The sequence below is a fragment of the Panthera uncia genome (assembly GCF_023721935.1).
Source record: "Panthera uncia isolate 11264 chromosome B2 unlocalized genomic scaffold, Puncia_PCG_1.0 HiC_scaffold_24, whole genome shotgun sequence".
Lineage (NCBI taxonomy): Eukaryota > Metazoa > Chordata > Mammalia > Carnivora > Felidae > Panthera > Panthera uncia.
Window position 1 is genome coordinate 15301295 of NW_026057580.1, and position 120633 is coordinate 15421927.

The following is a 120633-nucleotide window of genomic DNA, read 5'->3' on the forward strand; positions in this document are numbered from 1 at the left end:
AAAAAAAAAAAAAAAAAAAAAAATTAACAATGTGAAAGCCAAACAAAAAAGGAATTCAACTTCGGTCGATTCCAGATGAGATGCTCTAGAAGGGCAGCAATCCAGTCCACCTAATTTGTCATTTAGGACCATGCATGGCTCACCCAGTTCTACGATGGTCTTCCTGGCTCCACCATTTACTAGCTGTGTGACTTGGGGAAGTCATTATCTGTGCACCAGCTTCCTCATCAGCAGAAGAGAAATTCTAACAGCTCCTGCATCATAAGATGCAGGTTAGGATTAGAGTGAATAATACCAAGTGCTTTGGATACTTTATAGGAGGAGGAATTGTTTCATGAAGGGACATATACATCTGGACTCCCAATATGTGATGTATGCAAAGCAGTCACATGACTGGGCCTCGCGTCTTATCATGATGGTTAGCCAATATTTAAACAATATGAACTCCTTGCTTGCATAATAATGTCTACAATACCTACATTTTCCTTTTGGAAAACTTTCTCTTTACAAACTATCTCTCTCCCCAGAAATTTGGAATGTATGGAACTGTAACTGTCTGCCCTTTCTTTTAGTGCAATGTTCTTTAAAATTAGAAGGAAAACTTCCACTAAAGGATTTTGTGACATTTTTTCCTTGATTCATATTTCATTTCTAACTCTCCTAATATCCTCTTTGTATTTCTATCATTTCATTTAGATACATTTGATTATAATTTGATTTGATTATACTGTCCATGTCTGTTTCCTTTCTGAGATGTGACCTTGAGGTCAGGGCCTGCATGCTTTTATTTACTAAACATAGAGTAACTGAGCGCCTACCATGTTCCAGGCATTGTTCTAGATGCCGAGGATACAGCGATGAACAGACAAATGCCCTGGTGTCGACGGTCGTTACTGGCTTGTATAGAATTCTTTGTATTCTTGGCTCTTGGCTTAGTGCTTCACCCATAGTAGGTGTTCACATGTTTCATGGATGGATGGATGGAGTGACAAAATGAATATTTCTGTTGATGGGTACCCTGTGTTTAAACAAAAGGGGTCAAAACCTGGCATGAAATTGTTCTAACTTCTAAAGAGAATGAGACACAATTGTCATAGGACTTTTGGAAACGAGCTACCTATGTCCCTCTTCTGCCTCCTTCATGGGATTTCTAGTTTGGCATCTTCCTATGGACAAAGCACTAGGTGAGTGAAAACAAGACAATGCCAGAGCAGAACAGAAGCGTCTCCTTTGGAGAGACGAACAACTATCATCTCAAGAAATCTTTGACCTTTTTCCTCCTGAAGATCTTAATTACAAGTGATTCCTGTATTGAGAAATATAAAAAGATGGGCCTTCTGGCCCATGTATAGCTGCTATGTTCCACCTGTCTGAATTTCTCGGTTTGAAGTCCCCCCATCTAAATTTTGCATTAAGTTTGTTGGGAGCCAAGTCCGGGAAAAGAATCTAAAATCACAGATGTTGGGGTTGGCGGTGGGCAGAACGAGACCCTGTCTCCCTTTTGCAGATTTTACAAAAACGCCCCTCACAGAACTATTACTAACATTTTAAGCCTGGTTCATGGGACTCTTACCTTGCTCTTCACGGGTGTACATTCCCTGGATGCCTTAGAAATATTCTAAAAATAGTTTTTATTTATAATTTTTCAAATTCCACACACAATACACACACATGGTGCAAAACTCAAAAGTCTCCAAAGAACAAACCGTGGAAAGAACGTGTCCTTCCTTTCATCTTCCTGTCCCCTGGATAGCTCGTTCCTTTCCCCAGACGTATCCATTGCCATATTTTTTATATCCTTGTGAGGTACTTTATGAAAAGCTGTTATTTTGGAAATAGTGAGGCTCTGGCATCCAACATGCTTCACATATTCGGCTACTTGAAGTCAAATAGCATAAAAACTGTTTTAGATTTCTAATGCAAGTAACTCTTGGTCAAATCGCTAACTTCATTTTCCACCTGCTTTCAAGAAAAGAGGCCAAAGAAGTATCTCGGAATAGTGGACGAGTACTGGCAGGGACTAAGGTAACTGGGGTCTGCCATGAAGTAGCAGAAATGAGCCTAGCTTCCCACCTGAAAACCGCAAGATTTCTAGACAATGTCCAAGTTTCCTTACAAAGGTAAGGGCCACAAGTCTGCTAAACAAGAGACTGATCACATCTCCTTTTCTCAAATCGAAGTGTAAGATAGGTACCGGATACATCTACAGGACCGTACATCGAAACTGACACTCCCATAGCCCAGGTGCTACCCACAGTCTGAGATTCTATGACATAGTCAGTGCAGTTATGACTCATCAGATCTTACTTTATTTTTTGAAAATTGGCAAACCTTCAATCAAATAGATATAGAAACATAAATCAGAAAAACATCACATCCCAAATATTCTTGATTAATCATACCTTATACATTATGCTCAAAGTCATGAAGAACTGGTCAGTTGCATCAATTAATTGTTCAGCAGTGCAATTAAGCCTTAAGATGTTGCCCATCCTTGCTACGTAGCGTATCAGTTCTTGACAGTTACATGTAGTTTTACAGTACGGTTATGGGTTCTAAAGCAAGCCTGCAGAGTTGAGTGGGATGATTTATAGCAAACTCACAATTGCAGATTTCCGAGTTCGCTCCCTGTAAGATTTATCCATCAGATCTGGGGTGAGGATTGCGAAGCACTCTCTCTTCACAAACTCTTAAATCAGTGGCTGCCCAAGCTGACTACACATTGGCATCTCTTGGGGAGCTTTAAAAATGCTGATTCCTGGGTTCCAGGCCCTTAGATTCTGACATCACCAGTATGGAGGTTGGCCTTGGCACTGGATTTCCCAGAGCCGCCCTGCTGATTTCGATGTGCCGCCGGGATCAAGAACCACTGCTGTAGATCTTGACCAGGACTGCCTGATTCTGGAAATCTCTTTGGATCATCGGAAATCGTTTACTTCTCTCATTTGGAAATGGTGTCATCTTCTCCCACATCAGCACTACTCTTTGCATGAAAACGAGGCCCAGTTGCAGGCTACTCAATGTCGATCTAGAGACCAGCAGCATCCACATCACCTAGGTACCTATCCCCTCACCAACTGAAACAGAATCTGCATTTCAACAAGATCCCCAAGTGTTTCATGTGCTCATTAAAGTTTAAGGAGCACAACAAAGAGGCTTCCAAGGATGCATTCTAACAACCTCCTGGGTGTGGTGACAGCCCACAGTGGCAAGGATCTCAAGCACTGAGCCCAAGATTTTTCAGAAAAAAAAAATATGGGAGACACTTGTTCTGTACTTCACGGGAAACCTTCTGAATTGCACTCTCTGGGAACCTGCCTTTAGAACAGACTGCTCATTCCCAGGTGATTATTTACATGAAAGGTTGATAACCCAGTGAAGCACATCCAACTTTTTCCCAGAGTAGGAGATATTTTCTCCTTGGAAAAGCAGCCAGATCTAATTGTTTAAGAGCTCTTCTGCATTTCACCTAAATTGGCTTAGAGGAAACAGTATTACTCTCTAAAGAAAAATAAATTGTCTCTTCCTTAGCCCTGCAAATAGCTGAAGATAGTCTTTCCCCTACCCAGATGATCTTCGTAGTCAAGTTTAGATTTCTCAACAAATGCTCCTGTCTCTGTTTCCTACTCTTCTGGTTATCCCTCCAACCCTGCATTGGAAACCTAGTTTAGCACAGCCCTCAAAGTAAGCTAGTTCACACCAGAGAAAACCTCCAAAGTGAGCCACATAATATATAAATCGGATTGTCATCAACTCTGACCAGAACATTATATATTTTTTTTAATAATGCAGCTTGGGTTTCCTTTGGGGGTAGGTGGAAAGCTATGTATTATATTAACTCAATATTAAGCTTCTGTTTAACCCTAACTTCCATGTCCCTTCCCCTTGTATCATCAAAAGATGCTACCCCCTTCTTACACTTCCACAATTATTCATTGAACTTAAGTATAAGGCTTTCTTTATAAGCCACATACATTTCATCACTGTGATCTCTGTATCCACGGCTTCAGCTTGACAAAATATTTCTGTTTATCAGTCCTGAATAAACACTTTTGGATTCAGATTCAAGTCTGATCTCTATCACTCTGTTGTAGAGCCTTAAGCAAGTTCCTTAGCCTTTATAAGCCTATTCTTCATCTATAAAATGGGTACAATAATAGTACCTATCTTAAAAGGTGGTTATGAGGTTTCAATGAGATATTGTAAAAGTCACTTTGTAAAGTACAAAGCTGTAAAGGTTAAGAAAATAATGATCTCCAAGCTAGAAGTAACTTACAAACTTAATAACTATGACACTGATTTGTTTTCAAGCCCCACAAAAAATAAGTCGCAGTCTCCAAATCCTCTGAAAAACCTATCTGTCTCCTTCCCTCCCATCACCGACCTATCCTAGTTTGTTTCCCTTTTGAAGAGTTTCTGTCTTCTGTTCACAAAAGAGGAAGGGAAACCTGGCCTGAGAACCATAAAACCACATACCAGAATTGTTCTCTAGAAACCAGCCACATGGGAGTGGATGAAAGCAGAAGACCCCTTCGATGTCCCTGACATGGGTGTCAAAGTGTCCAGACAGGGCACCCACTTCCAGTTTCTCACCAAAAGAGGAACTCAAAATTGCTGATGTCCTGGCCACTGGAATTCTATAGAGCCAGGGTTCCCAAGCTAAGGAGATATGATAACATATAATAAAAAAATAATATATATAATATGATGTAATACATCCATCATCATGAGACTTTACCTTACCCTATTGCCCAGAAAGCCCCTTGAAGTTACTCAGGGGCAATGAAGTTTCACACAGAAGTCTGTGAACTTGTACAGACCCCCTCCACCACCAACCCCCCCGGCCCCCGCGAGTGGTAAAATTCCTAGATGGAAATGAATAAGAATACACTCCAGGACCTATGTCATCGTTTATACCTTTCCACCTCCAAATCCTCTTTTCTTAAAATAGAGACAAAATAGGAGCCTAAGATTTACCCCCAAAAGACTAGGGAATGCTTGGTCATCTCTAACACTTGGTCATCCTTCTCTCTGAATTTCCAAATACTCTTCCAGACACAAAGCTCTGCGAATCTGCATGATTCACAGGTCAGAAATGCAGAGATTTTTAGAATACACACATTTTTTCCAAGAGGCTAACCAAAGAGTTGTAATTTGAGCACATGTACAAGGCTAGTAGTAAATACACTCAAACTACTCAAGTAACAAACACCTAATATTTATTAATAAATTAGTACACTTGAAGGCATTTTTTCTGCTATCAGTCCCTCCCCATGACCCACAAACCCCGCCCACACAAAGGGAGTCCACGCCACCTTTGCATTAGAGTCTGGCAACTGAGCGTTATTAGAGAGCATGTTTATAAACGGGAGCAGAGTTGCAAATATATCAGACAAGAGCTCTTACAGCTGCAGCCACTTTTAATTAAAGTGATTGAATGACAAAGGACACCCACCAAGACCAAGGCCTCGAGGGCAGACTGGCAGACTGGACCTACCGACTACGTGTGTATAAAAAAACAAGACATCTTTTAAAGCAAAACTGAGCAAATCCCCTATGGAAAAAGGTGCCACGGGCACTCAGTTGTGACTTTCCAAAGTGCAGCAATACGTTCCAGAATAGCTCAATTCCTAAAAGATGAAGTTCAAGTTCTTTGGTGGCCCAGGTGTCAAGCCACTTAAATAGCAAGGTCTGATGGCTTGAGGATTTCATGTCTCCAGCCCAGAGCATCATTAGCATAAGAGGGGCACAAGTAATCAGGCATTCTACACGGTGCCCAAGTGAAAATCATACAATCAGCAACAGTGTGGTCAAGTTTCAGCCATGAATATGAACTATACAACAAGGCATATTAAAACGATAACTCAAAATCTATTGCATTACAGTAACGCAACGGGGTATTACACTTCTTTAACCCTTAAGAAAATTTGTAAATTACAAATAATAATAAAAAAAGTTACAATTAAAAAATAAAAAGCTGATGTGGATGTCGAGACATGAAGACTGCGTATAGAATTCACAAGATGCCATTACACTTTTAAGAAGTTCAGAGCCTCACAATCCAGTGTGCAGGAAAAGCCACACTGCATTTGTGGTACATTAAGTGAATTTAAAGTGCACAGAACAATTTTGAAAACACATAAGAAGTTGAAACAGAAAATATGGAACCTAAAAAACTTTAGTGGTAGGTATTTTTCAACAGTTACACCTTGAGTAAGGCTTATAAACTAACTTCCTAGAAGGGTTAAAAAAAGAAAGAACTCAAAACACTGGCCATATACTCTGTTACACACACACACACACACACACACACGCACGTGCGTGTGCACATGCACACACACGCAACTAGAAAAACAGAAACAAAACAAACAAAAAACCACCCTGCCACTAAATTGAGTAATTTCCAGAGTGCGGTATCCCTCATGGTCTACAATAGATCGGGAAGATGGCTATACACAGAGTCCAAGAGGGTCTGGCTGGCTTCCTGACTCTTGACTCCAATAATCTCAAATAGCCGGTCCAGCTTGTCCTCAGCCTGAGGAATCTCTTCAATCACCCGCAGCTCCTCAGGATTCAGAATGTGGAGCATGTCGTCAAAAATAGGCTGTAAGTCACAGGGGTCCAGGCGTACCTGCCGCAACACCGTGTCCTTCTTTTCTGCAGGGAGGACAGGGAAGGTAAGGGGCGGTCAAGGGACTGGACTGGGGAAACAGAACAGCGCTAGGAGGGGCAGTTCCCCTCTCCCAGGCCGTCCCCACCCCCACCCCAAGGTGTGTGAGTGAACCCCTGGCACATTTTAAACGATACAATAGTTTTTACTTGCATTGCGCTTAAGATAATAAGATCTGCCTAACAGAGAGCAGACAAGGAACCACTTGCATGGGTTGTTGACTGTCCTTAGCGCGACTTTTGTCTAGACCTAAAAGACTTCGGGATTCTTCTATAACTCAGCAGAATGCTGAAATACTTAGAGAAACTTAAGGAAACAAAACAAAAAAACCACTTTTCCATCTGCAATGTGTTTACTAAACAAAGATCAGTCCGCCCTTTTCCCCTCAAAAATTCCAAGTCCATGTAATCTGCTTATCTGACTTTCAAATTACATTGCCACATTTCAAAACTAAACTACAAGGGCAAAAGCACACAAATAAGAAAATACTGCTTCTTGGATCACACCTTACAATGAGACAAGGGACTGTAACATATTTATTACTCCTCTAAAAAGCTTTCTCAAAAATATAATATGTAGCATAAAATACAAACTAAAATATAAATCTTTCCTATAAATATAAAATAGATAAATGTAAATAGGTAAGGTATATAAGAGAGAACATATTTTATAAACATAAACTACAACATAACATGAAATATAACCCTTTCTTTAAAATCTAACTGGAATTACCCAAACGGGGAAATTTCGAACAAAAACCCATTACAGATATAGTGTGCCTGCTAATTCCCTAGCCTGCCATGAAATATCCGAAAGTGGGAAATTATTTACCAAAAGTACCAATCCTCAATGTTTAAAACCTTGTTCTCTGCAATAATTCTGAAGAGAGTGCATTTTAATTTGAGTCACTGAAACTTACACTTCTGACCCCCAAGATAGGTTAGACTCTAAATCCTTGGATTCTGCAAACCCGGTCTGGTAAATAATTTTCAAAAAAACCTGCCAGACAACATTTTATCAGACCTTCCCCGAAACACCTTCGATAGCATCATGAGGATAAAGGGCGACCAATGCAGGCTCTCGGCCAGATCAAAAGAGCTGTAAAGACTTCCTGGGTGGGTCCCCGCTGTCTGATGCCTCGGTTCCTCTGGGGCCAGTCTCACCTTGGGGTCTGTTATAGGTTTTCCTGGGCAGATCACTCCCATGAGGCAACTACCTGGCTGTGAGCCTGGCCAGGGAGAAACCCCGGGGGCTCCTCTGGGGGAGGTTTAAACAATGAATATGCCCCGCTGCCGTTCTGCCAACGTCTGTACCTTTGGTAATAAAGGAGCCCGTCCTGCTCAGAGCCGAGGAGCCGCTGGATGTGGAGTCACAGCGAAGAAGAGGCTCCGACTCATCCACGAAGAAGCCCTTGTTCTTGTCCAGCGGGGAAGGCTCCACCGTCAGCAGGGTGGAATTCTCAAGTTTCGTGTTGGGGCTGGGGATGGGGCTCGGGCTAAGTGGGCTGGGGCTCATCGGGAGGGCCAGTTTGTCAGTTTCCAGCTGTGAGGGGAAACAAACAAATAAAAATGTTTCTTATTATATACTTCAAAAACTGTAGAGGAAAACAATGAAATCAAAACACCCTCTCAGATGCTATTTTTGTTCCATTTACTATTTTATAGATGAATTCTGCCATTCTGACAGTCTGTAACTTACATTATTGCTAGACACACATACACACACGCTTTTTAAACCGTCAAGAATATACGTGGTTCTGGCTAAGCGTTAAGCATTAAAAATTAGGAAGCATGTGCATGAAGCCGTTACCTCACAGGAACGGAATTGGACAAGGGAGTGAACAGGAAGATCTCCAACTTAGAAAAAAATGGATTGAGCTGGTGTAGGTCTTAGATAACATCTAGTATGCCCCCTCTGTATGAGTTGAATTATGTCCCCCCAAATTCATGCTGAAGTTGTAACTTCCTGTACCTCAGAATATGACTGTATTTGAAGATGGGGCCAACTAAGTAAGTTTAAAAAGAGGTGATTAAGGTATAATTGGGTTCTAATCCAATAGGACTGGTATCCTTAGAAGCAGCCTTTAGAAGAGGCACACAGCAGAAAGACCATGTAAGACACAGGGTGATGGTTACCGTCTTCTACAAGTCGAGAAGCCTGAGGACACCTCAAACTTCTAGCCTCCAGAACTGTGACAAGATAAGCGTCTGCTGTTTAAGCTTCCAGTCTGCGATACTTTATTACGGTAGCCCTAGCAAACGAACACATCCTCTTTTTACAAGTAAGGAAACTGAGGTCTAGAGAAATGACATGACTTTCTTAATTATGGGCTCCCAAAGAGTAAGGGGCAGAGCTAAGACTCATTCCCATTTCAAAGCAGCTCAGGAGAACACCAGAGGCCAAAGCAGCTGGAAGAGAGTGAGGACCACCCCACTGGGGCCAGTATAGAGCTCCTAAGGACTTAATGGAGACAGTGAAGCTTGCATTCTGGAGGGGAGGGTCAGAAAGACAAAAACAAGGAAGCAAACAAACAAGATGGTTTCACATGGAGATGGTGAGCTTCATGCCCATTGGCTGGTATGCAGAGAATGGATTTTGGGGGGCAGGGGAGGGCGGGCAAGAAACAAAAGAGAGAGCCCAGTTAGGATGCTGCTACAGTGGCCGGGTCAGGTAAAAGCATGGTTTGTACCTAGGTGTGCAGTGGGGAAATGATAGGCGATATCACCCCGTTTTACAGATGAAATGACCAAGGTCCAGAGAGGGCACACAGCCCTTGGGAAAAGGCCGGTGCTCAACTCAGGTCTGCTTAATACCTCTACTTAGCTTGTCATCTGACACTCTGCGTTAGAACTCTGGCAGGCATTTGTGGCATCTCTTAGTCCATTGACTTGAATCTTTTTATTGGCTCTTCTGGCATGGATGAAAATCTGGGGGCCAGGGGGCCAGATCGCACAGGGCAGGGTTCAGGGAGTGCTAATCACCACTTCTTAGAACCCTCATGACTTCACTCAGACACGACAAGCAAAACATTGTCAAGTTCCTCAATCAGGAAGACACTGACCCTCATTTCAAAGTATTGTGCTGAAGGGCTGTAAAACGCACAAGGCAAACACAGCTGCTTCTTTTACAACCTGTAAGGCCTGAGGAATTCTTGCAACTGACTGGAGATTCCAAAGACCACGGATTACTGCACCTGCCCACTGTTCCAACAGCAGTTTTCCTCTGCACAACCACCCACACCCTGCTTCTGCATCCCCAGTACAAGCTGAAGACTTGCATAACGCATTCCCAGCTGCCCCCTTTCTGATCCACAGACAAAATTTTATGTTTCTGCTTTTACACTTTTAATTCAATAGGCCTTGGCATGTGCCCCTCCTCTCTGAAATGCACATGGCCATTCATGCCAATACACATTTTTTATTCACTCAATTAGACAAAGAGCACTTGTCTACACTCTGGTTCTCAGGGACCACATTACATTGGACGACATGGTCAGTCAATATAGTGCACTGTTCTTGCTTAAAAAAAGAAATTCCTGCCCACAAATCACATGCCAACAGACTAAGGAGTCCACCCACCTATTTCCTGAACTTAGCTCAAAACTTTAAATATTTTATTTTTCCCCCACTTTGGCCAAAGGATCCTATCAGTGGAAATTAAGTACGTGATTTCCAACACAATTCAGTGAGACAGAATGCTGCAGTGATGCTCTCTTATAATCAACGATGAGTCCAGCGAATAAGAAAATGTCCCTAAGAGTGGTTTTACCGTCATCACCGTAGGGCTAACAATCACAGCCAAAGCCAGAGCTCATGTGACAATCATCTTTCTAGAAAATCTATTCAGCTACTAAATATAGGTATCTCTCCCTTTACGCAGGATACACAGCAGCTGGTTGATTTCCAGATTTCTCTAAAATTATTTGCACTTTTCCTATAAGGAAAAAAAAAAAACCCTGCTCATAGAAAATTAACTTCTTTCCTCCCTTTACCTTACTATTTACAATATCCATCAACACTGGGTTACAACACAGCAACTCAAGCATTGTATTACCTACGATACCTATTAGATAGCTCTAAATGGAAATTAAGTCATTGGGGGTCACCTGGGTGGTTTAGTCAGTTAAGCATCTGACTTCAGCTCAGGTCATAATCTAGCGGTTCATGAGTTTGAGCCCCACATCAGGCTCTGTGCTGACAGCTCGGAGCCTGGAGCCTGCTTCAGATTCTGTGTCTCCCTCTCTCTCTTCCCCTCCCCTGCTCATACTCACTCTCTCTCTCAAAAATAAATAAAACACTTAAAAATTTTTAAAAAAGAAAATTAAGTCATCGGGATATGTGGAATAAATTAATTATTAATTCAGAAAGTTCATGTTCATTGTTGAGTTGATAGCAAATAAAGAATACTTATTAATAAGATTTAGATACTAAAAGACAAACACTCTAAACAAGAAAGCCAGAAAAGGGTCCTCTTGTTAAATCTTTAAGCATACACTTAGCCAAATATTCACAAAATAGATTATGAGGGACTTAATTTTTTCCTTATGCATCTTTGGGCCTTCCAAATTCTCTACAGGGACATATCAACTTCTATAACTATAAAAACAATACAAGTTATTTTTAAAAGAAGTTACCACAATGGGGCGCCTGGGTGGCTCAGTTGGTTAAGCAGCCAATTTTGGCGCAGGTCATGATCTCACGGTGTGTGGGTTCGAGCCCCACATTGCACTCTGTGCTAACAGCTCAGAGACTGGAGTCTGCTTTGGATTCTGCGTCTCCCTCTCTCTCTGCCCCTCCCCCATTCTCTCTCTCTCTCCCTCTCTCTCTCTCTCTCTCTCTCTCTCAAAAATAAATAAAATACTGGGGTGCCTGGGTGGCTCAGTCGGTTGAGCGTCTGACTTAGGCTCAGGTCATGATCTTGCAGTTCATGAGTTCGAGCCCCGCATCAGGTTCTGTGCTGACAGCTCGGAGCCTAGAGCCTGCTTCGGATTCTGTGTCTCCCTCTCTCTCTGCCCCTTCCCTGCTCATGCTCTGTCTCTCTCTGTCTCTCAAAAATGAATAAACGTTAAAATTTTTTTTTCAAATAAATAAAATATTTTTTAAAAATTTTAATAAATAAAATAAAAGCAGTCACCACTGATAAGTGTATTTTCTATTTGCTAACTTGGAAATATTATGGCTACAGTAGCTCTTATTTATTTATATTGGTAGCCGAGGAACAGGACCACCTTGGAAGATCACCTACTTGGCAGAGCACCTCGCTATACTTCCGTTAAGTGTCCACAGGCACAAAAGGGTAACATTACCCTCCAATTCACTGCAGCGAGGTAGACACTCGACTTAAAAGAAAGGCCTCTGGAGAAATCTGGCCAATGAAGGCAATATATCCACCGGATATTTGAAGTCCTTTTGCAGAAACTTTAAAAATACAATTCTTTTTGCCTTACAGCCAGGAGACAAATCATGCTAACTTAGAAGACTCACTTGAGAAATGAGGTAGAGACGGTAAGACACACGGAAGGGGGAGGCAGCAGGGATAATGAGGGGAGAGCTCCCCAAGCAGCCAAAACCAGAACGGTTCTATTGTGCGGACTTCAAGAGCGTGCAATTTACTTTCGCCAAATGAGCCCCAAATGTCCTCCTGATGAGTTTCTATGCAAGTACACTTAGTCCTGCCAGATACTGTATTTATTAGTCCCAAGTGATAGGGGAAGGGAGATAGATAAATGATTCACCTACTCAACAGCTGAGTCACACCTAAAGGTCCACTGCTGACCTGACTGCTTTCCTTTCTGATTAGCAGAACCACCGAGTACAAGATACCATCCAAATGGATGAGGGAACCAAGGTATTGATTGAAATTGGTGGGCTTGACCATCCCGGGGCTGTAGAGGTTTGTAGCAGTCCTTGTAAGAACAGTGATTTAACTTGTATTTGGGCTAGACCGGGATGAGCCATTCATTTCCAGCTGTGTCTTTGTGACCCTCCACTCCTACGGCATCCAAATGAGCACCCACTCTGGGTGCTCAGCTCAACTACAACCTGAAACTGAAGCTCAGAAGTAATTCCTCTGTTTTAGCATCAAACCCCAAATCGCTTTCCTTGTTGACTAGACTTGGGGATGGCGTAGCCAGGGATGGTAAAGGAAAATCCTTCCAAGCCTCAGTCATGGCAAAAGTGGTTTATAAATGAAATGAAATAAGGTTCCAAGACTACTCCCAAATATAGTCTGCAAACAGGAATCGGCCAGAGAATGCCAGCCTCAGAGGCTGTCTTTCCAGCATGCATTTCATGTGCCCCACAGTCAACTCCTCAACATCAAAATCATTAACATCCTGGAAATTCCACTGCAAGAGAGGAAAGGAAATCGACTTCCAACTAGCTGTGTGGTCTTGGAGAAATCACTTCCCTCCTTAGACCTATTTCCTCATTTCTGAACAAAAAAGATTAGACTAGGTCATCTCTGTTGAAATTATGTCTTATTTATTGTTTGCCATACTATGGCTATTTCTTTCTCTCCCCTCAACCCACCCACCCCCAACTCCCTTTCTCCTTCCAAGTTACCCCTAACTGGTTCACTCAACGAAAGTTTACCACTGAGTTATTTTCAATTACTACCCAATTATAATCTCCCTGTGGTTGCACAATCTGTTTTCATAAAACGAATTCACAACTTTGATGCATCAATGACCCCCTGAAATGAAGCATTAATTACCCAGCCTAGATGCTCCTTGCCAATCTGCTAAAATGGTTCAACTTAACCCCTTGGCTCCTGGCACTAGCCAGTTGGGATTCCACAAGATTTCATATCCCACCGATATGCCCGACAGCCTCAAGAAGAGAACTCCTCACAATCAAAAGCTACCCTTTCAGCTGAACTTTCCCTCCAGGCCTCCTCCAACACTTAGAAAGATGGGAGAATCCTATGTCACATTTGCGACATTTTCCATCACTTTAATAATGGTGTTTAAAAGCCCATTTGCTAAATTCAATGAAAACTAATTGCTATTCCATCTGAGTTGACCAGCTTGTCACTCAGATCCAGCAAACAACAGGGACTTTAAGAAATAAACCATTACCAGTACTGTGCTTAAATGATTCAGTGTGAAATACACATATTCCATTTGCTGTGAAGGTAGCTCTTAGGGGCTTCATTTTACAAATGAAAAAACTGAGGCTCTAAGAGGTTTGACTACCCTGCCCAAGGTCATGGAGCCAGGATTCAAGATCAGGTCTTTCCAGTTTCAAAGCGACCCTCTTTGCTGAGCCATGTCACTTCTCTGTCTGGACCCACTACGTTTACAGAAAAATGACAAACCCCGTAACCTCAGTATGAGCAACCACATGACCACAAGGAGGTGCCCTGGCTGCTGAGCCAGAAGGAAGAAGCAAAAGGCAGGGTCTGCAAGGATCTGTAACTCAGTGGCAGAGCTTAGACTCCGGCTGGATGATGGCCCTGAGATAAAGATGAGAGAGAGATTCTGTAAATATCAGACACCTCAACAGTGGACCAATGACTTGCATTTGTATTTGAAAATATTTCCGATCCGACAGACCAGGGGCTGTTTAAAAAAAACAAAACAAAACAAACAAACAAAAAAAACACGTAATTTCCACTGAAGTTTTATCTCAAAGGAATTACAGTCACAAATAAATACATAACTAAAATTATTTGAGGATTATGATATTATCTCAAGCTTGTTTCCCCTGCTCTCCCAGCTGCTCATGTAATCAAAATCAAATTAGATTTCATGACGTCCTATAGGTCTGGTAGATATGTAAGCCGGGGCTCTGATAAAAGCAAGTGCTATCTTCCCCGCCCATATAAGCATCTAGATATCTGAATCTTATGCAGTCCCTTTGTTTAGAGAACAGGAATCCAGATGATAAGGAAACCTTTGTCATCTAAATCTATGTGGTTCCAGGATTTCATATATAAGTAAGGTTCAGATAATGATGGTTACCAGCTGTCTCTCAAAAAACTTATCTGAATCTATTCAATTCCTAAGTTCAGATACTGAAGAAAACCTGAGAAATACAACGATTTCTCTCTTTAATAAATGAAATACGGTGGTGATCCCAACAACGAAAAAGAGAAAAAATGGGTGGGACACAATGGCTTTATTCTTCTGAGTGTGAGTTCTTATTAAATTCACTCAGAGTAAAGGTGTTGGCAGGAATAATCCAAATTTACACCTAGTAAAATTATAAAATTTTCTTTTCACAAACAAAAAGAAAAAAAAGGAAATGGGAAGATGCTGATTCCTCAGCCTTTAAAAGAAGTGTTATCAGTTGTTAAGAAATTTGGAGGGAAGTCTTAGAAATGGGAATATGACCCGGAAATATACATTCACGTATATAGATAAAGCAAAGATGTTAAAATGTGAGTTAATTGTTAAATCTAGGTGGTTAAGCTTATGGGTATTTGTTGTACTGTGTTTTCAACTTCTCTTTGTTTCATAAGCCTTATTTTCTTAATTGGGAAAATAAATTTTAAACAAGGGCTAAGAGCCAAGTAACTATAAGACAAAAATTCCCCAAACTTTTCCTAGGCTTCTGATTTTTTTTTTTTAATTTTATTTATTTTTGAGACAGAGAGAGACAGAGCATGAACGGGGGAGGGGCAGAGAGAGAGGGAGACACAGAACTGGAAGCAGGCTCCAGGCTCTGAGCCATCAGCCCAGAGCCCGACGCGGGGCTCGAACTCACGGACCGTGAGATCGTGACCTGAGCTGAAGTCGGACGCTCAACCGACTGAGCCACCCAGGGGCCCCTAGGCTTCTGATTCTTTAGTCTGTTGTCATTCCGTCTTTCTTCTCTTGCCCAGCCCCTGTCCCAGGAAAGGGAAACAAGAGGGGGCTTCCGTTGCATAAGCAGGGAACAGGGCTAACACTTAAATCTAAATCATCAGTTGGCAAGTGGGCATTGCTGGCCTCATGCTGTCTAGATCCCCCTAGGGCCACCGGAGGTCATGGGATGGAAGAAGGAACAGGAGTGCGATGCCAAAAAGCCCTGCTCGTCTTCCCTGGAAAGCCCGATGCCAGCCCACAGCAGTAGCAGAGCTCAGTGGACGCAGAGGTGTGCACTGTCCCCAAGAGCTGGGGACCAACAGCAGGATCTACAGTACTCATCCTCGGGAGGCTCATAGGATTAACTTGGCCCAAGAATGGCAAAGCCACCGGGAAATTATTTTAAAAGACACCTCACACCCACCCTAGATCTGTCCAAGCATAGCATCATGAAAGTATTTTGTATCGACTGCAACCTCAGTTAAGCCTATATTGAAACTGCATCCCAGGTTAGCTGGCCATAGTGTGTTTCTCCCTTAACTACGCCAAGCCCAAGTCAAGGCAGTTGCTACAGTCTTGTGTGTATATGTCATTTCTAAGAGTTAATTTCTAAAGGGAATCCCAAAGGCTACAAATCCACCCACATTTATGTGAAGGTGACTAATCCTTGCCCTAAGCAAGAGAACTGTTCCTCTCCTGAATGCAGAGGGGAAAAGCCACAGGAAGCCACAAGTAGTGCTGTATGAAGCTGCCAGAGCTGGTAAGAACCAGCTGGCTCTGGAAGGAGAAGGGAGGGAGGGTGAGCCCCGCCCAGCTGCTGGCGCTGTGTCTGCAAGCTGTCCAGCCTGCTGACATCAACGGTAACATTGCAGCCCTGAGCTGACTCACTGACTAGCTTTCTCGAAAAAGGAAGCGATGACAGAGAGAGTAAGTGGGTTCTCTTGGTTCCAGGCTGGAGCCCACTCACATCCAAACATACTGCTGAGCCTTACAAGAGCTCGGCCCCGTGGACACATGAGGAGGTCACGCTGCCGGGAATGACGTGGGTTTCCCTACATTTCACTCACTGAGAACCCATGAGGAAGCCTTTCCCACAAAAAAGTCTTTGACCAATTCTAACCATGAAAAGGAGGTGCATGAATCTGACAAAGCTTGCCTTAAGGCATTGTGGAAGACAGAAAGTAATTTCACAGGAAACTCATGATCTTGAGGTAAGAAGGCTCAAGCTCATCTCAGTGACTCAACTGTTTTGAACTTGCTAAGTTTGATCAAATTAGTATTATTTAATAAAATCATTAGTTGGATGCATGCCATTAGAATTGGAATATACCTGGTACATAATTCCAAAAGGAGCTACTGTGAAAAATACTTCTCCCTTATTAATCTCTGACTCACAGTTCTCATCTACTCGGTTCCCCTGCGGGTGGTGATTCTTACCAATTCCTCACGTGTTCTTCCTCCCAGTCGATACTTACACCAATAAAGAGGTATTATATAGTCTCTACCCTTCCCCACCTCTTCTTTAGTTGTTACTATTTTTCTTATTTTACTTTTTTTTTTTTTAACACAATACTCGCTCCTCTCGACAAATGCATGCTGTTCCACTGTCCGGGCGTTCCACAACTTCTACAACCAGTTCTCTGTTGAAGGTCATTTATGCTGCCTCCACTCCTTTATTACAGATGACGTTACAAGGAATACTTTACTTGGGACATTCTACACACATGGCAGAGGCACGTGGGACTATTCGTAGGACATAGTCCTGGAAGTACCAGGTCAATCATCAACTGCCATATACTTTGGTAGATAATACCAGATGGCTCTCCATAAGGGTTGGGCTCACGTACACACACATCGGCAACAGACAGTATCCCTTTTTCTCTGTACTCTCACAACACAAAAAATGGTGTCATACCTTCTCCTCCTTACCAATCTAAGAAGTTAAAATTGTATCTCTGTGCAGGTTTCCATTTTAATTTTTCTTGTTCCGAGCAAGGCTAAAAAACCTGTATACCTTTAGGAACCCTCACGATTTCCTTTTTTGTGAACTGTCTTGTTCACAGACTGCCCAATTTTCTTTTGGGTCCTTGGTCTCTTCATTAATTTGTAAAAGCTCTTGATTTTTTTAAGGTTGTTAACCCTATGTTGCAAACAACTTCTCCCAGTTATTATTCTTTTGATTTACCTATGATGTTTTCTGGCTTATCCATTTATTGTTAAGTAGTCGAATCTTACTGGTGTGACTTCAGTGTTTTCTATCCTTCTCAAAAGAGACTGACCTACTGTTGGGATAATAAGAACAAAGAAAAATTCCCCCATGTTTTTTTCTAGTACTTTTTTGGTGATAAGTCATGTTCATGGTTGTTCACTGCAGACTGTCCCCTGACAAAGTCCAACTGTGGGTAAATCAAAAGTTTCTCTGAAAAAAAAAAAAAATTTAATGGGAAAGTCAGGAGTGAAAGCTACCTCTCCCAAAGAATATGAAGAATTAAGCATTGAAAGTGTTGAACTGAAATTAACTGGTATACAATAAAACCTACTGCTGGCCATGATGCAATTCCTCACCAGCACGTGTACCTGCGATTGGTACATGTGTGATAACAGAACAAAAGATAGTCTCATAAACATAAAATGGAGAAACTGGGCCCGAATTGGAAGCTACTAAGCTTTATCAAGATATGAGTTTTGGCTTTAAAAATAAATTAAAAATATGATATCCAGCACTGGTAACTGATGGAGAAAATAAGCTTCTTTTCACCATATTGATTCTGATTTCATTTCAGTGGATTCTTTGAGAAAGCCAGTGAAGGTGTGGATTAAGCAATGGAAAATGTCATCAACTAATAGACTGCCTTTTCTGAACATGGAGATACCGTGCCTCAGGAAAAAAATAAAAGCCCACTTCAAGTCTACAGAATATTCTTTAACATGGGGCTCAAATACCTACCCCTCCTGTAAAACTGTCAGCAACTTGAGGGAGGATTCCCAGGTTTTGTGTTTTATGTGTGTCTTATACGTAAATGTTTCCATCTAGTATCTCCAGTGTTGGACACAGGGCTCAAAACATAATGGGCATTCCATTAATGTTTACTAAATAAGTCGGTTATGTTAATCCATCTATCCTCAAAAGCAGTTTTAAAAAGGAAAAGAAAAAGCATGTGCAAACACGTGTTGGGAGAGAAAATGTGTCAATCTCAAGATCCCCAAGAAGCTCCTTATAAACTATACACCTCAAGCTCAACTACCATACTGGATTAATCCTACGATATATATTTTTTCACATTTTAACATCTCTCAAATAGGGATAAATCTTACAACTATAATTGGCAGTGTTTTAATTGCTACCTTGGTAGTATATGCAATAATGGTGCATCTTACAATGGACATGGCCTTGAACTAAATACAAAATGATGTTTTAATTCTCATACCTACCTATACCCTGCAGAACGATGAAGCTTGCTAGATAATCACAGATGTAAAGCACCCAGACAGCATTTGGGACACAACAGATACTCAGCAAATGTTGGCTCCCTTTCTCCTTAATGTGCATTTATTGAAAGTAGAGTGGTATCATTTGCTCTTGAGTTAAAAACGGAAGAATATAGACTTTAATTTCAACACAGAAGATAGTAGCAAAACTGTATTGAGCCCCCACTGAATGGCAAGTGCAGGACTGGGTATTTACACTCCTGATCTCTAGTATACACACTCTGGTTCCAATCTTCCCCAGATCCTTAGAAGACAGCCATGAATTCACGAAGCTGAAAGTCAATTTGTTGGATCCGCCAATTAGTTCTATTAGTTCTTAAAGATTCAAAGTTCGAACTTCAGCACTTCCGTGAAGTGGGGCATTGGAAACTTATTTATGTACCTTTAACATTGTGCAACAGTGAAAGCTTTCTGAACAGCTTGCGACGGAGCAAAACAAAACAAGGTTCTCAGTAAAACAAGTGTTCTTTGCAGAGTCAAAAGCTTGAGAAGCCCTAAGTGTGATTAGGTAGGGCTTCCTCAGCAGAAACCAGACAGAAAATCTCGGGGAAGAGGACCAAAATCCAGTCTTGAGAGAAACTACAGTCTGTTTTTTTAAGAGTGCCTTTTTTGGGGGGCACCTGGGTGGCTCAGTCAGTTAAGCGTCCGACTCTTGATTTCAGCTCAGGTCATGATCTTGCAGTTGGTGGGTTCGAGCCCCATGTCAAGCTCTGTGCTGACTTCGCAGAGCCTGTTTGGGATTCTGTCTCCCTCTCTCTCTGCCCCTTCCCTGCTCATTCTGTCTCTCAAAATAAATAAACATTAAAAAAAAAAAAAGAGTACCCTTTTTTCCTTATTTATTTTGAGAGAGAAAGAGACAGTGTGAGTGGGGGAGGGGCAGAAAGAGAGAGAAAGAGAATCCCAAGCAGGTTTCACACTGTCAGTGCAGGGCCCAACATGGGGCTCAAACCCACGAACGATGAGATCATGACCTGAGCCAAAATCAAGAGTCAGATGCTTAACTGACGAAGCCACCCAGGCGCCCCTAAAAATGACTTTTTCAAATGGACAAATATACGTCTGCTATTGTTTTCTGTATTTTTGGGTAGGTCAGTACCCCTGCCTTCTGCTACAACCTTATAATTTCCTGTGTACCCTTCTGTTATAACATTTGCTTGTCACACTGAATTGCACATTATTTGCACAAGAGTCTCCCTCTCGGTGACCGAGCTGCTGAAAGGCCTAGAGACCACCTTTCTTCTTTACAGAGTACCAGACACACAGCTGGTGCTCCACAAAAGGTTGTTGACCAACTGAATGAAACCCTGGAATGTGATAATAAGTAGAATGGCCTGAAATGACATTAAAAACCTAAAAGCTTATTCACAGAGCTTGCTTCTTTATACACGATGGCCACCCTAAACACAAGCACCACGAAATGTACCTAAACCTATCGTGTGGCAACAATCCCTTTATAAAGTCCCCTTGTCACCACACAGGGGAGTTCCCCAGAGCCCACAGTCACACCCTGCAAATTAAGTGACTTGACCTTAAATGACCCTCTATGCTGTGGTAACACGGCCGGCCGAGGGCAGGCGCGAGATACAGGCTGAGTTCAGCTAGCGTCTTAGGGCCTTGGGATAATAATCCCTATCTTCTCAGAGATGACCAACTGGTAAATTAAAGACGAAGACAAATCTGAATGGCCAAAAAGCCAACAGTTGAACATACAGCTGGTATTCGCCTTGATTCGCCCTCACTATGTTAAGTGTCTGAAAAGAGCTGGTCTCAGTCAGACCTTAGGTAAGGACAGCTGCATCCTGCAGCTGGTTAACAAAAAAACCCCCAGCAACTGTAGTTCCCTCCGCCACAGAAACAGTGGCAAAATCAGAATGCCCAGTGCTGTCCCCAATGCAGAGACTGTCCCAGTTGATTATACAAAGCAAAGCCATCCAGTGTCCAAACAGCGTCGACTATAGTTGGGGGCCGGAGGGGGGGAAGACTCTGCCTCTGGGACGCAAGTCTCCTGCATGGTTTCTGGAAGGGATCGAGAATGTCTAACAAAGAGTCATTCTATTACCCAGCAGTCCACAACAACAGCACTGGCTTCAAGTCCACTAGTTACGTTACAGCATAGTTTTGATCGGTCTTATCTAATGGAAGGCGGGGAGGAGGGGTAAGGTACCCAACTCCCCTGCTGGATTAGCACCAGTTCTTTACATTTGAGGATCGCTGGTCAAAGCAGACAGCTGAAGTAACACTTTACATTATTTTCAATTGTTGCAGGTCTTCTTAATATTATCATTCTGTAAAAGGTGCATAAAATCCCTTTTTCTATCCTTTATCAAACTGAGACAATAAAGGAATACTGAAATTCCAATCACAATTACTGTCGAACCTAGCCAGTAAGCATTGCTTTACTATGTCACTTTCTTACATCCCGCAGTTTAAGTAAACAGTACCTCATTCAATTTTGATAACCACTCGATCTTCCATTTTAAATAGAAAAATCTGGGGCCTTCAGAAAAATCTGAACCCCGTGTCGGGCTCTGTGCTGACAGCTCAGAGCCTGGAGCCTGCTTCGGATTCTGTGTGTGTGTGTGTGTGTGTGTGTGTGTGTGCACGCGCGCGCGCGTGCGCACGCTCAAGCGCACGCTCAAGTGCACGCACCCCTCCCCCACTCATGCTCTGTCTCTTAAAAGCAAATAAAAGTTAAAAAACAAAAAAAAGAAAAATCTGAGAGGGGAGGACAGAGAGAGAAGTTGAAGGGAGGGGAGGGGTGAGGAGGGGTGAGAGTAAATCTAGAGATTCAGTTGCTCAATTTTGTTTCCCTTTTTCTGACAGCCACTGAGAAAGCAGACCGTTATCTTCACACATACCATCACCTTTGTTTCTTCGCTAGAGAAAACATCCCCAGCCTAGGAACATTCGCTCAGGCAGCAAGGAATAAATATTTACCATTAGTGGAATTTCCAGTTCTTGGGCACTGAACCCAGATGGCAACCTGATGCTCAACCGCCCACTTTAACCAGTGTTGGAATGGGAAGTACCTCCCCACCCGACACTAAGTGGATGGATTTAAAGGATCCATTATGTGTATGAGTTGGAGCTACTTAGGAACACTTTTTCCATCTCTCTTGCCTCTAGAGCCCGGGGAATAATGGCAGCCATGAACAGTAAACATTCACGAAGTGCTTACTGTGGGGGCACACTCACCTAGCTCTCACAACACCTCATAGGACAGGCACTAATGGCGCTCCCATTTCCTCAGGAACAAACTGAGGCAGAGAGGCCAGGGTTCCCCGCGACGTGCTGCCAGGGCAGGAACTTCACCTGGCACACATCTCCACACTGAGGCTCCGATCTGGAGCCTTACCGGCTGATTAGCTGTATATCCAGCAACCCCTCTTCCCACCCTTGTGGATTTATTCCCTCACACTCCCTAAGTATATAGAAGTTTCTCCCATTGAACCGTAAGCTTCCTTGACCGCACTGACTCTGTCTAAGACTGGTCTTTGCATTTGCCCCAAAAGTCCGGTATAATACTGCACATCTAGTCTGTTAGGTAATAGAGATTTGAACATAAAATCACATCATCTCCTTTGCTCTTTAGCAGAGGAAACTTACATACAGGCATGAGAGCACTGGAAAGAAACAACGGTACCACTAAATTCTCTTTTCCAGCTATCCTTCAAAACCAAAGGGCAAATAATGCAATTTATTTATTGAGTTGGCATTTTCCAGACACAGAAAAACAGAATTTATTGCCGGAAACCTACCCTAAGTATTCTTGGGGCCAAAGAAAAATGATCTCAGGTAGAAGCAGACGCTGCAGAAAGGAACAAGGAACAACAGAAAAGATCAAGATGCAGGTGTTATCCATGGGAATCCTGACGTGAAAAATCGTAATAATTGTGCCTTTTGGGGGCTAAGAAATGTGTGGTGTTAAAATTCAAGACAATAAAAAACATAATGCAAGAGAAGGATAAACAGAATTAAGGTCTCCTAAGGCCGTTGTGCTGTTTAGAAATAGTAAGAAGTACGCACTTATGAAACATCTCTCATAATTTAAGTTGTGATCTCTACGGTAACCATTAAAAGTACAGTAAAACATGTGTAACTAGCAAGCTAAAAAAGGAAGAGAAGTAGAATCATAAAAAATACTTGATTAATCCCAAAGAAGGCAAGAAAGAGGGGGAGAAAAAGAGATAAGACAAATACAAAACAAATAATCAGATGGTTAGATTTAAACCCAAATACATGAGTAATTACATTAGAAATGTAACCACACTAGAATTCTCTAATTAAATGACAAAAAGCTGTCGGACTAAATTTTTTGAAACCTTAAATATATGCTACTTACATAAGACTTTCTTTAAATAATGCCACAGGGGAGGAAAATCAAAGCAAAAGGTTGGGAAAAAAGAGATAACATACAATTTGGAATGCTGTATTGGGGTTTTTAAATAGCCTTGGCAAAGTCCCAATAACTTCCAACTACGGCCCCACTGCTGCTTCTACCAAACGCTGATGCCCTGGAAGGGAAAAATAGATCCGATTCTAGAAGGCTTTAGATGTTGAACTCCAAGAAGAGAGTACTGAAGAACAACTCACACCTTAGATAAAGAAAGAGTCAGGTAGCTGAATGGATTAATAAACTGGTGCTACTAAACACTGGAGTATTATTCCGGGCTAAAAACAAATGAGCTATCGAGTCATGGAAAGACACGATGGAATCTTAACTGTATATTACTAAGTCAAAGAAGCCAATCTGAGAAGGCTACATACTGCATGATTCCAACTATATAACATTCTAGAAAAAGAAAAACCATGGAGACAGTAAAAAAAAAAAAAAAAAAAAAAAAAAAGGGGTTGCCGGGGGGTGGGGGAGGAGAGAGAGATAAACGGGCACAGCATAGAGGATTTTAGGGACAGTCTAAATACTCCACATGATGGTATAATGATGGATATGTACCATTATACACTTGTCCAAACCTGTAGAATAGACACTTAGTGAACCCTAAGGTAAACTATGGACTTTGGCTGATTATTGTATGTCAATGTAGGTTCCTCCTTGGTAAAAAATGTGCCATTCTGGTGAGTGATATTGACAATGGGAGAGGCTATGTATATGTCAGAGGAGAAGGTATATGAGAAATCTCTGTGCCTCCCTCTTGATTTTCTTTTAAACCTACAACTGCTCTTAGAAACTTAAGTCTTAAAAAAAAAAAAAAAGAACACGCCAAAAAGTGAATTTTATTATGTAATTTTTTTAGTACATAAAAACAATTTTTTTTAGGTCAGACTCTGGATGTGTTTAACTAAAACATGGCTAATAGGCCACCATGGTTAATAATGGCCCAGCTGTCCTTGCCAGAGGTAACTAAAAGGTACACCAGGCTAATCCTTTGAGTGGAAGCTAATGTGGGTGCTCTTGGGTTCATGAATAGCAAAAACTATTAACCATTTTTCAACATACGCACGCATAGTCATTTTTACACATTAAGCTTCCATTAACTCCTAGGGCAAAGTCTCAAGTCCCCAGCAGTTACCACAATACACCAAGAATACAAATCCATCATAAAGTGGGAAGAATAAGTCTCAGTTATGCCCCCTGCACTCTGTGTCTTGTTTGACTCAACTAATCTCAGAGATAAGCCGCAGACAATTACATACTGTGTGATTAATAAAGGCTGGCAGCCAGAAATCCATGCTCATTGGCTCTTAAAATGAGAGTCAGAGCTGGGTCCACAGGGTTGCTAGACAATGATGGCCATTATGAAAACACGGAACAAGAAGCTTCATATTGGCTTCTCAGACTCCATCATCACACATAGGCTACCCCAGGACTACAGAGAAAGCTAGGATGTGTGATGCCACTGTTCCTTAAAAAATAAATAACAAAATAGATATTAGAATCTTGTTGGATATAGAGGAGATAGAAGAAAAGCGCTCAAGGGTACAAGAGTCTGGCACTTTGGGACTCAGTATTTTGTTTTGTTTTCAGATTCACTGACTCAGTGATTTTTGTTACGAATCACTCTCCTTGATACACAAACACAGTTGCCTCCACAGAAACTTTGGGGCCTACCTCTCCCAACACCTGTGACAGTGCCTGGAATAAAGTAGGTGCTCAAGAAACATTTATGGACCTCAACGGAATCATCAGAGAAACATCCAAAGGTCATTTTTTATAGTCAACACCCTACCACCATCACCACCACCCCCAAAAGAGAATTACCCTGAAGATTAGGACTGAGTTTTCTAAGTGATTGCTGAGTATGCACAGAGAAATGAAACAGACTTGCAGAAATCAAAAAGCGAAATAAGTCTCGGCGATTTTTTTGGCAAATCTAACCCAACATCACAAACCTCAAGTCAGTCCTTGTAAACATTTACAAGGAAGATTGTCACACAAATATGGTCACACTGTCTACTCTCCCTAAACTGAAACAGGATGGCCCTCCCTCTCTCAATTCAGCAAACAAAGCCCTACCTACCCTTTCGCTTGTGCCCTTTCAGCTCAGTCATTTAAAAAATATTTTCATGGGGAACTTGAGACCAGAGAGGTTTAGTAATTTGTCCCAGATCACACAGTGGGTAAATTGAGGATCCAGAATTTGGACTCTACACAGACTGATTCCAGAACGTACTTTCTTCAAATCTATCCCAGCGACACATCTTTCAATTGTATGATTGGGGGTGAAGAGTGGGTATCACTTGATTTATGAAATCAGTATGTGAGGATAACTTGAATATAAATAAGTCACATTTGGGGTGCCTGGGTGGCTCAGTAGGTTGAGCGTTCAACTTCGGCTCAGGTCATGATCTCACACTTGTGAGTTCAAGCCCCGCGTCAGGTTCTGTACTGACAGCTCGGAGCCTGGAGCCTGCTTCAGACTCTGTGTCTCCCTCTCTCTCTGCCTCTCCCCCTCTTGCACTGTCTCTCTCTCTCTCTCTCTCAAAATAAGTAAATATAATTTTAAAAACTTAAATAAGTCACATTCTATTTGCCATTTAAATAAATAAATAAACTTTAAATCACAAAAGTAATGTGTTTTCATTACAGAAAAAAATAAACAAGAAAATTCACTTCTCACTGTACCACCTGGATTTAATGACATAACATTAATGCTTTCTCATTTCCCTATGTTTATATTTTCCTACGCTTGCATTTTTTTTTTTCTAATAAGACACCTTCTTTTCCCTTAAAAATTCATCATGATCATCTTTCTACTTTACCAAAGATTCCACTCAACCAAATGCTAACATTGCATTGATCACAATTTACGTTTCTTGTAGGGATCATCGAAAAACCTAGAGGCTTATTCTCCAACATCTAAATCCTCAAGTCTCCTGCTTGCCCTGCCAGCTCTTTCCCTGAGTCAATATCCCAAGGAAGCCCGTTCATGTTTGCCTCTCAACTCCCTTATTCGAACGGCAGTCATTTCATCCAACTAGAGATTAAACATCTTCCTTTCCTTTCCCCCAGATCCAGCTAACTCGAAGCCAGCTTTAGTTGTGAGCCATACTTTTGGTCTCATTCTCAGGAAGTCACAAGACACTACTGCGTGCCTTTGAATGTTTACCACTGCATCTGTTCATAATATTTTTTTCTGGGGGCACCTGGCTGGCTCAGTCAGTTAAGCATCTGACTTGATTTCAGCTCAAGTCATGATCTCATGGTTGGTTCATGGCTTCGAGTCCCGTATTGCCTCTGTGTGACAGCACAGAGCCTGCTTCGGATATTCCCTCTCTCTCCCTCTCTCTCTCTCTCTCTCTCTACCCCTCCTCTGCTCACTCACACACTCTCTCTCTCAAAATAAATAAATAAATAACAATAAATAAATAGATACTTTTCCTGAAATTCCACATTTCAAAGAAGCTAAAAATATACGAGGAGTTTAAAGACCACCTTCAGTACCAATTAGCACCTATAAATTTTATCCACTCGCTTCGATAAAAGAGCCACCTCTTGACTGTTTACTTCAATAGTGAAGAAAGACTACACTGTTAGTACAAAAAAATAAAAGCACTTGGACCTCTTGGATATATAAAATTGAGTCCCTTGATACACAAAATTTGGTACAGAACAGTAATGAGTTAGAGCTGATGGGGGGAAAAACTCTCTCCAGCTCTTTAGGTAATGAGTTTGGAGCACTGGAAAATAACATCGACACAACGGCCTTTTAAATTTTAAGTGGGTTTTATCAGGTCTCGGTGGCAACATTTTCTTTACTTTGGGAATACATTCAGAAACTTCAATCGAAGTTTGTGAGAAACAGAAGTCAATACTCAAATTTGTACTTAATTCACGGCCTTTCAGGGAAGCATATTATGGTTAAAGGAAAGGCTAAGTAAAATCAGGTATGTTATGATCATAACTACCATTTGTAGAACATCTTCAACATATCAGGACTTCCATATACTTTATTTCTAATCTCAATTAGCCCTATAAGGCTGGCTTACAAATGAGAAAATAGAAGTAGAGAAAGGTGAAGTAACTTGCCCTTGGTCACCCAGATAATAAGTGTCACAGCCAGGATTCAAATCCAGTGCTGCCTGGCTCCAAAGCCAGAACTCAGTGACCAGTGACTATAAATAAGTCACACTCCTGGGTCCCCTCTGTTCCCGTCTGATGTACAGATTGAACAAGCCCAAGAAGGAGGATTGATCAATCCTGTTACCTACTGCTGTCAGCACCACGTGCAACCTCAGAAGGTAAGATTGAGTCCTCCTAAACTACATCACAAAAAATATCCTGGGGGAGGGTTGGGAAAGGGGAGAATAGGGGGAAAAAAAAAAAGTCCTCCTTCTTGGATTTGTTCAGGTGTGTTGTGCAAAATGAGACCGTACATGGGATAACGAGATCTGGCTGCATAGTCTGAAGGCAGAACGTACCCCCAACACGATGATTCTCAACTCTGCACCTCCAAATTAACACCATTTGGAGAGCTTTTTAAAATACTGATTTCTGGGGTGCCTGGGTAGCTCAGTCGGTTAAGCATCCAACTTCAGCTCAGGTCATGATCTCATGGCTTGTGAGTTTAAGCCCTGCGTCAGCTCGGTGCTGATGGCTCAGAGCCCGGAGCTTGCTTCGGATTCTGTCTCCCTCTCTCTCTGCCCCTCCCCCGCTCACGCACACTCTCTCTCTCTCAAAAAAAAAAAAAAAAAAAAATTAAAAAAAAATTTTTTTTGATACTGATCTGTGGCGCTCCACCTACAGATTCTGATCCGACTGGTCTACAGTGGAATCCAAGTACCAGAAATTTTTTAAAGTTCTCTAGATGATCATAACGTACAACCACCGAGAACCACACGGTCCCAGAAGGGGAGTGTGTGTGACCCAAACACCCAATATCTGTATTTTTCCTTATTATAGACACCTGGTAAAATCTGAACACAGGGACCCAAAGCTTAGTTGGAAAGACCAACAACCCAGGGACATTACCTGGGCCGTATCTTCCATCAGTCCCCGAATCTTCTCCACGACATCGTTGCGCCGGTGCTGGCGCAGGGCACTGATGAGCTGGGCGAGGCTGGCCTCAGGCCCCCGGATGGTCCAGTGCTGCAGAGCTGCGTAGGCCCGCTCGTGGTCGGCCGTGTACCCGTTCGAGAAAGCGGCCACCTCCCGCTCACTGGCATTGCACAGAAACTGATAGATATCCTTCCACTGGCTTCCCACTTGGGCTGCTACGAGCTTCAGGATGTCAATCCCTAAACCAGAGAGAAAATAAAATGAAAAACAGACACAGGCACACGAGGGAAGGTCTTTATATACGGCGACTGTTTTAATGACCTAAAAGAAGCATGCTCTCCCCTTGTAATAACATCCAAGGGAGTGGACTGCCTTCTATAAGCACTTAACATACACAGCCCCTCCTAGGGACTAGCCAGGTACCCTCCTATAAATTTCACTTCCTGAGTATGGAACCAGAAGAAGGCACATTCCTGGAAGTACAATAAATAGCCCCCAAAACGATGTTTTGAAAGCCAAATCCAAACAAAAGAACCAGGGACTCCTTTGTTACTGCTAAAAACAAGTGCATCCACACAGCTCCTGAGTGGCTCAGCTGCTTACGCGTCTGACTCTGGTCATCACGATCTTGCATGGGTTTACGGGTTTGAGCCCCACATCAGGCTCCGTACTGAGAGTGCCAAGCCTGCTTGAGATTCTCTCTCTCCCCCTCCACCGCACACCCTTTCTCTCTCTCTCAAAATAAATAAATAAAACTTAAAAAAAAAAAAAGTGTAACCAGAGGCCCCCGGACTAAAAAAGTGGTGAAATTAAGAAATTAAGAAATTCATGAAATTAAGAAAAAAGTAAGCCATGGATTAAAAGCGCAGTGGACTTTATCCAGCACCATCTGGGTAGAGTGTTCAGATTCTGGAAATAATGTCCTTTATGTCAACTGACGGTATGCCCAGCCATTCCAGCCCAATGGAGGCACTCCTTAAGAACCTCTGGCTCCTTGTGCTCTAATCCTATGCTCAGCAAGCAATTTTTTCATCTATTATTCAGTCTCCGAAGCTGACTTGCACAGTTAAAATGGAGACAACAACCAAAGTGAGACTATAATAACAATAGCTATTATCTCCCCGGTTTTATGTCTCAGGCACTAGCTCTTGGAACATCTTTATAAAGCGTTAACATTCCAATCACACGGATAAGACCACAGCACCTAGAAAAGTTAGACAATCTGCCCAACAGCACAAAGGCAGCTGGGTCGGAACTGAACCTGACTCACTGGGTCACGTATTATATGGTCACTCTGGCGGATCGGTCACTTGTAAACTCCGTCAGTGTGGGTCTACGGGACCCAGATCTGATGAACGCAGGGTGAAATGCTGAGTCAAATCCCGGCAGCTGCAAGCTCGAGGTGAGTGCCTGACATTGACCCTCTGTGAGGTGTGGCTCTCCCTTAGCAACACGCTTTGGTGTCTTCCTGTACACAGCACCTTCTCTCGGCATTTACACGTTGGCTTTGCCCAAATTGATCCACAGCATTACAGAGAACCTCACAGTTGGGGACCTGGCAGGCAGGTTTACCACAACAGGGGGTGAGCCCTCTCAGCCAGTACCATGTCTTTGAATGAGGCCATGCTCCCATGCCCAGATACCGGAGGTATTATAGTTAACTGTTATGTCTTTAAAACACTAACTACTCAAAAAAAAAAAAAAAAAAGAGTCAAGCTCCCACGTGAAGCTTGGGGAAAAAAAAGAAAAGAAGAAAAGAAGAGAAGAGAGGGAAGATTCCTGGGATCGAGAACTGAATTTTTTAATTAACTAGAGGTTAACCAAGGGGAAAAAGTCTTTTTTTTTTTTTTTTTTTTATTCAGTCAGTTCTTGGGGAAAATAATTATAAAACTAGCTCTCAATGTTTGCCTAAGAAAAGAGCAACACTAATTCCAGAAGTTTCTTTGAAAATGGAGAGCTTTGTGTTTCCTCAATGTCAATCCTTACTCTGCCATGCAAACCTATAGAGGCAGATTTATCTGCAAGATTGCATACATATCCTGAACCAACCCCCTGCAACTGGCTTTTAGAAATAAGTTCCTGGTAGAAAGCTGCTTTCTTGTCAATTCTAAGAGTAGAATGCCACAAATCGAGGCATTACTGTACTTTCCACACGATTTTCCCTGGGCAGTGTGAAATACACTTGAACTAGTTGCTTTTCAATTTTCATGGCAATGTTTAGCCAGATACAGAGCTTTTGATTTCAAGCAACAGACACCTAAAAAAAAAAAAAAAAGTCTATGTCCTATTTAAAACCCTGCAGGTAACTTTAAGGAGACAGCCAGCTCTTTGTGATTGATGCGGTAGGTTCTTCCAAATACCAAGAGGCTTGTTCATCCCTGAATCTTAATTTAGGTTAATTTGACTAAGGCCCACAGTGTCTTACACGAAAACATGACTGCATTTTCTTGTACATGGGACTTTTGCCTAAATCTTCATAATGCCCGTGACAGTGTGGCTTTGGGCAAACCACTAACTGTCATGTCCATTTCCTCATTTGTACAATGGAGATACTCACTAGAGTCCCTGGGGATGGGCTGATTAACATTTTCTATAGAGTTGATTTATTTTTGGAAGCACCCCGTCATTATAAATGCTCCATATGCTAAACACTAAAACTTAAGACTAAATGCATTTCTGATGCAAATACACAGCCTTTATAGAGTAATTACAGAGTTTAAAAGGCTCAAACCTAACAACAGTTCCCTCTCCCCAAACCCAGTATTTATACTTTGTTTCAGTCACAAAACAAAGAAAAAGGAGGAAAAAAAGAAAAACACAAAGAATGGATACACTGAAACTTTCCTTCAACTAACTGATGGAAGCTAAATGAGACCCACAGATCAGGTCTCATTTTATTTCTTTATTTATTATTTTTTTAATGTTTGTTTATTTTTGAGAGAGAGAGAGAGAGAGAGAGAGAGAGAGCATGAATAAGGGGAGAGAGAGAGGGAGACACAGAATCAGAAGCAGGCTCCAGGCTCCAAGATGTCAGCACAGAGCCCAACACAGGGCTCAAACTCACAAGCGGCGAGATCATGACCTAAGCCAAGTCGGACGCCTAGCGGACTGAGCCACGCAGGCGCCCCTCACTTTTTTTTTTTTTTACCGTGAGAAAAAAGAGAGTCAATGCACATGAGCTGCTCTGGGTCAGCAATGTTCTTCCCCACCACCACCCCTCCCATTGCACAGGGGATAGATCTAAAACAGCAGCCTTTCCACACCACAGGGGATCACAACCCAGCAGGAGACAGGCCAGTCTGAACTGGCCCAAGAGCCTACGGCCCCTGGTCCCCATCCCCACAAAGGGGAAAGAAAAACCTGTGGAGTATTTCAAGAATATTTGCTGAGCGGCCACTGCGGCTTACTGTGTTTGCTGGACTGATGACCCCTACAGAATTTTAATGCAGAAAGAATGATATCGCCAAGAAAGTGAAGTAATGCCAATGAAATGGAAAGTGTGATGTGCTCTGGAAGTGCTCTTTACTTAGAAAGGAGTTTTAGGCAAAACTAAGCCATACAACTATAGAGAAAAGCAGTAGGATAACTAAACCACATTGAGATAGTTACGTGGGGGCTGGGGGAGCGAGGCGGAGGTTACCGGGTAACGAAACCAGAAGGGACTTCAGAGGTAGTCACAAGGTTCTCTTTGTCAAACTGGATGCCGGGGAAATGGGTCCTCTTTTTATCTTGTTACTTTATTATTGGTTCGAGATCAGCTAGCCAGTTAGTAGTATCTCTACTGTTAATAGAGAACGTGGTGTAGGACAGGAGCTTTATTATATGCTGAAATTATGAATGCACTTGGGGTTGGATACAGTGTGTATGCTTCTTCCCGGCCTGTTATTACTGACCAAGCAGATGCTGGGAAAGTTTTCTGTGGGGCTAGTAAATTTATTTCTTTTCTTTAAAAATTATGGTGCCCTTAGGGGGGAAGAAAAGGGAGGTCAGCACAGGTTTTCCGTAAAGGGCAACAGTAAATATATTAGGTTTTGAGTACCGCCATGATCTCTGGCCGAGGTCTCTTCCTCGACTCTGTTGTAACGTGAAAACAGCCATAGATGATACACGAGTGTGCCTATAAGAACCTTTATTTACAAAAACTGGGGGTGGCCTATGTATGGCCCACACACTGTACTTTGCCACCCCCTGAAGCAGATGCACTTAAAAGGGACCATAGCTTGGGGCGCCTGGGTGGCTCAATCGGTTAAGCGTCCGACTTCAGCTCCAGTCATGATCTCACAGTTCATGACTTTGAGCCCTGCATCGGGCTCTCTGCTGTCATGATTGAGCCTGATTCGGATCCTCTGTAACCCCCCGCCCCTCCCCGACTTTCTCTCTCTCTCTCTCCCTCTCTTTCTCAAAAATAAACATTTAAAAAAAAAAATAAAGGGAACATAGCTAGATTATCAAATGGCATAAAGATTTAGAAAAACATCTTGTTAAAAGAAACACCCTGCCGACACACACACACAAGACAATGAGAGTTCTCGCCCCAATCATTAATGTGAAATGGGGGTAACTGAAAGAGAGACCAACCCTGGTCCTGGTCACCTGTCCTATCCAAGTCCCAAGTTTCTATCTATCCCGGAGACAGAGGAGCTGAATAGATGGGACTCATTTAGCTGAAAGGGATGCCACATCTCATTCCTTAGGTTGAAAAATAACACATCCCTCCACCCACGGAAGTGCTGACAAGGGTGTGAAGCTTAACTTTGCTCTTCCTGTGATGTCAGGTCCCGGAGCTCAGAGAATGAAGCTTCTAAAGAAATCAGCATAGGAGTCAAACAAGCCCTTATCTGCCAGATAGTTGCTAGGGGCTGTGTGTGAGAAGGTGGCCCTGGCCCCAGGACACGGCTTTTGAATTTTGAGGAGCAGGTAGCGGAAAGATCATGAACTTAGTCATCACAAGATACGGTTTCAAATGCCATGACTTGTTAGTTGTGTGACCTTGGGCAAATGACCACCCCTAAGATTCCAGGGTCCACATCAGTAAAATGACAATGCCACCTCTGATCTCATAGGGTAGGTAAGGAGATTTATGGGATCGGGTAGTAAAACCGTCCAGCCGAGAGCTTGAGTGCACATCGGTTTCGCTTCCTCTGTCCCCTCCACCTCTGCACAGACAGGTCGTCGGGACAAAGGACCTGAAAGGTGGCAGGGGTTTTGCAGAGACCTAGGGATTATAGGTCTACTTGACAATGAGGGCGAGCACCAGCATCCTGGCTTCCTGTGCTTTTTGGAACCTCACTGGCACATACCAGAAGGGGCACCGCCACACAGAAGGGCACCATCCACAGAAAGGCAGATGTGAAAGAAAAATGTTTCTGCCCCTGCAACATGCAGGGCATCCTATCAGTACTCACTGCTGACCTTGCCCAGATTGGCCACCAGGGAACTCAAGAACAGAGGCATGAAGGAGGTCATTGACTGAGCTATTGTGGAAGCAATGGCATTTTTCTAGTGCATCCTAAAATCCTGAATCAGATATCATCTGGGTGACAACATTAATTTGAGGCTCATTTTGTTAAGCCCAATGTCAGCTCCAATATGCAAAAAAAAAAAAAAAAAAAAAAAAAAAGAGTTCCACCTCTTTTCATAAAAACCTGAACTGACCTTTATAATCAGAGAAGGTATTAAAGCTCTTTCCTTTTAGAGATAAATAACTGAAATGAGTGCCATCATTAAGAACCCACATTAAAGCCTCCCCGGACAAGGTATGAAGGACAGTGATGATGGAAACAAAGGCCATCTGTAACCCACAACACAGCACCTGGTTTCATGCCGTGCACCCGGCTTCAACACAACGGGTGCGTGGAAAAGATGAGTAGGTTACAAGCTTTGTGATGGTACCAAATTCTCATCATTTAAAAGATTCGAGCATTCCCACTGCATCTCCCATACTTGTGAAATGTAATGTCTGTTCTCATTATTCTTCTTAGAAAGAGAGGTAGAGTGACGAATAATGAGAAAATTCCCATAGAGGCAATTAATACACAACTTCCTCCTCCCTGGACAGATAACTCCATAATTATCTCTATGCTGGTTTCTCTACACACAGCCATCTCCTGCGATGTAGACACACGAAAGAAAGAAGGAAAGAAAGAAAGAAAGAAAGAAAGAAAGAAAGAAAGAAAGAAAGAACGAGCAGGAGAAATGAGCTCAAGATTATCTCCCTTCTACCATCATCCTAATTCCTACCCCACCCCCCCCCCCCCCCCCCCCCCCCCCTACTCCCCCCCCCCCCCCCCACCCCGCGACATTACTCTTTATCAACACATGCTGTGACCTCAAGCTTACAAACTGCAGGTATGGGGGCAAAGATGGATGCAGCATGTTTCAACATATGTACAGAGCAATGTACAGCAAGTTGGAAATCTAAATAAAAGCCTGGCTTTAGCATTCCTAGAATTGATGTTCTTCCCTGTCCAATGGTCATGTCCTCATTGGTGCCTTTTCTGACCTCCTTCTTCTGCCTGAGCCCCACGTTGGCTGTGACTACCATTATCCCCAACACGTGCCAGAGCCTAGCACATAACGGGAATTACAACGAACATCTTGAATGAATGAATGGGAGCCTTTTTTTCTGAAGTTTCCCCTCTTGCCTGAATACCCCCCCCCCACCTTTTATCATCTCATTAATCTCTATAACTGCAGCCATCGAGAACCAGAGGGGCCACATGCTGACACAGCCTCGTCATGTTACCGTGCCAGATCTCATGTGGTCAACAATGGGTGGAACCTGGGCTTCCTGGCACGGGGACCCAGTTCTTGTGCAAGAGCCTCTCCCTCTGGCAGTGCCCTCTTCCCAGTGAGGGTGGTCCGCCACAGCCATGTCAGGCACCAGAGGAAAAAGTCTCCCAGACTGTGTGCCCCTGCAGCCAAATCCTCCTGCGGAGAGAAGCTGTCTAGACCAAGGTCTGTCTGGCCCGATTACACAGTAAGTGCTTCTAAAAGCAACATACCCGGGGCGCCCGGGTCACTCAGTAGGTTAAGCGTCTGACTGCAGTTCAGGTCATGATCTCGTGGTTCGCGACCTCGAGCCCTGAGTCGGGCTCTGTGCTGACAGCTCGGAGCCCGGAGCCTGCTTCGGATTCTGTGTCTCCCTCCATCTCTCTGTCCCTGCCCCACTCGTACTCTGTCTCTCTCTCTCAAAAATAAAACTAAAACAAAAAATAAAATAAAATAAAATATAATAAATAAATAAATAAATAAAATAAAATAAATAAAAGCTACACACCAAAAACGTGCACCTGTGTTTGGTAGTAACTAGTATGGTTACGGCATGGTTTTAAAAATGGGATATCAACAGGAATCACTCTCAACGCATCACACGGGAAACTATCAGCACTTGGGAGCTTAGTACGCCCCAAGTTAAAAATACTCCTTTCCTCTAGTTGAAGTACAAAAGTTGAAAGAACTGCTTAAACTTCATTTTAACTCGAAAAGTAACTTCCGAAGCAGAATTAATCACTATCTTGTTGAAGGCTCAATGGACAATCACTATAAGCTCAGATGAATCTCAAAAGCTACTAAAAAAAAAAAACCACTGTGCAAAGGTCTCATAAAGCTAATGATGGGCCGTCTACCAAAGACAAGTTCTATGAAAACAGTAGACAATTTTCCAGATGGAAGAAATAGATACCACTGATGCTGTGGGGAAAACTAATAACCTTGTATTTCACTCCGTGGAGGAAAACAAAAAGCACAAGGCCCAAGATGCCTCCTTTCTCCTGGTCTTAGTCTGTGTTTGAAGCTGTTCATTTATTCATTCGACAAAAACATATTGAGCCCTTATTCTGCACCTGCCACTGTCATAGGCACTGGGGACACTGTGGTGTAACAGGGCATAACAAAAGCCTTTCCTGCATTCCACTGGGAGATATGGAAAGTAGTAAGATATTTAGCGTGATAGACAGTGAGGCATGATGGGGAGAAAAATGTAACAAAAAGTCACTGGAGACGTTTGAACCAAGGAATGGCACCATCTGACTTCCATTTGAGCAGGGTCATTTTGGCTGCTGTCAAGAATACATGGAAGGGATACAGGTAGAATAGAAGCCACCAGTCAGAGGTCACAGCGATCTCCCCAGGGAAGGGACAGTCATTTGGGCCCGAGGGGCAAAATGATAGGAATATTACTATCTGAATAGAGATATATTCAGTAATATAATATATTACTTCTGAATATATTTTGAAGGGAAGGCTGATGAGATTTGCTACTGGGTTTGCTAAATATGGGGGGAGATAGAAGGAGTCACTCTAACATTTTGGGCTGAGCACCTGGAAGGCTGGAGGGGCCTCTTTCTGCAATGGGTAACTGATGTGGAGGTGTGGTTTGAGATTCAGTTTAAACGTCTTAGGTGTCGAACGTCTAGACATCTGGGTCTATCGGGCAAGGGAGAGGATATTTGTATATTACATTCAGGTTCAAGAACCAAGATGCACTTGGGAATCACCAGCAGATAGACGGTATTTAAAGACCTTAGCCACCAAGGAAGGGAGAGTGAACAGGTAGGAAAGAGGTGCAAGTCCTGAGTTCTGGGGCTGTCCACTGTTTTATAGGTCAAGTTAAAGAGGAGGAACTAGCCAAGGAGATGGAGAAGGAATAACCAGAGAGGTGCGAGAAGAACCAGGAGAGAACAGTGTCCTGGAGGCCAAGGTAAAGAAATGTTTCAAGGAGAAGGGGATCAAGAACGTTAAATGCTGCCAATAGGCCATGCAGATTCAGAGGAAACTGAACTGAACAGACAAAATCATGTGGTCAGACTCTACAGAAAAGACACAAGATTGTAGCTAAAATACTGCCATATTTCACTGATTCTAAGACATCTGAATGCATATTTCAGTCAATGCCTTTTCATATCTTGGTTACAGTGGATTTTCTTCCTTAGTGGTATTATATTTTTAATGTTTATTTAATTTTGAGAGAGAGAGACAGACAGACAGACAGACAGAATCTGAAGCAGGCTCCAGGCTCTGAGCTGTCAGCACAGAGCCTGACGTGGGGCTTGAACTCACAAACCACAAGATCATGACCTGGGCCAAAGTTGGCCGTTTAACCAACTGGGCCACCCAGGCGCCCCCCTTAGTGGTATTTTAAAAAATGTTATGTCACCATCAGTGGTGTCTTAGGTTTGATAAAATATAAAGAGTCATTATCTTTTTAACTTATAAACTTGAACCCGCCTATTTTTTACAATACGACACAGCATCCACACTTAATATGTCAAATTCTGTGCATACCCTGCAATGTTAAAAACCAATTACTCAAGAAGAACAACCAACAGAAATCTAGAAATTCCTCCTCCTCTGCAAAATCTGCTTACATAACACCTGACCAGGTTGATTCAAGGGCACTGATTTTTAAGGATTTTTTTTTTTTTGGTTTGGTTTCTATTTGTATTTTAGCCCTCTGTGGGGGAAAACACTAATTTGTTTTCCAAAGAGCTTAAATGCAAAAGCTGTTAGTTAGATAAATTACAAAATAAAATATACACTTAAAACTAAATACCATCCCCTTAAAGCCCAGAGGAAGCATCATCAGCGGGTGGGCCTGGGGAGGACAGCAGCCTGCGATTCCCAAGGGCAAAAGCCCATCCCTGGCCACTTTGTGCACGAGATAATGCTTTTTAGGCTCCAGTGATAAGAGGCTTTTCTCCTGCAACAGTTCTTTTGGCTGCATAATCCTCAGACATCCTCAGAGGTTAAACAGATAGGTGCTGTCGGCGGGAAATGGCATTAGTGGAGGCAGAGGTGGAAAAGGCAGCGGGGTAAGGGGGGGAGGTGGAAAAAACGTCTCTTCCTGCCACTGTAAAATAACTATGGTGGGGCAGCCCCAGCGATGGAGCAAAGGACACAGCGGCCTCTTAAAATGGAACAATCTGCTCCCTTCAGCCCAGCTTCCCGGTGTTTACATTTCAAGTCTACTTCCCATAGGAAATTTGGGCTGACAGAGAGGTGACCGTCTGGAATTTTTAGTCAAGGAGGCTTGAGGCAAAGAAGGAAGGTTTCTTTGGTTGCAGCTGTCTGCTGTCTGGGGCTGAGAACACCACCAAGTTCAACAGATGTGGCTTCAGATTAGCAGGACTCCATCACCTCTGACTTATCTGTAATGGCCTTTATTTATTTATTTTTTTTACGAGAGCCCTCCAAGCCTAAGCTTAAGAGAAAAGTGAAAAGTAGGAAATCGGTGTAACTTCTACAGAGGAGAACTCATTATTGATGACAATTTTGTAGTTGTTTTATTTCAGACAAGTTGGGTTTTGCTAAGGGAAATAAAATTTTCTTAATAGAACATGATAAAAAAAAAATCAGGCATAGAAATTTAGAAGTTTCTAGCCTCAGGTGATTCATGGGAAATTTCAAAAAATCTCTCAAAAAATAAAAATCAAATACAAAATTCGTAGAACAGGATATGCCACTCAGTAAGCATGAGGTAAGTCTTTGTTGAAGCAAAGTAAACAATGGAAACTTAATGGTAACAGAAGCCTTTCTTATAAGGCTAGAAAAATATATTTACTAGTCACAGTTGTACCCCAGAATTACTCTCACGATCTTGCCTATGTCAGCACTAACAAGCATCCCGTAACATCACTTTAGGGGGAAAAAAAATGAGTCGAGTACTTATTATCAAATTCCTAACACACTTCACTTGTTCATCATTTCTGAATGCTGCATATGGTAGTTTCCATAATTCGATTGCAATGTTTTAAGTGCTCCCTGAAACCTGACTGAAGAAGTCTATTGATATTGTTCAAATATATCCAGGGCACGGCTTCCGGTTACTCAACCTCTGTCCCCTACCAACCACTGCAACCTTGGGGAAAGATTTATGCCAGAAACACAGTCCCAACTGGACTGCATCTGGCTGCTTTCCCTGGAAAGAGGATGAAGGCTATGAGAGCTGGGAATCCAAGAGACAGGTTTCCTTCACAACCCCCGTAAAGACCCATTCTCTCATACCTGACCCATCCTGAAGGAGGAACCACAATTTGGGAAGAAAGGAAACACATTTCCTAAGCCTACTGTTGGTATTCATAAGGACCTAGAACCAAGAATGATGCTCGTAAGTAACACTTAAAGAAGAGATAGGTTTTACTTATTTGCTGGGTAGTGCTTTGCTTGAGCAGCGGGGTAAGGATAGAGAACAGGATGGAAGAAACAAAACACATATTACCAGAAACTCAACCCCTAAAATATAGCTTCGTTCAAGGACAGTGTCTGAACTTTTTAAATAAGCGCACTGGCAAATTATGTCCGGGTTCTCAGGCAGCACTGTTTTCCCAAAGAACAGTCTTTACAGACAGACTGGGATATCAATCTTAGACAAATAAAGTTATGCAATCAAGTTATGCAAATAAGAGGTTTAACGACCAAGCCAGCTGAGCTGTACTTGAACTTGAACTCCATCTTCAGGTTTCAAGCCTGAGACACGGAAGCAGTTTGGTGTTTGGTCGTGGGTCATTCTTAACTTCACTGGTCAGTTTTTGCAGCGCTGAAGGACAGGATTTTGGAACGGAAGATGTTAGAGATACTTGAAGCCAAGCCCTTCATCCTACCAGTGAGCAAAACCGGGCTCCACATGGTCACAAGGTCCTTCCCTCTGCATAGCCTCCCTCCAAGCCAATGCTGTCCTACTGCACATGTCCCCTGAGCATGGTGGGTTCCTCCCCCCTCCCCCTTGCCCCAGGCTGCACTGTTGAGGCGACCACGGGAGCAGGCTGGGTGAGCAAAACTCCTTCCTCTCGGCCTCGAGAATGCTGAGAGTCACAGACTATGTGCCACACTGTCAGTTTCTTTCCAGCTCTTTTTGTTCTGGTCAGTTGGGCTTTGAGGCACGTTATGGCCACCGTTCTTAGTGTAGATTTTTTTTTTCCCTGCAGCCATTTCTCCTGACCCACAGGACTCATTAAATCTCACCCTCGATGGAGTTCTACTTGTCTTAAACATCGGATACAACTGTCCCTCCACCCTGGCCTCAGCTCTCCACGAATGCTTAGTACAGCTCAACTTACTGACCTTCCTGTGAGGAAAGAGAAAGAGAAGCAAGCCGAGCTGGCAGCTTTATCAATATTTACATATGATCTCATAATTTAGTCTTCATCAACAACACCATGAGATAGGAGCTATGTCCACATTACAGATGAGAAAACTGAGGAGAGGTTTGGTAGGTTGGCATAGTTGCACAGTCAGGACGGAGAGTGAAAACCACAGGTGAATCCACCCATCAGCCCACATCTCTCACTGCACCATGATGCCTCCCGGGACCAAGCATAGTGTTACCCACCCTGTCCTTCTTGAGTCTTGGTTGCTTCCCTGAACATAAATCTTTTGAATATGTCTCCCGCCAACCCCGACTCCCCTTCATGGGGTCACAGGAAAGGAGACAAGTGGAAATAAAGGAGAAATCGGTTACAATGATAGATTGACGATAGCCCAGGTTTCAACCTTCTGCCCACTCTTCCTCCTCCAAACAATGGAGAGACGTGGGAGAGGCAGCGGCACATGCTAGTGACCAGCTCAGAATCCAAGGCCAGCTGCGTGCCAGTCCTGGCTCACCACTGGCTTGACGTGTGGACCTTTGTCAAGTCACGTAATCCTTCTGTGCCTCCGTTCTTAATATGCTGTAGAATGGGCACGGTCCTGCCATTATAAGGTTGTTCTGAGAATTAAATGAGAAAGTACATATAAATCCCACAGAACAGTACCTGGCACACAGTAAGCATCCGATAACCCTGGTGTATTCTTTCTCTCCCTTCCTCCAAACCAGTGTGTCAATGCCAAGGCCTTACATAGGCTCCCTGAGAGCAATTTGCTTATAGAATAATCCTAGGCGAGGACATTTCTGAGTAAAACCGAGTTAAAGTCAGAGGATGTCAAGAGCAGCCAGAAAGGTGCTTGAGTGCCTGAGAAGCAGGCCATGAGGGTGTAAGGAAAGGATCAATGAAAGGAGAATGCCTCTGCCTCTTCAAGGTCAAGGTGGGAAAGTTCCGTGTATATTGCAAGAGCTTTAAGAACTTCTTTACTTTCACCTGCAGCCAAGATCTAATTCTTCTCCAGCTCCCAGCTTCTTCACCTCCCGCAGCCGGAAATCATCCAATTAAGAGGCTCAGCAAAGGTAGCGGAACATCGCCACCACCTGCAGCCCCCCAAATGAATGACCACCGAGGGACCATCACCATCCCCATGAAGGCAATCCAGGGAGACGTCCCCTTCTGAAACATGCCTTCGTCTCTCCCCCCCATCCACTTCTGAGTCCCTGTGGCCAAAGGGCTAAGTTCTTTTGCTCCCCCAGCCTCAGCCTTCAGTATCCTCACAGGCAAACAGCCTCTCCATGCTGTCATTTAAGAAACAGGAGTAATTGCTTTCAAACCCCGATAGCCTCTGAACTGAGCAGGACCCTGCAGTCCTTTGACCAGAGAAGCAACACGTGAAATATAAAAAGCACTGTCCCAGGAGCCAAGAGACTCAGCCTTAGTTTCTTCTCTAAGCCTACTGGCCACATGACGTTGGGCAAGTCACTGTTCTCGTCTGGCACTCAGTTTCAGCTTCTGTAAAATGGTAGATTAGACAAATACACACACACACACACACACACACACACACACACACACGATCTCCAACTTGAAGCTCTCCCCAAATAAAACTAAACCAAATACCTTCTATGTTACTAAAGCCTAGTCCTTGGACCGTACCTTAACCTTGGTGTTCACACACACATAATTAAATGAAAAATAACAGAAGTCAAGCAGTTTAATAATGAGTCACGTTTAAAATTTCCTCTTTTTTTTTTTTTTTTTTTTGTTTTGCCTTGGGATTCCTTAAAGGTAACCCTGGTTACAAATAGGAAGAGTTTACTTCAGACACTATAGTCCCCTACTTCAGCCAAAGTACAGCTAATTCAGAATCAGGCAGATTGACCATTGAGTTCCTTTTCAGGAAAACAAGTCAACATCTGGATGACAACTCTGAAACGGGAGATAATACAGCAAAAGACTCAACAAAGAGGGAGAAATATGTAACTAAGATGGAGACTAGCTCCTCTCCAATCTAATGTCTCTCATAGCACTTTCCCCTGAAGAAATAAGAAATGCCTGGCTGTCGAGGTGAAAGGCAAAACCTGTGGACAAGAGCTCTGCCTGGGCCTCTGAAGTACCCAGCAGGGCGCCTCGCCTATTCCCTGCAGGTGAAACCAGACTTGGACATTGCCTTTCTGGAAGCGAGATAAATTCTTTCTATAACCCCAGCCTTCCACTGATCTGTGAGTGACATTTTTTCCCTCATCCTCAAGGATTATTTTTGGATTATCCTGTAACATTTTAAGCATAGTCCCAACAAATTACAAAGCTGCACGGATCTGTGCTAAATGTGTAATTTAAGAACCCCTTGACAGGGAGAGTAATCCTCCCTGAGAACTAATAAGAACTCGTAAAAATATATATGAAAGTTAAAGAGAGTTTCAGCAGAAGTCTGAACTTATTCATTGATACTCAGCTAGACTGCCAGGGGGTATTGCCCCAACATGTGTATCCTGGAAGCTGCCTTGACAGATGGATATGACAGGTGGATATGAGCTGCTGGCCGCCCTCCAGCCAGGACGAGAGTCGACTAACTTTTCCAAGGCAGGAAAGCACTTACCAGGTATGCTCTCTGTGTCACCAGGGTAAAGCTGTTCTCAGGAGTTCTGTTGGGAATGGAGTCCCTCGCCCATATGAGGAGACCAAGGCCTTCCTCAGCATAATAATTCAGAAATGGATGAGAGCCTTGGACACAGCTTCACCTTAGGCAATCAAGGTGACACATCTGAAGGGACTGAAAGACTCAAAAGTAGCTCCCCCCCGGCCAGTCCCAACCACGCTACAAAAATGTCTCACATGCTCTCCAAAAGCATGCACGATTATCGGCACGTTCCCCTGGTCCTCCCCAGCCACGTGTCCTGACTTAGGTGGAAATTTCCGCTGCCCTGACCTTACTCTAGGGTAAGCGCAAGGGAAAGCTTTACTGCGTGGCAGTGAGCACGCGGTCCTTCTTTGGCATCAGTTTGGGGTTAAGCCTGGCCTCTTATCTCGGCCCGGAAGCCCCTGTACTCCACTCTACAGCCCGCTGCAGGATCCATGAGGGCAGATCACACTGGGACAGACAACAGTGTGACGGCAGTGTCCTCGGTTACAGTAAAATGATCATGCAGACCAAAATCTGATGACCCTGCTGTGTTGGGTTCAAGTTTCCTCATTCTTCAAAGTTGAGATTCAAAGAGAGCAAGTCTTCCTCCCAGGATCAAGCAGCCTTTTAGTAGAAGACCCAGATCGGGACCTCAGGTGTCACAGTCCAGTGTCATTTCTGCTGCCGTGGCGCCTTCTGGGCACCGCGATCCAGCCTCTGAAGAACAAGCCCGTGGCTCCACTCAACCAGCTCATGCTTGTTGAAGGGACTGTATTTCAGATATTCTTACTCTGTGCAGCAATCCGGCATGCCTCCCTTCCAGCTCTCCTCAACACCACTATTCGGACACTGAACGAAGAAAATATTCAATGCAGCCGTGCACACTCTCAGCTTCTGAGGAAAGAAGGGGCGCGCTGCAGCGTATAGTTGGTTGTGCGTGTCCACTGCCTCGCTCGGTCCCTCTCTCCACACAAAGCACATCGTCCCCTGAGCGAACGACGAAAGGTAGGCGACCAGACTGCACCCCAAACCACTGCCTCCTCCCTCTATGGCTCTGGTTTGCCTAAGAGGCAAGATATAGCAGGTGCATGGCAGGTACCCCCCATGAGGTGGACCCACGAGGTGAGACTAAGGTCTCTTGGCAAAAACTAGTATCTATCAGGAGGAGGTGGAGAAACCCTGGAGTAATTTTTCAGCAAAATACAGGGTAACTGCCACCTTTTCCTTGCCCCCCCCCCCCCCCATATCCGATGGTCCTGTTTTATAACTCAGCCCTTCAGCAGTCAGACTGGGAAATAGTTGCTGCTAAACATAAGGTGGAACACTGAGGCTAGAATTCAAGCAGCTGTCCAAGAAGAACCAGACTGCTTCTCCAAGCCATACAAGGCACCGGGAGGCAAGATACAAAAAGAAGTGCTAAGAGGGGCGCCTGGGTGGCTCAGTCGGTTGAGCGTCCAACTTCGGCTCAGGTCATGATCTCCCGGTCTGTGAGTTTGAGTCCCGCGTGGGGCTCTGTGCTGACACCTCAGAGCCTGGAGTCTGCTTCAGATTCTGTGTCTCCCTCTCTCTCTGCTCCTCCCCTTCTCACGCTCTCTCTCAAAAATAAATGAACATTTGGGGCTCCTGGGTGGCTCAGTGGGTTAAGCGTCTGACTTCGGCTCAGGTCATGATCTCATGGTTTGTGAGTTCGAGCCCCACGTCGGGCTCTGTGCTGTCAGCTCAGAGCCCAGAGCCTGCTTCGGATTCAGTGTCTCCTTCTCTCTCTGCCCCTCCCCCACTTGTGCTCTGTCTCTCTCTGTCTCTCAAAAATAAATAATAAATAAAAGTAAATAAATAAACAAACATTTAAAAAAATTTATTTTAAAAAAAGCTGCTAAGAGACAACACTATGGTATACATCAGGGGCTGGCCAACTAGAACGTGCAGGACAAGCCCCCTATTTCTACAAATAAGATTTTCCTGGAACACAGCCACGTCCATCATTTACATGTTGCCTATAAGGCTGTTTTCATCCCATAAAAGCAGAGCCGAGTAGGGGCGCCTGGGTGGCTCAGTCGGTTAAGCGTCCGACTTCGGCCCAGGTCATGATCTCACGGTCCGTGAGTTCGAGCCCCGCGTCGGGCTCTGTGCTGACTGCTCAGAGCCTGGAGCTTGTTTCGGATTCTGTGTCTCCTCTCTCTCTGCCCCTCCCCCGTTCATGCTCTGTCTCTCTCTGTCTCAAAAATAAATAAACGTTTAAAAAAAAAAAAAAAAAAAAAAGCAGAGCCGAGTATAGCAACATAGACCTTATAACCTTCGAATGCTGAAATACGTCCTAGCTTGCCGACCCCAGTAGAGCGTAGAGAAAATATTACCATGGAAAGGATAAGTCCATATCTAAATATAAAGCCAATAAGGAGCCTTGTTTGATTGTCTATGAGGCTTTCTGCCATTTCAGAGAGCACTGCCTCCAGCAGCAGATTAAGTAAACCAAGAAGGAACCATACCCTGCATGGAGGGAAAACCACATTTCCAGTAAGCTCTTTTAAGGTAGCAGTTTTGACGCTATGTAAGCACAGCTGCACGCACTATAAAGGAGACTCGTGGCCATTATTTCTGTGACTGAGTCAGGAAACAAACCGAGAGACTACCAGAGATGACAGAAGTGACGATGACGAGTCACTTCTCGACCATCCTCATCACCGCCCTCAACGCTGCCAGCACTTACAGACCACGGGCCACATGGCCGGCAACGTACTGAGCGCTGGGCACACACTCCATTCACTCCCACAACAAACGATCTGTTAGTATGATTCCGATTCTATACACATGGAAAACGAGGCACCGAGTGGCTAAATAACTGGACCTTGATCTTGATCACACAGCCACTAAGTGGAACCAGACTCCAGAGACCTTGCTCTGAAGTGCATATGAGAACAACTTCTTTCTAACCTTCTAAACAGAGGCCCGGAGAAGTGAAAGGTCTTCACTGAAATGGACAGGGAATGGCAATTCTAGAATTTTAGAACCCAGCTTTATTGCTGTCATTTCCAGGGTGTAGTGTAGTGTAGTGTTGCTCTCCTCCCCAAACCCCTGGCCTCCACTGCCTCTGCTGCTCTCACCTCCGACCCAACCAAGGGCCGCCTCCCACTGGCTTCCTTGCTTGAGGGCACCCACAAGACTAAGCCATTTGCATTCTGCTTAAATGCAAGCACCGGGAAGCATTCACGAATTAATTCCCTCTCTTCACGTCACCCAGCTCTCCAGTGTCCAAGAGCCCAAGTGTTCCACATTGAAGAAGCATATCAGATGGAGGAATATCAGCAAATTTTGTAGCTGGTTTTTGCATATTTTAAAGCACTACTGTCACGAAAGCTTCCTTTAGCTCCGAATAATAACTCTTGGTATCTACGGCAATTTCGTGTAAAGAAGCCACCTTAAGATCTTTATGTGAAATCCACACCAAATATGATTATGAGCCAAAGGAAAAAAATCCAATATCTGAATTGAAAACAATGCAACCTGGAAAAGGATTCGGTAGATTAATTAGTTCATGGTTGCTCTAGACCAGTGTTATCCAATAGAACTTTCTATGATGGAAATGTTTCAGAGCTGTCCTGTCCAATCTGGCAATTACTAGCTACATGTGGCTATTGAGCCCCTGAACGGTGGCTGGCACAACTGAGGTACTGATTTTTTTTTTTTTTTTTTTAGTTACTTTTACCTTTACGTGCAATAGCTCGGATGGCTACCACACGGGCCAGCTGGACTCCGGACCACCCGTCTGAGGGCCCTGTGCTATTGCCCAGGCCTGGGGACACACAATAAAACCCAGTGTCTGCTCTCTAAGAACTTAGAAACAATGTGGGGAGACAAACCACATAGACACAAATAGTTAAACAGTGCCAGACAATAAGAGCAAAAGGAGTTAAGAAATAGCATCTTAGAATCTAGTTCTACAGAATGAGTCCTTTACCCTTTTGTTGCGAAAGAGTTGCTTGAGAAAGAGTGCACCAGCCGCGTGTACTATTGTTTTTGCAGTCAATTTCTAGGAGATGCCGCTGTCCTTATATGTCATGTGCTTGAAGTAGCCACACCAGAAGGGCTCACTGTCCCTGGCCAATGCTTACTGTCTCCCCGAGACACAGAACTCAGAAGGTGCTAGTCAGGAGCCACATTCAGTTTAAACGAGATAAATCCACTTCCTTGGTCTCTCACTCTTTTATTCCTCATTTTTCTCCATATCCTGAAGTCTGAGAGAGAAAGGAAATACGATCGAGGAGAAATACTGTCCATTTTTTGTTCCCTTTATCACCTCGCAGAGCCTCCTGTCTGTATTCTCCTCTCTTATCCATAGAAGCATTTTTCGGGGTGACTTCCACTCCCCTCCCTGCCTTTCAAACTTCCCCTTCCAAATCCCTTGGACAATAGGTTGCTCGGGATCGCAACTTCACACTTTTTGCAAATAGCTAAAGAGAAGGGGGAATAAAGGAAGGAAGAAGAGAGAGAAGTGGGAATGGAGAGAGAAGGGGAAGAAAGGAAGGAAAGGTAACTAGAAATGGCCCATGAAGGAACAGCCATGAGAGAGCGGCGACAGATTCCCGTCGTCAGTCATCCCCTCAGCTACAGTTCTCTCTCTTCCATGGTTACCAGGAAGGGAATAGAGAGACTATTTTGAGACCATTTAAGCCTCTCACATTGCAATGTATGGCCAGTTGTGCACAGGCTAAATTTCACTATCTTTGCTTTTGTGCTTTTTGTGACAAAGCAGATCAAACAAAAACTACTGTTTCCCATGTGACCTCCCAATGAATGTGAACCCACACCTCTCTTCATTTTAAATTAAATGGAACATTTTGGTCCCACCATTGACCCATTACGTTGGGGTTATACTACAGAAAGAAGGAACGTTTTTAAAAGTGACAAAACGATGACAAATGGACCATTAACAACAGACATACATCTTGAGGACACTCATGATGCAGTAAAAGAGAGTGACATAGATTTTTATGTATAAAACTTCTGGGGCGTCTGGGTGGTTCAGTCCGTTAAGGAGCCTACTCTTGATTTCAACTTGGGTCATGATCTCATGGCTCGTGAGACTGTGCCCCACATCAGGCTCTGCACTGATGGTGAACAGCTGTTTGGGATTCTCTCTCTCTCCCTCTCTCTCTGCCCCTCTCCCGCTCCCGCTCCCGCTCCCACGTGCGTGTTCTCTTTCTCTCTCAAAATAAATAAATAAATTTTTTAAAATTCTGAAGGGACTTCTAATTCTGTTGCTGCAATAGACGCATTACAGGAAACCACAGTCCAGACCCAATCAACCAGACATAAAATTGCTACGACTTCAAAAAGGAAGTATACAAGTACCACAGCACCTTCGGTCTTCGAACCTCTTGGCCATATAACATCTCATCTGGTGTTTCCAACACTAGGATTATGTGAACGCAGGATTGCAGTTTGCAGGAGTTCAACTTTAAAACCCCTAACCTGGGGCGCCTGGGTGGCTCAATTGGTTAAGCGTCCGACTTCGGCTCGGGTCATGATCTCACAGTTCGTGAGTTCAAGCCCCGAGTCAGGCTCTGTGCTGATGGCACAGAAGAAAATTAAAACCCCTAATCTAAGTCCATAGTAGGTAAAGAGGGGTGAGTGGGGCCAAATAAAGGAGAGGCTCTTGTTGGGAAAATGGATGGGAACCAATGGCCCCGCGTCAGAGTGCTGAAGGTCTATAAGGCACTCAGGATCACAGCCAGGGTTGCTAAGGTAGGGAGAGATAAGTGACGTCCTACATGTACATGATCGCTTATAGAGCACGCCCCAGGGCTAGGTGATTTTATCCCCTCTCATCCTCATGAACAACTCATTGTGAAATGGGTGAGGATCACAAAAAGATCTTATTATACAGGATTATCTGCTGCCCAGAACTCACTGCAATCAGATCAACAAGGTATTGTTTCTAGAGGCCTCTCTGAGCCCCTGGGACGGTTATTAAACAGAACCTCGCTTTGTAATGGGATTTTACCTGGTTGGACCTTTGAGAATAGCAATTTGGAAAGAAGAGACCTTCCTTAGGTCTTCACACTTTTTGCAATATAAACATTGCAATGCAAAAACCTGGGGGAAAAGTTTAAATACGGGAAGAGATCATTGTACCCGAATGAGACTACTGTGATTTAGCTGGAAAAGCATAATCCCGAAGTACTGATTTGAATGCAGGAATTATGGTTTTATTTGACTTGGCACTTCCATTCTTTTTTACGAGACAGGAGATTGTTTCAAGGACACAGGCATGGGACACAAGGGCACGGGACACAAGGTGGTCCTAAGAATGCCTAAAGGTCACTGAATTAAGCTGCTTTCTACCGCCGAACCAGTTTTACTTCTTCAACTCTCAGTGTTCTCAAGAATTCTGACAGCTATGACCGAGATCTAATCTGTAAGTGCAACTACTACAGAAATGGAGTCACTTTTTTAATAAAGTAGGAGGAGGGTTCCGGACACTTATGGAATCCAGCAAGATGTTCTTTGCTCGTGTTCTCCTAATTAAATATATCAGAACAAGTGTCCTGACTGGCCATTTAAAGGGCAATTCAATGAAATAGCTGATCCTAAACCGATCCTGGACCAGAGGAAAAAGGTACACTATCCATCAAGGGCTTTACTGGGTCAACTGACAGCACTGGAATATGGGCAGTGAATTAAAATACTGTATCCAAAAATAAAATAAATAAATAAACCCAGGAGCTCTTGATAACGTTAAAAATAAATAAATAAATAAATAAATAAATAAATAAATACTGTATCCATGTTAAATTTATTAAGTTTGAAAATGACTAAGTTTTTTTAAAGAGAGTATCCTTGGGGCGCCTGGGTGGCTCAGTCAGTTAAGCGTCCAACTTTCAGCTCAGGTCACGATCTCACCCTTTGTGGGTTCGAGCCCCACGTCGGGCTCTGTGCTGACAGCTCGGAGCCTGGAGACCGCCTCCGATTCTGTGTCTCCCTCTCTCTCTGCCCCTCCCCTGCTTGCACTCTGTCTCTCTCTGTCTCTCAAAAATAAACATTTAAAAACTTAATGTATACTAATGTACCTAGGCTTAAAGGGCCATGAAATGACTCAGAAAAATTATTGTAGGCATGCACATATGTATATAGGTCTTCCTTAACTTGTGATAGGGTAACATCCTGATAAACCCATCGCAGGTTGAAAGTATCATTTAATACAGTAAGTGGAAAATGCATGTAATACACCTAACTCATTATTCTCAACTAAGAGAAAAATACACCTCACCTATCAAACATCACGGCTAAGCCTAGCCTACCTTAGACATACTCGGAACACTTACATTAGCGTACAGTTGGGCAAAATCATCTCACACCAAGCCTAGTTTATAATAAAGTGTTGAGTACCTCGTGTAATTTACTGCATACTGTACTGAAAGTGAAAACCAGAATGGTTATTTGGGTACATCAGGGTTATAAGTGTATTGGTTGTGCACCCCCGTGACCGTGTGGCTGAGAGATGCCTGTCACCCAGCATCATGACAGAGTATCATTCTGCACATCACTGGCCCAGAAAGACCAGAATTCACAATCTGAAGTACAATTTGGAGCGAATGTGTATATGTATCACTTTGGCAACGTCCGTAATGTCAAAACACCTGAAGTTGAACCATCATTAAGTCGGGGACAGTCTGCATATATACACTACGTATTATGTAACACTATTTTATATATATTATATAACATTATGCTATATGTAACAAACTCGTCTGTGTTATGTCACAACACAACACAAAGTCTGTATGTAATTTTATATAAAAAGAGCAAATAAGCAAAAGGACAAAAGTTAACCACCGGTCGATCTGGGCACAGGTATATCGGTATTCTTTGTACTATTGCCAATATTTCCATAAGTCTGAAATTATGTCCAAATAAAACTACGTTTTATGAAAAAGGAGGGGAGAATTAATTGAAGACTTCCTTCCCCAGCTGGGTTGCCTGCAAAGAGACATCTTATTCAAATCTATGCAGGCTCTATCCCAAACAGGATGTTCCCCCCAGTCTGATTTTCACTCAGACTAGCAAAAGGAAGCAAAATGAGTTTTGGGTTTGTTTTTTTTTAACTTTCCCTAAATTTCTGATTATAAAAATTGCATGAGCTTATTATAGAAAATTCGGGGAAAAGAACAGAAAACTAATAAAGAAGGGGAAAACAGCACTCAAACATTCCACTATACCCCACCAAACTGGAAGAAACATTATTTTTATTCTGGCGTATTTCTTTTCAGTCTTTTCCCAACATTTTAAGAGAACCAGGATTATATTGTGTAAAGTGCGTAGCCTGGGTTGGCTATGTTGTTTTTCTTTTAAGCTAGTGTAAACATTTCCCTATGTCGCGGGTAAAAAGAACAACACCTCATTAAATCGTCAATGTCAACACTGTATTCCACTACATGGATATGCCATAATTTACTTATTCATTTCCCTAAAACTAGGCCTTTGATTATTTTCAGTTTTTATTTATTACACAACATGCTGAGTTAAAAGTTTAAGGTCTTTGGGCTCAAATCTTTTTTTTAGTATTTCCGCTCTATGCCTTTATGAGAGATTCACAAAAACTGAATTACTGGGGCAAAGGGCATAAACATTTTTAAGACTCAACACAGGGGTTCCCGGGTGGCTCAGTCGGTCGAGTGTCTGACTCTTGATTTCGGCTCAGGTTGTGATCCCACTGGATTGAGCCCCCGAGGATTCAAAGAAAGGGAAGTTACTACCACAAGTTAAAAACTGCACTCGTCACATCAAACTTAGCTGCTGGGACACGTCCTGTTAGCTGTTTTTAGCCTTCGAAAAAAGGAAAAACTGAAATATTCTACCCTGTATCAGCACACACTGACCACTCGGTAGAAGACACAGGGTCCAGCTTCGGATGATAACCAGTAGAGTAAGCTTTGGGTGTCTATAATCTAAAAGACTTTCCTATCCTCCTGATAGAAATGGGATCCTCAAAACACAAGGAGGGGAAAAGCACTTGTGAGAAAGTGACAGGAATCTAAAAGCAAGGTTCAGATTCAAAAAGGCAAACTTAACGAAGACAAGATGGGTTTTTCGCCCTCTATTTTTCCAGCAGCCTCGTATTGTAGAAGCAAGGGACCTAACAGTCAGGCGATATGGAGTCAGTCCCATCTGGGCTGAACAAACAACCAGCCTGGGTCAAGGACACAGCCAAACTTCCCTGAACTCTATCTCCCCGCTTGTTAAATGACACGGTTGAACAAAGTCCCTAAGGGTCATTCTCAGGTCTCTGATTTGTCAACATTCTCCTTTAAATGTGCCGGGGAGAAAAGGGCAGAGTGGTTATTGTCTGTGAATGTATTACGTCAAATGCGGACCACCTCATTTTTCATAGCACAACTAGAGCCAACAGCACATGGTATACAGTAGCTTCCAGAAACTTTGCATTTCCCACTCCTTCAGGCAGCAAGGACTAAGAAAGGACAGGCATGGGGATCTGTGAGCAAGGAGAAAAGAAGGCTCACCATGGCCATTGCAGTAGTAGATCCACTTCTCCCGGTTCTGGGTTGGGGTCATGGATTTCTTCAGCCCTGCCTTTTCCACAATGGCGCTCGGATCCTGCCGGGGCCCCTTTTTCAGAGTCCTTGAGCTTTTCCGGATACTGCATACCACTATCACCACAAGCACCAGCAGCAGGAAAAGCACAATCATCCAGGGCAAATGTTCATTGATGTCAAAATGCTTGTGTAAATTCTGTCTGGGGTGACCCCTCTTGAGGCCTTTGATGGGCGTGCTGGACTTCTCCCCCCCCAGTGGCCTCCATGGATGGCAGCAGCTTCAGGATGTGTCTGTGGTGGGGGCCTTGCTGGTGGTTGACTACCTGGAGGTTTGGGAAGGTCTGGTTCACGCCTTCCTCACCCCTCGCTGAGCTTGTGTTGTTGGGGACTGTCCCTTCCTGGATGCCACTCGGTACCTTTGGTCTAACAGAGGCAGAAGAGCTGGATTCTGTTGAGTTCATGCCTAGAAAAAAGGAGGGGGGGAGAGCTTTTCTATATTTGGGGATCTGTATATTCCTCCTCTTCCTGTTCATCTTCAAACCAGGCCAGATAACGCAAGATGTGAACTGTTGGAGCTTAAGAGTAATTTATACTGCACGTTTTCGTAAGGACTCTAACGGCACTTTTACGTGGAAGGTAAAAACTAAACCTAACAGCTAAACTCACTTCCTCATGGCAAAACCAACAGCATCCTCAGGGACCCAACATCTGAGCTTCAGGGCAGCTTCTCCTACGCTTCACGTTCAGAGCAGAGCCATGAATGTTCAGGGTTCTAGTCAACTCTTAATTGTGCTGATTATTCACAAAACTAATCTAATTCCTTTACTCCTCCTCCTCCTTTTGACCATTTCAGGATACAATGGTAAAATTGAGACTATAACTAAGGTAGGGAAAAAGAGCTCAAACTCAGTTCCAAATCCAACCAGGGAAAGCTTTGGTGAGAAAAGTCAGTGAATAAAACAAAGCAGGACTTAGCATCTGCTATTAATAGATTAGTAAATTTTGGGCAGCTTAGTGGACTTCTTTCAGAGAAGCTTGCACATACTCCTGGTGTGAGAGCCAGGGATTTCGAGTCCCAAGAGACAGGACCTAGCCTGCATCCTTCACTGAGAAAACCTGGACAGTTCATTTGAGCTCTTTGAGCCCATTTCTTCATTTCAAAATGGCGGTTGTGAGAAGGCCCTCCTTACAGAGTTATCATGAAGGTCCAGTGTAATCACACACAAAGAGTATGCTAGAAAGCACAGCTCAAGTTGGCTATCATCTCATGAAAATTAATCAAAAAGGACTTGGAAATAAATAATAAATTTTATATTCTGCCTGACGTCCAAATCCTAACAACTAGGATACTTGATGAAGGGCATAAAGTTAAAATAATTGGAAAAATTAAACTTATAGGCACACCTGGGTGGCTCAGTCGGTTGAGCGTCTGACTTTGGCTCAGGTCATGACCTCACAGTTTGTGGGTTCAAGCCCCATGTCGGGCTTTGTGCTGATGGTGTGGAGCCTGCTTCAGATTCTCTGTCTCCCTCTCTCTCTGCCCCTCCCCCAGTGGCTCTCTCTCAAAAATAAACATTAAAAAACTTTTTTTAAAGAAAAAAAATTAAACTTATTATTTTCCAAATGTGAATGCCAGTTATGTTCAACATGCTACAAATGTGCTTGTTTCCTGAAACTTTTCTTTCTCCTTTTATGCCCCAACTTGTTTCTAATATTCATCCTTCCCTTCCAGGCATCATGGTATTTTCTCCCCTTATCCCTCCTTCTTTCCTTCTGGCTGTATCTATCCAGGATTGATTCCATGTTGGAAAACTGAGTCTGGATGGAACCTTGAACATCATGTATTTAACAAGTTTGAAACCAAGGCCTGAAGAAGTGACTTACATAAGGCCACACACTATCTTTATTTCTCTCGTTCTTATTTTTAAACTTGATGTGACCTAGTTTTTAGATATTTGATTCCCCCCCTAACAGAAAACCTGAGTCTAAATGTTTCTAATGCATGCAAAGAAGCCAGATTAAATTAGCCACGAAATGGAGGCCCTTCCTCAAAGGGTGACTTTGGAATATACAAAACGGAGAAAACATCCTCCGTACAAGCCCATTTTCGGTAGTTCCACTGGGTTCAAAACCTTTTTCAAATAAGTAACTCATGAGGTTAAGTTACCTTTGGGAATATAGGTGGAGGAAGGGACTTCATGGGATTCCATGTGCTCCGGGTATGAAAAGATGGCTGTGCCAGGGGAAGGTGAGGTCGTGCTGGAGGACGAAAGTGTGCCACAGACGTTGTCTGCTTCCTTGGTCCCCGGCTTGATCACCACCAGGTTCTGACTCAGACAGTCTGTGTATGCTTTGCATTTCATCACACTAGAAGGCACATCAGAGAAGGTACCCCGAGCACACTGCTTACACCGCACGTCCTCGGTCTCTGTCCCTTTCTTCCGCACACCCCAACCCACAGGACACACCGTATGGGGGGTGCAGGTACCATTAAACTGGAACATGCCAGGTGGGCAAGTGCATTCTCGGTCAGTCAAGGCAGCACAGGGTAATTTCTCAACCATCGGCCATGGGCATGGCTGACTACAGTCATGGCATTTCTCTATGCCATTCTCATGCCTGGTAAAGGTCCCCACAGGGCAGCTACTACAGACACGCAGGCTTGTGTTGGTACAGTGCTCGGACACATACGTTCCTGCCGGACATTTGTCACAGGTTAGCACCTGGCCAGTGGCACGGTCCACATGGTGGTATTTGCCAATGAGATTTGGGGCCTTCTGTTCTGGCTGAGCTGTGGTGGTGCTAAGGAATCCAAGCTGAAAGAAATAAAAGGGGAGGGAGAAGGGATAAAAACCAAGAAGGTGTTAGATGGGAACAGAGGAGAAGAAAGAAAAGAACACCACAACCACCATCGCTCCCATTAGAGATCCAACCAGTCCCATAGCCTCTTAACACTACGGCAGCAACACAGTAGGAAGAGACCAAGACTCTGATTCCATCCTGAGGCCTGATTTGGTTTTGTTGCGTGACCTGTGCCTCAACTTCCTTCTTTTTCTGTCTGTAGTGACATGAAGTTGATAATACCGCTCAAATCGATTACAAAAAATCAACTGAGAATATGAACATGAAAACACTTTGTAGTTCATATTCAAAATGCTGTATAGGGGCGCTTGGCTGGCTCAGTTGGTGGAGCTTGCAACCCTTCACCTGAAGGTCGTGAGTTCAACCCCCATGGTGGGCATAGAGCTTACCTAAATTTTTTTTTCAAATTAAAAAAAAAAATTGTTTTTAAATGCTGTGTAGAAGTGAAAAGTCCTAATGCAAGAAGAAACTAATTTCCTGAATAGTTGTCTTCCTTCTCGTGGCCCAAATGTTAAGTTGCCATTGCTTGGTACCAGGACAAAGCAACTGAGAAGTATGACGGCGTCTATTTAAGCTACTTCTGCTTATGGTACCAGATTACCCACATGGGGTTAACTGATAATGCATGATTTTTTCAAAGCTTTTCTCTATGCAACGCCAAACGTTCTTTGGTTTTGTTTTATTTGCAAAACAGAGGCAGGCCCTTGGCATTCTTAATTTGCTTTCAACAATAGAGTCGATGCTTTTAGATGTACATCCTGTTCTGCTCAGCCTCTGAAGACCATGGTTGCGGGAGCATGGACCTACAGACACCTAGGGGGTCCAAACACAAAGCTGGGTCCAGCAGGGACTCAACAGATGTAAATTTAATTCATAGGACGGAAACTTCACCCAGCTAGATTTTACACTAGCTTCCAAACTGAAACCTTCAGAGAAAGTAAATTATATTTGTGGTACTAAATCTTGAGGTCCTTCTGAGAGGGGAGAAAAATATTTAAGAATGAATATTAAGAGAGAGCTTTTCTGCATGAATGAAGGTTGAGAGGGTCCAACAAGAACGTTCCCACTGCCCTCCTCATAATGAAGAAAGGTCAAGCGTCAAGAAGATAATGGCTGCCTCAAACTACCAGATACCCATCAGGGCAATTTCCTTCTAAATTAAAACCAGTAACTAGGAGAATGAAAGCAGAATTTTTTCAAAAATTGATCAGAATTCCTGTCTCCTTAGCACCCTGCAACTTAACCCAAGATTCAGTTCCCCTCCACTGCAAAATTTAACTAATTGAATCAAAAGTATCATCCCTTACTCTCGCCCAGGGCCACCTCCAGTTAAACAACCATACTGAAAACAAATTTTTAGCTTGTGAGAATCTAGTCATCGTTTCTTTAATCTGAGACACACAAAAAAGAGCTAGTGGTTGATTTTTCTTGGTAAGAAACTTAACTGCAGGTTGGACTGTGAAGAAAAAGAATCTCCTGCTTAATAAGGATAAATTCTCTACTATCATCCCCTTTTTTGCTTCTGGCTTTCTTTCCTTTTCTTGGTCATTCTGTTTGCAAAATCAGCCCAGCCACACTCTTCTGAGCATTGCAGACGTATTAGATTGAGGGAAGAAAGCCCATCACCAGCGTGTGGAGCCCAAGTTCCATTTGTCAAGCACATGAGGACAAATCTCGTCCCCATCTCCTTGACACTAAGGACCGACCCAAGAGGTCGCAAAAGTGGCCCTGCTCTGTGTTGCTCCAAGTTCCTTTATATGTAGCTTCTAAGTGCAAAAGCGCTTCTAGATGGACACAATGTTCTGGAAGTTTGAAAGATGTATAAACAACCCAAATGGCAGGTTATTACACTTGTGTAAAGGAGATAAATCGGAGAACGTACGGGAGATCTGGCCAGAGAGTGGTGGTCAGGACAACCACCACCTTGCTGTGCAACGTATGGGCTCTGAGTCTGGCGCCTACCTGTGCAAGGCTAGACAGTCAGCCAGGCATCTACTCCAGGGTGGCTCTGCAGAACAAGCATAGTGGTGAATAGCAGTGTGTGTGTGTGTGTGTGTGTGTGTGTGTGTGTGTCCAGGCGTGGGGTTGGAGCTTGTCTTCTATAGCTTCACTTCACTTCACTCCCCAGGGTGCACCCTTCTCAGGGATGCATCAGCCCCTGACTACCGAATTACCAGAGGTCCCCACCCCTCTGGCGGCACACGAAACCCATTTCCAGATCCCACTGCACCCCCGCTCTTCGCCACTCATTAAGTAGATGTTTCAGTTCTCTGTTCCTTTAGAATAATTTGTCAGATTTCTAACTGAAGCAAAGCTCGGGGCTCTTTAACTGCATTATACTAAGTAACCCACTTTATAGACAATGGGGCTCTAAAAACGGACCTTTCAATTACCTCATGTTACAGGAGGCAATTCTGGCTCCTACACACGGAGTTAACAATGATGCCTCAGCATCTCACCCGGACTGAACGCTAGAAATGAGATTTGTGCAGAACTAGGCATCTTGAACGCACTGGACAAACGTGCAGTGAAGACCTACTACGTGTATACGAGGCACCATGTCACCGGCTGACAACGGAGCCCTGTGAACTCCATTCCAGCCCCATGCAGTGCACCTTCTAAAGCAAGGTGGACAGAAACAACGAATTACATCAGGTATTACTTAATTCCAATTGAGATTACTGCTAAGGAGAAACACAGAGTCCCGTGAGGGGGAGGTTAGCACATGCTTCCTAGCTCAGGGATGTTATGGAAGTGTTTGGAGTCGTTCCGAAGAACAGAGAAGCAGAATTTAATTCTGCACAGGGGGAAGGGAGGGCGGATTAGGCAGAGGGGGCCCCACAGCAAAATTCTGAAGCAGAGGGGCGCCTGGGTGGCTCCATCGGTTAAGCGTCTGACTCTTGGTTTCGGCTCAGGTCATGATCTCACGGTTTGTGGGATAGAGCCCTACATCGGGCTCTGCACTGACAGTGCAGAGCCTCCTTGGGATTCTCTCTCCCTCCCTCTCTGCCCTTCCCCTGCTTGCATGCTTTCTCTCTCTCTCTCAAAATAAATAAATAAACTTAAAAAAAAAACCTGAAGCAGAATAAAGCTTAGCTCAAGAACGAAAAAAGTTTAGGTGGCTCTACGTCAAATGCAACACAGTGGCCATAGTTAAATTTGGAGAGGCTCTGAATTTTGATCGTAATTCAAAACGCAATGAGAAGTCACTCTGCATTTATATGGGGGGGGCGACATATAATCACATTTGTGAATAAAAAAGTTAACTGGCAGCAGAGTAGAGGGGGAAAGTGGCTGGGGGGAGAATGGATGAAAAAAGGTGAAAGCCAAAGTGAAAGTCAGGGGTGGCTGGGATTAAGGGGGTGGCCATGGAAAGAGAAGAAGGCAATGGATTCGAGAGGTCAGAGCAGCTACATTTGGTGAACAATTACCTATGGAAGGAGAGAGAAAAAAAATCAATCATCTTCATATCAGACTTGAGAGCACCGTTCTCGAGGCTGCCCCTGAAGCCAGGAGGGTGCACCTGTGGGCCATGGCAAGGTCAGGAGGTAGGGCTCTGAGCTCCCCATTTCTGCCCCAAACACAGCAGCTCTGATTTACCAATTTGCTAAGGGGGCTGGGGCTCCGAGTAAGAACTCATTTGAAGGAAGGATTACTCCTAAAACAAGTTTGCAAATCACTGCACTTGAGGGACCTCTAAGATCTCCTCCAATTCCAAAGTCAATGGCAAAAACCCATCTGAGCTACAAAGCTGGAGGACAGTCCGTTGAGTATCCGACTCCTGATTTTGGCGGGGGTCATGATCTCAGGGTCGTGAGATCGAGCCCGGAGCCAAGCAGGTGTGGAACCTGCTTGAGATTCTCTTTCCCTCTCTGTCTCTCCCCTGCCCCTCCCCCCACTCATACTCCCTATTAAAATGAATCTACTATATAAGTATTGTCAGCCTGTGGGAAGACCAGACCTGAATAAGAAAGGATATGTGCACTAAGGTTTAGAAAACAGAAGACGTGTTTTTGTCCGGGTTCTGCCTTAAGATCAGTTGCACCTTGCCTCACGTGTGTGTCAAATTAGGTACGTTGTACTAGATCCTATTCAACTCTAACCTTCAAGATCATATTCAACTCTGTCTGTGGCTATAGGTCAAGTTCCACCTCCTCCACAAAGGCTTTACAATTACTCCTATGTCTAGGATTCCAAGCAGATGAGCAAGCTCTTCATCACATTTCCTGTTTCTAGTCTTCATTTCGGTGACTAATTACATCTTGCTGGTAATGTTTGTTGATGGCCTCATAAGTGTATATATTTATCTTCCCATAATGATTATAAGCAGCTCAAGGCCAGGGACAACCACATGGATTGCATTTCCTTCCTTGCTGAACCACTTCAATAATGACGACCATGGAAATCATAAACAGAGCAACCTCTGAGCCAGGGGTCAGCGAACTAAATCGCACATGCTACTTATTCTTGTAAATAAGTTTTACTGCAATGCAGCCATTCATTTAGGTATTGCCTATAGCAGCTTTCAACTACAAGAGCAGAGCCGGCTAATTCCAAAAGAGACCAGATGGCCCACAAACTTAAAAATATTTACTATCTGGCCTTTTACAGGAAAAAAGCCAACTAATACCTGGTCTGAGAAGTCAAAAGAAATGTCAAAAAACGCAGGGACCAGGAGCCCACTCATCGGAACCCTCAGACCTTCTCTCAGTCTAACAATCAGTATTGAGTTCTTGGCTTCCTTTGTTGACACACACCAAATCTGATCCATTTATCCCCTGCTTAAAACAATAGTTTCGAGGGACGCCTGGTAGCTCAGTCAGTTAAGCAGCCAACTCTTGGTTTTGGCTCAGGTCACGATCTCACAGTTCGTGAGATCGAGCCCCGCATCAGGCTCTGCGATGACAGTGCAGAGCCTGCTTGGGATTCTCTCTCTCCCTCTCTCTCTCTGCCCCTCCCCTGCTCATGCTCTCTCTCTCAGATATATATAAACTTAAAAAAAAAAAAAAAAAAAAAAACCTCAGTGGCTTCACATATGACTTAGGATGAAATGCAAAATCTTTCACAGAGATCGGACTTCCTCTGCAATATCATCCCTGCCCTTCTCTTCCTAATTTAAATCAGGTTTCACGTTGTCCCCTCCCCTTTTTTCCTATGAAACCCATAATTTTGCAGTGGTACATCTGTCAAGTTTAGGTGTGCCTTCCCACCTGGACAGGCTCCATGAGGACAAGGATAGAGTCTGTTTCACATACCGATGCTAACGCAAGCCCTCAAGGCCTGTACCCGATTCATGACATACCTGACGAGTGTTTATTGACTCAATGAGTGGATGTGCAGACCATAAACAATTAGAAGCAACAAATTACAGTGTGATGGTACAGAAGCGGCTGCTGGAGCACAGGTATGAGAGCCAACGTGAGAAAACCAAAAGGCCTCCACAATGTAGCCATCAGATTCCAAGTCTGGCAGCCTTCGGTGGGCGGGCACACAGTCTGTTTCACCTCCAAAGACACTAAGGACACATGACCGTTTTAACAGAACCATGCCTGATGTACAAGAATTACGTTGGGCGGGGCGCTTGCGATGACAACCGGATGTCACGAAGAATTTAAAACATCTCTCTTCCTTTTATAAAAAAAAAAAAAAAATCACAGTAATGTGAGACTTGGACTTGTGAGAGGTATAATGAGATTATTCTTCAGAAACTATGTTCCATCCTAGTCGAAACTTCAGTTCTTGGGAAATTTTCATTTATCCGGGATGCTGATTTTCACCGGCCATAATGGATAAATAACCAAATGTCAGTGTACCAACCCTCACCGTACAGGATGTGGGAGTGCTATAAATGCTTAATGAGTAGCCAAAAGGCAAACCCCAGGATAAACCAAATTGCAAAAGAGGAAAGAGGCAGCTCCAAAATGACCAGCTGTAAAGGCCCCCAAGGCTGCCACACTCACCTTGGTGGCCCACATCACACCGGTCCTGTTGTCACTTCTCCTCTAGGGCACTGGGATGAGATTGAGGACCAGAAGCACCCAGATGTGCAAACATAGGTCAGATTGCTGATGTTTATAAATCTTGAACAAGTCTTATCCCATGACCTCATCCTTCAAACCAACGGGAAAGAAAATCCCCTGCGGTTTACCTGTACAATGTATTTATGCCATTCTTGCTCTGGATCAAATTCCAGTAATTTTTCATGGAAAATGAGTAAGCTCAAGGCAGTGACAGACTTCTGCCTATTCACAATGGGCAAGCAGGAAGACTGCTTTTGAGTTTGCTAGAGAAAATGTTTAATGGCACGTCAAACTATTATTTTAAGAGGGATCTCAGTTACTGTGATACTCTAACAAAGACAAGGCAAGCAAGTTATTCCTGAGATGGTGACCATAAAGCCTGCCAACTGATGCTCAAAAGGCAAAAGCCAGGCAGAGCTAGGCACCCCCAGAATTTCTGACCATTTTATTATGAGAGTCACATCAAATTTATAAGAAGCAGACATTGCTGGGAATTCTCCAAATTTGAAGAGGAAAAAGAACGGTATGAAGAGGAAAGCTGCAAGGACAAAGCTTCCACAAAACACAGATCTGTTCCCAGGTATGTTATATAAATTTGGTCAGCTTCTTGCATTCCCTATTATCTACGCTGCCTTAAAAAGGTCTTCTGTTGCTAGGGCAAAAGCAGGGACTGCTGTTAACGTCGGCGAATATAAAGAAACACCGAGGCTAGAATGTGCTGACTCCAGGGCTGGAAGGAGGCGAGCTCAGGGCATACTGGGAAAAGGAAAAACACAGGCACAACTTAACCCAGATGCTGTCTGGCCTGGAACCTGCAATGCAGAGGAGTGCCCGCACCCAGCACTGAGTCCTTGGACCACAGATTTCAGCTCCTTCCATCTAGGCCAGTGGCTAATTCCGTGGGCCAGGACCCCCGCCTACATGGGGAAGCCACATTATAAACAAGACAGTGGTCAAGGTTTAGGGGAAACACTTTTCTGCGCTCCCTGAGCATTTATAGAATCCTCATATAAACCAAGGCAACACTAACAACACCAGCCAGGGCAACGGTCCCGGCAGGAGAGCATAAACAAGACCTATTTTAGCCTGGCGTGTGCCCTGCAGGCTGGCTCCACCAGGTCCCGGCTGTAGGATCTTGGCGAGTGACCCAACCTGTGTCTCCGTGTCCCCATCGGTATAATGGCGAGAACTACTCTCCCAAGACTGTTTTCAGGATTCATTGTTAATACAGATAAAGCGGGTATAACACGCGAGACACAAGTCAGCCCCCCGGATATTTTAGTTATTTTAATCATCACTCCTTCTACTTATCACATTACTACATGGTAGCTTCATTCCCTTGGGATTAGACAGTCTCCTAAAACACCCCAATTAAAATGCAAATGTCCAGTTCCTGAGAAGTGCATTAAAGACACCAGATTTTAGAGGCGTCTGGGTGGCTCAGTCGGTTAAGCGTCCGACTCTTGATTTCGGCTCAAGTCAAGATCTCAAGGTTCGGGAGTTTGAATCCCACAGTGGGCTCCACACTGAGAGCATGGAGCCTCCTTGGGATTCTCTCTCTCCCTCTCTTTGCCCCTGCCCTGCTCATGCTCTCTCTCTCTCTCTCTCTCTCAAAATAAATAAAACGTAACAAAAAAAATTTTTTTTAATTTTAAAAAGACACCAGATTTTAGAAAGCTGTAATCCTAAAACATTCCCTACTAGCCTTGGAGCATGCTACAAAAAACAAAAAACAGAAAACAAAATACCGAGTGCACGGTGAGGAGTTAAGAGACAAACAAGGGCCAACTGACACTTCAAAAAAGGTTTAACGTGTAAACAATACATAGCAAACGAGAAAACACAAGAGAGGAGAAAGGATTTACTTTCAATAAAGTGTACTTCAGACAAACGGAGCAGCAGAATTTCAGCAAGCATGTTCCAGAATGAGTTTCCCTGACCTGGTCCAACAGGATGCTCATGCTCTCGGGTCTGAAACTCGGGGGAGGAAACTCCCGCCAGTCCCCTGCTTTTTTATAGCCCAGTCCCCTGCTTTTTTATAGCCCACGAGCTAAGAATGATTTTTACATTTTAAATAGTTGCGGGCGTAGGGGGGTGGGGGTGGGGGTGGGTGGCTGGGGTGAGAATCAAAAGACGAATACAATTTTGTGACACATGAAAATTTGAAATTCAAATTTCAGTGTCCACAAATCCAGGTTTACTGGAACACAGCCACGCCCATTCTTTTAGGTATTGCCCAGAGCTGCTTTCAAAGCACAAAAGCAGAGTTGAGCGGTTTCCACAGAGACCACATGCCCCTCAAAGCCAAAAAAACACTATCTAGCTCTTTACAGATAAAGTGTACCAACCCCTGGCCTAAAAGTTTAGGAAATACTCCTGATGGCAGCCCTCCCAGAGGCACAATTCATATTAGCCTGCTGTGGCTCCAGGAGGCTCCGCAGGAGGGCTGCAGAAAATAGTGACTTCGCTGAATCCGGCATTTCCCAAACTTTTTTGGGAACTGGCCATACAATCCTTCACTCACGCAAGATGGATGAACACCCCGCAGAACACACTGATGCAGTTTCCACCACCAACGTGCTGCTCAAGACCAGAAAAGTCAGCTAACCTGACGTTAAAAAGATCAAGCATAAAATTCAAAGCCGTCAGAATAGTCGGTTGAGCCCGACTGTAAAGAGATCCATTTCTGACTATTAAAACAAAACCAATGACAACCAAAGACACTCTCGGACACAAAAAAGAGGAGGTTTAAGAATTCACTCACCTAAGTTTTTGTTATTAAATATAATGTTAAAAGTAGAACATAAAAATGTGGTGTGCCGTACACAGCTAACAAAAGCTTATAACCAAAAATGTAACGAATGAATGCAAACGAGGTTAACATAAATTCCACCCAACAGCTGAGACAGAGGACAACATGAGTAATTAATTACAAAGGTAATTATCACATGGACAAACTTATGACACCCTAGCAATTACCGAAATGTAAACGTGGGCAACCAAGGACCCTTACATATCTATATTAAAGCCGCATAAATAAATTAAAATGATAAACTCCAATGTTGGCAGCCTTGTGGGATAGAAGGCACATTTATAGTTCCTGGTGGCACTTTAAATTAATTCAGTCTTTCTAAAGACAAATCTGGCAGTATGCAGCTAGAGCCATAAAACGGTTCATTCATTTCCCGTGACCCAGCAATCCACTTTGGGGAATACACCCCAAATATACCTCACTTTTGGGAACAACCCAAAAGAAAAAAGAGCGGTTGGTCTGTACAGAGACAACTTCATCAGTGCTGCTCGCTTGCAGAACAATGCCAATAACCCGAGCGTCCACCAACGGCAGGGTGGCTCAACACATGGCCAACCGGAGGAGAGACGGCTATTTAAAAATGGCAGGCGGGAAGGCTTGAACTGCATGAACCACAGGCACCTCCAACTTACCAACACACATCCAAACTTTGGGTTCCCGAGCCCACCCACCCCTCCCCCAGCTTTCCCCTTCAAAGTAGTCAGACCACCAAAGACTCCACTCAGGAACCAGGGAGTCCGGCTTGATGACCGAGTGAAAGCTGTCATGCTTTCCTTCAGCTCCTGCCCCCTCACATCTCATGGTCAGTAAACCCTCTCCAAAATCTTTCAAATCTATCTAGTAATCCCCATCTTCCCTTCCACGACCCCAGAACCACAGTCTTTCCCCTGAACTAACTGCAAAAGAATCCAACTGGCCCTCCTGTATCTCCAGGTCCTTCCTTCCTTCCTTCCTTCCTTCCTTCCTTTCTTTCTTTCTTTCTTTCATGTTTATTTATTTTTGAGAGAGAGAGAGAGAGAGAAACACACAGAGCATGAGCAGGGGAGGGGCAGAGAGAGAGGGAGACACAGAATCCAAAGCAGGCTCCAGGCTCCAGGCTTCGAGCTGTCAGCACAGAGCCCGACACGGGGCTTGAACCCACGAGCTGTGAGATCATGACCTGAGCCGAAGTCAGACACCCAACCAACTGAGCCACCCAGGCGCCCCTACAGGTCCCCTTTCTAAGCCTTACTCCACAGAACCGCCAGAGTGATCTTTAAAAGAAATCTCATTAAGGGGCGCCTGGGTGGCTCAGTTGGTTTAGCAATTGACTTCAGCTCAGGTCATGATCTCATGGCTCGTGAGTTCAAGCCTCTCATCGGGCTCTGCGCTGCCAGCACAGAGCCTGGAGCCTGCTTCAGATTCTGTGTCTCCCTCTCTCTCTGCCCCTCCTCCACTTATTCTCTCTCTCTCTCTCTTTCTCTCTCTCTCTCTCTCTCAAAAATAAACATTAAAAAATTTTTGAAGAAATCTCATTAAAATCATATTACAAGGTTGCTTACAACTGTATGCCCAGCGACATCCTGACACGTTCACATCTTTAAAGGGCTTGTCCAACCTGACCCCTGCCTGCCTCTTCAACCTCAGCCCACATTCCCTTTGCCCCTACTCGCCGAGCACCAGCTGCAATGGCGTTCTGCCTACACTCTGAACATGTAGACTCTTTCCTACCTCTGGACCCTTCTACATGCTGTTCCCTCTCACTGGCATCCTCTTCCTTGTGCTCTTTCAGAACATTGCCCTTCCTGTCTTCCCTAATAAACTATGAACCCCAAAAGGGAAGGAGTAAAAGGCCACGAAAGGCCTTTTACTATCACACCCAAAGTCTAGCAATGCCTGACATTTTGCAGTGCAATTTAGCAATGTGTCGTAAATATTTATTAAATGAAGGAAAATGTCTCTATCAGATAAGATTGATGCATAAAGGAAAGCAGGATACAAGCAAGTATGTATACATTAGTTTTAACTATTCGTAAATGTGTGTATATCAAAGAATAAAAATGAATTGGGAAGAGAAATCCATACCCACTTGGTTCCTCAAGTCTGCCAATTTGCTTAAGTTTAAAATGTCCTTTGTTAATAACTCAAATACCCTTCAGTTGTAGCTCAAAGTGTTGAGATGCAGCTCAAGACCCAACTACCCTCCAGCCTGTCTAGAATGAATGGTTAGTTTAGAGCGAGATCCTGGACTCCTAGAAGTAAAGGAAGAGCAAAAAGTGAATGATAACCAGTTAAATTATTCTGGAAACCTGTTACCATTTGCCTTTGAATCTTTTCCTCCCTCCCCGGCCCATTTCTCTTAATCCTGGTGAAGCCAACTTGGCCGTACCTAGGATGAAATCAAATAATGGTCTTGTCTCAAGAGTTCTTTGAGAAACCAGAATTCCAACCTCTTTCCCAGAACCAATGGTTAAACTTCTCCTCATCCTTGGCCTTTCTCTAGTCTACTCAGCATCTACAATCTAGGAAGAGATATGTTTAAAAGCCCGCTTAAGAGAATGCTAAAAGTGAGTGTCAGAAACCACACACAAACACATGACTTACGGGACCATGCAGACCATGGAATTCAACCAGTTTCTAAGAGACCTGCAAAGTTACTGAAGTAAATACTACTAACAGATGAGGCAAACCCATGCACTAATCCTACACAAATAACCAGGCTGGCAGCGAAGAAAACCCTACCAGGTCCTCAAGTTCTCGGGAAAAGTGAGTTAAAACTACTTGCTAAGCAGAACCTATGTCACACCGTTACTCACTAAGCAAATATTTGTCAAAATGACCCAAGGCGCAGGAAAGCAAGGCATCCATTCCCTAGTTATAACATTTCAATTTGCAAGAATATCTTTCCATCCTAACCATGGCACCATCGACCGTCCACTTTCAGTCCACACACACACACACACACACACACACACACATACAGGTTGCTCTTACTTTATAATCAGCTGTTCTGGCTAAACTTCCTAGTGCCATCACAGGGCAGAATGGCTTGCCAGGGAGAAAGGGAAATGTTCGACTCTCAGGTAAAATCATTCCCTTAACGAGAAACAAAATTCCAATAAATGAAGGTTACTTGTTCCCTACCCACAACTTGGCCGAGAAAGCAGTGTGTATGAAGCCACAACGGCCTAGATGGGAATCCTCTCTCTGCCACTTGCCAATTGCTTGACCATAACTTCTCTCACACCTCAATCCCTTACTTATAATATGGGGCTAATGCTACTACATCACGGACTTGTAAGATATACTGAGATCATTTGTAGAAGGTATTCAACACGATGTCAATGGTAATGTCAATAAACAGGAGCTTAGTAATATCCACATCAATGATTAATATGCACAGTCATTAATATTCCTCCTCTCTGGGCTCTCGGTGCAGAAGCCTTCTTGAATCCACAGCTACTCTCATTTGATTCCGGGACTCACGGACACAAGCCTCTCCTGCCTCCTAAATCCATTAAACTCAGGTTCCTTCTCCCAAAACAGATCTGCATACAGCTCCAAGCGGATGACCCACCAAGCAGTTCTGGTGGTGAAAAGGCAAATGGAAAATGATATAAGATCGGGGAAAGAGCCCTTGCTATGACATAGCTTACAAAGCCCCCTTACTTCTCTGTTGTTTTCCTTTTGTTCTTTACTTTGCAACAAAGCCTTAGACAGAATTTCCAAATCTCCTAAATTTTGTGTAATGTTAATTTATTTTTGAGAGAGAGAAAGGGAATGAATGGGGGTGGGACAGAGGGAGAAGGAGATACAGAATCCAAAGAAGGCTTCAGGCTCTGAGCTGTCAGCACAGAGCCCGACGTGGGGCCCAAACTCACAAACCACGTGAGATCATGAACTAAGCCGAAGCTGGATGCTTAACTGACTGAGCCACAGAGGCGCCCCCATAATTTCCAAATCTTCTAAAGAGGAGATGGGGCTATAGAGGTCAGTGTCCTGACCACCCACCTATACCCGGCCCACTCTCACTCTGCTTGAGCTCCCTTGGAGCAAACTTTCCCTCCACTGCAAGCATCGGACTCTACAAGGCCAGGATGCTGACCGGGGTGGGGACAGCCAAAATCCAAGGAGAATGGACCATTCCAGGAGGACTCTCCACCCCTCAGGAAGAGTGAGGTCAAAAGCGTAAATATCCGTGAAACCACGGCTTTGAATCAACAGCCTGAGTATCAGTGAGCCTCACCTGTCTGCAGCCCCAAGGTTAGGACACACTCACTGACACCTGCCAAGCTCCTCCCTGGTTATACCTCTGCCCGGGCTCCTCTCCCCTGGACTCAGGCCAGGAAACGGGAGGTGGTAGGAAAGCCAGGTGGCAGCAGAGAAGCCAATTTCAGACTCTTGTTTATTTTTTGGTACTTGACAAATACAAACACTCGGACAAAGCCAGTATTTATTCATGATCTAGCACCCCTCCCCAATTCCTAAAGAATCAAAGCTCAGCAGCTGCTACCCCGGCAGCAACAAAGCCCAGTGTCCTGCTAATGCTAAACACGAATCCAATTTGGGGGAACAAGTTGACTCCTATTAAGGCTTCTGTTTTCATTCCATCAAACACATATATCCGCGCCTGATGGCCCGGACTGAACCTGCTTCAAATGGTCATCGGGCATATGCCCAAAGGCAATGACATACCCTAGGCTCCTCCAGTCACAGAGCAGAAGCATCTGAGTTTTCCAGGAAGTTGCCAGTGACTTGGCCTCAGCAGAATTTGCCAGGCCTGTTTGGGGGGGAAGAGGGTCAACAGTGTTTAGTGTTTACTGGAAAACAGACGTTGCCATTTATGCAGTGATAAGTCACTCAATTCATACTGGCTCCTAAATAGTCTGGCGATCTATTTCCCGGCATCCATCAATCAATCGATCGATCGATCAGGTTTACCCAAGCCAATTATGTGTTATAAAGAGCGGGTGGAGTACAAAACCAATTTGCAGCTTGTCAGTGGAGTCACCAACGACTCACTTTCACCCCTCACTTTCACAGATGGACTCAAAGGCAGAGTTGAAGTGTGATGTCTCCACATTCTGATCTACAGTGCAGAAAGTACACAGACCACCTGTTAGAGAGCCCCTTAAGCCACGCCTACTTGCCTCTATCCAATAAGGCATACCTGGAGAAAGTCACCTTCTTCAACCTGTCCTGGAAAAGAGGGCATTAACTGTTTGGACCACATCCAGCTTGGGAGCCTTTGTGCAAATTTAGCCACACTAAAACACGTATAATTTCGTCAGTTGGTGATCTATGTCTATTTAGTCTCAGGTTTTTTTCCTTTAATTTAAGGTAGTGTACTTTCCACAAGGAATTTTTTTCTTGCTGATCTGGTTTGCCTGTGTATTTTATTTTACAGTAGATTTTTGTCTGTTTGTCTTGGACTGAACCTCAGGCAGATTCAGCCATATGCCTTTGGAAACAGTGCAGATTGAGAAAGCTTGATCCTATTCTACACATTTTGACAAGGGGGATGGGAGATTCACGGGGTAAGTCAGAAATCCTGCATTCCAGTACAAGTCGGCCCTCCCTATTCTTCTGATTATAAGTCACTTCCCCTACCAGTGCTAATGTAGGTTATTCTGAGACCTGGGAAGGTTTCTCTTCTGCTGGCTTTCAAACTAAACAAGCCAAAGTCACTTAAAGTAGTCTAAAGATTTTAACATCAACCACACGTTGTGTATTACTTTGAGTACATTCATCCACGGACTCCATATCAGCCCTACTGATAGCCATGTGCATTTTACATACCACAGAAACCGTGCCTGAGGAGCAAGATCCAAATCCTAACTCACCCCTGGGTTCCCACTGCCTAGTACAGTGCCTCTCTCAGAGCAGGTGCTCAGAGTAGGTTTGCTAACATGGAAAGTAAATCAATTTCCCTAATCTAGGCTCTTGTCTTCCCTCCAGCTTTCCCTTGCCACTTTCCCACTCTATGATTTGGAAGTTATATTAAAGAAAGGAGGAAATCTTTTGGATATAATATCAGCTCTGATTCAGAGTTCTACTTGAACTTGCCATCAAGTGCTTCAGGACTTCAGGCCCCACCAGACCACTCCAGGCATGCCTAGCCCAATAGCCAAAGTTAAGTGCCAAGAAGCTAGATGATTAACTTCAAGAAGCGAAGGGCAAGAGGTGACACGAAGCTAGATATCCAGTCTCAATGACCCTGGCATTACTTGGTACTTTCTAGGCCGGCACACGGCTGAACAGGCTCCTAGAACGAACGCCCCTCTATCTGGAATTCGTAATACATGCAGAATAGCAGTTTCCAAAACTTCAGACTTCATTTCCTTATCCATTATGGTTCCCTTGTCTTCTGACTGCCTCCCTGCCAACATTCTATCTGTCTGGTCAAAGCAAGCTCCCTGAGAGCAGGAGACCCCTGTGAGTGTGTCCTTCCTCCTGGGCAAGCCTTGTAGGGCATTCCTTAACAACGTCACAAACTTCAAGGCCTCACTTCTCTCCAGACTTTCGGCCTGGAACACATAACATTTCATCTCTCAGTTTCTGGTTTACTTTCCAATATCACGCCGACTCCTCAACCCATCAGAAAGAGAGCTGCAAGGAGCAGGAACACTTTCTTCCAAAGGCACTTGTGTAACTCTCATTAATACTCTGCAACAAACCAAACCACCAGTCTCAACTTTCCTCCGGTGAGCCTTCGGTTGCTACACTTCATCGTCTAGCAATTTGGAGTTGTGAAATGGGTAAAGTGGCACAGGAGTGAGCAAGAGTACGAGCCGAGGAGTCAGGCGCTGCTGGGTCCCGGCCCAAGTGCCATCACTAGTGAGCTGTGTGGCCCAGCACAAACCAATGAAATTTTTGCAGCCCTAGGTTTCCTCATCTGTAAAATGGGCATAACACCACCTGCTTTGCAGAGATGTTGGGAGTAAATGAGATACGGTATATAAAGCTCCCGACAGAGTGATTTATATATATATATGTGATATTGTATGTTATGTAGGTATCATAAGTTTTTTTTAAAGCTTATTAAAGAGATATGAGATTTTCATACAGTTAGCCTGTCATCCCGAAAAAACAGTGTCAAAAATGATGACAATAATGGGGTGCCTAGGTGGCTCAGTCATTTGGGCTGCTGACTTCAGCTCAGGTCATGATCTCACAGCTCGTGAGTTCGAGCCCCGCGTCGGGCTCTGTGCTGACAGCTCAGAGCCTGGAGCCTGCTTCAGAATTCTGTCTCCCTCTCTCTCTACCCCTCCCACACTCACACTCTGTCTCTCTCAAAAATAAACATTAGAAAAAAAATTTTTAAATGATGACAATAACAATTATAGTCATAAAAAGAAGATATTTGAAAAACTAGAGTAACTGAAAGCCATAATAAAAAGAATATTTTATTGAGTGCACTCTTTTTTAATCTAACTGCAATATGTGGGTAGAACACTAACTTCCCCACTTCCCCCACGAGTGTTCTGAGCACCTGCCATGGTTCGCTGGGCTCCAGTGCCTGGTGTCTGCCATTTTCACATGGCTAAGAACTCCAAAGGGATAAATAATCCTATACCAATATCATGAGATCATCATTTTACACATTAGCAATGCCTATCCTGAGGGCTGGGGCTTGCAGAGTGGGGATGGGAAAAAAATAAAAGACATCACCTCGTTGGGTGTTAGAGCAAAATCCCTGGTGACCCCTGGTACACCCTCTCGGTCACCCTCAGGACAACTGGGTCAACCCCAAGCCATTTCATGGACTGAAATTAGTTGCCAGGAGAATAAGGACTCTCACTTGAGTTAACATCCTGAGATAGCCTCTAAGCCCCCCTATAAATCTCATTTTTAAAAAAGACAGCTACACTTAAATTCTCAGGTCTTTCGTTGCAAATCCAGGGCACAATTTTTAGATAAACTGAGTTTAACGATTTCAGAAAAGGAGCATGGTTCTTTCTCTGACGGTTAAAGCAGTGGAGACACTTTCATTATGTGGAGACCTTCCTTTAAACACCTATCTCATGCTCAAATGTAAAATGAATGAAATATCACACGGACTTAGGATTTAACCTAGGCATGGACTGTGTGGGGCATGTAATAATCAGATATGTCAGAGGGACCAACAGGCATGTGGTGGGTAGAGGAGCAGGGAGAAATTCAAGGACTGACGTAACTCCACTGATGTTAGGGTCAGTGTTCCCATGGGCCGAGATGGGTTTCTCTCCACACCAACACTGTCAACCCAGGTCCATTGCTTGAAGAGCCGCCCATCCCCACCCCCTTATGCTCAGCATCCCTCCCACTTGTTTCAAGGATACAGATCTTGACTTTGCCATTACTATTAATGGGCAGAAAAGACGCTGAAAGGAGACTGGGACTTGCCTCATTATAAATGCTAACAGCACCAAACTTTTCTTTAGCCTCTCTTTTCCCCTTAAAACCTACACTCACACAGGGAACCAGAGCGTCTGTAGGATGAATTCCCAGGCCATAGCAACTGCAATGCCCTGGGATCTAAGAGATCTTGGCTAACCAGCCATTAAGCCCTTTTCGGGAAGGAGACAGCGAGCCTGCCTTTCCCTTACACAGCCCAGCCATGAAAATAGGCTCTTGTCTTTTGTTTTTGTTTGGGTTTCAGCTAAGAATCTCTGTCCTCCCTCCAGAGACAAAAAGACAGGCATGGGAAGCTTATGGTGGCTCAAGGGCTTGATCTCAATTTTTCGTCCACCTGACTCGCCCCCTCCCTTCTAACATTTGGAAAGGGGAAGGGATCTGGGGAAGTTGAGGATAAGTTTTAGGTCAAGGGTGGTTTCAGGCTTTGACCAGGTAAGCGAAGGAGGACTAGGTCCAGGACACGCCCTGGAGGCTGAATGCGGCTCGGGTGAAGAACGAACCTGCTCCCCTTTGCAGGGAGGGTCACCTGCCTGGCCGCAGGTAAGCGAGCGATAGGAAAGGCTGGAGCAATTCATCTTCCTTTATGTGGGTCTCTCCCCCTCCCCCCACTCAAGTGGCAGCGCGCTGGCTGGCTGGGAGCCGGCGCTTCGGAGGCGCCCGACAGCGGGTCTAGGGGTCCTTTTTTGGGCACGCAGAAACTGCGACCCACCCGAGGCGCGGAGGAGAGGTGGGGGAGGGGCGGCCGGCGCGCCGCTCGGGAAGGCACCGCGCGGACGCACCTAGGTCTCCGGCGGCCGGGGCGCACCGGAACCGCTCTCCCACTGCGGTAGCATCCCGACACGACACTGCAGCTGCAGCACAGCGGCGGCCGCCGCCCCCGGCGCCCCGCCCCGCAGCCCCCGCCCCACGCCACGCGGAGGGCGCAGCGGCCGGTGCCTGTGCAGGTGTGTGGAGGGGGTGGGGGCACAGGGGGCCCGAGGTGCGGGAAAAGCCCCGAAATGCGCAGGAAGCCGGGGGGCCACCTCTAGCGCCTCCTCCAGCGCAGCCAGACCGCGAGGAAAACAGTTCGCCTTCATTCCAGAGTCCCGGCTGAGCCCGGTGGCTCCCCCAGACGACCCGGGTACCTTCCCCTCGGCCTGCACGCTCCGCCACCCCCACCCCCACCCCCACCTAGCCGGGCGGACCCCGTGCCCCCCGCAGCCCCGGCCCGGGGACCCGCCCCGCTCCCGGAGCGCGGCGCCTTGGGCTCCCGCGCGCCCGCCGCCCCCGGTCCCCCCGCGCGCTCACCAGGAGAAAGGAGCCCGCGATCATCGTAGCTCTAGCGACGCGGCTGCAGGAGGCGAGGGCGGTGCTGCTGTTCGCGGAGGTCCCCATGGCTGAGCCCGGGGCTCGCAGAGGCGCCCGGGGCGCGTGGCCCCCTGGCAGCTGGAGTCGGCGGCTGCTTCTGCCCAGCGCCGCATCCACCGCCGCCTCCCGGGCCGGGAGCCCATCTACCTCCAACACCCCATGTGCACTGCGGCAGCCGGGCAGCCGGGCAGAGGAGGGAGGCGGCGAGGGAGGCTCCGGGGGCGCTCAGCACCTGCCCAGCCGCGCGGCCGCCCGGGCGGGGAGAGGCAGCGGCGGCTGCAGCCCGCGCCTCCCCGTGCTCTCCTCCGACAGCGGCTGCGGAGAACCAGGGAGGAGGGCTGGGCGCGAGAGAGCAAAGGAACAACTTCCCATAGCGAAGCCTCCAGCCACTGCCAACCACCCTCCACCGCTGCCCAGACCGGCCGGTGAGGGACTGAGTCGGGTGGCCGCCGGGCGCGGGGACACACGTGGTGGCGCCGAAGGGGCGGGGGATCGGCCCTTTGTGATGTCACCCGGGAGGAGGCCGGGCTCTTTGTGCGATCAGCACCGGGAAGGCGTTCCAGGTCGAGCGGGGAGGGAGAGGGTGCCCCTTGGCGTTGGCTGAAGGAATTGCAGCTGCTTTTTGACCCGGGGAAACCGCGGCGAAGGTATGCCCACCCCTGGCCCAAATTTACTTGTTTTTTCTAAGACGATTCTAAGTAAACTATTTCTGCGACAGGCGCCCATCTGTGGTTTTTGACGCAGTGATCAACAACAGCCAAGCACCCTAGAACACGTAGATGAACTGCGTGCCAAAAATATACCAGTGAGTTGGTTCTCAAACCTGGCTGCGTTTTCGAATCACCTGAAGAGTTGAAAACACACGTATGCATGCCTGATCCCACCCCAGAGATTCTGATTTAATCGAAAATGGGGTGTGGCCCGAGCATTGGGATTTTTAAAGGTTCGCCAGGTCATTTTACTCTGGAGCAAACTCCGAAAACCTCTGGGCTGATGAGCACAGTTAAGGAAACCCAGACTAAGGGTTCCAGACTCAGAGTCTGTGGAGTTGGGTCCGTGGGTGGTCTTTGTGAGGCCTTGGAAATCCTTGAGATGTGTGGGCAGGTGCATCTTTCTAATTAAAGGATCCAGTGTTTTGAATCAGATTATCACCGAGATGAAAAATATTTCTTCCCCCCCCCCCCCCCAAAAAAAAAAGTGTTAACATTTTGTAGTTGAGTTTCAAATGCCGTTGTGGGCGGGTAGAAAGGAAGTTAGTTAGCACAGTGCTTCAGAAGTAGGAACAGCCAGAACGTTATCTTGGATAGTTAACATCTACATTTCTGAATGTGAGATACGACCCAGCATCCCTTTCTTTGGAGGGAGTTCGTCCCCTGACTGTGACCACCTTGTCTGGTACCATGGTGTCCATCGTCTAGATACTGACTGCTCATAGAATACTGTATTGAACCTGCCACTTTCACTCTGTCGTCCTCATTTGTGAGCCCTGTGGTGCTGGGCTTGTTCTAGCTTTCCTTGACCCCTTCTAGTTCAAGGTACACACTTTCTCAGTCACCTGCTTCAAGACTCCCAGTATCCCTGAAGATAACCTATTAAAACAGAGGTGTGAACTATTCATTTTTTGATTGACATATTTGTGCTTTGGCCATTGTTCTGTGCTCTCTTGGAAGATGATAAAAAGATAGATAGATAGATAGATAGATAGATAGATTCATTCCAATCTCTTATTTCAGACATCTGTTGGTAAAGAAAAGGATTATCCATAAATATTAAAGGGGGGGACCATAATGTGTAACCTCTGGTGAAATTAAAAGAACGTGTAGAAAATATTACCACTCAATATGTAGTTTGGGGAGAGGGTAATGTTTGGATTTGAATGTCTCTAGCTATTTCCAGAAGTTCAAGAGAGTGAGGGTTATTTATTGTGTCTCCATATATAAAGGTTTCAACTATTTCTTTAAAAACTCAAAGGACTGGTCAATATCATCATGTTTTTTTAAAAAGTTACATGGGTGTAAAAAAATGGGGGTGGATGGGTGAGAGTGACAGCCCTTGTTTGTTAGCTAGTTCATGTAACTCCTCACAACTAAACCTACCTTACTCAAAGCTGGAGCTGATTGATTTGCTTCATGAACTTGGGCAAATTTCGGGTTTAGGTTTTGGGTTACTATGCAGGTGTAAGGAGTCCTGTCTTAACTGTCTCTCTTCTTAAAAGAAGTTTGAATTGTGATTTCACCACTCACAAATTTTATCATTTCCCGGTGTGGTATTGATCACATCAAGTTGAAATTAAATATCCATTTTGAGGGATGAAAAATTCACTCAATCCTGTTTACTACTAACATTTAAGTAAATGTCCCTCTATAGGAGTCATAAGTGGATTATGGATAATTTGAATCTAAATGGGGTGTGAAACTGTTACTTTGAATTAAAATATATGAATGATCTTATTTCACTTCGTAAAAATTCTTCAACTATTAACTCATTGCCACATTTTCAGTATGGTCACTCAGATATGTTTATTTTCTGGGAAAGGATGGAAATCCAGTAACCCATAAGGATTAGCTTTGTCATATTTCTGCCACATCACCCTCCAACTCCCATCTCCTCATACACATCCCAGCTTTGGGCTTTTTTTCACATTTCTGCCATTGCTACACATTTCTTCTAGGCTTCCAGTTTCAAAATCATTGTTGATTCTTTTCCCTCTGTTAGCACATTTCCAGTCAATCTGCTTCTTCTATCCTCTTATATATATTTTTTCCATTTTCTTTGTCTTGCTGGCTAAACCCAGATTATATATTTGGACGCTGGAGAAATCACCAAAACTACCATCTTGCCTTGAGTTTTGCCTTATACTGTTATTTATCCTGCACACCTGGGGCGGTTCTAATAAAATTCCAGTTTTCAAAAAGGTGAGCATGCCCAAAAATGCGAGCACCCAGTTTTTATAATGAAAATAGAAGTGGGCCGCATCCTGAGTAGTGTATGGCCAATATCCTGAGCTGATCCTCGGTGAAGGAATGGCAGGAATTGACAGGAATAGGTGTGAGCACGCAGAAGGTACAAGAATCAAAGGAAGCCAGGCTCAGAGAAAGAGCAGGAAACTTGTCTAAGCAACAGCAAGATTGTTTCATTGCAACATGTATCAAGTATCTATTCTGTGTCAGGCGCTGTTGGGTACTGCAAAAACAATACTAAGTGATCCTGTCTGAGGCGTTCACAGTCTCCAGGAGAAATAATAGTATAGCAGGCGTGGGTGGTAAAGATTGCTTTGTACCCCCATTACAGATGCACACCTACTGCAGGGGTCACGCGGCTGCCCACAGTAAGAGTCGACCTTTCCCAGCCTACGGCGCTCCTAAGCGTGCACGTGTCTCACATTTCAGCGAAGCAGAATTGTCCCGTGTGTCTTCTGAAAAACATTCCCATTGGCTAGAACTTATTCATCACCCCTCCCATTCAAACTTCACTAAAACCTGCTAATCCTATCTCAGTCAAGTCTGATCTGGTTCCACATCGAAAATTTCCCCCTTGCTCCTCCTCTGTAAACCCTAGGGGGTTATGCAAACCTCCTGATTGCATCTCTGCCTCTAGTTTTCCTGGACCCCCTCGGTTCTGCAATAAATCTCTTCTTCACACCCTAAGGAAAAGGAGCTTGGTAGAACCCAAATCTGATCATGCCCTTCCCTTGCCGAAAGCCCAACAAAGAACCCTCATTAGGCTCAATTTGAAGTTCAGAGTCCTAATAAAACCATTCATATTCTGAACTCTGCTTATGATTCAACTGTCACCACTGATACAAGATTGAGTAAACAGGCACAAATATGGCACACAGAGCCTTTACGTCCTATATCCAGCTCAGATTTCCATCCCCGATGCTACCAGTCCCTGCAAATCCCAAGGTCTACATACTAATCCCATTAGATCATTGTGTTTCCTGACTACTTTGTCCCTGTGATTCTTCCAGACCTTTGTTAGATGGTGTTTTCATTTCCCCTCCTCCGCTTTTGAATTCCTGTGAATCCACTCTTTAAGACCAACCTCAAAGGGTACTTCATCTAGGAAGCCTTCTGTAATGTCCTCTTTTCACCTTCTCTACCCTCATTTGAAAGATTTAGTTATTCCTTCCTTTCATTTTTTTTCCCAGGCAGCTTTGTTACAGCATGTATGACATTATATAGTTAGCTTACTTCTCTGTGTCCCCAAGCCAGATATTGAGCTCTTTGGGGCCAAAGTTGATATCTTAATCATCTTCATATCTCCATAGTCAAGGTTCAAGATATTTACCTGCCTCAGTAAATATGTGTTGAGCGAAACAAACTTGGAAAAATTTGACAAGCAGCAGAGGAGTTAACATACCAGACTGTACATTTCCTTTTTCCAAGTCTTAATTTAAACATCTTGAGTTGTGTTATTCAACAACAGGTTTAATCTTGTGTATTACTAAAGGGCCGCGTCCCACACTTGGGTTAAACATATTGTCCGCAGGCTCTGTTTCCTTCAAAAATTCATTTACCAACTTGCTGTGCTTTGGCCTAAGAAGGAATATCAGCCATTCGGCAACAGATTGCAAGATTAAGTGCATGAGCATGAGTTTGATCAAGTCTCCATGGTGACATTCTACAAAGAAGGCACTCTTGGATAAGATCAAATGGGAATAGAATTGCAAAGCAGGCACAGTTCCAGAAGCTTCCTTGTCTCTTGGAGGATAAGAGAGGGATGATTTGGAAAATAAAATAGACAGCCCTTTGAAGGGACGGCACCTTTGTCTCACTCCGAAGAGCAGGGAGGTGACTAAATTAGTTCCCTTCCCCGAAGGAGAGAATCTATAGAGCTGGGAATAGTGGGGCTCACCTCGAAATGCCCATCATCCATGCACTTTAGGGTTCCCCACCCGTAATGTTTTCATTTTGCCATAAGCTTTTTCACTCAGGGCCCTAAATAATTTTTCACTTCATGTGAGAGTTGATGAGAAAGTTTAATAATTTTATATATAATACTTAATTTTTTAATTTATGTATTTATAAATATATCATTATGTAATTTTATATAATAATTTCATGTATGATATATTTATATTTTTATATTTAACATTTAATAGTTTAATTGAAAGACAGTGGGTTTGAGGAGTGACCAGATATGGGATCAAATCTCTGTTACACCACTTACTAACTGGGTGGGTATGAGAAAGTCCCTTAACCTGTGTGAGCTTCTCCATGTGTAAGACGTGAGAACTATCTCACAGTGGTGATATGAGGAATAAATGGAATAAAATATGTAAAATTCCCAGCACAGTGCCTGTCCTTTCGTTTGTACTCAATAAATCCACTCCTTTTCTCCAGTTCCCTTTTGAGAGGACAGTATTTTATAAACTACTCTAACTACAGAAAAGCTGGAAAGTGTAATATTTCTTCCTAGACACATTAGAATTTGGCGTTGGGACAAATAGAAAAATTGCTTACTCTGTTAGGATGCAAAGTGGTGTCAAGAAAGGTGCAACGGGGGACGCCTGGGTGGCTCAGTCAGTTAAGTGGCTGACTTCAGCTCAGGTCATGATCTTGCGGTCTGTGAGTTCAAGCCCCGCATTGGGCTCTGTGCTGACAGCTCAGAGCCTGGAGCCTGTTTTGGATTCTGTGTGTCCCTCTCTCTCCCACCCCGCCCCTGTTCATGCTCTGTCTCTCTCTGTCTCAAAAATAAATAAAACGTTAAAAAAAATTAAAAAAAGAAAAAAAAGAAAGATGCAACGGGACATCTGATTTCTGATCTTGGCTCTGGCAGTAGCCAGCTGTGCGAATTTGGACAATTCACTGCATTCCTCTGCATCTGTTTGGGTTTGTTTAAGCTTCCTGGTGTGCAAAATGGTAAATATGAACTAAGTAATCATTTATGATTCTTTCTACTACCAGGATTCTAATTGGCTCCCGTAGCATACTTTCTCCTGGCCGAGAGAGGTTCAAGTTCTTTAAAATCAGAAGGCAGAGAAGATTGACGAAGAGAGGATTGGGGGAGGAGGAAGTCGATGCAGATGCAGGGAGGGGTGCGAGAAGCATAGAGCCCAACTAGCTTCTGTTCAGGGTTCACGTTCAACATGCTCGTCCAAGTTGGCAATTTTCAAGTCATTGGCTTCTCCCCTTTCCTCACTTGCTCCCTCTGATGGACCTTTCATCCGCTCAGTGACTCAGTAGTTACGGTGGACATTCTCTGGCTTGGTCCTCACCACTCGGTGGCAATCAGCCTTTTTTCTTTTACTTCTGTTTCCCTCCAATCTTCTCTTTCCCACCTCCTGGGCCCCTTGGCCCTCATCAGATCACCTTGATGTAATGTGAGCTTCCTCTGCTCCCTTCTTCCCAAGCCTGAATCATTCTCTACCCTCCCTTCCTTTTCTTTCTTTACTTCCATTTCAGTGCTTGAAGCGCCTGTCCTTGGCTAGGCTGACGCTTCCTTTTAGGATCTTGACTTCACTGCTTCTGCCTCTAAAATCACAACTCCTTCTCGCCCTGCCTCTAGAAAATCTCTCTTTTCTGGTTTCCCATCCCTATAATATCCAGAGACCTTCATCCTTAAATATGTAAACCAACAAGTAAATAAGCAAATACACAAATAAAGAAAACCCGTACACTTCTCCATTTCTAAATCAACCAACACCTCTTTTTTGCAAGGACTGGGGGGGGGGGGCTGTTTTTTGTTGGTTCGTTTTGTTTCAGTGGCACCACATTTTTCTCATCCACAGCTCTGGATTCCCAAACCATCCCTGAGTCCTCCTTTTCTTTGCCTTCTCTCTCCCACCTCCCAACCCTTGCGTCTACGTTGCTGCTAAGACCTGTGCTTTAGCAAAGTCTCGCGTGTCTTTGTATGTCTTTCCATTTCTCTCTATAATCAATCTCATTGAAGTTGTTAACATCTCTGCTTAGCTGAATTCATTAGTTTGATGACTGGGCTCCTGGTCTTTAGCTCATCTCCCCTAACACTCTGACACAGCAAGGCTAAATTTGCTTCCTAAATCACAGGTTTGATCATTCCTGCCGACGAACACTCAATGGTTCCCCATTGATTGAAAAGTTAAGCATGAAAATTTCGTTTTGGACTTCAAAGTCTCTACAGTATGGCTTCATCCTCCCTTTTCTGCATCATCTTCTGCCACTCCCTTAGCTATAGAGAATAAAAACTTTTCATCATTCCTAGCACACACCGTGCATTTTCCTAAGTGATTTTGTGTCGTCCGTTTTCTCTGCATGCGGTCTCTACCAGTTGAAATCTCAGTCAAGACTCACCTTAATATTTCACCTCTCTTATTTAGTTCCATTCAATTCAGCAAACATTTACTGAGGACTATGTTCAATGCGCTAGGCTAGGCAATGTAAGTCATACAATGGTGAATGAAGGTGACTTCTGCCTTTAGGGGCTGGCAATATTATTGAGAGACATGATGTTGGAAACATACAAATGGCATTCAGATTTTCACACTCTGCCTTAAATGCCTAGCTAGGGCCTGGCACCCAGATGATGTGATGCATGTTTGCTGAATGACTAAATGATTAAGCGTTCTGTGAGATGCAAACATAGTGCAGTAGTAGAGTATAGGAAGCAAAGATTCATTTCAACTGGGAGCACATCTGAGAAGACCTCAAGAGTGAGATTTCCAGGAGAGGGAGGCCCTGCAGTGTAGTGGTTAAGATCATCGGCACCACACAAAGTTGGATTCGATGCTGTTGTTCTGAAGTCTACTTGCTTGTCAAAGGGAGCCAAGGGAGTCAGAAGGAGGCCAGCAGCCTTCTCTGTCCTGAAGATTCCCACCTTGCTTCTGGGCCGGCCCTCTCTACAGAGTCCTTTCCAGCATCTTTTCTCAGCTTCCCTGCCCTTCCCCCAAACCTTTCTAAGGTCTCTCCCAAGAGAACCCCACTTTATTTTGCATGGAAAAACCTACACATCGTAGGGAAGAAATATTTTGCTTTTCACATCCAGCCCTTTGGCTTCCTGTGTCTTGACACGGAGAACCTTGCCTTGCAATTAGGCATTTTGCAAAGCAAACAGCAGCTTTCCCCTTTTGCCAACTTCACATGAAGAAACCTGATTCCATTTATGATGAGAGCAAGGAGAGGGTTTGGGGCAGTGTAATCAGAGTAACACTAACCGTCAGCAGCATGTATTGAACATTTACCATATACCAGGCACCATATAAGCCGTTCACGTATAGTATTTTGTTTGATCTATACAACGGGGTACGTATTATTAGAATCATCATCTCCCTTGCACAGGTGGGCAAACGGAGTCTTCCCGAGGTTTTATAATTTGCCTGTGGTCACACACCCAGTCATTGGCGGAGACCGGATTTGAACCCAAGTCTTGTGGCTTCCTAGCTCACCTGCTCAGCCAATACACAGATTCTCTCACAACGGTAGGTTGTTGGTTGTAGACGATCCCTTGGAAAAGGAGATACTGCAGCACCTCTCTTAAGCCATTTTCTCAGCTTTTATAAATGGTAAAGGCAGCATTAAAAGCCTCTGACAAATGGACAGACAACTTCATCAGCAAGAGAAAACTGGATCCAGGGTCATTTAAGCAATGGAAATTTAGGTAATATGATCTCATATTCCAATTCACCACCCCACACACCCTGCCTCACCCCTTCAAAGGCCTTTGGGGTTTTCTGGATGATTGGTCTTTGCTGCCCTGCATGCAGCAACTGATCTCAGGGAAAGGGATTTTTTTTTTTTTTTCTTGAGAGGAAACTTCCCCTTCTGATTAAATCTTTTTTTGCTTTTATTCCTCACAGCACTTACTAGGTAGAAGGTTCTTACAGAGAGTGCCCCCACAGGTCTTAGTGCAGTTTCAAACTTCAACGCTTGCAGAAGTCTATGTTGCAAACTTAATCAAAAAAACATTCCAAGGTTTCAATTTTAAACTTTGTACTGTGACTACATTTTTTAGTCTTTGGAATAATACACATTTAATTTGAATTTTGGACCTAACTGAAAATGGCAAACATTGATCAGAACACACACAAAAAAATTAAAATAAAGCAGTGATTATTCAGAATTCACCAAATTGCATAAAGGTAAAATAATTGAAATGATAACACTTTCAACCAATTCGTTATTGTTTGTAACACATACGCTTTTCCAGCAATTAAATCTTAAAACCACAGTAAGGTATGGGGACATCCTATACATATTATGCCTTAGGCTCAGTTGAAGTCACTTGCTTGAATCTGAAATCATTTCCCAAGCAATGTGGACAACCAGAATGAGCTTGGAAAAATAATCATTTCACTGAAATATCTAAAGTACTTAAAGAGCTTAGTTTAACCAAAAATGTTGTCACTGCACAGTTTTCAGCCATCCATCTGCACAGCACTAAAACTAATGCTACATAAAGAATTCATAATGATGAGCACAAGGGACATTTGTATTGTAAAGTAGTTTATTTCTAGAAATGATTTATGAACAGTGTTACTTGAAAACCCATCCTCCTTACACGTCCACGAATCAGTTAAACTCTGTCTTTAACACGGAGCTGTTTACTATTTTAAAAAGTAAAGGGTTGTAGGGGCGCCTGGGTGGCTCAGTTGGTGGAGCGTCGGACTTTGGCTCAGGTCATGATCTCATGGTTCGTGGATTCCAGCCCCGAGTCGGGCTCTGTGCTGACAGCTCCAGAGCCTGGAGCCTGCTTTGGATTCTGTGTCTCCCTCTCTCTCTGTCTGCCCCTTCCCCACTCATGCTCTCTGTCTCTCTCTCTCTCTCTCTGTCTCTCTCAAAAATAAACAAAAAAAATAAAGGGGTTGCAAATGACTGTATTGGTTGCTAAGTTGCTGTCTTACACAATTTTTCTTTTTGAAGTGATTGTAAAAATGAGTTTCAAGTTAAGGCATTAAATTGTTGTTTCCCTAAAAAAAAAAAAAAATTTATCTGTTTACGAGCCATGAAAAAAATAACCACACCCTCATTTCTCTTGCTTCTTTTTCAAATTCTTCTGTCAGTGAGCTGTGACGGAAGGATATGGAAGGCAGAGGACAGAACTGAAAGATGGAGAGGCAGGGTTCAGGGATGGAGTGTTATCTCTGTAGAGCTCTGAGAAGGTTATAACTTGAAATGTCATGGGTCAGCAACTTTAGCTTGAGGGAATACTATATGCCAGATATTTTCGCAGATATCATCTCGTATTAATCCTATGAGGTAAAAATCCTTAACCATATTTTACAGATGAAGAAACAAATTACCAGAGAGACAAGCAACTGGTCCAAGCTCACATAGCCAAGTGATGACGCTAGAGTCCTTCCCAGCCCCTTGGGGAGGACACCTGTTGGTGGCAGGGACAAAGGCACAGTTTGAGAAATGCAGTGCTAGCCAGCTAAGGATCAGCTGAGATCAGAGAAGAATCTGAGCTCTGTCTCTCCCTGACTGGTTGACCCCTTGCTGAAGACAGGTCTCCAAATTCACAGTGTACATTGCCCCCAGCCATTATATATCCAAAGTATTCAGATTTTTACTTTCTCGTCGATACCTTTACTATCTATTCATTTCAAACATTGATTAATCGTCCACTATGGGCCAGCCATTTTTCTAAGTTCTGGGTAACCGACAGCAAACAAAACAGACACCTACCCCTGCCTTCTTGGAACTTACCAAGAAGCAGATAAAAATAAATACTTAAGTTATTTTTAGGGGCTGAATTGTGTCCCTCCCACCCTCCCCCCAACTTATATGTTAAAGTCCTAATCCCCAGTATCTCAGAACATGGCTATATTTGGAGAGGGGGTATTTTAAGAGGCATGTAAGGTAAAATGAAAGCATTGGAGTGAGCCCCACATGACTAATGTCTTCATAAGAAAAGGAGATGAGGGCACGACAGGTACAGAGGGAAGACTGTGTGTAAATGCAGGGAGACGGCCGCCATTTAAAGCCAGAGAGAAAGAGCTCAGAATCGACCGACCCTGTGGACACCCTGACTTCTTACTTCCGGCCTCCAGAACTGTGAGAAAATAAATTTCTGTTGTTAAGTCAGTCTGTGGTACTTTGTTACGGCAGCTCGAGCATACTGATATGGTTACACGGTATGATAGTGACAAGGCAGAGCGGAGAAAGATTGCAATCTCTAAACGAGGTGATCAAGGAAGACCATACTTGCATAAAGATCTGACACAAAGGGAGGGAAGGAGGGAGCCAAGCAGGTGTCTGGGAGAAGCAACACCCGCGGTAGCTCTGGCAGGAATGTCCCCATTGTTCTGGAGGAATCCCAAGAAAGCCAAGTGTTACAGAGCTGCTAGAGAGAGCTCAGAGAGAAAAGAGGGACAGGACCGTGATAAAACATTGGCTTTTTCCCAGTGAATCAAGAAGCCATGAGCAGAGTTTCATGATCTGATGTGTGTTTGTCCAAATCGGCCTGGCTGTTGTGTTGAGGACAGACCGTGGGGGAGCTGGAATACCAGTTAGGAGGTTACTGAAATAACCAGACTAGAAAGGGCAGTAGCTCGGACCCAGGCTGGCATCAAAAGTGCCAACTGTGTCCCACATCCTCATATCTTCTGTAGCTATAAAAACCTCAAGCACAGGGAGAAAGGACAGTTAGGTGATTTTTTTCTAACTCAGTCTCTTTTTATGCATGGATGTCTGCACTGCATTATGGTCATTGTATTTCCGTAAGATTATATGTGAATGTAGCTAGAGTGCAAACCACTTGAAAGTAGAGACTTTCCTTGCTCATCTTCGTATCATCTCATGGCACCTGGAACAATGCTTTCTGTACAGAAGCTTGAAAAACTTGTGCTTATTTAACCAACTCAAGATTAGCAGTATATCTAATCTTTTTTCTGGACTACATTACTTGACTTGATATAAAAATATGTTTGCAAAACTTGCCCTTCAGGAATTTATATTCTGAAAGGGGGAGAGGGGAGGAGAGAGAAAGAAAGCGGTGGGGAAGGAAAGAGGAAAAATTATGTAGGCTTTTCCTGCCTTGTTTTCTTCCTTCCTTTCTTTTTTTTTCTTCCTTCCTTTTCTTCTTCTCCTCCTCCCTCTCCTTGTTATTGCTTTGAGTTTGGTATGACACCCATTATAAACGCTGACACATTTCCTTAGAAAAATGTCAGCATTTTTATTAAATTCTTTTGGTATGTTTGTACTTTCTAAGTATCTTTGGAATGTCATATGGCTCCTTAAAGAATCAGAAAGAAAAGGTGGAGAGAGGAAGGGAGGAAGGGAAGTTAAAAAGAAGTGAGAGTGGGCCTTACCTACACGTTAGGCAACTTGCTAGACATATGCTATTAGTTAATCTGTGCATTTGTAAGCCACATATTTTTATCCACATTTACACCCAAGAAGAACTCCTATAGGAAGAAATGTAACTATGTACCTAAAGTTATACAGTTGTTAAGTTCCAGAATTAAGACCTGAACCCAGGCCTGCAAACCTACTCTTTGAACTCTTTTTAGAAATATATCAGAGTCCAGGTGCCTGGATGGCTCAGTCGGTTAAGCGTCCGACTTTGGCTCAGATCATCATCTCACCATTCAGAGTTCAAGCCCTGCATTAGGCTCTGTGCTAACAGCTCAGAGCCTGAAGCCTGTTTCAGATTCTGTGTCTCCCTCTCTCTCTGCCCCTCCCCTGCTCACACTCTGTCTCTCTCTCTCTCTCTCTCTCTTTCAAAAAGAAACTTAAAAATATATATGTAGCAGAGTCATGAGATCTGTCAAAAACAAAAAAGTTACATTTTGTTTTTGTTATAATTGTTATTATGAATATTTGATTTCACCTTTTCACTCCTCAATTTTGACCAGTGTAATTTTAAATTACAATTTTAAAACCTGGGGCACAAATATATACAGACATCTATTGCATTTCTGTAACAAACTATCAGAGAGAGAAATTAAGGGAAAAAATTCCATTTATAATGGTATCAAAAAGAATAAAATACTTAGAAATACTGGAAACTGTAAGACATTGATGAAAGAAACCGAAGACACAAATAAATAGGAAGATATTCATGCTCATGGATTAGAAGAATTAATGTTAAAATGTCTACACTACTGAAAGCCATCTACAGATTCAATGCAATTGCTCTCAAAATTCCAACAACATTATCACAAAAATAGAAGAATCCTAAAGTTTGTATGGAATCACAAAAGACCCTGAATAGCCAAAGCAATCTTTGAAGACAGGAACAAAGCTGGAAGCATTACACTCTCTGATTGCAAACGCTATTACAAAACTCTAGTGATTGAAACAAAAACAGATACATAGATCAATGGAACAGAATAGAGGGTCAGAAATACACCCATGCATGTATGGTCAACTAATTTACGATAGAGAAGGCAAGAACGTACAATGGGGAAAGGACAGTCTCTTCAGTAAATGGGTTTTGGAAAAGTGAATAGCCACAGGCAAAAGAATGAAACTGGACCCCTACCTTACACATACGCAAAAATTAGCTCCATAAAAGTGTATCGAAGACTCGAATGCAAGACGTGAAACCAGAAAACATCTTGAACCAAACAGGCACGAAGCTCCTCGATGTTGCTTTTGGTGATGACTTTTTGGATGTGACACCAACACAAAGGCAACCTACCAAATGGAAAATATTTGCAAATGATATATCTGATAAGGGGCTAACATCCAAAAATACATAAAGAACTCCTACAACTCAGTAACAAAAACAAAAAACAATCCAATTAGAAGATGGGCAGAGAAGGGCTCCTGGGTGGCTCAGTTGGTTAACTGTCCAACTTCCACTCAGGTCGTGATCTCACGGTTTGTGGGTTCGAGCCCCACTTCAGGCTCTGTGCTGACAGCCCGGAGCCTGGAGCCTGCTTTGGATTCTGTGTCTCCCTCTATCCCTGCCCCTCCCTCACTCACACAGTGTCTCTCTCTCTCTCTCTCTCTCTCTCTCTCTTTCTCTCTCTCTCTCTCTCAAAAATAAACATTAAAAATTATATATAAAAAAAAAAAGACAAGAGGGAACAAGTGTTGGTCAGGATGTGGAAAAAAGGGAACCGTCATGCACTGTTGGTGGGAATGTAAGTTGATGCAGCCGCTGTGGAAAAGCCAATACGGAGCTCCTCAAAATATTGAGAATAGACTTATGTCACAAGGTACCAAAGATGCTAAGAAAACATAAGGGACAAGGTCATGGTGTCTAACTCTTTGCTCCCATATCATTTGCAGATTGTTTTAACATTGGAAGAGATTTGGGATTAGATCAAGGATTTAAAATGAATGTTCCTGGGGTGCCTGGGTGGTGCAGTCGGTTAAGCGTCCGACTTCAGCCAGGTCACGATCTCGCGGTCCGTGAGTTTGAGCCCCACGTCAGGCTCTGGGCTGATGGCTCGGAGCCTGGAGCCTGTTTCCGATTCTGTGTCTCCCTCTCTCTCTGCCCCTCCCCCGTCATGCTCTGTCTCTCTCTGTCCCAAAAATAAATAAAAAACGTTGAAAAAAAAATTTTTTTAAAAATAAAAATAAAAAAATAAAATGAATGCTCCTTTGGCTGTTCTCCTTTTTTTAATTTCTTACAGCAACACTGTTCAGAATGTCTGTCTTTACGTAGCTATGGTCCTAGTTCCTACGATACCCTATGGAACGACATAAAATCAATAAAACCTTGATGATTCTTCAAGCAAACAAGCAAAAAGCAAAAGCCTAACGCCCATTTTTCCTCCTCCACATCCTCAAAGGTGAGCTCCCCAGCCCTCGGACGTTTCAGCTGCAGGAGGCAGACAGGACTGTGCCACCGCTGGTGGGGACAGTCAAGGACATCCACTCTAGCCCCTGGATTGGGAAGAAAGCATTAACAGCAATGGTGTGGAAGTCGATTTCTCAGGGGGGATCAGACTTCTCTCCCTTGCTCTATTTTGTTTCTTTACCCTTGCTTCAGTATGCTCTCAACTTGTCCTTCTAAGCTCCCACCTCCTCTCTGACCTCCCCCTGGCACCTTCTATGCTTTTGGGACCCTCTTCACCCCGTAGGCCAAACGTGCAAATCATGTAACAAAGGAAATCATAAGAGAGGTCAACAAAACTAGACAATGGAGGAGAAAGCAACATTTCTTTTCAAATATAGCAGAAAGAAGAAAATCCTCTAAAAAATCTTGACATGTGGTGGTGACTCATATATTGGAGTTTGGGAAGAGATGTGTCATTTCGACTCTCACAGAAAGGTAGAGCTGGTCCAATGCAGAGGCGGAGATCTTGAGAAGCGGTGACTTGCCCGAGGGGAGGTACGCAAGAGTCAAGGGCGAATACCGGAGGCTGTGATCAGGTATGCCTCCAGGGCATCCAAGAGGACTTCCCAGCAGAAGTGACAGAGAACAGGGCTCTGCTGAAGGCAGCTCAGCTCTTCGGTTGAGAGGAGGAGAGGGGCACCTGTCTCCCTGACCAGAGGAGAGGCTGAAGACCTAAAATCCTCCGAAAAGACCCTCCCTGGAGACCGTCCCAGCTTCATCCACCACTCCTGTCCATGCCACACTCACTTTCGTGCTGTTCCTCAAACTCACCAAGCAAATCCTGCCTCAGGGGTTTTACACTTGCTGTTCTCCTTGCCTGCCCATCTCTTTGTGAACTCCCTGGCTGCATCCTGGGCTCACAGGCCACCTCCTCAGAGAAGTTCTAATTCCTCTTTCTGAAATAGCAATCCTTGGAGTGCCTGGGTGGCTCAGTCAGTTGAGCGTCTGACTTTTGGCTTGGGCTCAGGTCATGACCCCAGGGTCTTGGGATCAAGCCCCACGTGGTACTCTGTGCTGAGTGCAGAGCTTGCTTGGGATCCTCTCTCTCCCTCTGCTCCTCTCCTGCTCATGCTGTCTCTCTCTCTCTCTCTCTCTCTCTCTCTCTCAAATAATAATTTAAAAAAGAACTTAAAATAGCAAGCCCTGTTATTCCCCATCCTCTTCCCTGTTTTATTTTTATCAGCATTTTTCTCCAACTGGCATTATTTTTTATCTTTATGTGTATCTTTATTTGTATCCTTATCTCTATCTCATTTCCTGTCTCCCCCATAAGAATGTAAGCCCTGTACTTACATGACCTTTTCCCCAAGCTTCTTAGCAGACCTGGAAAGATTCCCTTGTTTTGAGTTAGCCACACAACTTTCCCTCTGCTGTAGAATTCCATCACCGAGAGGGCGTCACATAAAAACTCTTCACTGTCAGGGCAAATGTTCCTCACAATTCACTTTTTAATCCAGTTGCATTGTCTTATCTCTATTTAACATCATCTACCTTTTTTCCCCTCTCCTTTACTAATTATCTCAAACTGAATCATTCTACCTCTCCCTCTACCCCAGTCTGTGCCCCGGGGTATGTCAAGAGCTCTGCCATAATGCTGAGGGCCCACTTCAGATTTGGGGTAAAAAATATTAGGCAGGACCTGCTGGCAAAATTGCATTTTTCTCCAGACTCATTTTGCTGCTTGGAGAAGTTGAGTTAACCGGGGATGAGGCTTACAACAGAAATGAGAGCAAGGGTGTTGAGAGAGTATACAATGGAGCCTCACAGACCGTCCAGGAATCTACACTGGGGAAGTGGGGAGATGGGGACAGATGACGGATGGTTGTGGTGGGCCGAATAATCTCCCCCCCCCCCCCCCCCCACCAAAATATCCACATCCTAAGTCCCAGGACCTGTGAATATTGCCTTATATTGCAAAAGAGACTCTGCAGACAGAAGTTAGGCATCTTTAGATGGGGATATTATCCTGGGTTATCCAGTGGGTCATAAATGTAATCACTAGCATTCTTATAAGAGGGAAGCAAGAGGTCAAAGAAACAAGCAGGCAATGTGATGACAGAAGCAGAGATTGGAGTGATGCACTCGGAAGATGGAGCAAGGCCATGAGCCCAGGAACAAAGATTGCTTCTAGAAGCTGAAAAAGCCAGGGGAACAGATTGTCCCCGCCCCACCACAGCCTCCATGAGGAACCAGTCCTGTTGACATTTGATTGCAACATTCTGACTTCAGAAGTGTAAGAGAATAAATGTGCGTTGTTTGAACCCCACCTCCGGAAGGAAGAAAGGAAGAAAGAAAAAGAAAGAAAGAAAGAAAGAAAGAAAGAAAGAAAGAAAGAAGAAAGAAAAAAAGGAAAAAAGAAAAAGAAAGAGAATTCTGCCTTCGGGCTGCTTGAGCACTGATAACTCCCAGGGTGTTCCCTGAGTTCAGTCAGGAAGCCAGTCTTCTTGAATCTCCATCACCATCCGTATCATTAGCGTCTTTGGGCTCAACATTGCTACCCCCCATGGCAACATGCTCAGGTTTACTGAGCAACTGACCTTATACCAGGTTCTTCGATAACTATTTTACATGCATTATCTAATGCCATATTTATGATAGCCCTATATGGAAGGTACCTTACTCACCCTTAATTTTATTTGGGCTTCATTGGAGGCTGTGACTATTGCAGTTTGGATTTCTGCTGAGCTGGGAACTTAATAAATAGAACCCTGACCTTGAACCTGGATCACAGCTACCCCAACTTTGGGATGGTTTTGTCGGCTGTTTAGCCAAGCAAACGAAGATATTTCATTGTGAGACATTCAGTTTCCAGAGATGAAGACAGGCACGTGTTTGGGGGCCATTATTCAGCCACCACATCGGGAAATGCAGATCAACCCAACCTTAGACCGATAGCCCGAGTCCCTCCCTTCAAATCTGGCTTTAGATTCCACATCTTGTCTCACTATCCACCCTGTACCACCGCTGCAATTGGCCAAATTCACGAGAAATTCAACAATAAGTAGTTACGCAATGCCCTAACACGAGCCAGTCACTGCGTTAAGCTCCAGGAATTCCAGATCACATGTGGTACACCCAGAACCTGCTCTCCCGTCATGGATGGGAAGCAGAGGAAAAAAACAAGTAACAGTAACAGAGCAATAAGTAAAAAAAAACACAAAAAAAGTTTGCAAATTTTAGCAAGTTCTAAAAAGTAGCAACATTTTGTGACATGGTCAGGTAAGAAATCTCTGAGGAACGTTTAAAACTGAATCCTAAAGGAAAAGAAAGAGCTAGGTCACGGAAAGAGTGTGGAGAAGGGGCACTGGGATGGCTCAGTCAGTTAAGCATCTGACTGTTGATTAGCTCAGGTTATGATCTCACAGGTTCGTGGGTTGAGCCCTGAGTTGGACTCTGCCCTCTCAGAGCCTGGAATGTTTGGGATTCTCACTCTCTCCCTCTCTCTGCCTCTCCCCTGCATGTTTTCTTACCACCCCCTCTCCGTCTCAAAAAGAGTGTGGAGAGGAATATTCTAGACATAGGGAAAAGGCCTAATTAAGACTTTTTAGAGAGTCTGGCATGGTTGAGCCACAGAAGGACGTTAAGCAAGGGAAGAGTGTCACAAGATGGCTGCAAAAGCAGTCTGGGGACAGATGGTGTGGATAGTGTAGGCCCTGGATACCATTCTAAGAGTAGTCAGAAGTCCATCGTGGGGCACCTGGGTGGCTCAGTCGGTTAAGCATCCGACTTCGGCTCAGGTCATGATCTTGCAGTTCATGGGTTCAAGCCCCGTGTTGGGCTCTGTGCTGACCCCTCAGAGCCTGGAGCCTGCTTTGGATTCTGTGTCTCCCTCTCTCTCTGCCCCTCCCCTACTCATGCTCTCTCTCTCTCTCTCTCAAAAATAAATGAAAGATTAAAAAATATTTAAGAGAAAGAAGTCCATTGAAAGGAGAATACGGTTCAAGCAGAGAATGAGAAGTTACGATGATATTAAAGGACCAACCTGTCCTCCTAACTCTGGTTACACATTTCTCCAAAAAAAAGATGGACAAAATGGAAGTCGGCCCTCAAGTGGGCTCCCTTCCCATGAGAGAGGAAACTGAATGTGGACTCACCAAGTTTACCCCGTACTTGGGAAGAGGGTCCCACATCTTCTTTACCACTCCGTCTCAAAGAGAACTTCTTTCTTTGCTGGAAACATCATCATGCTTTTTGGCTCACTATTTCTAGATCTGGGGATCTACCTTAGGGAATAATAATTAATGTAAATAAGGATTTATGTAAAAGAATATTTACATCATCATTGCCATAGCGAAAACTGGAAAACAACTTAAACATCCACCAGGAGGGAAATATTTAATTTATACGCTATACTGAAGTGGTGGAATATTATGTAGTTTATTAGGATAACATCTTTTGAGAATAATATCTTTCTACATCTTCAGTTACATAAAAATTCTTATAAAGTGAAATTAAGACAAATAGAATATTAATACATACGTATGCATATACACACATATTCTCAATTTTATTTGAAACATGAACGAAATGTAAAAATAAAAACACTCACAGTGGATATCTCCATGGGGGCTCCTTAGTTCTGTGCACTAATTGGCATTTCTTAAATACTACCCACTCCGTAGTAGGCATTATTGTGGGTTCACAACTCTCCAGGAATACAAGTGAACTCATTCCAGGTCTGTGAAAGATAGTGTACCTCTGCCTTGCAGGAGAGTGCGATGGGTAATAGAATGTTCAAGAATTCTTTAAATTAGAAACATTTTCCCTTCACCTTGTATTGCATGAGCTTCTTCTGGAGCGTAAGAAGTGGTTACATGTGCCAGTCTCAACATCCCTAATCTGGGTTGTGCCCAGAAATTTTATTAACTTCTTAATCTTCATCTGTGAAATAAAGGTGGTGGTGACAGGAGATGATGGATGTAGAAGAGGCTGGAAGCTCTACTTACCGGCATACAAAACAAGTTGCGGTTTATATGGTAATTGGAGCGCCCTGGAAAATTTGCTTCCTCCCAGATTCTTCTTTCCTTCTTGAGCAGTCTAAAATGCCACATTAGAGGGTAATTTGCTCAGCTTAAGGCATTGTTAAAATGTAAATACCCAGGGAAGTAGACTAAGCCACTCTTAGTTATAATTACTTTTTCGGGTCCTTTTCAATAACTCCAGGCTCTGAGCGTGGGCCTTGCTCTGTGGGAGAGCGAATGCACCAGGAGGCCATGCACAGCATGAGAAGGTAAGGGACAGGGAGGTGGTAAGGAAGAAATACACGAACCATTGGGAACCCAGGCGAGCGTGGCATAATAGAAAGGGCGCTGAACTAGGAGTCTGAACCTGGATTTAAGCCCTATCTTAGTCACTAATATTTATGGAGGGTCCGCTTGGAGAGGAGGTTGGTTCAACACGGCCACCTGCACAATCCTGTCTTACGAAAGAAAACTCCTGCCATCCTGGCCACAAGGGAAGGGCCCACGGACAGCTGATCCACAGGCCAGGTGGCAGTCTCCAAGAAGGGCTGCCACAAGAATTTTGTCCACAAGGAATAACTATGAGACTAAATGAACCGGTCAGTGCCTCTCAGGGAGACTGAAGGCTAGACAGAAGGAGAGAGAGTTAGCAACAGACAAGCTGAAGGTTCCACAGAGGGAACCAACAAGGTTTTTTTCAAGTTATTAACATGAGGTGATAGAAGCAGCTGGAATAGTCAAAGCAGAGATCAGGAGGAATGGGGATATGGCAAGGCATACCCTTAAGTAGGAACTTAGAGTTCCTGATGCTGAGGGCATGGCCAGATGGCCTGGATTTGGTGCTGATTCAACTTCTGCAGAGCCTAAAGAATGTTCCAGCATCCATAAGCCTGCCTGTATGGCTGTTGGGATTGCATGTTACCTTTTCCACTTTCCCACATAGCCCCCGGGCTTCCTACCCCACACTCCTCTACAACACACACACACACACACACACACTCCCACAAACACACTCGCACACACTCACACTTTCTCATATCACTCACACACACACGCTCACACATATCCCCCACTGATTAAGGAACCAGAAAGTGCTCGTGTTGTTTTCAACTGCAGAGCCTTGTTGACTTTAGATAAATTTCTCTGAGACTTTTTTTTTTTCTAAAATGAAGGAGGTGGATTTCATTACACAGCCTCTGAGATCCTGTCCAGATCCTTACAAGTTCATGAATCTAATAAAGATGTGAGGAGATTAGGATCAGACCATGTTTTTATTACAGTACCTTCCCCTACATTAAGGGAGATAGGTTCTAAGAATTTACCCCTTCCTTGTTATGGCAATCCAATGAATATTATGGCTTGCCCTAACAAGAATCAAGACCAGACAACAGGAAAGAGACCCACTTATACGAAGTGTGTGTGTGTGTGTGTGTGTGTGTGTGTAGTAGGGGAAGGGGCTGAGGGGTGTGGAGATAGGGAAGGAGAAATTCGCTAGGGAGACAGGCTGAGAAGCAGAGTGAGCTGAGCCAATCAGGACTGAATTAGGAAGGTCTGAGTTTCGCTGCTCTCAAACTAGTCTTAATCATGTTATTTGAGTGTGTGTAATGGGTCTGGTGCCTTTTCTCCAAATGATGTTGACACATGTCTGCTCAAATAAATTAATGCTCCCATCTCCACTGACTTATTTGGTGGGACTGACAAGCACACATGCTGACTGGAATAGAGAGGAAGAGAGGGCACAGCAGTGGGGTGCCACAATTAATCAAACCTTCCCCTCACCACAGGATAATACCCAAGCTCCCAGCTGTGTGCCTGACTGGCCCCGCCTCATCTCCCTCCATCTTTGCCATCCAACTGTGCATCCTATGATCCCACCATATTAAGCATTTTGAGTGCTTTAATTATATTTCGTGCTATTTCTTGCCTTTGTGCCTTTGTATGTCCTATTCTCTCTACTGGAAAAGTCTTGACTCCCTTACCTGTACAGTGGACTCCTATCCTTCCTCCAAGATATGAATCAAAAGTCTATTCCCCTACTGGAATATAAACCTTGGTAGGGCACTGCTCTTGCTGTCTTATTCATGACTGTATGTCCAATGGCTAGAGCAGTGTCTGGCACATAGATGATTCTCAGTCCGTGTTGGATGGATGGATGGATGGATGGATGAGTGGGTGGATGGGTAGATAGATAGATGAGTGGGTGGGTGTATGGATGAGTGGGTGGATGGGTGGATGGGTGGATGGATGGATGGATGGATGAGTGGGTGGATGGATGGGTGGATGGATGGATGGATGGGTGGATGGATGGATGACTACTTATACAGCTTTCCCTTAATCCCCACAAGTCCCCTTGGGTGCAAGTCTCTCCTTTCCTGATACCCTCCCAGCACTTGGCACACATCTTTTTTTTTAATTTTTTAATGTTTATTTATTATTGAGAGACAGAGAGACACAAAGCATGAGCAGGGGAGGAGTAGAGAGAGGAAAGACACAGAATCTGAAGTAGACTCCAGGCTCTGAGCTATCAGCACAGAGCCTGACTCAGGGCTCGAACTCACGAACTGTGAGATCATGACCTGAGCAGAAGTCAGTCGCATAACCAACTGAGCCACCTTCCCTTCCCCACGCTCATGGCCCTCATTTGGGACCCCAGCGTCTCCCATGTTACTCTCAGGCTGCTACAATAGCTTCCTGACTGGACTAACAATTTATCGGCTCTCCATCGCTTTCCATCCTACCATCCACGAATCTTAAAATGCCATCTTGATTCTGCTCTCACCTGTGCCCTCTTATCTGAAGAATTAAGAATAGACTATGCACTCAGCATGTCTCCTGGGCTTGTTCTTCAAGTCTCCACTACCTCGGGCAGAGTTTAGTTCTTTCTCTTCTCTAGACCGAGTGCTTTTTACACTCCCCGACTGTTAGAATTAATTGTTTGTGTGTCTGCTTCCCCACAAGACCGTGATCCCCCCAGGACAAAACTGTGCCTCAGTTCTCTGCAGCTTTGTGACTCTGGGCCACCGCACACACTCTATAACTACCTGTTGAGGGAAGGATGGGCATGAAATAAATATCATTTAAGTAATTAGGAAGCTACAGTATTCAAAGCTCCCTGCAACTTGGAGTGAGACCTTTGTGAGGCAGCGGCAAAATGAAGACGTGGGCTAGACAAACCCAAGTTTCAATCGGATCTTTGTGCCCAAATAGCTGTGTTGGATGAGTGCCAAACACGCCCCACGCCTCAGGTACTTGGACTTGGTTGTTATGAGGATGGGACGCAAGCTGTCTGTTTTCAAATCCTGCCTTGACCACTGGCCCGCTCTGAGATCTTGCACAGGTGATTTCCCTTCTTTGAGTTTCAGCTTCGTCACCTGAAAATGAGAATATAATGGCGCCTATCTCACAAAGTGGTTTGTGATATGTACATGCATGTGATATGCTTGGGAAAGTGCCCGGAAATGCAAAGTCACATTAGCTCTTGTTACTACAATACCCAAGCATACCCCATGCACATAAGCCTCTTACCTTTGTTTATGCTATTCCCGCCTTACTATTTCTGTTGAAATCCTACACACTTTCTTCTTTGAAAAATGTTTACTTATTTATTTTGAGAGCAAGAGGGCATGCATGTGTGCGGGGGAGGGGCAGAGAGAGAGGGAGAGAGAATCCCAAGCAGGTACAGAGCCTGCTCATGAGCCGTGAGGTCACGACCTCAGTCGAAATCAAGAGTTGACCCTTAACCGACTGAGCCACCCAGGCACCCCCAAATCCTACACATTTTCCTGATTTTCCAAGTCAGAACTTTTAGCTAGCTAATTTTTGATTGAACATCTATTTGGAATTTATGAGAAGGGCCGTGAAAATCATCCCCAAACTTGGCTGATCATAAGAATCACTTATGGCACTTGTAGAAAATACAGAGTCACAATCCTGTCCCAGAATGTAATGTGTGTTTTTTTTAAGTGGGTTCCATGCCCGGCAGGGAGCCCAGCAAAGCCCTGAGCTGAGGTCAAGAGTCGGGTGCTCAACCGACTGACCCACCCAGGCGCCCCTGTGGATGTGCACTTTTAATGTACCAGGTGGCTCTTCTGAAGAACAGGTTTAAGAAGCATGGTCATATAGCATAGCTCACAAATACTCTGGCTTTCAAGTCAGACCCATCTGCTTCTTGAACCTCCCTCTTTACCACACCCCAAGACCACCATAAGTTCATCAATGTAGACTCTAAGTCTCAGCTTAGAGACTTATCCTTATCCGTAAACTGGGGGTGATCATTATACATAATTAATAAGATTATAGTAAAGACAAAATGCAATAGTATGTAATGCATTTCCCACAATGCCTGGCAGAGTAAATTCCCAATTAATGTAAGGTTATATCAAGTGCCTACTGGGTGCTCATTCTTGGCCCACGACCTCTACTGTCCCTGCCGAGGTATCATTATCTTCAGTGTGCAGATAGTACTGCCCTATCTACATACTGAATGGTTACTATGAGCAAATAGGTTCATACAATTTGGCTACCTTGTCCACGATCATAAAGCTAGCCACTGGCAGAGCCAGGATATCAGTCTAAAACATCTGTTGCTTCCAAGTCCACCACCTTGACACTGAACCACACTGAGACACACACAAGAGCTTTTCCTCTTTAAACTGCTACAGCACTGTTTTTGTATCTCTCATGGTATTACTCTGTTTCTGTTAAGTTTTCAACCTATTTGTGGTCATGTCTTGTTGCCTCTGTAGCCCAGTGTTCTCAACCAGGGGCAATTTCTCCTCTGAGGACATTTGGCAACGTCTGGAGATATTTGGGAGGGGGCAGGGGGAGACAGTGCTACTCGCCTCTAATACATAGAGGCCAAGGATGCTGCTAAACACCCTAAAGGAGCTCCTGAGTAGCTCAGTCAGTTGAGTATCTGACTCTTGATTTCGGCTCAGGTCATGATCTCACGGTTCGTGACATCGAGCCCCGAGTCGGGCTCTGAGCTGACGGTGCAGAGCCTGCTTGGGATTCTCTCTCTCCCTCTCTTCTCTCTTTCTCTCAAAATAAATAAATAAGCTTAAAAAAAAAAACCACCCTACAATGCACAGGACAGCCCTTCCCAAGAAAGAATTATCCAGCTCAAAACGTCAGTAGTGCCCCGGTGGGACAGCTGTAGACCGTGAGCCCCCTACGAGCGGGTGCTAGGAACCACTTGTGTTTGTATCCTCCACAATAGTCCTTCTCAACACGCTGCCTTTCACAACCACTTGGGAAGCTGCCTAAATCACCCCGAAAAGTCTGACTACCTGGGTCTGGGTGGCCTGGGCATCCATACTTTTTTTCAAAGTTCCTGACATGATGGAAACGTTCCAAAATAGGATTGCCACAATGTTCACACAACTCTGCAAATGCACTACAAGCCATTGAATCGTACGCTCAAAATGGGTAACGTTTAGGAGCATGTGAATTAAACCTCCACAAAACTGTTTTGAAACAAGGAAAAGAAAAGCTCACCAGGTCTTCTTCTAGTCCCTCCGTGAGTGAGAACTGCTATCCATATGCGTCTACATACTGCTTTGTTCATGGTACCCACTTGGCAAACATGAATGTTGTTAATTGAAATGTAACTGGACTGATGTAAATGTATGGGATAAATGGCCTGTATGTTAAAGCCAAAATAGAATTACTTTAAGTTCCTTTGAGGGTTCGAAGCGCTTCATAGAAATCTGTACTACGTGAGGAGGAGAAAAGAACTTTGATTGGAGAGCCTGGGTAATTGGACAGCCCGGAGCTGGCCGAGTGATTGGCTTCCTGGGAACCGCTGTAACATGGAAACCGAAAAGGCAGCCCGTGCGCATTCCCACCAGCCAGGGCACCTGGCTTTCTGCACCCAGGAAAATGGGGAGCATCTCTTTTCCCGGTGAATCTTGAGGAAATGCGTCGATTATATAGCCATGAGAGCATCCATAAGGCTTAAAGATTTTATAAGAAATTTAGCTATCACTCCCTTCCCTTACCAGTTAAACTGTATTTTTTTCTGATTGGGAGCAGTAGGATGAGAGTGACCTATTTTTGTGCTTTGGTATATCATAGGCCCATGGGAAATTATGAGTTTAAATGAACTAGGAAAAGACAAGCCTTTTGATTGTGAGTACTGCCTTATTATCTGGAGAAAAGAATGATTATCTACTTTAAATTTATCATGGAAAAAATAAATTGTCCACCTTCCTTTGTGGCTGCAGATAAGGAGAAGTTGAGTCACCACTATGTGTGTGGAGGCGAAAGAAAGACGCAATTTTTTATTTTAGAGAGAGAAAGAAAGCACACAAGTGGGACAGGGGCAGAGGGAAAGAGAATGTCAAGCAGGCTCCACGCTCAGTGAGGAGCCTGACAGGGAGCTCGATCCCACGACCCTGGGATCATGACCTGAGCTGAAATCAAGAGTCAGACGCTCAACCAACTGAGCCACCTGGTGCTCCCCCCTCTTCTTTTTTCCCCTGCCACTGATCACCAGTGGGGTATATTAAGTCAAATGCAAAGCCCCCTCAGTTTATATCTATTCATGATAATAACATGCAGCCAGGTTCCTATTCTAACGGGTTCACTCCCTAGCAGTTTGCACAGGCTGGATTGTACACAGTCCTCCTCTATCCCTCTTCCTTCTGGCAAGGTGGGTTTTTCTTTTTCTTTTTTAATGTGTATTTATTTTTGTGATAGAGACACACAGACAGAGTGTGAGTAGGGGAGGGGCAGAGAGAAAGGAAGACCCAGCATCCAAAGCAGCCTCCAGACTCCTGAGCTGTCAGCCCAGAGCCCGACGTGGGGCTTGAACCCACGAACTGCAAGATCATGATCTGAGCCGAAGTCAGATGCTTGACCGACTGAGCCACCCAGACGCCCCTGACAAGATACGTCTCTCTTTAATGCCTGTTGCAGTTTTGTGATCCTGCCTTCACGGGCTGGTAGCATCCAGTTCACCTGATTAGGAAGCTTCCTGAGACGTGCTCTTATGGAAATGCTCATCTCCCCCCACCCCGCCCCCCTAAGATTCCCTGGGGTCCCCTCTGACCATGTGAGGCCATGTGGGGCCAGGCCCTGGAGAAGTGTCCTTGCCAGCCAATCCCTGGCCCCATCAAATCCGGTTTCGAGGATTGGATGGAGAATGAGATTCCATTTTACCCATTTAGAAGTCTGAGGGAAGGAAGCTTCTAAGGGAAGCATTCCCATGCATTAAGACTCCCGAGACGAGATAAGATTTTCTCTTCCTTATTTAACTGTGAGTGGTGGTGGAGCAATGGATTAGATTAGGCAGTGGAGATAGACCTTATGCAAGTTATGCAAGCTCTCTGTGCCTCAGTTTCCTCAATTGTAAAATAGAGGTAATGACAGTTCATATCTCATGGGCTTAAGCATAAATGGTCCGTAAGAGGGAGGTAATTTTATTACAAGACAATATAGAAATGGAGGCTTTGCCAGCAGAGTGAGGCGACAAAATTGTCCCCTGAGCAGCATTTTACCCTGACAAAAGAAAGGTTTGTTTATGGCCCTGAAGTATCCCCCTCTGAAGAATCCGAAGGACGCAAAGCCTCTTTCAGCCACACGCAGGGAACGTCTACAGATACTCTGGATGGAGCCACTAATGATTCCCAGGGCACAGAGACCCAGAAAGTGCTTCTCTGGGAGTCCAGCAGAACGCAAAGCAAGGAAAGGTTGGGAGGGATCGTCAGGGAGGAGAAAAGAGGAACCAGTTGGAAAAGGCCTCTGGTTGCCCGAGGTTGGCATTATAAGGACTAACTGTGGGCACACACAGAAGTACTTGGCACCACCCGCTGCATTGAGGTCGTGTGCCCAACAGTGACATTTTGCTTCACTTTCTGATAATAAACTTTTCCTTCACACCTGTCCAGACATGTTGCCCCTGACTGAGATGTTTTCCTGGAGGCCTCTGGGAAGGCTGGGGGCATCCTCATCATCATGCCCACAAGGGTTTACTGAGTGCCAGGTCTACTAGGCACAGGAGGCGGGAAACAGGGAGAAGAGCCAGGGGACAAAGTGAGAAGAAGGAAAAGACCGTCATGCCAAGCTCTTCCTGGTGAGATGAGACTTACACCATGAAATGAGATTACCATCAAGACAGGAGGTTATTGAGTTGCACCTACCTGTGTTGGGGAAACTCCAAGAAGGGAGAGGTGGACGGGGACAAGAGTAGTCAAGGCCTGTGAAGGGGAAATAATGTGTAAGTATTGATTTGAGCATCCCCTCTGATTCTTTCATTGCCACAACTTGAAAGTTAGGTATCCCCCACACCCCCGCCATTTTACTCGGGAAATTGCAACACCGTGAAATTTAAAACTATGGCCAAGTTCACGCAGCCAATAAGAAGTTGAATCTAGATTTGAACCCAAGTTTTTCTGTATCCAATGCCCTTGCTCGTTCTGCTCTCTCTTGGACTTGAGATGAAATTTGAAGAGTGATTATGAATTGGATGGGTGGTGTTAATCAAGCAGGGGCACTCCTGGATTTAGGTCAGTAGAAGTAAGTTTAGTTTGGACCAGTGTTTTATGAAGGAAAATGCTCATTTTCTCTACTTTGGGAATTACTGTGCAGAAACAAGAAAAGAAGAGTGAAAGTATCCTAGTGGCCTTCTCCCCTTAGAAATCCTCCTGATGATCTGGTGCCACAGAATTTTGTGGAGACAGTTCAACCCAGTGCTGGAAAGTTCCAACAGCTTCTCCATGATTTTATGAGCAGATGGCACCCTTTGGACCAAGACTTAACAGATTTTGTCCAGGAATTTGTTTCATTTTCTGTGTGTAATTCATAAGCACCTTGACAGCTTGCCTTACTGAAATATTTTCTTTTTTTAAACTCTACCCTCCCAGGGACACTTGGGTGGCTCAGTCAGTTGAGCGTCCGACTTTGGCTCAGATCATGACCTCACGGTTCATGAGTTCAAGACCCACATCGGACTCGCTGCTGTCAGCCTGTCAGCGCAGAGCCAACTTCATATCCTCTGTCCCCATCTCTCTGCCCCTCCCCCACTTGCGCTCTCCCCAAAATAAATATATATTTAAAAAATAAAAATAAAAAAGATAAACTCTGCCCTCCCAGTTGCTCTCTACCTGACTAAGCCACAGGCCAGTTAAAACGAATAACTAGTAATTTTTATAATAGTAATTCATGTCTAAGTTTTACAAAGGTAATTCAAACTGTAGTTTTCGTGGGAATCTTCACGAGTGTTTCTCGAATGTTTATCTAATCACTTATACATACATTATCTCATTTTATCATCATCAAAGATATTATGGGACTCGTGGGCACACAGAATTGCATAGGACCAACTAATAGGACCAATCAGGGGCTCCTGGGTGGCTCAGGTCATTGTCTCAGAGTCATGAGGTCAAGCCCCACATCAGGCTCCACCCTGAGTGTGGAGCCTGCTTAAGATCCTCTCTCCCTCTCGCTCTCTGCCCCTCCCCCACCAAAATTTAAAAAAATTAAAATTAAGAAAAAATAGGGCCAATCATACTCCTTAGTTTGGAGCATATTATTTGGAGCACTACCAGCAGTCTTTTTTTTTTTTTTTTAATTCCTCTGTGCCTTTGCCTAATCCATTTTTAATTTAATTTTAATGAGTTTATTTATTTATATTTTTGGCATCTTCCCTTTCCCTTACCCACTGCCATTCACCATCTGATCTCCACCACACATAGCCTCATGGGTATTATTTCACCACCATATCTTTCTTCACAAATCTGTGTAACAATGGACAACATAAAGTATCTTTTTATGTTCTGCGTCAATTATGTCATGCCAAACATTTCATTTTGCTTTTCAGTTTTCATACTCAATATCACATCTGTAAACCATCTTTACTGACATATCTACTTCCTTCTCTTTCGTTGATACACTTATTTGATAACATGCATATACCACATGGGTTCATCCATTCTCTGTTGATGCACTTTTGGCAGGTTTCAAATCTTCACTCTAACACATATTGATAACAACGCTGCCATGAATCACCTTCCTCTAGCTTCTCTGGGAAGATTTCCCAACGTATTTACCAGGCATGAAATTTCCTGGGTTGTAAGCTAAATGCATAATTGTTTGTATTAAATACCACCAAATTGCTCTCCAAAAGCTTAATCTCACAAAGAGTCTGTGAGGCTTCTGTTCCCCATTTTTCATCAGTATTTGACACAAAATAACTTAATTTGCCCTATTATTTGGATTAAAGTAAATATTTTAATTGCATTTTTAGGACTGCGAATGAGGCTAAGGCTCTCGTTCTGAACTTATTAGCTGTAAGAGTTTCCTCCATCTCTGAACCACTTATTCTCATCCATTGCCCATTTTTCTATGAGGTTCCACATCATTTTCTAGCAGATTTACAGGAATTCCTATGTATTCTGTATATTCCATTAAAAATACACCGTATTTTATTATTCATGTCTTCTGTAATTTTTTCTATCATAATTTGCCATCTGGTAGTCACCAGTTAACTACTTAAACGCCATCCATTCTTGAACAAAAAACCTTTCATTCTAATAGAGTAAACACCAGTGAATTCCCCCCTTTATGGTTTTAGTTTTGTTTTAAAAAAAAACCATTACTACTTCCAGTTCCAGAATGGCAGCATGAGGAGCTCTGTGGAAGAGACTCAACAGGAAACAACTAGAATTTGGTGAAAAATATGTAAAAACGGCCATTTCGAGTTTCTGAAAATTGTCCTAATGGCATACAACAAATGAAGAAGCATTTATTCAAGAAAATCTACTAAGTAATCTCAGTAGTAACACCAAGGATCTGTGGCACTTGAACCAACCCGGCTCCTTTCTACCCTCAGCTGTAGCTCTGTGCAAAGACAGAGGCTTCAGTCCGGATGGGTGTGGCCAAGAAAACAAAGCTCCCTTTCCTCCCAGCTTCCCATCAAGGAATACAGTACCTTACCAGAAGGAGCAAAACATCATCATTTCTCATTTCCCTCCAGCTACAAGTTGCTGAACTTAAATTCTTGGTGAGTGTGACCAAAAGATAGGGGAGTCCCTTCCTCCATCCATCTCACACTTACAAGGGCACAGACTTGGCCCAAGATGTGTCACGTGGACAATATTGAGGCCCTGACCACCCTTGCCCCACCTCACTCATAGGGCAGAGATTCCATGCTGGGAAAAGCAAATGGAGAAGACCAGAAGCTATTACCTCCATCCAGTGCCTTGCTTGTTAGGGAGCAATATCGTTACAAGAGACATGAGCCACTGTTTCTATATCAAAAGCAGGAGCTCAGAGATTTTGAACAGGGGGAGAGGCAGTTCCTAAGAACAGAAAGTTCCAAGGCTACTCCCAGAGGAACCGATTTTATTTAAAACAGATTATGGGGAAGCTTAGGCTTACATTCACTCTTCAAAACATTGGAGATTTTGGGGGTAGCAGTTAAGAGGGAAGTTGGTAATTCCATTGGAGTAACATCTTAAACCACAGATCAGCTAGTTCATCAAAGAGAACCAGGAAAGCATAGAGCTAAGGAGAGCCCTCCAGGGGTCAAAACAAACCTCGAAGAATTGCCTCAAAAACTATCTCTGTGAAGGATTCAAATTTAGCTGGCTCTGAAAGACAGCAAGTTAACAACCAGGGTGTCTAAGCAATAGAGCAATCAACCAGCTATGAGAGGAGTGGGAAATCTGGGTGTGAACCCCCCAGAGGCAGACAGCTTAACAGGGAGATCAGGGGGAGGGCTCAAAGCGAGTCCCAATGAAATCACTATCATCCCAGGTGTGACAATTTCATTTACAACAGTATCAGTAAAATAAAGTTCTTAGGAAAATGTTTAACCAACTTTTTGTGTACAGTGAAAGCTACAAAACATTGCAGAATGAAATTAAAGAGGCCCTAAATAAATCTTCATGGATTGGAAGACTTGCTATTGTTAAGACAGTAATATTGACCAATAGTCTAATCTGTAGATCAATTCTGCCTTTTTTGCAGAAATGGACAAGTTGATCTTAAAATTCACATGGAGGGGTGCCTGGTTGGCTCAGTTAGAAGAGCATGCAACTCTTGATCTTGGGGTCGTGAGTTTGAGCCCCACGTTGGGTGTAGAGATTACTTTTAAAAAAAATTGTAAAATAAAACCACAAACCTCACATGGAAATGCAAAGGACCCAGAACAGCTAAAATAATCTTGAAAAGGAGACTACAGGGCACCTGGGTGGCTCAGTCAGTTAAGTGTCCGACTTTGGCTCAGGTCATGATCTCATTCATGGTTTGTGAGTTCCAGCCCCACATTGGGCTCTGTGCTGAGAACTCGGCCTGAAGTCTGCTTCAGATTCTGTGTCTCCCTCGCCCTTTGCCCCTCCCCCACTCACACTCTGTCTCTCTCTCTCTCAAAAATAAACATTAAAGGGGCGCCTGGGTGGCGCAGTCGGTTAAGCGTCCGACTTCAGCCAGGTCACGATCTCGCGGTCTGTGAGTTCGAGCCCCGCATCAGGCTCTGGGCTGATGGCTCGGAGCCTGGAGCCTGTTTCCGATTCTGTGTCTCCCTCTCTCTCTGCCCCTCCCCAGTTCATGCTCTGTCTCTCTCTGTCCCAAAAATAAAAAAAATTAAAAAAAAAAAAAAAACGTTGAAAAAAAAAAATGAAAAAAAAATAAAATAAACATTAAAAAAAATGTTTTTAAAGAAAAGGAAACTACTGAAAAAGTGAAAAGGCACAGAGAAAATATTTTCAAATCATTGGATCTGATAAAAGTCTATATCCAGAATAATAAAGAACACTTATAATTTAACAACAGAGAGACAAACAACACAATTTAAACATGGGCAAACAATTTGAATAGACATTTCTCCAAAGATATACAAATGGCCAAGAGACACTGTGCCTCTCTGTCTCTCAAAAATAAACATTAAACAATTTTTTTAATATATGAACGCAGGTGTAATTTTAAATTTCTTAACAGTAACATTAAAAAAGGTAAAAAGAGGGGCGCCTGGGTGGCTCAGTCGGTTAAGCGTCTGACTTCGGCTCAGGTCATGATCTCACGGTCTGTGAGTTCGAGCCCCGCGTCAGGCTCTGTGCTGACAGCTCAGAGCCTGGAGCCTGTTTCAGATTCTGTGTCTCCCTCTCTCTCTGCCCCTCCCCTGTTCATGCTCTGTCTCTCTCTGTCTCAAAAATAAATAAACGTTAAAAAAAAAAAAAAGGTAAAAAGAAAGTGAAATAAGCCAGTCAGAGAAAGACAGACATCATGATTTCACTCATATGTGGAACTTAAGAAAGAAAGCAGATGAACATAGGGGAAGGGAAGGAAAAATAAGATAAAAACAGAGAGGGAGGCAAACCATAAGAGTTTCTTAAATACAGAGAACAAACTGAGGGTTGCTGGGGGGCTGTTGGGTGGGTGGGATGGGTGATGGGCATTAAGGAGGGCACTTGTTGGGATGAGCTCTGGGTGTGTAAGGGATGAATCACTAAATTCTATTCCTGAAACCATTATTACACTATGTTAACTAGCTTGGATTTAAATTGAAATAATAACAACAATAATAAATACAGTAAAAAAGATAAAAAGAAACTATTTCAGGTTAACTTTAATAATATATTTCATTTAAGTCCATATGTCCAAAATATTAATATTTTGACATGTAATTAATATAATACAGTTATTTATGAGTTAGCTTACTGTGTTTTTGTTTTTTGTTTTTTCTACTAAGTCTTCAAAATTGGGTGTGGGCTAGGGGCGCCTGGGTGGCTCAGTCGGTTAAGCGTCAGACTTCAGCTCAGGTCATGATCTCACGGTCTGTGAGTTCGAGCCCCACGTCAGGCTCTGTGCTGACCGCTCAGAGCCTGGAGCCTGTTTCAGATTCTGTGTCTCCCTCTCTCTCTGACCCTCCCCCGTTCATGCTCTCTCTCTCTCTCTCTCTGTCTCAAAAATAAATAAATGTTAAAAAAAATTTTTTTTTTAAATTGGGTGTGGGTTATATTCATAGCACATCTCAGTTTGGATAACCACAATTCAAACACTCACTAGCCACATGCGGCTAGTGGCTGCTACATGAGACCACGTATTTCTAGAGCAACCCACGCTCACCCTCCTCATAACACCTATCACGCAGGATTGTTATTCTGCTCTCCTAGCCTATCCCCTCTTGGGCTATAGCCCTCTGAAGGCAGAGACCATCTCAGGGCTGTTATATCCTTGGCGTTTGGTACGGAGCCTATGTGTTTGTTGAGTGTATTTGGTTAGAAAGTAAGTGTGCTTCCTAAGCATAAGTAAAGTAATGCACTGACAACTCAGAGCCTGGAACCTGCTTCAGATTCCGTGTCTCCCTCTCTAGCGGGAGCTTCTGTGTCTCTCTCTCTTTCAAAAATAAACTTTAAAAAAAAAGAAAAAAAACTTAAAAAAAAAAAAAGAACTGAGCAAGGAACTAGGGAATCAAGGATAGAGGGTGTGGACGGTGATAAGGAAAAGCAAGTCTCATTCTACTTGAGATTTTCACCTGTGTGGTCTTCACTGCCTCAGGGTACTCAGAAAACCGGGACTGGGGAGTCCTTCCCTGGAAGAAATGCCATTAGCACCTTCTCTGGCTAACATTAATATTAATCATCACTACTCTCAGCCACTTTCAGTTTTTCATTATGTTATGTGACACAAAGTCCCTGTGAGATGGGTAGAATGTGTTTATGCTCCCTCCCCTAAAGGTGAAGAAACTGAGGCTCAAAGATGTCAAGTTCCCTGATCAATACCCAGTGTTGTGCTGACACATTATTTAGCAACAAACTTTCTGGGGAGAGAAGTAGATGAGAAAGCCCTGACTGAGAGCATTTGTCAGTTTCCACGGTGTAAATAATCCCACCGCAGCAAATTCCAAGCCACCAACAGTGTGTCCCTTCAACATAAAGGGGAAGCGACGCATGCAACTCACCCTAGCTCCAGTGTGGGCCAATTCCCAACACGTCACTATATGAGACAGAGGATTTGTGGGAAGGATGTGGCAGCTGATGTTTTTTTAGTACCTGCTAAATACTGGGCCATCTCCAAGGTGCTTTCACCAACATTATCTTGCTTAATCCTGGCAATAAACATTTGAGGCCGATACTCATTATCCCCCCACGTCAAAGCTGGGGAAAATAAGACTTTGGTGAAGTAACATGCCCAAGGTTGCTTGCTAATGTATGGGATGGTATCTTAGCTAAGCCAATGGCAAAACCCCCTCCTTCTCCTTTACTTCTCAACTGTCTCCATACATATTTTGGGTTCTTCATTCCTGGCCTTTGTAAGAGTTTTATTTTTACGTGGACTTCACTTCTATGCCAGCTGCCCAGGACCAGCTTGCCTCGCAGAAGATTCTAATAGCAGCAGCAGTCTTGCTCCAAGGAACTTTAGATGTTCTTCTAAAATATTCTAGGGATTCCACTGAACAGAAGGCTCAGGGAGGCTGAGGTGAGAAGCTCTCAAGGCCGGCAAATAAAAGTACCTGTGTGGTCATTCTGGTTCTAGAACATCCCTCTGCAGGCTTGCGTCCATAATCAATGCCCATGTGAGCAGGAGACGTGTGGAATAAGACAATATCACCAATGTGCACGGCATGAGAAGAGAAACCCCTCAGGAGGACACAAGCTTACATTTCATTTTTTATGCATTTCCAGTAAGCTCAACTGTAGCCAAGGGTGAGTCGACACGAAAGATGTTTCAGGAGAAAAGCAAAACCAAATGAAACCGATAAGCAAGGGACTATTTTTGAAGCAAAATTTCATCTTCAAAATCTATTTCCCAGTTTAACTGGTGGATAATAGTTTCTCCCAGCACATAAGAGAAAAAATGGGCAACTTTCTTCCACCTGAACGTACAACAGGACTTATCACACTTAACCTGCTCTCTCCCCCGAGTGTCAGAAACAGTATCAGCTAGTAATTACTGAGCGGTACGACAGAGTTTTGGTTTACATACAGGTTTCTAATTCTAGTTCTAGACTGTATGGCGATCCCTAGTTTAGTCTTGGAAATAAGGCTCGATCATTTAAGTAACTTACAGAAAGACCCTCATCTGGGATTTCAATCTGAGCCTGCCTAACCTCCAAACATGTGATGGCTCGATCACACCATCCTGAAACACAGGACCCAGACCAAAGCTCTGCTACTCAGCAGCCTCTCTTGGGCTCCTTTCCTGCTTTTTTGTTTCCCCGGTTCCATGCTTCGTTGCTTAGCTGGGCCATTTGATGCCAATCTCAGTTTGAACACTGGGCGACTGGCACCTGGCATGTGAGCAGACAGCTAATTAAAAAACACTTTCCACCTCTCCTATGTTCTCTTTGGTTAGGCAAACAGCAGCTTAATGAAGCTGACGTCAAAGTTATAGTCCTTTGGGAAGGTGTGGCGTTCACACACCCATTTCATAGATTGGGCAAACAGAGGACTAGAGAAAGAACCAGACACACTCAAAACAAATAGGTGGGAAAAAGCCTAATGGTTTTTCCCATTGCCTCATCATTAGCACCTGTTCTCATAGATTATCTTTGAGATAATGTCAGCACTCCAAAACATGACATCTAGAGGTACATTTCACAACTTTCCAGAGGGACAAATTATCTAGGCTACATGAATGTTTTCTGCCCGGACTGTCTAAGACCTAGCTAATGTGATTCAGCACTCCCTTTCTTTCTTTTTTTTTTTTTTTTCTTTTTCAAAGTTTATTATTTTTTTTTTAATTTTTTTTTTCAACGTTTTTTATTTATTTTTGGGACAGAGAGAGACAGAGCATGAACGGGGGAGGGGCAGAGAGAGAGGGAGACACAGAATCGGAAACAGGCTCCAGGCTCCGAGCCATCAGCCCGGAGCCTGACGCGGGGCTCGAACTCACAGACCGCGAGATCGTGACCTGGCTGAAGTCGGACGCTTAACCGACTGCGCCACCCAGGCGCCCCTCAAAGTTTATTTTTATTTATTTTAAGAGAAAGATAGAGAGCAAGAGGGGAGGAACCCCAAGCAGACTCCACACTCTCAGCACAGAGCCCCATGCGGGGCTCAAACTCATGAACCGTGAGGTCATGACCTGAGCTGAAATCAAGAGTTGGACGCTCAACCCACTGAGCCACCCAGGCACCCCTGGAGCATGTAGATTATTATCTTTTATGGCAAAATATGTGATTAAGTTAAGGGCCTTAAGAGGGGAGCTTATCTTGCATTTTCCAAGTGCACCCTGAATGCAGTCACATGCATACCTCATAAGAGAGAAACACAGAGCAGGAGACATCCAGGAGAGCAGGAGGCAACAAGTGACAAGAAATGCCAACAGCCTACTCAAAACTGGAAGAGGCAAAGAAGGAATTCTCTCCTGGAGCCACTGGAGGGAGTGTGGCCTTGCTGAGATCTTGATTTGGGGTTTTTGCCTGTAGAACTGTAGGAAAATAAATTTCTGTAGTTAAGCCACCTCACTTGTGGTGATTTATTACAGCAGCTGTAGGAAAGCCTGGGTGGCTCAGCTGGTTGAGCCTCTGACTTCGGCTCAGGTCATGATCTTATGGCTTATGAGTCTGAGCCCTGTGTTGGGCTCTGTGCTGACAGCTCAGAGCCTGGAGCCTGCTTCGGATTCTTCGCCTCCCTCTCTCTGACCCTCCCCTGCTCACACCCTGTCTCTCTCTCTCTCTCTCTCTCTCAAAATATAAACAAACATTTACAAATTTTTCTTAATTTAAAAATAAATAAAAATAAGAAGTAATTGAGTTGCCATCAATTTTCCTAAGGGCCTTTCCTAATCCTTTGGCATTCTGATCCATTTCTTGACAGTTTAATCCTGTCATTGATGTTGATCTTTTTTTTTCCCATTGTAAACCAGTGGTGCCCTGCCAGATCCTGTTCACCAAGGGCTTTCGCTTATGACGTAAGCAGTTTCCTATCAGTGAGGTGGGTGATTAGGTGGAGATTAATCTTATATAACGATATATATTTATATAATGATCCACTCTTTAGTAAATACTGCCAAATTATGACCACTTTTGCTCTCCTGGCCCAACTTATAAATGGAGACTCGGAATAGAGGACTTATCTTGTAAGGAAAGATCAATGTGGGCTCCATAGAATAATCAGAAACGTCCACAAAGAAATACTTGGCCTGTGTCCTAAATGATGGGCCAGGGGTTGGATTAGGGAGAGAGGGAATTGAAAAAGGGCATTCTAGGCCGTAGGTGGTTTAAGATCTGAGCCACTTCCCTTGCCAACTTTACCTGGTAGGTTGCCATGAAATGCCTTACTCAATCAAGCTATGGCTAAGGGTAGGAGGCTCACTTGGGCTTTGGTGATGCAGGAAGAATCAAAAGCAGAAGAAACAGGTCTGGGAGGAGCTTCCAGCCCACATTTTCACTCTGTTTACCCATCTCTTTCTGAGCACCTGGAGGGTGGCAGATGGGCGCCACTTAATTGCCTTCCCAGAAAGGAAGTGACAAGGGCAAACCCAGTTTTGATCTGCAGGCAGGCTCAATGGCATGTTCTGTTCCCTCCACCTACTGAACTCAGCTGCGCTCTGCCACCGGAAGCAGGCACCAGGGTCCCGACCCAACATAACAAATTGATAGCATAGCCCTTTCATCTATTTTGTAGGTGCATTCCTAGGATAGCCTGTCACTTAAGTTGATACAAATTGAACCTGATTTCCCCACATTTGGACACAGCATTGGATGCCAGAGTCAAAAATCTAGGTCAAGTCCTGGTCAATTTCATTTTCTAGATATGTGACTCATAACTTTCTCGAGTCTTGGTTTTTCATGTCTAAAATGGTTACTCTCCCTCTCCCACTTAGATCAGGCGGATCGCCATTACATCTTGGAAACTGTGCTGTGCATCCTCATGGGTCCCTGGGTGTTTTGTGGATGTTTATTCTTTTTCCCCAGGAAGGGGTTTTCTCATCTGCCTTTATAGGTTTTCTGAAGCCTCTGTCATACTTCAGGTTTTTTTGCAAAAAATACATATCTGAAGTCCCCTTCATGAGTAAGTAAGCCATTCCCTGCCATGAAAGGGGGCACCAGGGGTGCCTGAGTAGCTCAGTCCATTGAGTATCTGACTCTTGTTTTTGGCTCAGGTCATGATCTCACAGTTCGTGGGTTTGAGTCCCGCATTGAGCTCCATGCTGACATCGAGGATCCTCCTTGGGATTCTCTCTCTCTCTCTCTCTCTCTCTCTCTCTCTCATTCTCTGCCCCTCCCCCACTTGCTCTGTCTCAAAATAAATACATAAACTTAAAAAAATCAATAGGTTCTAGGGATTAAGACATAGAAACATATCTTGGGGTCCACCATTCAACCTCTTACAGTGATCATGTTACAAAACTTGATGACACAGCAAAGAATACGTTTATTGTTCTAGCACAAAATCTTGTGAGGAAAGAATTTCAAAAGCAACACTTGAAGAGTTCATCCTTGTTTTTAGTTAATGATTGGTACTCATACCTAAGTGTACTAAATATAGGATAAAATACATCAGTGACTCTAAGAATGTGGTGATAGGACTCTGATTTATTCTGCTGATTACAGAAGTGTGAAAAAAAGACATATGCATAAGAAATACTACCGGTATTACTTTTCAGAGTATCCTCCTGCCCCCTCCCCCAATGGCAATACTCCTTCTTTCATTTGGTGATTCATTCAAAATATCTGTTGAACCTCAACTATATACTAGACACTATTCTAGGTCCTGAATACAGGTGAGCAAGAGAGCAAGGTCTCTACCCTCATGGACTTATAGTCTATAGTCTAATAACCAGTAATTAGACTATGATAACCAGTAACCATTGTTTTTCCTAGTACAGCATAAATAATAAACAAATCAGGGAGTCCACACTCCCATCATCTGCTCTAAATCCCCTTACACAATTCTCTTAGTCTTGCCCATGTTCAACGGTCTATGGTTGCAAAGTTTACATAATGAATCGGCTGAGTCATGTTTAGAGGCCTTCAAAACCTAGCTTACCTCTCCGTAGCCAAATTTCTAACTAGTTCTTTAAGCCATGACAAACAAATTGGTTGAACAGAAATAATAAAGGCAGATCAAAGCTATTTATTAATTATCCAAAGGAAATTCAGGAAATAAAACAAAAATAGAAGGCAAAGCTCTTGTCCCTGCAGAAAGACATAATTTAAATCACAAAGAAAACATGCAGGAGGAACACATGAATGAGCATCAATTTAGAATTCTAGGACTATATGCCATTCTGTTCTAGGCATGAAGGATAAAGCAACGAAGTAGGTAATGTCCCTGCCCTGGTGGGTCTTCCATTTCAGTGGGAGACAAGAGCAAGAAATAAATGATCAAATAATTATGTAATACGATGTCAGAGGTTAAGATGAAAAATTAAGTAAGGTCAAGAAACACTATTGGTTGGGGGATGCTATGTTATAAAAAGAAATCTGAAAAGGGTACGCGGTGTACAAAGCACGAAGCATGAAAAAATATCTGGGAGAAGACAGTCTCAAGGGGAGACACAGACCATAAACCATGACTGACATTTCAAGAACCAGAACAAAGACACTGAGGACAGAGGGGAACGCGTGGAGAGCCAAAGCCAGATTTTGTAGAGTTTTTTAGGTCATGGTAGGGATTCCATCTGAAGACCTCTGTCCACCAGGAGCTGCATCATCCAGGTGTCGGGGCCTCTTGTATTCCTTTGCCAATTCTTTCAAAAGGTATTGTTTTGATCTTCAATCTGAGAGCAGGAGAACAGATGTTAAAAACAGGTCATAGTCTACCATTAACGGAGTCAATTATAGGAGCGCCACTGGAGAGTTTGACTTTGAGGTATGGATTATTATCCTCTCCCACTTTCTTATCTCCAAATGCCTGCACTGGTAGTTCATGGAACAGAGAGAGACATCAGCCTTGACGAGCTGTACTTCTGTTCAGAGGGTTCCTACTTCTCAGGTCCTCATTAGTTTTTAGGTACGTTCTAAAAACTATTTGCGGATAATTTGATTAGTCAGATTCATTAGATTAATCTTCAGACAGCAATCACTTGATGTATGACATTTCTATTTGAAAGATAATAAAATTAAGTTTCAGGGAGGGCTGGTTACCATTCCAGTGTCACCCAACAGGACTGTGGAAGAGGTCTCAATACAGAGAACTCTGCTTCCCACACCAGGAGCTCTAGATGGTTTCAAAGTATGAGCTGCATGAGCGGTTGGATCCAAGTACACATCACTCAGGGAGAGGCTGACAGTTGTAATTACTTTAGGGAATGACAATAAAATACTACCAGCTGGAAAATGCACTTAAAAGATTTGAGAAAAACACCTTAGGGGAATTTTTTTTTCTGTAAGTGATTTTGCACCTTATCGGACCCCATAGTCCCCTTTTATAATAAATATTTCGTAATGTCCCTCTCGCTACTCCAAAATAAAATTTACGGATGATATAACCTCCTGGTGGTTTGTAAAATGGAGATAAGTTCTAGCCCCAGATAATGATAAACAGGTTTTTCACCTACATCAATGTCCTAGGGGACATATGCAAGTTGGGGAGGATTTTGCAAAGTTGTATATAGCACATGGGTCAGCCCTTTTTCATTCAAGAGGTTCCCACACAGGGCAAAGTGATGAGCGTCCCAAACCCTCGCCCACTGTACCAGTAGTGCCCCCAATCGTCCTAATTCCCAATTTCCTAAACTCCCCCCTATGTGACATTACATTTCACGTCAAAGTTCTTTCCCTTTGATAATTAGTCTATTTGCCCTATATGAGAAAGCTGGAACATTTACGGTTAACCATTTGTAAGGGGTTAATGGTGGCTCCCAAAAAGGTACGTGAATGTTCCACCTTCTGGAACCTGTGAATGTGAACTTATTTGGAAAAAGGATCTTGACATGTAATTAAAGAATTTGAGCCGAGACCATTCTGGATCATAAAAGTGGGGCCCTAAATCCAATGACGAATGCCCTTATAGGAGAAGAGAAGACACAAATAAGAAGAGAAGGCCATGTAACAACAGGCAGAGATTGGAGTTCTGCTCCCAATAAGACAAGGAATGAGAAGAGCCATCAGAAGCTTCAACCTTAGAGCTTTGAGAGGAAACAGCCTTGCTGACACCTTGATGTTGGACTTCTGGTCTCCAGCACCATGAAGGCCCACAAAGAGCCCTGAGCTCTCAGCAGTCGTTGAGACTAGCCTTCTGCTGAAAAGAGCTACCTTGGGGCGCCTGGGTGGCTCAGTCAGTTAAGTGTCCGACTCTCGATTTCGGCTCAGGTCATGAGCCCCACGTTGGCTCAATACTATGAGCAATACTACTGTGCTGAGCACAGAGCCTGCTTAGGAGTCTCTGTCTCCCTCCTTCCCTCCCTCTCTCTCGCTCTTTCTAAAAAATAAAATAAAATAAAATTTGAAAAGAGCTGCCATAACCCAGCTCGTGTCCCTTCTACACTGGAGCACGGATTGGCATAGGAGACAGAGTCTGGCTCCCTTGTTCCAGCTTGGGACCACTGGGAAGAGCTATCTCAGTTGCAGAGCCCCCTGTGAAGTTGGCTCAGGCCTTTCTTGAATCTGAATCACATCTGCTAACTTCTCCCTCTGCTTAATCCTACTTTCTTCCTTTCCCTCTCCAACCGATCCCAAAAGAACTCCCTAATTTAAACACACACACACACACACACACACCATGCAGTGTCTTCCTCAGATCTGCGTTTCAGAGAATGTAAGCTGCAACACAGACTCACAGGTCTCTTCATACACAAAGATTAGTGGGTAGAACCACAATTGAAAGAATATTGAATGAACTGATTTCTTGGGTTCTTTCTTTTTCTTTTTTTCTTTTTTTGGCTGTAAAAGTAATGGATTTTTGACTGAAATCCCCCTACTGCCACTAATGAAACAATCAAAATGCTGAGCAAATAAACTTAGGTTTGCCAGACACACATTTACAATATATTTGACACTGTAGTGCTTTTCAGTCAAAGGTTGTACCATCCTTATGAGGAGCTTTGGGAATTGGTAACAGCGTTTTTTTTATATAATTTTTAATTATTTTGAAAGAGAGACTGAGAGCGTGGGCTGGGGAGGGGCAGAGAGAGGGAGAGAGAGAATCTCAAGCAGGCCCTATGCTGTTAGTGCAGAGCCCAATGTGGGTTCCCAGTCCGTGAACTGTGAGATTCTGACCTGAGCCAAAACCAAGAGTTGGACACTTAACTGACTGAGCCACCCAGGCACCCCTGTAACAGCATTTTTGTGGTCACCATGACTAATAGTAATTAGTATGTAGTGTTGAGGTTCAGAGATGTTACACATCCAGGACTAGTCAAAAGAGTCCCAAAAGTGGAGGGATCTTCTTTGCTGAAGAGAACATAACGAGATATAAGATACAGTCTTCTCTATCTGCCCTTATGGAGTTTATTTTTTAATCCTGGAAAAAGGGAAAGTACTAAATATGAGAAGTGTACCAACAGGATATATATTATGTGATGATTAATTTTATGGTCAATTTGATTGGATCACAGGGAGGCCGGGAGTATTTGGCTAAACATCATTTCTGGGTATGTCTGTGAGGGTATTTCCAGAACAAATCAGTATCCGAATCAGTGGACTCAGTTAGTGGGCCCCTTCGTCAACGTGGGAGGGCATCACCCAATCTGCTGAGAACCTGAATAGAACAAAAAGGCCAAGGAAGGAAGAATCTGGAAGAATCTGGCTTCTCCCGCCCCATTGCTTGAGCTGCCATATTAATCTCGTTCTGCCATCGGTACCCGTGGTACTCAGACCGAATGTCACCACTGGCTTTCCTGGGTCTCTCGCTTGCAGATTGTGGATTGTGGGACTTCTCAGCCAATTTCCTTATAATAAATCTCTTCCTATATATACCTGGTTGGTTCTGTCCTTAGCAAATCCTCACTAATTTATATTGATAACCAAATGGTTTGCATAGATGGTAAATACAAAAATGATTTAGAGGTTGAAAATATTATTACAATGGATTGGGGTGTGCAGGAAGAGCTACAAGATTTTAGAAATTGGCAAAAAAAAAACAAAACTGAATCTTTAGGGATTTAACTCACTGAGAACTTTGTGTCTCAAAATTCGGGTCTCATAGTTTTGTGACAAGTTATATATGACTCTGCTAGTAATTGAGGAAGCCTAGATTTAAGTTCAGGGCTGTCTGATTCCAAAGCCTATTCATGCTCTCTCTGCTCTGCTGCTTTTATTTATGATATTTTAGTCTTTAAAAGTCCCACATTCACTTAACAGTGAACCTGTCCCCTCTCCAAATTGAAAAGTAATTGTTCTTCAGAGGAGACATAACTCACTTCTGTTGGTCACTACAGGGGATGCTGGAGGCCAGCTCTCCCTAGAATGCACTGGCAGGAAGTGTCCAGCTGTCAGTGTGGATGCTCCCGGATCCTGCCCCCATGATCTCTGCAGATATCTTCTGTGCCCATAGATATCATGGTGCTGGGGAAATGGCCACGTGGGCATGTTCTTCCTCACAGCTAGAAATCAAAGTCACTACGGTGATTCCAGACGCCAGCTTCCCGCACTGCTATCCACCTGAACTGAAGAAAAAGAAGTTGCCAGAATAACAGGAAGAGCAGAGATGTCTGAGAGTGGGAGTATAACATACCATTATGCCATATTTTTAGGTTGTTAGCTTCATGCCAGAAAGGTTATTTCCTCTTGAGCTGTGTTGCCTACTGAAGGTCTCCAGACACCAGGAAAACAGTCATGGGTTTGGTTAAGCTCCCGGAGAAACAGGAATCCTTTGCCATGGACGTGGTTTGCTTGAGTTGGAAATTTTGGCGTAAATAAAATAAAAACAGAACTACATATAAAAATAGCTAACTCCATCAAGTATTACTAATCTATACTAAGTCTGTCAACAAAGGATTAAGAACAGAAACGAATATTTTGTCTTTTCTTCACTCATTCTTACTAAATTCTTATGGTTCTAAATCATTTTGCATTGGTCCACTTTCCTCCTTATATGCCAAGAAACAGTTAACCCGTTGTTCTCACTCATTGGACGCGATTCTCAGAATTTTCCCAGTGGAATCACTGAAGTCTGTGGAATTTTGGGGAGTAAAGACCCAAATTCTCCAGGGCCTTCACAACGAGCCAGCCCTCGGTCTCTCTCTCCCTTACTGGAAGCAGATTGGCCGGGATAAAGACATTGCCCTTTCTCCTGTGCCTGTCTCTTAGCCCTTTCTTAGTTTTCCTTACAAGACAGAAGCTAGAAAGCTTCTGGTGCCCTCCAACACAGAGGCACAGAAGATACTAGGTTATCTTCCCTTTTCACAGGTTTCCAGACAGCTTGTCACTTTGGAAAGAATCAAGTGACTTCTCTTGTCTTAGCTTTCTAGATGCCATTAAGAGTTTGCTTAAACAAGTCATGTAAATACCGCATTTTTCTCCGCTGACAAGATTAAGCCTGGCAACGTGTTTTCACATATTAACAGCTACCGTTACTTTTTGAGGCAGCTTGAGCCTAGGAACAAATTCGAGCAAACACCAGGACAAGATTGTTGAAGTAAAGTTTAACACAGTGTCTTTTTTTTTTTTTTTTTAACAGATGTCTGGGGTTTCGCATCGTTTGCTATCTGTTAACTGACTTGGATGTAAGTAAATAAATTATATCAATAAATAATAAAAAGAAAAGAAAAAAAGGAGTAAACATATTCGGGAAAAAAAAATACAAAACAAATCCTAAATCTGCATCCCTATGCAAGGACTACCTAATCATTCTGCAGATTCCCTGAGTTAATTCTCTCCACGAGCATCCACCCATATGTGTTGCCAGGTTACAGAATGTCTAGTCCTTTGGAAGTTCCACACAAATGTCATTCACACCCGAGCATTTTGTGCCTCAGGAACTACAGGCAAGGCCGCATCATGAACGGGCTGGCTTCTTCGTGCATAGGCCATTCCTTAATACCCCCACCACCGTTCTCCCTGCTTCTCTGCCTTGGAGTGATGGGCACACTCTCCCCCTGTTATCAGCAGAATAGTTCTTTATTCGGATCCTGGAGGCTCATCTCCTTTCCGGGCGTGGCTTTAAATAAGCATCTTCCCAGCCATGGCGCATCTCAGTCGATAAGGAAACCTGTACCTGCTGCTATAAAAGTAAAGATCCTCCAACTCACTGTAAAAAGTCGAGAGGGTTCCGTGATGGGAGTGTCTGGGTATCCCCGTGTGAAGTTGAGCCACGTTATTCCGTTGTATAAGACTGGATTACCCAGGGGCACCCGGGTGGTTCAGTCGGTTAAGAGTCTGACTCGTGATATGGGCTCAGGTCCTGATCACACGGTCTGTGAGACAGAGCCCCGTGTCAGTCTCTGGGCTGACAGTGCAGAGCCTGCTTGGGATTCTCTCGCTCCCTCTCTCTCTCTCTCTCTCTCTCTGCCCCTCCCCCACTTGAGCTCACTCTCTCAAAATAAATAAGTAAAGATTAAAAATTTTTTTTTTTAAAAAAGACTGGATTATACAAATGGAAGGTGTGTCCTCTTTGGTCTTTAAAAAAGACTGGATTGGGGCGCCTGGGTGGCGCAGTCGGTTAAGCGTCCGACTTCAGCCAGGTCACGATCTCACGGTCCGTGAGTTCGAGCCCCGCATCAGGCTCTGGGCTGATGGCTCGGAGCCTGGAGCCTGTTTCCGATTCTGTGTCTCCCTCTCTCTCTGTCCCTCCCCCGTTCATGCTCTGTCTCTCTCTGTCCCAAAAATAAAATAAACGTTGAAAAAAATAAAAAATAAAAAAAAAAATAATAAAAAAATAAAAAAATAAAAAAATAAAAAAGACTGGATTATACAAATGGAAGGCTATAAAACATTTCTTCCACCAGTCTGTCACAGCATCTGTAGCTCCCAACTTTGTTTATATATATATTATTATATATGTTAGTATATATTATACTATGTATAATAGTATGTATTATACTATGTATAATAT

The 120633-nt window shown here is 43.9% G+C and overlaps 1 protein-coding gene across 1 annotated transcript; it reads right to left on the reverse strand.

Moving 5' to 3' along the window:
- Positions 1 to 5292: 5292 nt before the first annotated feature.
- On the reverse strand, positions 5293 to 74567 carry TNFRSF21 (TNF receptor superfamily member 21). The gene is given in 7 exon segments (XM_049653777.1): positions 5293 to 6657; positions 7984 to 8212; positions 28378 to 28643; positions 52626 to 52911; positions 52913 to 53121; positions 54826 to 55474; positions 74016 to 74567. Coding segments are annotated over 7 exon segments (1956 nt in total). The 5' UTR covers positions 74103 to 74567; the 3' UTR covers positions 5293 to 6427.
- Between the last annotated feature and the right edge of the window lie 46066 nt (positions 74568 to 120633).